This window comes from Corvus cornix, chromosome 3, assembly GCF_000738735.6.
Source record: "Corvus cornix cornix isolate S_Up_H32 chromosome 3, ASM73873v5, whole genome shotgun sequence".
Lineage (NCBI taxonomy): Eukaryota > Metazoa > Chordata > Aves > Passeriformes > Corvidae > Corvus > Corvus cornix.
In genome coordinates this window covers 108,127,156-108,249,051 of record NC_047056.1, presented here as the reverse complement: position 1 = coordinate 108,249,051, position 121,896 = coordinate 108,127,156, and the positions used below count along the sequence as shown (strand labels likewise).

Below are 121,896 nucleotides of genomic sequence, written 5' to 3'. Positions count from 1 at the left end.
CCCAGCCTAAGGCAGTGCAGGGGTTGTTGTGACCCAAGGGCAGGACCCAGCACTTGGCCTCGTTGAACCTCAAACAATTGACCTCAGCCTATCAATCCAGCCTATCCAGATCCCTCTGCAGAGCCTTCCCACTCTCCAGCAGATCAGCACTCAAGCCCAAACTGGTGCTGTCTGGGCACCTACTGCAGGTGCACTCAGTCCCCTCATCCAAACCATCAATAAAGACATTAAACAGAGCTGGCCCCAGAGGTGAGCCTTGGGGAATGAAATTTATTTAATCTAACAACTAAGCCTTCCCCTTTAAACTAACCTCAGACTAATTCTGTGCTAGTGTTTTCTGCAGAACTACAGAGCTGAAGCAGGTCCAAAAGGTGCCATTGTGTTATTTAGCCCCAAGTGTGCCTGGCTGGCTCAGTAATAAATTCAGGAGCCATATAATATTTGATATGAGCTTTTTTATCTGCTACACGAGGAAGGCAGAAAGTGTAAAGCTGGAAGATTGCAAAAAATGCCAACACTTTCGAAATCCTGTAACAATATCCATACATTATTTGTTCTTGCAAATAGTCACATTGTTCATACCTGGCCACTGTTCCTAGCAAAGACTAACACTAAGTTTTTCCAGGGCCAGATTTGCAGTAGGTATTCTCTGGGGTTTGCCCCTGTTGTTCTGGATGATTTCTTTGTGGAAAAAAAAAAAAAAAAGAAGTAACTTTTCTGTGCATTTTACAAGAAATTTCTGAAAATTATTTGAAGTGCTCAGTGTGTATTCTTTAGAACAGCTAATACTTCATGAGTATAGGTATTAGTATCTTTAATTTTCAGATAGAAATAGCACTGTTGTCATTTGAGTGCAGTATAGTGTGAGGGGGATTTGAACTTGAAAAAAAGCATCTCCATTATAGCAATTCTATATATGATTTTTATAATAATTGATTTAATTTTTTAATTTATGCCCTTGTGTTATTATAGCAGACTACTTTAGAGAGAAAGGTAGGCGAATCAGCAGAAAACTTGGACTTCATCAACCTAAAGAGTGCTCATTAGGAAATAAAGTATAGAAGTTTGAAACTTTAAAGTTAAATAAGAAACTGCTGCTTTACCACATTCCAGCTGCTGAGTTCCCTTCAGTTCCTTCAAGAACACTTGTGGGCTTGCTGCTCATAAAAGGACTACCCTATGTATCTGCCCTCTAAGTTTCTTAACTGAATTGAAAGTAACGTCTTCAATATTTGGTTTAAGATGCTCTGCTTTATCTTTCTAATGCTGTCATCCAAGGGACAAAGGAAATTGCTACATTAACACATTTTCAGGCTGTCCTGTACATCTTTGAGTAATAAAATATATTTTTATCATGTGAATTTGCATTGTCAATGACTGCAATAGAAAGTTATTTTAAACTGCAGTGGATTGCAAAGTTGTCTGGTGACAGTGGAGGAGGGACAACATCACTACCAGGACTGAATCAGGCTGAGTGTACCATAGACCAGGCTTCATGATCTTTTCATCTTCAGAAACACATCAACTATTAGCTCTTCAAGTCACATGAGAACAAAAGAATTTTTAGCTATACTTGATTCTAAATTTGCTCAGTTTCGAAGAAGAGTTTAAAAGCATGAATCCAAAAATCTCATTATTACTGGAAAAAAATCCACAGAAAAATCCTACACATATGAGTTACCATTTTTGAACAATCTGAAGTGTCACTTTTATTCCCTGACAGCTCAAACACTCAAGAGCTGGTGACTAGGACACAGAGAAAGGCGTGATCTGATCCTTCTGCAAACCTCATGGAGATGCCATCGGGCTTTTAGAACAGTAATGATTCTGATGCCAAACCATCAGGTAGAAAGGCAGAGAGCTGGCAGATGTGAACCAGCGAGCTCCGAACGCCGCTGTCCCCCAGGAAGGAAGCCCAGAGCAGCCTCCCCAGTGGGTTTGTGGTATCAGGGCTGGCACAGCTCCCACACCCTCAGTGCCAGTGGAGTAAATCGGGTCTGAGACACTCAGTATTCTGAAATCAAAGCATCTGCTCAGCTGGAGCACACCCCATCCCACACACTGGCACAGCCACGGGCAGTAGGCCAAGCTTCCCCATGTGCTGGGGCAGCAGCTGATCTCTGCTGCAAGGCCAAGCGGGACAGCAGATTTCTGTGCCAACCCGTGGAATAATCCAGGTCGTTCACAGAAATAATGGTGAGCCCTGCTAATATTTCTGACTCCTCATATCTGTCACTCCAAAGTAAAACAGCCTCGCCCTGTTCCTCCCCTTGTCTGCTGGGGAGTAGCCGAGTGCAAGGGCAGAGCTGGGAGAGGAGGAGCTGGGATCGGACTCTGTTCCCGAGGACATGCTGGGTTTGTTCCGGGGCACAGAGTGTCCCTCCTTCTTTATAGGAAAAAGGTGAGGTCGGGGGTTTGCTCGGGAGCCACACAGCTTCTTAAAATTGTTGTTTTCGGCCACTGCTGGCAGATCTGAGAGCTTGAAATGGTTGGAAACTCGTGTTTCAGTTCCTGTGGTTTTCTGTGCATATTTGAGAGTAATGTAAATATTCAGGTCCTCTCGGGTTTTTTGGTTGGTTGGCTTGTTTTGGTTTTTGTTGTTTGTTTGGTTTTTTTTTTTTACATTTTTGTGGGCCTGCTTCTAGCAGCAGTGACAATAATTTATAAAAACACAGGTTAATGAACTCTGATGGAAGAGAGACAAAAGCTTCTTTCACATCTTATTTTTAATTGACTAAATTTGGAACCAATTAAGACAGCAGAAACAATTGTTATGGGCTGTATCAGGTGGGCTTCCCATTGAATTTTATTGCTGATACAGGCAAATTTTGTGGGATTGGATTAAATGGTTCATCTGAAAACAACGAATAGACAGCCAGCCTCAGAAAGAAAAGCCTTTAAACTGCATTTTATATGAATAATTGGAAGTGTTTATTCACCATAAAATAGCCATAGAGCACCACCCTGTGGGGATTGCCATTCCTGAGGTTTCAAATTGTTTATCACTCCACATTTGCAGTCTTACCACAAATAATTAGGTATGCACTTAGCTTTCCCTGTGCAGACATCAGTGATTTTTACAGAGGGCAGGGTGGTCTGTCACTCAGTCCTGGTTACTTGGAAAGGCTCTGGCCTGCAGCCCATCCTGAGCTGCATTCAGTGTAGTACCAGCTCTCAAAAACTAACATAGTTGTTCCCGTTGTGGTTCCCTCTCCTTCTCATCTCCTTCCACCCAGTACCCAGGGAGCAGAGAGAAAACTGTTCCACATTTGATTTTACCAGGCAGGAAGAGGCTTGACAGCTCAGCCCACCTCAACAGCTGCTGGTGCCAAAAGGATCCCAGGAATAGCATCTGAGAAGGTACCTGAAAGACTGCTGCAGCAGTGAGATCCTCTACCATAGCAAATCAGGCACACAGGAATTACCTCCTGAGGCAAGGGAAATAAATAGGAATTTTTAATAGCGTTTGTTACCTTTCATTACTGAGATTTTTCCACTGCACGTAAGTGTGCCTGCATTCATGCAAGGTTTTCTCAGGTTTGTTTTGGGTTTTTTTTTTAGAGAAAATGTTTGCAGCCTATTTTGATTGCCCAGGAGGCCCAGAAAATCTCTATATGAAAGAAGTGATGAAACCAGATCCAGGAGAAGGAGAAGTTCTTGTGAAGGTCTCTGCCAGTGCTCTGAATCGGGCTGATTTACTCCAGGTAAATGTATGTTAAGCAGATCTATGCACCTAAAAACAACACAGATTTTTCAAGCCCCTCTGTGAAGTCTTGACAGATCTAATGAGCTAAAAGAGTGTGGACCTGGTGAGCATTTGGATGGGAGAGTCCATAGGGTTGAAAGAAGACATGTTTGTTGATTCAGCAGATAAATGTTTTTGTCTCAGAGCAGTGCTGGGCTGGCATGGAAAGGCAGCTGCCTTTCAAAAAAACATGTAAAACCCAAACTCTGGTCTTTCTAGATCTTAGACCCTTTTCTGGGCATTTGGGATGAAAAGGAAGTGTTCCAATGGCACAGTTCCAGTGGGAGAAAATCATTCAGATTCACATTCAAGTTATTATTTTGAGCTGCAAGCCATGCTCTGCAAATGGAGAGCAAAGTACCTCCACAGTAGGGATTGGCCTGGACAAAGGAGACTCACAAATATTTCAATTTATTCTTATTTTAAGAATAAAACTTAGGAAGAATAATACTTAGGAAGCAAGAAGTGTTTCCAGAGGATAGAATATCCTCAAATTACTGCAACATTTGCACAGTGCAAAACCAGGATGAAACAAATAGGAATTTAGGCTGGTGACATGTGAATGAAATATTGCGAGTCATTACACTCACTGATGTTTGGCTTTTCCTTCCTTGCCTTCTCTTTTTATTTTAGAGGAGAGGGAAGTACCCTCCCCCCAAAGGAGCAAGTGATATTTTAGGCCTAGAAGCAGCTGGGAGCGTGGCTGGGCTGGGTCCTGGCTGCTCAGGCCAGTGGAAGATCGGCGATGCAGTGATGGCTCTGCTCTCCGGGGGAGGCCAGGCACAATACGTGACAGTGCCCGAAGGCCTCCTGATGCCAATTCCCAAAGATATGACTTTTACTCAGGCTGCAGCCATTCCTGAAGCCTGGCTAACAGCATTTCAGCTGCTCCATTTTGTAGGTGAGAGGCGCATTTGCCCATTTATCCCACCGAAACAGCTCATCTTCCTTTCTGTTACAAAATCCTCTCTTTGTTGCCTCCATCTGAATGTTGTTTGCTCTCAAAGAACCTTTTCACTGTCACTTTGTCCCTATGGGTCAGAATCTGGTATGCCAGACACAAATCCTTGAATCTCGACCACCTCTCCCCAGTCGCAACTTACCCTGCTGATTGCATATTTACAAGGAAGGATATGGAAAGATGGTCAGGTTTCTTTTCGTCTGTATTTTTCAGCTTGAATCACTGAATGGTTTGTGTTGAAAAGGATCTTAAAGATCATCTAATTCTACCCCCCTGCCATGGGCAGGGACACCTTCCATTAAGCCTAAACCCTGAAATTATTCATGTTCTCCACACACCTGAAAATACATCTTATTTCTAAGGATTTGGCTTTACTGCATGCATGACCGTATCATGAAGTTTATCACTAATTGCCTGTGGGTCTGCAGTAGCCAACATCTTGTACCTGGTTTAACAGAGATATTAATTGTAGGTAATTGTAGGTAAAATTCACTCTGAGCTGATTTAAAACAGACAGAAGCTCACATTCTTAATTTTAAAAATGCGCTGCCAAGGTAATAAACAGTAGCACTTCCCAGGGTTTTCCTCAGATGAGAAATATCCTTCTTCTACACTCTTCAGCAGTAGCATCTAAAAGATCCAATCAGGAACAACAGTTCCAAACATCCCTGCAGATTTGCTTTGAGAAGTGTTGCTTCCTAGGGGTTAGTGGGAGGCTACTTGGTGCCTCACTTTCAGTAGCAATCAGTGGAACACAAATTAATGCAACTGATAGATGGTAAAATGATTGGCAGGACTGGTCCTTAATATTAGCCAGCATTTCTGGTATTTCTCCATTGCTGAGTGCCTGATTTCTGAGTGTGAACATCCTCCAAGTGTGTTTTTTTCTGATGATATAAAAAAGCTGTGAGTGCACTTCATTAAGCATCTTGGTCACAGATGCCCAGAACTGCACAGGGCCAAGACAAAGTCCTTCCACTGAGGCTGGTTAAATGATGTCCTGTCAGCACACTGAGACCTCTGCTACTTCTGGATTTGTCTCTTTTGTGAAGGCTATGAAGATGTAAACAAAGCCCAACCAAGGGCATCTCTTTCAACCTCCTCTTCAGTATCTTCCAGACTGTTCATGTTTTAATCCAAAGGTGATGCCAAAGGGTGACCACTTTCCTTATGGCCTCCTCCAGGTAAAGTACAGGAGGGCGAGACAGTGCTGATCCACGCTGGAGCCAGCGGGGTTGGCATGGCAGCCATTCAGCTGGTGAGACTGGCAAAGGCTATTCCCATTGTGACAGCCGGAACTCAGGAGAAACTGGAAGCAACAGCAAATGCTGGAGCAGCTGCAGGGTTCAACTACAAGATTGAAGACTTCAGTGAAAAGGTCTTGGAGTTCACCCAAGGTAAAAATCTCTCTGTGAGAGGTGTGAATGAACCTCCCAATGTGTGCACACACAGTTTCAGCTGTCTCTTGGTGAGGGAGCAGACAGTAGCGACCCTGTTAGCACAACCTGACATCCTGTTCAGCCCAGAATGGGCCTTGCCTTTGTTTAATTGTGGTGTTTTCTGCATGGGCTCTCTTTGTCTGTGTTCATTTGGGCATAAATGTTGTGCCTTGTTATTGCTGCTTCCCAAGGAACTGTGGGACCAAATCCTCACACTTCGTGTTTGAATCATTACAGAATCATAGAATGGCCTGGGTTGGAAAGGATTTTAAAGATCATCCCGTTCCAACCCCCTGCCATGGGCAAGGACACTTTCCACTCAACCGGGTTGCTCAGAGTCCCATCCAAGCTGGCCTTGAACATTTCCAGGGATGGGAATCCACAGGTTCTCTGGGCAACCTGTGCCAAGGCCTCACCACGCTTAATTATTGAACAGTTAGAAAAATGTAGCTTTTCTAAGTATTTGGGGTGGTTTCTGCCTGAGTCTGCTTCTGGGTAACTGATGATTCTTTTTTTTGTGCCTGATTCTGTAATTTCTTACAAATCACTGTGCCAATTCCTAATTTCAGTAGAAAGACTTAAATAAGAATTGCAGGGTTGATTCTGCAATAAACCTATAAATAACAAGGTCTTAGTTTTGCCTGAAATTATCCTACACTGAATGCAGCTTGACTTCACTGCTGAAATCTCTTCTGTTTCTACTTGAGGTTCTGGAGTAGATATTATCTTAGATTGTGTTGGTGGCTCATACTGGGAGAAGAATCTCAACTGTCTGAATACTGATGGCCGGTGGATTATTTATGGACTGCTGAGTGGAGGTGAAGTCCATGGGGATTTGCTGGCAAGGCTGCTTTCCAAAAGAGCCAGCATCCACACGAGCCTGTTACGGTCCCGAGACAAGGAGGCAAGTAGTGGCCATAAGCAGTGTGTGCAGTTTGATCTTAAAATCATTCATAGTTTTGAGAGCTTTCTTTTAAAACCAGTGTTAAACACATCCTTGCCAAAAAAGCCCCACCTTGAACTGTTACTACATACTTTGGAAAATGTCACAAAACTAAGTTAAAATGTCCTTTTTTCTATTTTTATCAAACTCCTCCCTGAATGAGAGTAATGACACCCAGGATTTCTTAATGTGCTTCATGAGTACCATCGTTTAGATATTTGGCCTAAGAAAAAATAAAGGTCCAGTGATTGGGCAGATTCTGTGCATGGTTTAAGACAGAATATTTACAAGAACTTTATATCAGTTTGATTTAAATGGCTCTGCACTGAGCTTACAACACTTGCTTTGGAGAATTTCATTCAACTAAGATGCAATAAATCTAAAAGCTTTCTTCTTGTTTGCAATTTAGACCGGTCAGGTGTTTTTATCTCCATTTCACTATGAGAATGTCAGAAGGTGTCTCCTTGAGGGCTGTGTACGTTTTAAACGCCGCGCTCAAAGACACCTCAGTCAGTGAAATGATGGGAAATAACCCTGAAGGTGTTTTCTCTCCCCAGTACAAGGAGCGGCTGGTCAGAGCCTTCACAGAGGAGGTGCTGCCCCATTTTTCCGGAGGGGCTTCCCCGCGTCTCCAGCCCCTCGTGGACAGCGTTTACCCCCTGCACGCCATCGCCGAGGCACACAGGGCGATGGAGGAAAACAGGAACATCGGCAAAATCGTCATCGAAATTCCCGTTTGCTTCAAGAAAGGGCCGCTGCAGTAGCTGCTCTGGGACAGTCACTGCGGGGACTGCACTGCGGTCATCCTGCCGCTCCTGCTCCAAACCAGACCGATTCGTGTGGGGGGCGAGGAAGGGGAAAGGCTATGGAAGCGTTTATTAAAGATGTATCTGTCGCAATTCTGGCACCGCGGATGGAAGGCGCGGGGCCGGGACGGGGCCGGGCCTGAGGCACGGGGGGGGCGGGGCCGGGGCCGGGGTCACGTGGGGCTAGCTGCCGGGGTCACGTGGGGCTAGCTGCCGGGGTCACGTGGGGCTAGCTGCCGGGGTCACGTGGGGATAGCTGCCGGGGTCACGTGGGGATAGCTGCCGGGGTCACGTGGGATAGTTGCCGGGGTCACGTGGGGCTAGCTGCCGGGGTCACGTGGGGTTAGCTGCCGGGGTCACGTGGGATGCCGGTCACGTGGGCTAGCTGCCGGGGTCACGTGGGATAGTTGCCGGGGTCACGTGGGCCGGTGCACGCCGGGATAGATCCGGTTCCGTGAGGGGAGCGCGCGCTGCCCGCCGGGATTGATCCGGGTCTCCTGCCCGCCGCTCCTGGTCCCTGCCGCTCTCTCCGTTCCAGGCTCGGTCCCCGCCGTTGTCTCCGCTCCAGCCTTCTTCCCCGCCGCTGTTTCCGTCCCAGGCCGCGGCCCCCACCCACCGCCCGCCGCCATGGCGATGCAAGCAGCCAAACGAGCCAACGTGAGTGCCCTGCCCTGTCCCGTCCCTGCCGGGGTGGGCTCCTGCTTCGTCCCGCTTCAGGCACCCCGCTGCTCTGACGGGAACCCGGCAGGGGGGTGGAACTGGGTGATGTTTAAGGCTCCTTCCAGTCCCAACCATTCCGTGGTTCAGTGATTCCATGATTTAACCCGTAGGCTGCTGGGTTTAAGGTTTGTAATACGTGCCTTGGGTCTAACACACCGCCTGTCCTTCCCCCATCAGATCCGGCTCCCTCCGGAGGTCAACCGGATCCTGTACATCAGGAACCTGCCGTACAAAATCACGGCCGAGGAGATGTACGACATTTTTGGGAAGTACGGGCCCATCCGGCAGATCAGAGTGTGAGTATTTCAGGTTTTTTGGGCCGTGAAGGGTTTCACGTGCTCCAGTGTCAGTGTTCTTGCCGCGGTGGTGGCAGCTGGGTTCCACAGCTGGAAAGGTTCAATGCCCTGGAGCAGCGCCCCGAGTGCCCGAGTGGGATGTGATGATGCTCTTAACAAATGAATTTGTTAGAAAATTACTGTGCTGGGAGGTGGGGAGAAGGAGCTTAAATTTGAAATGAACTTGGGGATGTTGATAAAATATGAGAGACTAGTTTGCTTAAGTTTCAAATACAGCTGAGGTTTTACCTTGATTTGGGGTAAAAATAGGAAAGGCAGAAGTAGAGCACAAACAGTATTCCTGCTTTATGAGTATCCAATAATTGATCAGTGGGAAAACAGAGATGCTGCTCTTGCTGGACCAGTGAACTAGAAACAAATACTAGGAGCGGCCCATGTGGGCCACAGAGGATGTCCTCGAGCCAAACCGGGTCTGGATAGTGGAGATGTGACTGTGCCTTTGGTTCTGAAATGCATGGAGATTGTACATGCCTGCAGCAGCTCTGAGGTTTTTCTCCTGGTTAGTTCCAATGTTTAGGACCTGAGCTTTGATCATCACAGGAGGGTTGGCTGGGACCTTAAAGACCAGCTCATTCCAATCCCCTGCCATGGGCAGGGACACCTTCCACTAGACCAGGTTGCTCTGAGCCTCATCCAACACTTCTAGGGATGGAGCATCCACAGCCTCTCTGGGCAGCCTGTTTGAGTGTTCACTGTGTAAAGTGAGTGTTACAGATTTGCCCTCAGTAAGCAAAGGACACCAAGGGGACATGTGCTGCTGGTGCCATGCTAGGAAGTGACACTGGACAGACCCTTCTTGTGCAGAGAAGCGCAGACTGGAGAAGTGGCTGAAGGAACAACGGGCAGTGTAAACACTGCCTGACTAAATAGGTGGAATTCTTTGCTAATGAGCATGAAGAAGAGCTAGTACTTGAGTTTTCTGAAAACATGTGGGCTGGAACAGCATGACAGTGGGACCTATTGAGAATTAGGACTTACCAAGAGTTTTCCATTGAAGCAACGTGCTAGCTTGTGCATCCAGTGGTTTGTTCAGAGCTACTAATTAACATTGCTTCCCACAGAAATCCCAACGTCATCAGTGACAAGGCATAACGTGTAAGCCCCTTTGTGAAGGCTTTTGTGCTTTGTGCAGTTTTTATCCCATTCTCCTCCTCACTTTTGCACACACCTCAGTGTGGATATGTGTGATACCATTTGTCCTCAGGAGTTCTCAGAAGCACCTTAGAGACAGTTGTTCTGATTTTAAGTCTCTGTAGGTGTCTTTTAGTCGAGACTTTTGGGATCTGTAAACTCTGCAGCCCCTGTGGGCTCATTACTGTTACGTGTCCAGACCTGTGTCCCATCCTTCAGGCAAAGGGCATGGAACTGCTCCCATGGGTGATGGCTGTGCCTTGGCTTGCACCAGCAGGGCTGTTCTGAACCTCTTAAATTGACTTTGTGATATGCCAGGAGCCCTGTTCTATCCTAGGGCCACATCTGATTCAGCCAGCCACTAACTGACAGCCAGGTCTTGTAACATTAAGTAAAAGCTAATTGCTATAATAAAGACTGAAATTGCTTCCAGACATATGACAGCCCTGACAAAAGCTACTGATAGTTGTTGCGGAGAGGTGCATTTCCCTTATGGAGCTCATTTTCCTGTTGTCTCTGGCTCTGAACTGTTTGGTGTGGAAAGCAGGGATGTAGTTTAACACCTAGAAAAAAATAAAAAATCGTTTTTAGTGAAGTTGCATTAGTTCAGCTAATCTCAGTCACTGTGAAATAAACAAACTATTTCTTGTTCATTTTATGTAACCTTGAATCTAACCTTTGCTCTGCAGTGGAAATACCCCTGAGACCAGAGGAACAGCCTACGTGGTCTATGAGGACATCTTCGATGCCAAGAACGCCTGTGACCACCTGTCGGGGTTCAACGTGTGCAACAGATACCTTGTGGTTCTGTACTACAATGCCAACAGGGTACGTGCACCTGGGCTGGGGAAGTCACCTCTCAACAGAGCTGTCACAAAAAACCAACCCCAACATCAGTTTGTAAATGCAGTTGTGTGGGTATTTCTAAGAAATAAAACCCAAACTGTTAGAGGGAGTGAATGGGATACATGGTCAGTTTCACATTTACTTGGTGACTTGTGTGCAAAAAAAGTACTTTTGGACAAAGGGAGTGAAAAACATGTTTGTGAGCGATGTACTCTGGAGAAGAGGGTGCAGAAGCTCCACAACTGCACAGCTGCAGCAAGAGGTGAGATCTTGCTTATGGGTAAAAAGTCTGCAGTTCTCGTCCCTGTCACTGACGGTGTCCAGGGCCCTGTGACATTCTCCAGGGCAAGAATCAAACAGCGCTCTCTGTGTGTGTGATGGTGGTGGGAGTTCACAGTGATGTCTGCGGTACAGGGAAATAACTTGTCATAAGATGAGACTTCTTTTGTCTTCTGACATTTTTTATTTTCCTAATTACAGGCATTCCAAAAGATGGACACAAAGAAGAAAGAAGAACAGCTTAAGCTTCTCAAGGAAAAATACGGAATTAACACAGACCCACCAAAATAAACTGATCTTTTTTGGAAAACTGTTTTCAAACACTGCCGTCGAGTTCTTGGCCTAAACATAGGAATTTTTAACAAAGTGTAATTTTTTCTCTTACAAATTTGATAAGCTGCAATATGAGTCTTTGTATCTTCAGATTAGAATTAAATTAATGTAGAACATGGGGAGATCTGCTTTAATATTAAATCCCCCAAGGCAACATGCCTTCTCTGTTCTGAGGGTGACCTGGTAAAGGCTGCATTGACCTGTTTTGAGCAGGAGCTTTCAGAAACAGACCGAGCAGGTTCTGTGACTGAACAAAGCAAGCCCAAGCCCATGTTTGTAACAAAGTTTCTTTCACAAACTGTAGAAGACGAACAGCCTTTTAAAAGGATCCAGCTGATATGGGGACTCCAGACCAAGTACCTTGTTCCCAGGGATGGTGCCAGCTTTGATCAGCTGCAGTGGAACAACCCAGCTCTCACAATACAAAAAAAAGTGTCTGGGGGCTTTGTGGTGTGTCCCAGGTTTGACTGAGGATTTGGTGTGAATTGAAGAACACATGACCAAAATGAGGCAGTAGATGAAGGTTTTCATTTTGATACCTGTAGTGCAATTGTTTTCTACTTGGCATGGTTGAGCTGTAACACATTTTCTGTACATACCGTTTTAGGTGTAGCACCTGGTGGAAGAAAAACAAATTTACCTTTTTTTTGGCTCTTTTTTTAGTACTCATGTCCTGTGTATAAAGATAAGTGTGATCCACAGTGTGCATAACTAGTATCTCAGAATTGGGAAAGAATAACGTCTGTCTGTGTTCTGAACCAGCTGGAACATGTGTGAACATGAGCAGTATCCTGCCTTGGGAGGATTTATTTGCATGAATGTAATGTTTCGCTCCCTGACCAGACAACTTCCAGCCAGTGCAGAACCAGGACAGATGCAAACATACTTTGCTTGAGATTTGTAATTCAGTTTTGTTTTTCAGTATATCGTACTGTGATAAAGAAATGCTCCCATTTTCTGAAATTAGGTTTTTGTTGGATTCTGTCACTTGAGGAACAATGCTGTGTCCATTTGATGAAAAAATAAATGCATATTTTGCTTTTTTTCATCAAGGCTTGCTTCATGCTGCACTCCTCCTGCATGTAACCTGTCCTGTTAGAAGGGAGTCATTCATCACCCGAGTGTTTGGTGCAGGTAGGAGCTGTGGCACTTCTGTCTCCGTGTGTACAGGGGTGTCCGTGTGTGTCACGGGTGACGGGAGGGTGCCCAGCTGTGGGAACAATGTCCAGATCTCACCTGGAGGAGATCCCTGGCAGCTGCCCTATGCTGTGCCCCTTGTTTAGCAGCTGGAAGGGGCTCACAGCAATATTCACATTTACTGTCTGGAACCAAGACAAACTAAACACTTGTCATTTTGTACTGAATTGTCCTATTTTCTTTGTTCTTAAAGAAGCTATTACAAATTAATAAATCAGATGCTACAAAGAAAAGTTCAGTAATGGCTCATGGAGAGTGAGCCCCAAGCCAGCTCTGGGGGAAGGCAGCCACGGTGGCTCCCGTGTGATTTCAGCTTGGGGTGGGTGCTCAAAGTCCCATCTTGTGCCTGACCCAGGAGCATCCCACTGGAGCAGATCTGCCCTTGCACACAGGCTTTGGGGATGTGAGCCAGAGCCACTCTTGGTGTGTGATTCCTCCATCCCTGCATCCTTCCCTTAAAACTGATGCTGCCTTTTGCAGCAAGAAACCTTGCAGGCCGCAGTGACCCTGGCTGAGGTCGGGAACAGGTACTGGGAGACCTGGAGCTGGGAAGCTGGGTTAGGTGAGCAGTCCCTCCATGGCCAGCCTGGCTGCCAGGTCCTGCCTATCAGATTAACACAAACTGAGAGTTCTCAGGCAAGAACTAGATTGCATTAAAAATGTTAAAATTAATGAAATCCTACTGGGGAATTTGCTTCTATGTGAACATCCACAGCTTTTCAAGGGTTACAAACTGCTCTGCTCCCAAATATATATCTTCTACATATATAAATATATCTATTTATATGAGCCATGTATATATGTACACATCCATGTACCAAACACTTGGATAACTGAAATCATTTACACCAACTGCTGGGCATTGAGAAGACTCCTTGCTGTAACAGGAACTGGAGGTGCTTGTTGCCATGCTGGATTTATGGTTCTAATAAATAATGAACACTGATAATAAATATCAGAGTGACAATAATGGTGCTGGGTGCTGCCAGCCTTGTTTTAAATCATATGCAAATACCACATTGCTTCTGTCAATAGCAGAGAGCATGGTGCTTGCACTGCAGTGTCTGTTTTGATGAGGATTTGGTGCTGTTTGAAAAACACATATAAAAAGCAATTCTTTAGGGTAATAGGATTAATAAAAATTCCTTCAATGAATCCTCAAGATCAGCAGCTTTTGATTTCTCTGAGAGCTCAGCTGCTGCCTTTCATTAAATATTCCATTTCATAGTTTTTCTTCTAGTGCCTGTTCAGGGCTTTCAATGTCCCTGCACATGTAAAATGAAATAATAATTTGTACCTGCAAGACGGGGGAATGGAAATGGAATGCCCGGAGGACTGTTTTGATGAGATCTGCTCAAGATTTTGTTTGAAATGTAATATCAAAGAACAGGGAAATGAGTTCAGCTCACGAATGGCAGAGGGGCAGTAAATAAAGCAGATGTTACCAGCCTCGGCACTCTGCATCTGTGCTGGCTTTGTGTGTGCTCACTTCCCGTTTAATTTTTCAGGAAGTAGGACATGAAATTAAGACTGGAAGGTCATTTTTTTTTCCACTGATGCTGTTTAGAAATAAGTAACAAGAGTATATCTGATTACACAAGCAATGACAGTAAATTTTTTCCAATCTATTATATAGGGGTAATAATTATATGTACTGTGTTGATTGATGATACAATCAAATAAATTAACGCATTTGCAGTCAAATAAAGAGCTGAAGATTACATTTCCTTGAAGACTTAATTTCCCTAAGTATCACAAAGCACAATTAGTTTTCCTTTCAGATTTTTTCTTTTTAATGAAATTGGCATGAAAAATGTAATAATCCCTGTTTCCAACCAAGGTCTCTGCAGAGAGGAGGCGATGAGGGAGAGCTTCATCAGCCAGCTGTAATAAGGATTTTACAGAGTGGGTAATGGCTGGTTGTACTGTGAAGGCAGAGGGGAAGAGCATAGCAGCAGCTCTGCAGATAGAGGGGATAAGATTGAGTACAATCAGCTCTCAGAGCCCAGCAGGAACGTGGTTTCCCTGGTAAGGAACTTGGAAGGGCAGAGCCGTGCCCTGCCTGTTGCCTCAGATGCAGCAGAAGCTCCCAAACAGCAAGGCCAAGTGGGGATGGAGGGAGCACAGGGCCATTCCAGGGTCACTCACACAATCCCTGGCATCGCCATTCACCGTTGGGGCTTTTCAGGAAAGGGCCCAAACCAGGTGCCAGTCTCTGGTGAGACCCCACCTGCAGCGCTGTGTCCAGCCCTGGGGTTCCCAGCACAGGGAGGATGTGGACCTGTTGGAGCCACTCGAGAGATGGGACACCAGGATGATCAGAGGGATGGAGCATCTCTCCCATGAGGAAAGGCTGGGAGAATTGGGATTGTTCAGCCTGGGAAAGAGAAGCTTTGGGGTGACCTAATTGTGGCATTCCAGTACCTGAAGGGTGCTGACAAGAAAAATAGACTATTTACAAGAACATGTAGTGACAGGACAAGGGGGAATGGCTTCAAACTAGCAGAAGGTAGGGTTAGATCATGTATTAGGAAAAAACTGTACTGTCAGGATGGTTAGACACTGGAACAGGATGCCCATGGAAGCTGTGGATGTCCCATCCCTGGAAGTGTTCAAGGCCAGGTTGGATGGGGCTTTGAACAACCTCATCTAGTGGAAAGTGTCCCAGCCCATGGCAGAGGGGTTGGAATAAGATGACCTTTAAAGTCTCTTCCAACCCAAACCATTCTGTGATTCTGTGATACTTTGGATTTTTTTCTATTTTGTAATAAGCAACTAACTTAAACTGGACCATTGAGAGGAACAGCTTAGACCAATGTGCTGAATCAAACTGTGTTTGACAAGCACAACAGGCCACACCACCTTTAACCAAGACTTTAGGAGGTGCAGTCTGTGACCCAGTGGTGAAAGGAAGGCCAGCAACAGAGGCCAGGGCAGTGGCAAAGGAGAGAGGGACCTTTTCAAATGATTTGGGAAAGCTGGTGGACATCAGATCCTGACAGATCTAATTACGAATTTTTTAACAGGAAATTACCCTGTCCTAAATAAAAGAACTATTAGTGGACGTTGTAACACAGCTGCTGCAGTGACCTGAGATTTCCACCAAAAAAAGGGTTCTGAAAATCCTTTCATTTCTTTATGGAATGCAGAGAAAAAAAAAATTACACTGCTCAGTGTATAACAACCTGTAAGATACGGATTTATGGGTTTATTAATTAACAAGCTGAAATAAATGCAGCTCTGTGGGTAAAATGAACATCTGGAAAGAGAAGACCACAGGCCATGGTCCCTGGCCAGATCATCAGTCTTGCTGCTCTGTGCTCATTCCCTCTCCCATCTCCAGGAGGTGGCACCTGGGGTCACCTCTGTAGCTTGCTGTCTGAGTGCTGGAGTGTTCTCCTTACACAGATAAAAGAACACAGCACAACTGTTTGAAATATTCCCATCAAAACATCCATTAGTAGAAAACCATGCAAATAGTCTATAGTCAAGTTAAAGAAAAGTAACATCAGGACCCAGTGATGCTCTGGTTTTTTACAGCAGAGAGGAAAAATGAGCCTAATGGAAAGAAATCAGACTTAGACAAGGCAAAATAACAGCACAGAGAAAGCTTCACTGATCAGGTCCTGCTCCCAAATCCAGGTGAATTACAGCCTACACATCTTCCTGTCCCCAGAGGAGAAACCAGCATTTCATGAACTCATATAACCAGCAAATGAAATAAATATTGCTGAGTCTCAAGTGCCAGAGGCCCGGTGCACAGTAAGTTTGCAGGCTTTGTAAACAGCAGCAGCTGATGCAGCCCAAAACCCCCAGAGTGTTCAGTGGCCACATCATCCCACAGATTTCTGTTGAAAGGTGGATGCACAAAATCCTGCTCTTTTCTAGCCTTGCTCAGCTCCAGTAGAAAATATTACAGTAGTTTTAGTGTTGTAAAGGCACAGAATTAGACCAGCACTGCATCTCTTTGACAAGCAGCACCTTCCACCTCTTCAGCAACCAGATTTTGGCCAGAGTTGCGGGGCCAGAGAGGCAGGGGAAATGGAGAGTCAGGAAACCTCTCTGTCCCAGCAGCCCTTACTTGCATGTACCTCTGGTCCCACAGAGATCTTCCACTGGGCCATCTCTAATAGAAGCAGTGCATGGAGCTACATGTACTTCATATAAGAGGAATAACTAACCAAAGATGGGTTGATGGTTGAAGAACTTCCTGTACAGCAAAAAGTATCCTGGTGGCCGGAAGAGAAAAACAGGAAGAGAAACTGTAAAGTATCAAGATTTTATTGTTTTATATATATACTTATAATTCTTAAATGAGACAGTATTTTTTAAAACAGCAGCAAGCAGAACGTACAAGTTGAGAAAAGTGGCAGCGCAGGTAACTCTGTTTGGCTAATGCCCGTTCATGTACAAGGTGTACATTGGATTTTTTTTTTTTGAGCACCTTTTGTGGTTTTTATTTTTTCTTGGTTTAAGTGTACAGTAAGGCAGTGGTTTTTTCAATAAGGAATATATATATATATTTATATTTATATATATTTTCAGTCATCACCGTGAATTCTTCGTACATGCAAATTAAATAAAATGTACAACTTGAAAATGTTACACCGGGAGACGTTTTTCCTCAGAGCAGAGCTTCTATTAAAAGGCAAATACGGACACCACAAAGTTATAAAAGAGAAGGAAGGCAGAGGAAATCAAGCGTCAGGTGCTACTGACAGGACAGCTCGAGCAGGGAAGGTTGGGATTCCAGTGAAGATTCCTCCCACCGCTGGCAAGGCAGGAAGGAACGGATGGTTATTAACAGATGTCTCCAGCCAACTCCCTCGGGAAGGTTCACTCTAACCTGAGAAGCTCCACGTCAAAGAGGAGGGTGGCATTGGGAGGTATGACCCCAGGGTGGCCTGTGGCTCCATAGGCCATCTCAGGTGTGCAGGTCAACTTTGCTCTTTGTCCTAAGCTCATCTGGGTTTTGGATGGCAGAGAAAGGAAAAGAGAAGACAAAAAAAAACCAGGATTAGGAGGAAAACAAAATAAAACTCCCACTACTTGGCAGATTTACAGAATCAAGGAGGGTTGGCATCACCAGATTCACAGAATTGTTTAGTTTGGAAAAGACCTTTAAGATTATTGAGTCTGGGGCTTGGAAGGAGAAGATCTTTAAGGTCCCTTCCAGCCCAAGCCACTCTATGATTCTGAATCCAAACGGGTTTGCTTCAAGCTGAAGCTGCCACAAACAGCTCAGACATGGGCCTCATAACTGCTCTGGCCTCTCACAGCAGTTATTTAAACTGCCAGAACCGCCTGGAAGTGACACAAAGTCTTTTTAACACGGTGTTTGGTCCATCCTGCCTAAACTGGGGCCGGCTGAGTTCCTTCTGCAGAGTGCAGGGTACAAGGAACACCATCAGCAGGCACTAGGAAAAGGCCCTCAGAGCTCTCAGACATCAGTGCCAAACACAGCCAGGTTCAGCACTTACTTCTCTAAACTCAGTCCAAGCCCCTGGGCAGGCATCTCACTTATGCTGCTTATCCAGGCAGAGAGCCCTTGTCCCTGGGATGGGCAGGAATGCTGATTTCCCTCACTCCAGGCTCGCTCTGAAGGGAACTGCTCACTGAGATCTGGAGTTATCTTCTGGGAATTTTGGAACATTTTCAAACTTCTGTTCATGCACCTTACACTGGTGATGGAATATTTACTGGCCTTGAAGCAGTGATTTTAACTCAGACCTCTCTCCCAAGATCGGGCACATCACTGGACTACAGATTATGTGATAGCTCCTCCTGAGTATTTTCAGGTTCTATAAAATATACCAAAGCTAGAGAGTCGATTACTTTGGGTAGAAGAAATATGTGAATATTAACTTTCCCACATTCAAGGAGTATTCATGGCATGGGGCTGAGAATGTCCAAGCCGATGACCTCCCCTGGTCCCCACAGAGATTCTGCATGGGGCTCTGTCCAGTGCTTGGATGTATCCCTGCAAACCAGGCAGCTGGTAGGTCGTGCCTGGGGCTTTAGGGATGAGGCAAACTTGAACTGTCAGAAGCTGAGCAGAGGAATGCAGACCCTGCTGACATCTGACAGTCATTACACCAAGGCTTGCAAAATCCACATGCTGGATATAGGGAACTGCCTTGTTCCAAGAGAGTCTGTCCATCACACTCCCCAAATCCCTCAACCCCTGGGGTGGAAGGAGACAGCCACGAGCTCGACTTGTGTCAGTGATCCACTAGGAGGAGCAGCAGGGCAGCGTGTGGCCACACAGGTTTCTGGAATGGCTATCAGCCACTCATTTTCTAAGGGACAGGAGCCGAGTGAGAGCGGTCAAGGAAGGGATGAACTGATTCACCCAGTGCTTGATGCTGCTGCTTTATCTGTACTGGCTTCTGGTTCCTACAGCTCTACAGTCCTGAGCTCTCTTAGGCCTTTCTGCAAAGCAAATAATAAACAGTCCAACTCAAATCCTTCAGAAGAAGGTGGTATTTTTCACAGTCTAGGATTCCTCAAATGGACTTCTCTAGCTGGAGGGAAGGGAATGTTTGCTTCTCTCTTCCACCTCCCTCTGGAAAAGCATGGTTGCATCATTCCTCAGTGGATTGTTTCTCATTTTGCATTCTTCCCTTCTCTATTTATGCATCACAAGTTGTTCCTGTTGAAGCTGTTCCTATGAGAGTATTTGAGCAGTTGCCTCCTACACTGAGCTTTTGGATCCTGAAATGGGAAGTCAGGAGGAATTTGCACCCTGATCTCATTCACTCATGCACTTGAGCACCCTGATCACACTCCTCACGTGAGGGGAGCCCTCACAGCACTGCACAAAAAGCAAGACCTGGCAGTGAATTGTATTGTGGGGCTTTTATTGTGCTGGCACTCAAAACTGTAATTAATGCAGGGCAGTCTTCTTTCTCTCAGCATAGGGTTGGCCAGTGAATGTTTTGTAGCTGTGAGTCTGAAGTCATAAAAATGTTAGCAGTGCAGTTTGGTACCTCATTGAGTAAGGGTCAGAATCTGTAGCTGGGTCATGGATGTCATCAAAAACAGCCGCTTGGACTTTTATGGAGTAGCTGAATAGAGGTCATCCCATAAAGAGCTGCCACCTCAACATTTTAAAGGCCACTGCTGTCTGTTTGTGGAGCTGCCCACAGGAGAGAGACGGGGCTTATAGGGCACCTGGGGAGGGGACTTCACCTCTCCCCTCCCAAATGCATACCATGGGGAAAGGCTCATGAGCAGAGGATAGCTGTGGGTGGATGGATGGATGGATGGATGGATGGATGGATGGATGGATGGATGGAAACTACAGGAAATGCTGTGCTCAAATGCACCACACTTTCACAAAAACACTCCATGTCCTACACTGTGATTTCCACTTGGTCTTGTCACCACTGCCCTGGACATTGCTGAGCTCACACACTCTTCAGCCAGCTCCAGGTTCAACCAGAACAATTTATTAGTACCTGGGTAACCCCTTCTTCAAATCCTTTAATGACTTCTTGCCTGCCAATCTTGAACCTGAAAGGCTTGTTTCTGTCTCTGGAGGAATCAAACTTCTTTCCATTCTGTAGCATTCCTGCCAAAACAAGACACACAGTTTCAGTCTGAGTTACATCTAAATTCAAGTGCTGGAGGAGAGGGAAGGAGTGAAAAATTGATGTCTTGGTCACATCAGCTGCTCATTTTCATTTTCACTTTGAAGCCTCATTCAAAATGGCTAAGCCAGAAGAGGCAACTGCAGTGGTACCCTATTGTTACCTTTGCCTTCCTGTAATTTAGGGTCTAACATGGAAATACATTATTTTTATTATTCTCAATGCAACAGATTATAACCCATACTGCACCAAACATTGCACAGACATACAGAAGAGCTGTTGTTTGCACAGTGGAGCTCCCTGCCTAAGCAGATAAAAGCAGGCAAGGAACAAGTGGGAGGCAGCAGAAGAGAGAATCCCAAGGCAGATGCCTGATCCAGGGCTGCCCCTAATAACATGTGTTACACAAACGGGGTCATCCCACACCATGTGTGTGAAACTTCCACACAACGTGACAAGTGCATGTCTCCTCCTCATACAGAAGGAACAGAAGAGACTCTGCATTCACAAACATGAAAACAGCAAAGACATTTATATGAATGTTCTACTACCCTGGTTCTTCGTGTTTTCATTCAGCCACAAGAGACGGTCACAGAACACGTTACTCGTTCCTTTGGATGGGCACAGTTTCAATCCATGGGTTTTGAACACATGCCCAGATTCCTCAGCAAATGGACAAACCTTCACAGAGCACTACATGATTGGCTATTCTTCTCTTTTCAAATGGTGGGTAACTATGGTAGCTTTCAATTTATAAGTACCTGGTACTTAAAATGCTTTTCTCTGGATATTGCAAGGTTGGGCTGATATTTATGTATTAGAATCAATCCTTTCTTTGTAGTGCTGTAGTGCCAGTGTTGTGGGCATACATCATGACTCTCCTATGCAAGGGCTTGTACAAAGAGAAGTTCATTCATCTGAGAAAGACTCTGGTTGAAAAAAACATTAACAAGTCCAGCTTGGAAAAAAAAGCTGAGAAAAAGTGTCTTTAAGATCCAATATCAAAGATACAGTCTTACTAGTTTCTTTCCATTGAAGCAGCTATCTTAACAGTTCAGCTTGATGCACAAATTTTATTTTTCAGTGAAAACCATCAGTTATTGTCCAATAACAAAGAGGCGTATTTTGCTTGCCTAAAAAGTCTGTACTACGAATCAAAGGTAAATATGAAGAGATGTGCCAGAATGAAAAACAGAGACTAAAAAGGTAGGACTCACTTTACCAACTTTTAGGCTTCTAAGATGTAGCCAGCTATTTCTGAGCTAATTACTCAAGTCAGAGAAAATAGATAATCAAGTCAGAGAAAAATGAACTTTCAGGGAGCAATTCATCTAACCAGATCTAGGGATGTACATTAGGACATAATGAATCACATCCTAGCAGTGCCTATTTCTGTGCAATGAATAAAGGGAAGTCCAAACAACAGCTCAGACACAGATGTCTCCAAATTCATTAGCAGTTAAATCAGTGGCAATGGAGTTCTGGACTTGCACTTATGAGCACACAGTGTTTGATTATTCAGTGGGGTTCTCTGTCCAGATATTTTACATCAATATTAAAACCAAATGCTACATTAAAGCAAATTAGCCATTAGCCGAGTTCAACATTTGTCCAGGTTGGTCCTTCAGACACACCTATGTGTGTGCCTAAGGCCTTAGAAAGAAAACTGTGGAATAACCTGCCCATAAGGAATGTTTCATAACCATTACCATTAGTGCCTGACACAATCCTTTAGTTTTTCACAGTAAAATAATGAAGTACTGTATGCGTGCTCTGATGCAAGTGCATAGAATCACAGAATCAATGAGGTTGGACAAGACCTCTGAGATCATCATGTCCAACATAAGACTCAATGGCCACCTTGCCAAATAGAGCATGGCACTCAGTGCCACATCCAGGTGACTCCACCACCTCCCTGGGCAGCTCATTCCAATATCTAATCACCCCTTCTGTGAAGAAATTCCTCCTAATGTCCAACCTAAACCTCCCCTGGCACAGTTTGAGGCCATCTCCTCTTGTTCTGTCACTTGTTACTTGGGAGCAGAGCCTGACCCCCACCTGGCTGCACTCTCCTGTCAGGGAGCTGTAGAGAGCCATAAGGTCCCCCCTGAGCCTCCTTTTCTCCAGACTAAACACTCCCAGCTCCCTCAGCCACTCCTCATAGAATTTACCCTCAAGACCCTTCCCCAGCTCCACTGCCCTTCTCTGGACTCACTCCAGCCCCTCAATGTCCCTCCCAAATTGAGGGGCCAGAACTGGACATAGAACTCAAGGTGTGGCCTCACCAATACAGGGGGAAATTCATGTATTATGCAATGTATCAGCTCAGTGATATCCACAAACACCTCCAGGCAGGCTGGGAAACCACAGCAGGTCCTGCACAAGGTTTTCCAGCTACAGACTGAGATGGATTCATTTGTAATACAGAAATTCAGCATGTACTGGGGGAGGGCAGGCAGGGAGAAGCAGCTCAGGGGGAACTCTCAGGCATATCATATAATCCTTTTTGAAGTATTTGATCTTAAATTTAAGTGACAGTCCTTCCTCACAGCACTTTTATTTTTAAACACATCATAAAACCTTATGATTCTATGAAATGGAAGGAGACTATTACAGAATCCCAGCATTTAATAGTTTTAATACTAAAACTTAGTACTGTCATTACAGTTCGCATGTTCAAAGCAATATGCAAACATTAATTATTCATCACATTAACCCAAGGAGGTAAAGAAAATATTTATTATAAAATAGCCTCAATCTGGAAGTTCAGATTCAGATGCAAAGTTCCACAACACTTTAGTATGCATTCATTTCATTTTGTAACTAAATCCTATTAAAACTCTTAGCTTAAAGCTCTGATGGTTTACTAAACAGCCCACATCAAACCAGTGGCAGAATCAGAATTAACTCTTCAGAGATTCTGACAACAGCTCCTGGACAATGTTTCCAATTTAAAATAATGTTTCCATCTGCCCATGAGCTTGCTAGTTTGATACACCATTTAAAAACAAATTCATTTCACTGGAAAATGCCCAGAGAAGATGTGTTAGGCCTTGTGTCATGGTTTAGCACTACACCTTGTAGAAGAAATCAGGCTTTTCTGTATTTACGGCAACATCCTATTTTCAGCAACAGCTGAAAATTCATGAGGTTATGGATTCATAAATGTAACTTCCTCTGTCATCACCTTACTGCTTTTGGAGGGCAAAGCGGGATGCAAAGAGTCAAATGTGTCTGTATTCACTGGAGGTCTGGCAGGAGGGTCAATTTTTATGTGAGTGCCCTTTAAATGCACATCCAGTCTAGAAATGAGTCAGAGACTCCACATGCCCTGAAGAAGTTCCGATACGGATTTAGACGTGAACTTCAGATCTTTTTAATCTCTGTTTCTGAGTGTTAGCGTTGGCTATGCGGACTCCTGGGAGCTAAAACAGCACAATGCTGTGTTTTCTCTCTTGCTAATGCACCAATCGATTTTTTTTTTTTGGTGAAAAAATTGATTTAGTTAATATTCTTCAACAAGGATGGATGCCCATCTTCAGCCTGCATCTTTATTTATCTAGCTAACAGCAAGGAGGAAAAAACACACAATCTGGAACTCAGCAATGACATTGTTTTGCAAGTCAGAACAATCAATAAGAGTTTTGACTGAGCAAGGACATCTACATACCCATATGGTTACTTGTTAAAAAACCCTTAGGTTTTTGAAAGGGAACAATCATTGTATTAACATAATTACTTGTACAAACTTGGTTATCAGAATATGGCATGGATTTGAAAACATTCTGATCTACAAGGCATCCTAATTGAAAACCAGGTTTTAAAAACTGAGTGAGTGTAGAAAAGGAGACATTTCAGATCATGGGTCCTACTGAATCACTGATGTTCAGCTCACTGATGCTGCAGATTAGAGGGTAGATGGATCCTTTTGTTAAGGAACATGACCACGGATCCATCTAACTGCCAGGACTACAGTGCCATTTGGGCTAAACTGGCACTGAAAACACAACTTCAGGTTCAAACACAAGTTATTACTTCTTATTAAAACACAGGTGTGTCTGCAGCTGTGTCTGCAGTACTTTTAACACTGCACTACTTTAGCTAAGATCCCATCACTGAAGTCTGTTTCCTAAGGGGAGAGCTCTAATGAAATGACACTGTCTGCACTTGCCTAATAACTTCTGAGTATTTGAGCCAATTTCAACCCCATTTGGCAGAGGAATAGGGATCATACCAACATTAGGATCCTATGCATGCAATGAAAAAAATCTGCGTAGAAAGAAGAGCCTGCAAGAGCTCAATCTTTATCAGAGAAACTCTTATTATTGAGGAGAGGCCAGGAATGGAAAGGCTGGACCACAGACTAAGTTTCTTTTTGCTTCCTTTTCCTCCTTCTGAGAATGATTCATCTGGGAATATAGGCAATCACATAGCACAAATCCACAGAGCCAGCCCAGCTATTAGACACCTAATACACCTACTGTCCCAACAAAACCCTGCCCCAAATCAAGGCCAAATTATTATCCATACAAAGGATGGATGGAGAGAGAACACTGAAGGCCATTCACGGGTAGTCTGTCAAGCTTCTGCCTGAACCTGGAAAATTCATGTGTAAATTCCACTGCTAATGTTATCCAATTCAAAGGTAGAAACTGTGTCTCAACCTGTCATCTAGGCTACTCCTATGGTTAATGGAGAAAGAGAGGTATCTCCAAGAATGATTCATCCCACCTAGATTTAGATGTTAGGGCTGAAATAATCACCTGGAACTGTTTATCATTCTCAGTCAACTACCTTACAAAAGTTAAACCAAGTGCTAGGCTGCCAGGTTTTTATAGGGCCCTAGTGAGGCAGTATTAACTCAGCCATCCATCCCTAAATGAAGGAGGCAAAATTGCATCCCAGGCTTCATTGACTTCAGTGTTTACTAACTTATTTGTCTCTGCAGTGTTGACAAATTCTGGGAATCAGAAGACAAGATCCTAATCCAGGACAAATCCCTTGATTTCACTAGCTGCTCTCTTTTTATCCTGTACAATGGGATTCACTTACAAGTATTGATGGGACAAACTGAACTAAATAGGTGACTTTCAAAAAACAGCATCATTCATCTATAAAGTATTCCCTTTTCAAACAGTAGTTACCTATGGAATATAAAGGCAATACATATGCTTGAAGACAGCTACTTCCTGAACACTTTTCGGCAGCAGAAAGAGGGGCAGATATTCAGAAGGTGTTTCTAGGACACTATCCTGTTTCATTTTATGTAGACCAAAGGCTCTTCAGGACAAGGACTATATTCTGATGCTCCTCACTGCCATCACCTTTCCAATTATGCCCTGTAATAAATCTGTGCTGTTAGGAACATGTCATTGGGTTTGGTTCCTAGGACTTTCCGAGGAGTTAATGCTGCTGTGGATTAGGAATTTTTCATCTCAAGTGTTTCTTTTTTTTCCATATAAATTATATTGTTTCTATGTCAAGATATGCCCATATTCTGTCAGGAGAATATCACAAAGGCTAGAAAGTCTGATCTTCCCCCATTTACAACATGCAACTATTACTAATATCCACTTCTAGCCTGGAAAATATATTATCAGGAAGGTTCTAGTAACTGCACGAAGTCCTTGTGTCAACATTGATGCCTTCCCAATGTATAGAGGAAGGCACAGTTCAGCACAATTGCATAGGAGTGGTGGGAGAAACACATCCATAAAGTCACAAATCACATCCCAGGCTGATTCATACCAGCAGAACTCCACTGTGGTGTTGCTTGCATTTTACATTAGATAGATCAGTTCTCTTCAGGATTCAGTTCTGACATACTGTGGCAAAGCACTCCCTGCATTCAGTGGTTGTTCCCACCTTAGCTTGTGGCTGAGTCTCAAGCTAACACACCTGAAAAACATGTGGTTTCCCATCAGGAACAAAAACAATTCCCCTGTGTCTTGCTGTTAAACGCAGAGATCTGGGCAACAGTTTTCTAAGCAAATACAGTCAGTGCCTTGTGTTTCTGCTTCCCAGTTACCTAACTCAGCTCTCCAACTCATTCCATCAGAATCTAGATGTGCATCAGACATCTGATACTTCTTCCATCTTAATTTCGTTATTATCTCAAAATGCAATTCACTGTTTTACACATTTTTTTCCTGACAACAGCTCCCTGTAACCTGGCCACGAGCCTCCTCCTGCCACAACACAGTGAGTAGCACACACCGCTGATTTCCTTGATTTGACTTCCAAAACAAACTCTTCTGGATAGATTTGTCATCTCATCAATTTTTCTGATGGCCATTGTAATGGAAACAAAGAGTGTTGAATGGGAGCTGGAAGATGCTTTCATTCCCTATGCTATGTTGGAATAGGGGCCATCTTACTGTGCCCTCTCTGGGGACTTTGGCAACTGAACAGTTTTATCCTGCTAACATTTCCTCTGCATAATATAAACAAAGTCTTATGTGGAGAAAAGTACTTACTGCCTTAGACTGCATTTTCCTGACAGTTTGCAGCCACTTAAGAAAAAATTATTAATATCTTAAGGGAATTTTCAGTCTAGAGGGATAATTGTTGAAGAAAAGTGGGGAAGGGGAGATGCACAACTCTGCATCATATCAGCTCTTTACCACAATTATTTTGTTTTGTCTAGAAAGGCAACAGCAAGGACTTGAATGTGCCATTTGTTGCCATGACAAACAGACTCAAAGTGAAGAAGTGGGAAATGGATAGCAGTGGTGGGCACTTTCCAGTTCCTGCTACCACAGCACACTTCAGTAATGCTTCAGCTTTTGAACACAGGCAGCCTTGCTGCTTCATTTTCTTTGTGTATTAGATACTCATATATCTTTAATGTGGAGTAAGAGCAGCACCATCAATTATTTATTATGCAGCTGACAGCATGCAATGAAGACGCAACAGACAACTCTTCAATAATGCATCACCGTGGGCTATGAATCACTGTTGCGTACAACCACAAGACAATATGAAAGAACCTTGCACTTAGCTCGACTTCACAGCCAGGAAAATTACCTGCAATTGTCTAGTTAACTCTGCTGAAAGGCATTATTCTGTCCTAGTGGCTTTAGGGATTTGCATACTTTTAAGAGAAGGAAAAGTAGATTTACCTTCAAGGGAGGTATGAGGCTCACTACGCATATTCTACATAAGTTGTAAAGAGACCAAAACAATTCCTCTGGTATCCCATCACCTTAAAACAGTCATTGTATTTTAGAGTTTGATTCTGTTACTGTTACAAAGTTCAGCTGGTAAAATATACAAGTACTGCAGCATAAGGCAAATTTCATTTGAATAAGCATGGCAGAATCAGGTCAGTGTGGGCATGCTAATGAGGGAGATAGATGTCTAAAGCAGCGTTTTGGAGAGAATATTAATACAGAAATACTTTGCATCTCTTGTGTCTCTATCCCTAAACACCATGTCCTGTAACACAGGGTCTACAGGGAAAGGGAATGTTCCTCACTGGTTTGGGTCTTTCTGTCCCTGCCCCCGGTAGCAGCCCAAAAGCACAAAGAACAGTTCAGGCATGGCTGTAATACAAAGAAGAGTCGGCCAGATTTCCCACACAAACACAAGCAGCAGAGCTTGCCCAAAGAATTCTGAGCACCTAGTGTACCATTAGAACAGGGCATTACAATAATCTCTCTTTTTTTAATCACGGTTTCATTCTTGGTCTCATCCTATGCCACATGTATTCCCTTCCCTCCTCCCTTTTTGTTTCATGGTTGCCTATGTTCTGGGGGTATGGATTTGACATTTTAGCCTGTGGCACATACACAACTGTGCAGGTGACCTCCCACTGGGAAGTTACACACTTCTGTATGAGGTTAAACCTCACTGAACTAGGTGTGAATGTGACAGCCACTGTCTATCAGGTCACGGCACAAGAACAGCCCAGGGTGGGACTCCAGAGCTTCTCAACACAGAACTGGGTGCAGGGAGCACAGAAAAACACCAAAAAAGCATCTTCAGAGGTTTCTTGTGAAAGCTCTGAGCATGGCTCTGAGATCACATGAGAGGGGATTTGGGGTAAAAGGACTAGGTTCTTAATTCCTCCTCTGCTCAGGGAAGAAACTGCCAGAGGAAACACCTTCCCAGCCCAACATGACAATACTCATCAGCAGTCAGGTGTGCTTTAATGATAAGCTGTTCTCAGATTGGGCATTCTTTGGTTTTCAACTGTCTAGACTTGTAGTATGTTTCCTTCTAAATAAATTTGTGCTAAAAATCTTAAATTAAGTGAAATGCTTCTGATTCCCTTGGCTTAAGCTAGCAACAGCCTGGTGACAGATCTACCTACCCCTAGTAGGGCACTGAATTAAGAGGTTATGCAAAGAATCATAGAATGGTTTGGGTTGGAAGGAACATTAAAGATCATCTCATTCCAACTCCCTGCCATAGAGATTCCACTAGATCAGGTTGCTCTGGGCCCCATCCAGCCTGGTCTTAAACATTTCCAGAGGTAAGGGAATCCACAGCTTCTCTGGCCATACCCAAAGACAATAAATTTGAGCATGAAAAAGTATATTATTTATGTGTTACCACTTAACACCAAGATGTTAAAATGGTATGTTAGCTTTTAGGGCATTTGGAACTGAAAAATAATGTTTGTCCCCACATCCCTGGTAAATGAATGCTCTTTCTTTCCCATAGGTCCTTGTTTACATGGTTCTTTATTAAATCCAACTTTCTGAATGCTCAGCATGGCTACAGCTCCTTCACAGAGGAGTGTTTTACTGAGACCCATCTTGACAAACACAGCAATCATCTAACATCGTGCAAAGGACCTAGCAGCTACTCTGTTTTTAAATAAGATGGAGAAAAGGAAAAACATTCTTGGAAAAAGAGAGAGACACACAGGACACAACCAGAGAAGTAAACAGTTTATATAATGGGTGTTTACTGAACCATGTAAGAAGGCACAGTCAATATGCCAAGATTACATATACTCTAAGTCAGAGGCAGACACTGCTGTTCCACCATGATCTCATATGTACATAAAACATACATAATGCACAAGTCCAATGCTTTTCATCCAGAGTGTCCAACATTTTGAACTAGACTGGTCAGATATCCCTGTAATATGTCTTATTTCAGAGATGTGGTATAACCTTCCTGGCTGGCATTATGCAACAGCCCCTCCCTTCTCAAGTGTTTGGAGAATTCCTGGGGAGTCATCTCCTCTGCCTGCAACTCCATGCAGAAAAATGAGACATTACTTCACTGACACCATTTGAGGCCACCATGGGGCCTCACTCCAGCATAACACACAGAGTTTCCAGGGTGATCAGGTAAAACACACTGCTGGGATGAGTCCCTTGCTGGGATGGAAAAGGCATCTTGATGCTGCACTCTCTCCATTGACATGGACAGACTGTAGACTTCTAGGTAGCTAAAGACAGTCAAGCTTAATTCCACCCAAGATTACTTGATGACAGTCAAGATTAGCAGCCTAAAACCAAGCTGGTTTTGATTTGTCCACCAAATGCCTTCTAGTGGATTATGCTGCCTGAGGTTCTCTAGACTCAGTGACCACAGACCTAGCCAGTCACTTAGAGTGCACCAATACACACAGCAACCCTGCTGTACGAATCACAGAAGAGAAGAGCCCCTTCTAGTCTTTGATGAACTCTGAGATGGGCTCATTAACAAGTTACGTATGGGGAAACTCTTACTGTTTTGTCAGAAGTTCAGCCTACCATTAACATCAGACAAACCCAGTACTTTGCTGAGCAGAAGCTTTGTCATTTTCTGCAGCACTCCAGTGGAGGAATATCTTATTTTACTTTTCTAGACCATCATTTTAAAAGGTATATGAGATACACTCATCAAAGGGACAAATCTTTCCATGGATGTATAGTTTGCTCTTCCCACTTACTATGAATGCAACCGCTTTCATTAAAAAAGGGTATTTTTGCAGTATTGTTTTCAATGTAAACAGTGTTTTACGTGCTCCAAGGCAGACCCTGTCAGTGTCATAAATATCATTCTGCCCGTAAACTTTGAGTTGGTTCTGAAATAATATTAGTATGAGATTAATTTTTTTGCCTCATTTGTTTCCTATTTTTGTTCATCATTCCTGATGTTGCAGATTCTCTTTGTTGTGAACTGGCACAGTTCCCCTGATATTAATGAAAGCACAAAAACATATGTAGCAGTTTGAGACTTGGATCTCAGTAATTTAAATCTGTGTTGAATCACGCACTCAGCACTATTCTCCAGAGCAGAATCCTGCAAGAATATGGAATAGAGTAGATTTGTGATCAGAGGAAAAAGCTGGATGTCAAAAAGAATAGGTTGTGTCACCAGACGGCTGCGTAAGTATAACTCACCTTCATTTTATTCCCTATGAAACAAGCATTGCAGTTTCACCAAGGTCAGCCAGTCAATAGCATATCCAGCAATAATATTATTAACTAATATACTTTGCCTTGGATATCCTGAAAGGTTTCATTCAGTAAGCCTTTAAAGTACCTTCTGAGCCACAGCAGAAAGGAGCTATTAACAGCACAGTTTAGTTCTTATAAATAGGTCTTTTCCATCTCTAAGTTTTGATCTCAGTGATCTTATAAACAAAGTATGGAAAAAGTGGCAGCTGTTATCTTGACAGATGGGTCTCAGGCATTGCTCTGCTGGAAAACAGAGCTGTCTCTCTGAAGAACAATAGGAATTTCCAAGTGCCTGTATCTATTTCCATCTCCTTAATAAGCTACTCATGTCTTGGGCAGTGAAGAAGCAAGAATGCAAAATAAACATTTTAGGGGACACATCTCAGAGACAGGGGTAAGAAGAGGGGTTTTACCTATTAGGGACCTTCCCCTTGCATTTTACGGAAGTGAGAGACAGAAAAAGAATCAGAAGTTTCTTACAGAGGCGATAGGGACAAACAGGCACTTCCAGAAGGTGAGATACAGAAAGCCTGGGCACCAAGTGAAGTGCAGCTGATAGTCAGGTAGCAGGACACAGTAAGTACAAGGATGAACCTCAATTTTAATCCCTTTCTAAAATTTAGCATCATCATCCATTTAGGATGTAGAGCTTTGAATCCAGTTTTAAGCACAGAAACAAGGCTGAGAAAGTTCATCCATTTTCAAGGGTGGTTGGGAGAGATGGCACTGCCACCCACCTTTCCTATCATAAACACTTATCAAGGCACTAAGAGTTCACCTCCACCTTAACCCTGAATTTAAAATCATGTTCTTCACCTTTTCTGATAGTATTCTCATCATCAGACAACCAACCACTCAGTGGGATCACCCCCTATGCTCCCTCCTTGAATATGTATGGTAGCTGGAAATGGAGAACAATGGAATTAGGAGAAAACTAAACAGGCAGTAATTACAGAGGTCAGTGGCATGAGCAGAGATCTGGATCTCAGTTCACAGACTCATGGAACCATAGAATGGTTTGTGTTGGAAGGGGCCTTACTTAGATCACCTCATTCCAATCCCTCTGCTATGGGCACCTCTCACTAGTCCAGGATGCTCCAAGCCCCATCCAACCTGGCCTGGAACACTTCCAGGGATGGAGGCAAACAACAACCTCTCTGGGCAACCAATCCTTGCTCCCAAGACCTTTTAGATCAGCAGTGCCTGATGTGCAGGGTTTGTCCCTACATTGTCCTCACTGCCTTTAGTGGGAGTTTGAGGATGGACTGCACAGACCGTAACATTTTCCCAAAAGCAAAAGTATTTCCACACTCAGGACTGCTGCAAATAAAAGATATTGTAAATTAAGCCAGTGTAGATACTACAAATAGAAATAGCAGTCAGTCCATAGACACAAACAACAGAAATAAACATTGCCCAAAATACCTCAACAGCACAACAGAGTGGAGAGCAACACAAGTTGAGTGTGGACAAAACAGCAAAGCACTACATAAACAAATGTATTACTACACCAACAATGAAAAGCTTGAAGATTTCAGACTCTACAGTGAAATGTGCAATATTATAATCTGTAAAAGCAAAGACTGAGATAGTGCATACATTGCATAACTCACAGGGACTGCTGTAGACCAGACTGTGCTCTCTCCCAGGTCACACTATCTTTTATAATCCCAGCATGTGTAACTGAAGAAGTAGCATCTATATGAGCAAATTACTATGTGAAGTCAATAAAAATATGTTCCTAGCAGTCAAATGGCAAAAACATTCAAACCACAGTATCAAAATTTTTCTGTGGAAAAGATAATCAATGCCCTGTTCAGTTCAAAACTCCAGAGAAAATACAGTTCAGGGCTGAATGGAATGAAACATTTTGCTTTAGAAAATAATAAAAAGAAAAGGCTTATGCTCATCTGAAATTCATTCTAGTGAGAGTCCATTCCTTAGTTTTCCGATTACTAGTATTTAATCTATATTAATCTATTTAAAATTCAGCTTTGATGAGGTCTAAGGAGTTCTTGAGCATCACCACCTTTCCAATTACATAACACCAAGTATTGTTTAGCTACATCCAAAGTAAAAGACACCAGAGTTATTAAGGAGCAAATACAAAAGGAAAACAGAAAAGTCTAAATTCCTAAGAAGCTTGCTGAAGTGGAGGCATATCAGATAAAATTCAAGTATCCAGACAGCCAAGCCAGACAAAAGAAAGGCAGAACTGACCTAAAATTTGGATCAAAGGAACTGAGATTTATGTGAGAGGGATACAGTTATCTAGCCTAAAATAATCATTCACCCAGACACTTGGGTATTCTACATTGCTTTTAAAAATAATTTAACAGATCTCCCCGAACCAGGTAACCAGGCTCACTCAGTAATCCATAAGATCTAACGTTATGGAACATGTACACATTCCATTCATTTAAGCTGCTGCTTCCGTTTTCCCATTTTGCACAGCAAAAAAAGAGGCTTGTGGCAGTTAATTTCTCTCAGTTTTGGGAACCATTTTAATGCTTACACACAGATCTGCTGATTTACTGGCTGCTTGCACAGGGAGTTTCAGTGATCCTGCTCACAAGGGCAGCAATCACCCAGGATACTGGGTCTTTGGAAATCATTCATCAGACTTTTAAGTATTCTGGCTGTTTGTGTCATAAAACACTTGCCAAGAAAAAAGAAAATAAAATGGAAAATTGCAGCTATTATAATATTTACTGTATCAAAAGTCTAAGACAGCCGTAACAATTCTGGTAATTCAACTCTTGATCTATGCATATTTCTGTAATTTTTGTGTGCTTTGCCTTCCTCAGTCACAACATCATCTGCCTTGCCTGTGCACTGTGTGGCCTAGTGCTTGTCTTCTAGCACGAGGATTAAATACTGCCTTCTGTCCTTATGGATCCTCACTTCTTTACTTGCTGCTCACAGCCTTCTTGGAGAGGTGACCACACATTTCAAAGCCCAGCAGGGCTGCTACTTAGCAGCCAACTCTCCAAGAAAAAAAACCAACTTGAATATCAATTTTTGCACAGCTTACAAATGACCCAGCGAGCCCTTCTGTGATCTGCCCTTAGTACTAAGGGCACAACACAAACAGCCTTCCCAGCAAAAATCTGAACACCCGACTCTGGGGATCATGACACCAGACCCCGAGACAGCAAATCTCAAATCAACATTTTGCTAAACAGTTTCAGAAATACATCTTCCATCATTGTTTCCCAAGGGTTTAAAAGAAAGTAGCATGATTTAAAAAAAAAAAAAAAAAAAAGGTGATTTGTAGCCACATGCATTTGGATTGCAACACTGCATTAAGCAGAGAAGTCATTTTTGGAGCAAATAGAACAGTCTCTTTCTGTTCAGGTGTAATATTCTTGTACCTCTGTTACACCAAATTATGTGTTTAATACAGGCACAGTGCACCCTGCAAGCAGCCAGAACTCCAGCAGTGTTTAGTTGCATCACTTTGCCCAAACTCCTTTGTAGGACCATGAAACCTAAATATTGGTGCATTGCAGATTGTCATTTTTAGCTGCTGCAACACCCTGTCTTGTTTTGGTCCCTACTGCCAGATGACATCATCTTGTAGCAACTTTTTCAGTGGAACAGCCAATGCTGCTTTTCCCAGGATATTGTTGACTACAAATCCAACAATAGCATATTTTCTCTTTTTTTTTTTTTTTTAAGTCTTTCTGCTTCAAATAAGACTGGAAGTATGGGAAGGAAGAGGAAATTACAGAATCCTATCAGCAAGGAAGATCACAGGGGGCCCTGCAATCTTGTGCAGTGATGCACTTACTGTTGTAGTGCAGCCTGAAGGTGGATCATATCTACACCCAACAAACACACAAGCAATATCAATTCTTCAGAGCTGGTGCATGTGTGGATAAATACAATTCTATTTTCTCACATCAGCTTGAGCTTTGTGTCATGCTCTCTACGTAGTAATCTAATAATGCCTAGAGGTGAAGGCCTAGCAGTGAAACAAAAAAACAAACCACCAAACAACAAAACACAGAAAGGTCTTGTTTGCCATGCTGCTAAGATGATTTCTCCTACAAATGTTTCACAGGCTGAGAGCATGACATCTGGCTGTCATTTAACATGGAGTTATAAGACAAAATATATTTGTCTTGTCCTCCAAGTTTGATAAACGGGATGCACTGTGCATGTTCAAGTCAAAGACCAAATTTCCTCTGGGTGAGCTCCAAGACCTGTGCTGACTCTTCGTATTGCTCAATAAAAAGGGGAGGAAGATTTAAACTACAGACTTTTGTATTTTTTTTCAAATGGTCTAATGCTTTGCACAGCCATTAAAGAACACGGAGTTTCACACATGACATGAAGCTGACAGTGAGCATTTCTATCTATGGCACAATTATGTTTTTACTCTAAGGCAGACAGACTCCATCCCAGTGACTGGGAGAACATGTTATCTGATCCCTAATTGGTTTAACAGTCCATAGAACCTTTTTAGGCTGGTGCCCAGATATGATCTTTATTTCTGTCTTTGTGGTGACAGTGCTAATCGAGTGCCTTGGGCCAAGTCTCAGTCTTGAGAGACTGGTTGCTTACATCTCAGTCATTTCGGCTCAGAAGAGAACACAAATCAGTGTCACCTGTATTTTTAAGGTTACAGGAACATGTAACCCTTGTTCTGATCTTGTTCAGAGCAGCTTCACATCCTGTAGGCTCTGCTAAAGTGTTACAGAATGCAAAGCAGGGGCTCTGCTTTTTTATCTGCTTCAGAAGCCTTTGTGGAGATTAGGAAGTGTTGCTCTGCTCTCTCCCACCTTGCTATCTGGACACAGAAGTTCTATGCCACCTTGCTATCTGGACACAAAAGGTCAGGTTTCAAGCTGGAGTAAATCAATTGAACCTCAGAAAGGTCAATAGAGCAATGCGAGCTCGTACCGCCCGAGGAGAAATTCTCACTGACCCATTCCAGAGATATGAGACTTGGGACACAGGGTTTTCCCATCATACACTCTCCTATAGCTATTTTCTATCCTCCTACACAGTTGCCCTAGCTCCGTAAATAGTCTATTCAATTTCTTGCTGTATTTTTTTTCTCACTCACTGTATTTAAAGACAATTTACCTTCCTGGAAGCCAGAAAATAAACACGTTCTAAATCTTGCACCACAAAGATTTTCTAATATGGAATTACTCTGCTAGACCCAGGACTAATAAACCTTGGTGGGATTACAAAAGATACAATGAGAATATATGCCCACAATTTATTCTTAACAGTAAGAAACATTTTCGTCGTTTGTCCTTGTACCAAGAGTCTACTGAGAGGGTAGGAAGGAGAAATGATAGAGCTTCTCTCAGTGTCCTTGCACATTCACTTTGAAAGGACCACAATACAAGAGAGATCTTTGTGATTTAATTTGTGTGACAAAAAAATAGATGTGTATGAGACACAAAAATAGTTAGGTTTCAACACTTTTTACTGCAACAGCAGAACATGACATAAAAATTAGTGTGTTGGCTGAGCATGGTATAAAATGAACATGTTTCATTACCTTAAGATAATGACTGTACTTTTTTTAAAACACAAATTCAGAGAAAACTGAGCCAGGTTTTTTTTGGCTGGGTTTGCTGCATTGCATAGATTGCTAACTATAGGTAAATCAAACCAGAGCTCCCTACTCAAGTTTGACCCTATATTAATAGAAGCATGAATGACCCCGAGACACTCCTACATTAGTTAGTCTGAGTCAGGCCAGACTCCCTGACTCATCCAAATTGCACTTCTCATTTTGGGTAACAGTGGCATGGATGTCACAGGAGGGGCAGTAAGCGATACTTGTATTAACACCTTCATTTTTGGAAATTCGGTGTGCCTGCTACAGGCAGCTTGAGGAAGGAAGGCAAAAAATAAATAAATCAAACTCTGGCTTGTATAGAGAGACAGCCATCCTTCCCCATGGGTGGGGGAAGTGCCAAGGAACGAATTAGATCGTGTGTACAAAGGGAACAAAACCCCTCTATCCTGCTGTTTACTTGTGCCATTAAATGTGTATGCCTTGGGGGAATGCCAACCTGCCCCCAGGAAAATCCAGCCCATCTCGAAGAGGGTCATCATTTACCACGGCAAAAAAAGAAGGAGCAGGGGTAGTGAGAGGCTAAGACGATCAGGTTTAACTTTCACTGGCCCGAAGCCAAATATGCAAGCAAAGGCTTAAGAGAACTTTCTACCGACGTCTCTGTGCCAACAATAGATGTGGACAGGACAAATATTTACAGACTGAAAGTGGAGGAAGACTAAATGGGGGGAGCCAGACTCTGCCTGAAGTGCTTATTATCCCGCTCCGGGGCCGAGGTGACTGCAGGCGGCAGACAGGAGGGCTGACTCAAGCCACAGGATGTCTTTTCACACGTCCTGTGCCATGCCCGCCTCCCTTTCCCCGGGGGTATTAATAGCAGTGCAGACATACTATACATTCTACAGAATAACCACCTCGCTCTGAAGTGAGCCCAGGCAAGGCTGCCCGTGGGTTAAAACATGTTCAAAACAAACAAAGTGATCCTGGAGACCCGGTGGAGGTGTTGACTCTCGTGCTCCATGCTCTAAACGTTTTCTCTTTATCCATCTCTCTGAGGTCACCTCACTCTGTAAGCATCTCTCCTCAACACCCAAACGTGTCATAACATTACAGGAAAATTAGTTATTAAATGGGTAATTTGGCTGAGAGATGCCTCTCACTTTATTTGCCTTTGAAAACATAAGGTAAATATCATAGTACTACATGTGTGTATCTGTCTCCCTTCCTTCTCTGTTTTTTGTTGTTCATCTTCCTCAGCTGTCTGAGAATAAGAGTTTCTCTTAATCCATTTTTTGCACAGTTAAGCACAATGGAACTCTTGAATGATACTACAATACAAACATAATCAAATTCTCCTTTTTCTGTTCCAGGAAACAATGACAATGCTATAAAAAAAAACCAACTCTATAGTAGTGGGGAGGACATTTGAGAGCAGAACTTTGTTCAGAAGCATCTGCACTGAAGGTAACCAAAGAACCATTAAAATGGTTGTTTCGTTGTGATAACTGGCTAGCTCATTCCTTATTTTTCCAGAGCTAAATGTGTCACTCACCCTGGAGAGCAGTTTACCGCTGTGGATAAATTTAATCTGTAGATCTCCCCAACTTTGCCTTCCTGAATATTTCTGTCTGAAGCCCAAGAACTGCCACTGGCTGATCACTGCAGGATAGATCTTTAGCAAGCAGAACTGTGAAATAAATAGCCACATCCTGAAGCATCTGATTACAGGACTATAACTGCATTATTTTCAACCATTTCAAAAGCAATTATTCCCCTTCTTCCTACACACCCATGTTTACTGGAATAACTGGAAGCACAGTCAGAGATGCATGGACAAACACAGAAATTGTCTGAAAAAGCAGTTACGTAATACAGGAGTAAATACAACTCTTCAGATGGATGTTAAATAATGAACTATCTTCTGTTTCTCAGTCACTTTGAGCATTAATGCCTCAATGTCCTGATGTCCAAGGCATGCTCAGGTGTACAAATGAATAATTTTCTATTTACCTCTTCTCCTCAGAAAATAAAATCAGTAACGTAACTCCACAAATGTCACAAACAGCAGCAACATGCAGCCTTCAAGAAGTAGATGAACATTCTTCCTACGTAGCCCTAAGGAGACCCATAAAGCAAACAACCCTGTGTCCTCACAGATAAAACACTGTTTACCTGCTGTGACTCTCACATTGCATTGCAGAGTACCAGGAGGGTATTCCTTGCAACTACTCTGCCATGCCCATCAAACGCCTTGCTTTTTCTCCCTCTGGCCTGTACATGCCAGAAATTAAGACAGGCATGTCCTGACCATCTGCAGGAGCTAAATCATGCATTGGACATTCTTGTCATCAGGTTCTCAGTCTGCCCAAAGTAAGATTAAAAAGAAGATGCGATAAACTGCCCTGTGAGGCCAGTAGCAAGCTCTGGGATTGGCTCCAGAGCCACGCTGAGACCTGCGAGTCAAGCGAATGCTCCGATGCGCAGCCTGGATGCTGCTGCACTTTGTGCTGCTGAGCACTTTGCGTGGTGCAGCCAGGAAGCAGCTCCCCAATAGTGCATCCGTGTGTGGTATTGCTACTGCCAAGACAAATGTAATCATTCTCAGTCTAATCCTAAAAACCTTTCATTCTTTTCCTTCTGTTTTGAGATCTGTTTCTGTTCTCCAGTCAGAAATCTCTAAGCAGGCACTGACCTGTCTGATCCCAGCTGGGGTCTGAGCCAACATGGATTAGCACCAGTGGAGAGCTACAAAATCACGGCTGGGGCATATCGAGGTCATGGATGTTTCCTCAGCTGAAATTGCTCTCTCTTTCCTTTGTAGCCATGTATCTTCGACCTAACTTTGCAGCTTAGGGAGCTGTCTATGCTCTGAGACTTCGGGTATTTCCACATTGCATGCCGGGGTCACCCCAAGGCTGCCCTCCGGATCAGACTTACTCTATATTCAGACAGTGAAACACAAGTGCAACCCCGGGCACAGCCCAGGGGACTCTGTCTAAGTCTGCCTGGCAGTTCAGAACTCTGCCAGGCCCCGGGCACACGGCAGGGGCAGTCTGCAGCGTGCCTTGGGGCAAGCCTGTGATCAGGAGCAGGGGCTCACACACCTTCCTGCTCCCAGCCCTTGTCAGCTGTAATGTAGACACAGCCTGGGGTGCTGGAGAACAGGAACGTGCTTGTCTCCGACCCAGCAGAGCCTCCCCAGCCAGGGGCTGAACGTGCCACGTCTCCTACACCTGAGAATCACGCACATGTACGTAACAGAAGGCAGACAACATCTTTATTAAATAAACTAGCAAGTACTTAAAACTGCAAGCCAAATGGGACTAATCTTCATTTAATGTGGCCAGACCTGTCTCCATGATTCATAACATCAAAAAGTCTGGTAAAAGCTGAGAAACACACGGTACCTGCTGCAGAGCCACTCACACAATCTCCTTTAAACTGAAAATGTATACAAAATGCAGTAGGTAGCAACCAGATGAAAAATGTCACACCTACCAGGACAGGAGAATGTAATATCTGGTCTCATACACACTTGCTATTATATAAAAATGATGGTTGAGGACACAAATTTCTCCCAACACCTCTGCAATGCTTGCATCAACACACCCATATCAGAAACACAACACTATGACAATTGGCACAGGTTTCATAATCACAGAATCATTTAAGATGGAAAAGACTTCTAAGATCATTGAGTCCAACCATTAACACTGCTGAGCATTTTTTGCACATAAACACAGCATAAAGGGCAGATATTTGAAGATAATTAGGTGTCTAAAGATGCAGTAGGTCATACTGTGGGCATTTCAAATTCACCTGGGCATCAAACTCCTTTGATTTCAACAAAATTATTTTTAAAACTTTTCAGCTCTAAATATTTTCTTACGTTTTCCCCTGACATGAAGTGTAACTATCACAAAGTTACAATAATTACCATCACTTCAAAGCCCACACGTCTCTTTTAAATGTTTAACTTCCTAAGCTGTTCAAAAACATCTGACATTTAACACTTAAAAAACCCCCCAACTCTTAAAAGTGAGGAAATAGACAAGTCAGAACATTGCAAAGTTCATCATGTCCACACAGTAAAAACCATGTATTTTATTATCCAGTATGAAGAACTCACACTGCATCACAGCAGGCAGCCATAATTCTGATACTGAAATTTCGTATCGTTCTTCTCAGCTTTGGTGTGCAGATACTGGGTAGTGGAATAAATCAGTTGATGTGTGTAAATGAGACAGTTATCATATATATTATTCATGCTTATATTTTGATGGAGTACTCATAAATACTAATTCTGAGTCAGCTTTGACCTGGCAATCCCCAGGGAACAGACTGACATCCTACTTGGCTGAACTTGCTCACAAGGCACATCCGTCCTTTTAAACCTGAATGTATTTCTGCCCTTGTCAACCTGCTATCTCATTATCTCACTATTCACTCACAAAAGAAATGATGAATCATGAACACTGGGGTACAGGGAACCAAATACATTCAATAAAATTAACCTCACTATGTCAGTTGTGAGTAGCATGATGAAAATCTCTGAGGGTTACTCCAACACAAGAAGAGTTGCGTTCTAATGAAAATAATGAACAGATACTTCAAGAAAAATCAGCAAAATCAGGGCTACAGGTGAATTTGCATTTGAGGAGTTTTGCTGTGTGACATTACCAGATGAGAATTGTGACATCTTTCACAAAGCTTTTGTTGTGTATTTGGTTTGATCACTAGGTCTAGAAAATATACAAAGTAGGTAGCATTTTATATGTAAACAGAACGAAACTGTTACAAAATCAGGTGAAAACTCTTACACCCAAACTATCCACAGGATGAGGCTGTATTTTACCAATAACAGAGGCTATCCATGTTGTTCCTTGGAATGTCTATGATGCAGGCTTACACTGGGAAAGGCATCAAGGTGCTCAGTATCGCCATGCACAAACTGCACCACTGCCACCTGCACTGCCCAGGCATGTGCAGGCAGTCCCAGGATCCTGCTGTGCCCACACAGCCCCAGCCATGTACCAATCCTGCACTTCTCTATGCAGTTATACCACTACAGATCATCTAGTGACCCCAGAATTTGTCCCCAAATCACCTCCAGTGTAAGCAGGACTTAAAAATCAAGGTGAACTTCCGAGCAAGGTACACATGGTATTTCTAGATGGGATCATTTTATTTTGCAATCACTCTGTAGGGAATGTTTCCGTGTTCTTTCCAGTGTGGCTATTTTTATTTTTCCCATACACAGATGTCTTTGAGGTATGCTTAAAGCCCAAACTATGAACGCTGTTTGCCAATGTTGGGTTTTCCTGTAACACGACACAGTTCTGATGTGTGACACGGAGAACCTCATAACCACACACCCTGTGGGCAGGAGCACACGGCAGAACGAGAGTCAAAAAGTCCTGCTGCAGAACAGGGCAGAGCTGACAGTGGGAGAGGCCTGCAAATGGCCAATGTCCACTCCCGAGAACAGCTGCTGCTGAAACTTGCTTTGCCTGCACTATATTGATAAGGCAGGGTTTTCCAAAAGATTCAATCAAATAAAGCTTTTAAAGAAGCAGAAAGTAGTGGGATGTCAATGAAATGAGACGTGATGATTGCAAGGGGATTTATGCAAACAGTGTTTGTTACCCTGAGCAGCATGATGGCTTGTCAGTCTTCCTGAGCTGTAGATGTTTCTGTGTGTTGCAGATTTCCTTGGAACTCTCCCTCCCTCCTTGTAGGTGTTGCTGTCGTCTGCTGGGCATGTCTAGTACTCACCGTTTTTTATAGAAAGAGCCATTACAGCTGTCTGGTCAGATTCCCAGCACCAATCCAAAGTTTCTGCCCAGTAATCCCCACATCAAAGGAATACCTTCAAGTCAAACACCCATCTGTTTCAATGCAGCTATTTTGGTTTTCATATAAAATAAGCACTATCTAATAAAAATTGTTGCAACCAAAGTGGTCTAAAAACATAATTAAGACCTCTGGCTAAGCATGGAAAATTACTTTGAAACATGATCCTACACTTTGTAATTGATCAAGCGTTTCTTTAATATCCCTTTAATACACTTCAATTACTTGTGACCAGTTCTAAGGATGTCCAGTGCAAGCTGGTGATCAGAATGCAAGTGGACGCAAATGGTTCCAGAGCTGTACCAGCTCATTCTTCACAGTACAGAGCATCTCGTACAAAATGGTGACTGTCCTCTGCTGTCCGTGAATTCCACTCATGGGAGGGCATCTTCTTGGTGATGCCAAGCAATAGGACAAGAGGCAACAGGCAGAAACTGAGGCACATGAGAAAGAACTTCTTTACTGTGCAGTGACCAAGCACTGGAACCGATTGCCCCGAGAGCCTGTGGAGTCTCCCTCACTGGAGATATTCCAGAAATGTCTGGATGCAATCCTGTGCTATGTGCTCTGGGATGACCCTGCTTGAGCAGGGAAGTTGAATCAAGATGACCCTCTGTGGTCCCTTCCAACCTAACTCATTCTGTGATTCTGTGATTTATCTGACCATCACCCAGAAGCTGAAAAAGCAGGTAACATTTTGATCGACACTACTTTGTAGTTGTCGTTCACATCTATACAGGCAAAGGTATCAAAGGTCCGGACACACAAAAAAATGAAATGCAGAAGAAGAATAATAATTGGCATGATTAAACCTAGGGAAGCAAATGAGTTCAAGTTCAAACATTGGTATGCAGGGAGTTGGACTAATTGCCAGCCCAGCCCTAAAGGCCACGAATCTAGGAAGGATGTGAAGCCACTAGAAAGAATCTACACAAGGAAAAGAATGCAACCAAAGCTTCCAAAATACATGACAAAACTAATTAATGTACCTATATGCCAGAGGTGATCCTTGCGATTTTTTCTTCTGACTTCCTACTGTAATGGAGGCTGTAGGATTTTCACAAAATAATTCCTGTTTGAACTAGAGCTGATTTAAAGATTTCTCAGGGCTATGAAGTGATTGCAATTATTGACTGGTCTAATTTATAAATCAGTGGTGCCATTTCAAATGTATTCCTTATTTTAAGGTGAACTTGCAAAATTTCACTTTCCAGCTATGATATCTTTATGTCTCTTGGTGAACTAACAGATCGATTCAATTGTCCTATCAATTTTTTATTCCCATGTAAGTAGCAAACCACCCCTCAACCCCCGCTGAATAAATTAAGCATTTTATATTCAGAAAGGTCTCCCAGCACTTCTACCACCCTCACGTCTCTTTCCAGCACTGTAGACTGAGCATACTATTTTTGAAATATCTGTGTGAGACCTTTGGCCCTCCTCTCTTCTCCTCAGTGCTCCTTTTTATATATTCACAGATTGCAGTCAGTTTTTTGGCCAAAGAACAGGTCAGAACATGTGTTCAGCTGATAACCAACCACCACTCCCCAAGTCTGTTTCAAAGTCACTGCCTCACATGACAAAGCACTCCTATCTGTAAGCACAGGTGTCACTCTGCTCTTCCATCTTCAAGTTTGTAAAGAGTTCTGCAGAAACTGAAGCCCGTTATTTATTTGTGACAATATTACACAGTGATCCCTATTACTGTGTATCAATGACCTATGGGATGAGACCATTTATTTAGCATATATCTGTTAACTTTTATCACCTTGATATCTTTCTACACTGATAAAAACATAATAATAGTGGGGCTGTCCATTTTAAGGTCTACTGGAAAGTCCTCTATTCAAAAAGCCAATTTTATATCCACTGGCATGTTTATTTTGTATCTTTTTCTTATTCAAAGTACCATGAATTCCTTGTAGATAATGACGGAAAACCTCATGATACTCTCTAAATATTATCCAGCCATCCACATACCTACTCCTGGAGAGCCAGTTTGACAAGAGTTTCTACCGATGACCCCAAAATTGCCTGTCAGTGTTTAAGAGGCATTTGGATGATGCCTTTAATAACATGCTGTAATTTTTGGTTAGTTCTGAAGTGATCGGGCAGTTGGGCCAGGTGATAGTTGTAGGTCCCTTCCAACTGAAATAGTCTATTCCATTTCTATGCCAGCCTAAATCAGAATTTTGTCACTATTACTCACCAAAAACACAGATGAAAAAGACCAGCTGAACAAGGTACAACACATTACATTTCAGAACTGTAATACTGAGACAAAACAAGAGTCAGAATTTATTTTAAAATGTTTTGAACACTAAAAACCCACACTCACTTTGACCTGAAGTTTTTAACATTATAATCTAAGGTCTTTATACTTATACTATCTTTATACTGTGGCACACATACACCTGTATTAGAGATGTCTCCCTCAAATACATCTAAAAACAGGAAAACAAATTGTAAGAATCCACCCTAATCCACCTTAAATATATAAGTTTTGATCCCATATTTAAGCTAATACCGCATTCTGTTGTATAAGATATGCATCACAGTTTAAAAAATATTTGGTATGCTGATTTTTTTTTTTTTCCTAAGTTGTTTCCCCAGCTCTCTGGCAAACAGCAGAGAGAAAAGCATCCATGGGTTGTGGCTTCCCCCCATAAAAAGGTCCTAAGCACCTTCCTCATATGAGGGGTCAGTCATCAAATCCATCCTCACTCAGCTTGGCCAAAGGAAGCATTTCTAAATTAGCAAATGCTGCTTCACAAGCAGCAGTAAAAGGAAGGTTCAGCAAAACCATTTTTTGACTTTTAACCTAAGAGCCATGAATTTTTTGTGGGGGAAAAAAATAGTCACGTTATCTTGTGCAGCACTGTCACTATTTCAGTGTAAGCTGGGTTCTTTAAATACTTCACCCTGGTAGTGCCTGTGACATCCAAGTTGTTACCTTCATCAGGAGCTAATGTTAGTTCTGATGAACCCTGCTCAGTGACAGGTTTATACAGTTCACGCTCAGAAGTTACCTTGGCTAGTGACACTGACTGATTTTCTGATAAGAATCTAATTATAAAGGTTTGAAATTTGAAATTGCTCAGCAGAAGGGCAACAATACTTCCTTTAAACAAAGTCATGTAAACTGCATTAATAAATATATTTTAAAAAATAATTCTTTCCCCACGTATAGACCCTTGTCTCCCTATTCAAAGTAAAATGCTCTCATTGTGCACCACAATCTCAGCCCTAGAATGACTGTCCACCCACCATTAAATAACTGTGCACCAAAAATGTTCTTTAGTACCAAGTTTCAAGTAGAAAATTTTTTGTCTTCTTTTCTTGTGGAAAAAAAAAGCAAGGAAATTTATTCTGAGATCACTTGTATAAACAAATAACAGCACCACTAGAGAGTCCTCATCACAGCAGTGTTATCCATATGGACCATGCTAACAAGACAAATTTGTCCCAGTACATTATTGCAATGGAGAGATTGAGAGTTTGCTATGGGAGGGTCCCCAAACTGTGCACTACTGGGAAGCTGGACCAGACCGGAATGTGAGAAGGAAGCAGAAATAAATGCTCTCTCTTGTTCCCACAGGCAAGTCTTCTTTTCTCTTCTCTACAACCACTGGCTCCCTACACCACTGCAAAACTCCAGGCCTGCAGCAGGGCCAGATCACAAGCGTGGCTGTTGCTCTTTGCATCACCCTGCACTTCCATCCTGTTGTCCTGATGTCCTTCACAAACACTTCTTCCCTCCTTTTCCAACTTGTTTTTCTTTCATATCAGATTTTCAGCCCACTTCACAGTGCAGCCACTGCAACATTTCTACACACAGGACAGAGTGATGCAGAGGCAGGAGGAAATAGCTGGGAATGTCCCTGCATCTCCTGTTGCAGCCCTACCTATTCACACTGTACCACCTTCAGTGTCTGTGATAAGCAATTATGCTGCAGCATAAGAAACATTTTCAAATCAGGGCTGCACTGCACTCTTGGATATGCTAAAAATCTCCACTGCTTCATCCTCTGAGAAACAATCTGAAAACAAGTCCCAGCTTAATGTACTGCTAGGAAGTGCTTAAGAAACTGCAAAATGAGTAACACTGAAAACTGTAATAAAAACTTGCATATGACAAAGCAAACAGACTAGAAATTTTTTTCTAGAAGTCTATTACAACTTGTTGAAGTATTGAAGAAAAACTAGAAGAAGAAGAAGGGTGGTCCTATGCACAGTAAGAGAACAACAGGAGGGTGCAGTGGAAGGGCACATTGGGGATATTCTTTTATTCATGGTGTGCCAGACAGTGTCCGGTTCCCCTCGGATGGCAGGCTCCTCAACATCAAACCCAGAGAACACTTTGCATTTGTCTGACTTTTATCAGCTGACACCCTCTTGGCCTGCATTGTACATCAGTTTCTCAAGGGAAAAAGAAGAGCTAAGATAAGTATTGCCCTAGTGCCCCCTGCTTTTTCAACACAGCTACTTGTCCACAAGACGTACAGAGGTGTCTGAAATCTCAAGTGAATGTGGCAGGCACAGAAGACTGGGAGCTATTCTTATCTCTCAGCCCTCTATAAACACAATGGCCAACACTGTCCCTTACTGCCTCATACAGCTGTCAGCATCGAAATGCTTTGTAGCCTACAAATGGGCCAGTCCTACAGTGACAGACTGAACAATAGAAAGATTACAGCTTGTGTAACTCCATTACAGTATGGAGGTGCTTTGCAATCAGTCAATGTTTCTTCTCACACTCCTGCAGGGAAAAATCCCAGCCCAAGATTTTACTGCTCTTTTGCTGGAAGGCAAATTATTCCTCAGCTCTCCATCACCTCTGGCCCCTGAGTTTATAGCTCCACGCTCTCTCAGGTCCAGCCTACTTTGTTTCATATTGTTTTCCCAAATGTTTTAGAAAATTTTGAATCTGAAGAGGAGCTTTGAATAGCAAGTCTTAGGAAAACACTTCAGAAATGGCTCTGCAGTTTTAGGGAATCAGTGTACTGCAAGCATTAGTTACTTTATTGAAATACAGTGAATTGCTACAATCAAGTCCCCTATTCTTTACAGCAGGGAAGGATTGAGCCCTTATTCTGTCTACAATGCTTATATAACCAATCAAATCAAGACTGGTCAGAGAAGGACAGAAAACCTAATAAAAACTAAAGTACATCATGATTTTCTACCATTTATCTTAATTTAAATAGTTTGTTCTCAAAAGGTAAACATTTTGAAGTCTGGAAAAAAAAAGAAACAGCTCTTCTACAGAGTTGGCATAGCTTATATATAATATATATAGGTGGGTAATGCAATAGATAAGTAGATAGGTAAATGTAACAGATAAGGAATTTTAAAGCCCATGAATTTTTAGCCTCAGCTTTTCAGGAGGCTTGCTGTGTTCCCTGGACACAGCATTTCCCTTCTGAATGTCCCTGTCTTTTAAAGCGGAGTAAACAAACAAAAGGTTTCCCTTTTCCAAAGCAATTTATGAATGAAGTGAGTAGCCCTTTGATCAGACTCAGCTTTCTAAGCTGTCCACAGGGAACTAATGATGGCAGTTCTTCATGACTGTATCAACTCTGAATTTGCATTTGACTCATATGCATTAACTCCCACACCCTCAGCCAGGGATTGCAAAAAATGTTGAAAATGAGATGAGCTTTGTAACTGGTTTCACACGGAACAAGTCTTAATGGCACAGGTAAGGATCATTTTGTAATGAGGCATTTCCACCCTGTTCCAATGACTTCTTATAGTTACAGGCTCTGGAAGTCCTCAGTGTTCAGATATAAAAGGTCAGGACTCTTGAGTTCCAGGCAGGAAAAGGGAGGACATGACAAAACAGGCACAGTCAGATGACAGCCCTCAGCTGTGCTGTGCACTGACCTAAGCAAGTGTCTGAACCTGTCCCTGCTATTTATTTGACTGAAGATGAGGTGCAAATGATGGCAGAAGAAATTCAAAGGACAGAATAAACTGAAAGCTATCGATGGGGTTGTCTGTGTCCTCCAGGAACTCCCCTGACAGAGTGGGACAGACATAGCCATAGGTTTTCCAGAGTTGTTGCCAGCTGGCCACTGCAGGACACAAGGGTGTGGGGAGCTAGTCACCCAGGCAGAGTGACAGAAGAGAAGCTCCTGCTCTCATCAGTGGAGAGACACTGCCAGAGAGTGACCTCAAGCCAAAGCCAAGGTCAGGTGTTTCAGCATGACACTGCAGAAAAGACTGTCTCTGTGAACGGCTTATGGAGCCCTACTGAGAAGGACTTGGAGGCACTGGTGGATGAACAGCTGGATATGACCCATTAATGCACACTTTCAGCCCAGAAACCAACCACACCCTGAGCTGCATCAGAAGCGTGGCCAGCAGGTCAAGGGAGGTGATTCTCGCTCACTGCTCTGCTCTCATGAGATCCCCACCTGGAAGCACTACTGCATCCAGTCCTTTGGTCGCCTGTACAGGAAAGACATGGGCCTGTTACAGTGGATCCAGAAGAGGCCACGAAAATGATCAGAGGGCTGGAGCACCTCTCCTGTGCAGACAGGCTGAGAGAGTTGGGGTTGTCCAGCCTGGAGAAGAGAAAGCTCCAGGGACACCTTACTGTATAAGTTTCAATACATTAAACAGACAAAGAGACTTTTTACCAAGGCCTGTAGTGATAAGATGAAGGGCAACAGTTTATACTGAATGAGGAGAGGTTTAGATTAGATGTAAGGAAGAAACTCCTTCCTGTGAGGGTGGTGAGGCACTGGCATGGGTTGCCCTGAAGCTGTGGATGCCCCACACCCACACACTGGAAATGTTCAAGGCCAGGCTGGATGGGGCTTTGAGCAACCTGGTCTAGTGGAAGGTCTCCTTGCCCATGGCAGGGAATTGGAAGTGGAGATCTTTAAGGTCCCTTCCAACCCATGATCCTATGATATACATATGGAGTTGGCAGCAGCCTATGAATTTCAGACTCAGATCCTCTATCTTCAAAACAAAATCTCTGGGAAAGAAATTACACGTTTTACAAATGAAATAATTTATTTCAGTTCTTCAGGCTAAAAATTGTACATTCCAGTCTGAAAATGGCAACATTTGATGACGATGTCTCAGAAACTTGTCCACTGTGTGACTCACCTTCTGTTTTCTTTTATGTGTTCTAGATATGCTACATTGGATCTCCAAAAGTATGATGCCCTCCTCTCTCCTTGAAAATCCCTGCTTGTAGCAAAACCAGAAATTTATCCACAGAAGAGAACAAAAATGTAAGTTCCCACAACCGTAATCCCTATATAGTATTTTAGTGTAATTTCCAAACAACTACTTGTTTGGTTTGTGTTTGGGGTTTTTTTTCCTAATGCAGTGTAAAAAATTTCAACAGAAAGCTGCTACTTTCAAAGTCGCAACACCAGCAACTTCAACAGGTTAGGAAGTAGCAAAATAGCATTTTCATTTTGGCCATTAAAAACTAGATAAAACCAATGCATCCAGGAGCATCTTTTTTTGTAGCAATCACCGACTGGAAAATGAACTAATTGTTAGGTCTTTTCCTCTGTCCAGCAGGAAACCACCTTCAGAAAACAAGTCTTTCATTTCTCACTGAGAACAGAATAAGAGAAGACAATCTTGCTAAATCAAGGTTGTCACATCATTAAATGTGCAAAGGGAAGTGAATTAGAGCAAGAGACAACTAAGAACAAAGTAACTGTGCAGGATTAAATGGGAAATATCTGGAAGGACTAACCAGACGGGATATCATAAGAAGAGACGGAGGGAGATCTAGAAATCAAATGTACCTCACAACCACTGATGTAACACTGAGTTTTACAAGTCCCAGGGTGTTGGATGGGAGATAAAAGACTACACTGCGTAAGTACATGGACCTGCTGCCTTAGCTACAAAGATCCTCTGGCTCTGCCTGATGACACCATGGCTAAAACATTTAAGATCCCTCACACTGAGTGGTGTGGAAGGGAGTACAAACTTGTGCTGCCAGAAGTCCTGTGGAAAAAAAATTAAGGAAGATTTACAATGCCCTTGAGTAAGTAAAGCTAAATAATATGTCTCAACTGAGAGATGTTGCTTTCAATATAAAGCCCCCCCACCCTGGCCCTGGTTCAGCAAGACTCAGCAGAACTCCTGCCAAACCGAGCCGCCGCCTCCCGCGGCAGAGCGTGCATCCTCCGAAGCCGCCTGCTCAGCTGCTTCCCAGCGCCAAAAACAGGGACCATGTGAGCTCCTTGGCAATGCCCTCCCTGGGAGCTCCCATACACATCCCTGCAGCACTTGGACCAGCAAAGTGAGTGCTGAAGATCACAAGCCTGCAGAGATCTCCGGCTGCACAGCATCCACTCAGGTAACACACCTGCGATGAGGTGTATTATATGTGTCCCTGTCGTGCATCCACTGCAGAGGGATGACACCACGTGTTGTCTAATTTAGAAAATATTCCCCCTTCCACACTCCCTGCCTAGCTGAGCTGCCTGACCTGGGAACCGTACTAAGCTCTTTATCTAATCAATAGAAAGAGAGGCATATCCACAATCTAACTATTTAGGTAACCCAAGGTAACTAAGCTCTCAATTTAGACTTCTTAATTAGGTAAATATGGTGATGTCAGTTCTGTTTTGTCAATAAAGGGAGACAAGCCTATCACTGGTGCCAGCTGACAAGTTTCTCCTTTGGCTGAGGTAGGATCATTTGTACATTTTACATTAACAAATACTATTCATTACACAGTTTTTTCAACAATTCTTTGATTTTTGGCTGCATAAATTACTAGAAAATGATGTCATTCTTGTAAGGACCTGGAATTCCAATGATCAAGAATTGATGCAAATCTTTCAGGTCTAAGTCCTCAAATACAGGTATGAGCTGTAAGCAGGGCACACTGGGATCATTGAAAATAAGTGCAAAGAGGGTCCAGCAAAAATACCTTGTTTGAAACAGCAACCTAATTTTCTAAAAGATAGCACTTCTTTGGATCAGCTCTGAGCTTTTAAAAACTTGATGAATAGAGGCTATTAGTTCTTTGGTACTTTAGATAATCTGCTTTGTGAGCTTTTTTTTTTTTAAATATCTTGAAATCCACTTCTTCAAGGCTTTTGTGAGGTAGAAGTAGGAGGTTTAATTATTCGCTAGCAGTTTCATTTCTGTGCACAATAGGAAGAGAGCATGATGCTACAATCCCTCCATGAAAGGAAATCCTGTAAAGGTTAGCAACTGTTCCAAATTCAAAGCTAGCAGTCACCAAATCACTCAGCATGTCTCATGCTGACAGAGAAGTCTCTGTCAGGGGAGAAAGTGTCTGTGTATGCTATCTTGAAGAAATCTATTCATAATCCACTTTACTCTGCAAGAATGAAACTCATTCTGTCTTCTTCCCAAATGAATGTAAGACAGTGTTCATGGGCAATCCTGAAGCCTTCCCTTTCTTTCCTCAAAGCATATCAGCAGCTGTCCAAATAACACCTCAGTGCCATGGGGAGCACCCTTAAGGGGACAGACTTCCAATTCTTAGTCAAACCAAAGCTTCACAGCTGAGGTTGCCGATAAGAACACTGTTGAAACAGTTCAAAGTCCTCTTCTGATTCACTTACCCACATTAAATAGCATCTAACACCACAAGTGATTTCAGTGAACCAATGGGCACCATACACAGCAACACAGCAAAGGAGGAGCAACTGAGAAACTTGATCTATAGTTTATTATACTGATCCTTTTCCATCACGCAACAATCTGGTGTGTTCAGTTTAAACTCACTCACTCTGCCGCTGAAGCTGCTACTTTTTTCTTACAAATCTCTGAACATTTTTATTCATTAAATCACTTTTTCACATCAATAGCTTCTTACAGTGAGTCTCACTGCACTTGCAAACATTAACTGCATGACAATTTTGAGAGGCACAGCCCCTTTTTCTGTCAAATTTACAAAATGGAAGAGCAAGTAATAAACCTGACGTCAGTCACTAAGCTGGCAGCAAAATGTGTAGGAGAAATCTCTTCTGCTCAGACTTTTGCTTCTGGACTCTGATCACTATCATCACTATCAGGCCGAAGTCACTGCTGAAACACTTCCAGGGATAACTAATCTATATTTAATAAGCAAAGATGAGAATTCTTCTCCCGTTATTGACAGAATTTAAGACTTGCAAATTGTTTCTAAGGGGCAGCAGAAGACCATGTTCCTCAGGGAGGACTAAAACTACTTTCTGCAGTTATGATCCACCAAAGGAAAAAGATGTTTCTAAGTGCTTAGCTGCCACCAAGATCTCCACAGAGCAAAAGGCTTTCATTCTTTCAAATCAGGGCATTAAACAAAAAAATACAAAAAACTGGCAGCCCCCAAAAGATGGGCAGACACCACACTCCTCTGGTATATTGTATCTTGGGAACAGGCTTCATTAAAGGCTTAATTCTTAATCTTCCAGGTAAGCAAGATTTAGCTGGCCTTAAATCAAGGCTCAATTATAATGTCTGTTACAATACAATTCTTATTAATGATAGTTCTAATTGCAGTGTTCACTATCCTCTTCCAAAACCAGCTAGACAGCCTCCTGGAGACAAAGAATTTTGATTAAATGCCTTACTTAGTTCAATTTTCCTCTCAGCTACACATGCAGAGCTCCCACTTGAAGGGAGTAGTACAGATGTTTCTGAAAGTGGGACCAGAGAAATAACATCCTCCTGTACTCACCTGGCACAAAGTGCTTTCACAAAGCTGATGTACATCAGTCATGCTCACAGACAAACAGATGACACCCTGTAAAGTTACTGTGAACTTACATTAGTCTTTTTGAGAGTATGTCAGCATAGACAAATCTCTGGCTATTACTACATACACTTAAGGCTGGGTTGACTTTGATCCAAGAAAAATAGGCAGATCTTTTTAGCAAGAGTTACTTCAAGGGAATTGCATTACATTTCTATTGTGTTAAATGGAAAATAGTTTTTTTAATCATGATAAATCAAGCATATTCTATGCATTAGTGTTCATCTGTATCTATGCAGTATGCTTTTGTTATATAAAGAGCTTTCAACTTCACAGACACAACCATAATTCTCAACACTACACCACTGCCAAAGCTAAAGAACAATATAAAGTAATTCTGGCAATACATGGGAAAAGATGATACAAATTTGTCCTCAGACCACTAGGAAAAGAGCAATTCATCATTTGTTCTGCTTTAAATAAAAGCCTACTTCCTAAAACAGAATTAATTTGTACAGCTCAGCTGAAATAAATGGAGGAGTATTCATTAATTTCAATGTGGAATTTCACTTTAAGCATTAAAGAAATAATAAAAAATCAACTTCTCTGTATTGAAATATTGGAGAGGGAGCTGCTGGGCTCTTCTCCCTATGATCCAGCAACAGAACATGTGGGAATGGTTCAAAGCTGCTCCAGGGGAGGTTTAGACTGGACATTAGGAAGCATTTCTTCACTGAGTGCGGGGCCCAGCACTGGAGAGGTGGTCGATCCCCCAAATTGGTCAGTGTATAAGAGGCATTTGGACAATGACCTTCACAACATACTTTAACTTTTGGTCAGCCCTGATGTCATCAGGCAGTTGGAAGAGATGATCATTGTAGGTCCCTTCCAACTGAAATATTCTATTCTATTGGAAATCTATTTAGTGCAATTTTGGGGCCATAGTCCTAGCCTAAAAAGTCTATGAAAAACCTTCTGAGAGAAGTACAGTTTAATATATAATTAATGATTTACTATGTCTTTATAGTTTCACTCAAATAAGTCAGTTCCAGCACACGACAAACACTGGTTATCATCAGTTCCTTAGAAAAGGTAATTGTATTATAATCAGAGTTTTACAGGTAGCCAAAAAGATGAAGAGGTTCAGAATTCAGCTCTGCCATAAGCTACATGGGACAACACATGAGAATGTAAATTCTGAATAACTTGGGAAAAAAAGCTGCCCTCTCATCACGAGCAGATTTAGATTTAGTACACACAAAGCTTGTGTGAAGGCATACCATCATCCAGCAGAAGGACCGGGAATGGGATTCAGCTTCCTGGAGTGCAGGTTTTACCGCACAGTCTCCAGACAGAGCATACCCCTCCTCAGGAAGCTTTTATTTTGAAAGTCACATTTTATATCATCTTCATAAATCTTTGAAAATTCTACACTGCTAATTCCCATTGCTAGAGTCAACAAATTTAAATCACAGGAAACAAAACTGCAGAAAATGCCTTCATTCCTTTTATGCACTCCGGGATTAATTAGTTTGCTTGTACCACTGTCAATAGCCCAGCATAACCTGAAGACCCAATCAAGATTAGGTTGCCATTACAACAGGCATGAAGAAGGAGGCAGTTTGTATCTCAAACTCTCTGCAATCTCTCTACAGGAGGCAGACAAAGTCCAACTATCATTTTGCAGATGGAAAACAGAAGGAGTAAGCAGATTGCCAAAGGCTTTCAGAAGCTTGCTCAATGAAATCTCTGACAAAAAACATGACATAAAGCAGTGCTGCTGCAAATGCATTTCAGTGCCAGTGCTCTGCCTTACCTACTAATCCCATTACTGTAATATTGTGTCAGGTAACTTTTGAGACTCAACATAGATTCTGGATGCTAAGAAGAAATTATTATATTTGTTAACAAAGATAAGCATACAGGAATCTGACCACATTTTTCCATCATATACTAAGACTGGGACTCAGTTTCATGTTCTATCACAGTCCTCCTATCTAATCTTCTGCAATGATCTGGACATCTATTTGTGTACTTGAATCAGGCTGTGCAAAGCTGAAAAATTAGCAGGTGATTTACGGGACCGAAGTTAGGTACTAAGGCATCTTATGAAAGGGCGATTAGGTCCTTTTGAAGGGTAATCCAAAAATCCTGCTCTAATTGTAAAGCAGCTGGGAATTACTCCTACGGGGGAAAAAAATAATTAAAACCAATTTGCTTGAACTAAGAGGTCCTTTCTAAACTGCTCCCTAGTGAGGCTGCACCTTAACTCCTGCTGCCACTGGAACTTAGGTCTGTTCCTAAAGGCATCACAATGCTTTTGGGAATCAGACCACGCAGTATCCTGAGATTATGCATCCAGTTGATCAAGGAGAGAAAGAGGAAAAGCTGCCACATGTAACAGCCTAATAGCTGGAATGCTGACAGCAGAAGTGTAAAACTCACTCACAGTTCTCCTTCATCTTGAGGAGAATCCAGTTCTCACTTCCCACTCCTCCAGAACATGCAGGGTTGTCAGACTAGAAACTACCCTGCTGAATCTCTACCTTGGTGATGAATCATAAAATCCTGGAGGACAAGCAGACAAGTCTAAAGCTCTACCAAACATCTGGGGTCTCAGCCTTTGGTCCTCTCTGGACTTTTCCTGCATGGACCACCAGGACAAGTCATACAGACAGCTTACTTCTAACAAATGGAGGTTGCTACAGGCCTTTTAGTCCTGCAGTGCCAGCACTCCCTTCCTGTCCACGCTCTCTGCCATCATTCCCCAACACACGGTAAATGCATGCCTACGAGAGCAAAGGCAAGAGGGGAAATAAGACACTATAGAGCCCACAGCCCACTCCTCATTGGAGTCTCCTTAAAGATTCATAACTTGCTCTGGCAGAAGAAAACTCATTTTAGCCTCTCCTGTCCTGTGAGACAGGAATAATTAGTGGGCAGGCAGTGTTTTTTCTACACATGTACAAAAAACTAGCCCATCAGGCAATCACAGACCAACCACATTTGTGCTAAGGAGCTGTATCACCACAGTGTGTGTTGGTATGAGAGCAGAAGGGCTGCTGCAAGAAGTTACACGGCCTACCCAGCTGGCACCACCACATGGGAAAATCATAGGATTAAAAAAAAAGTACTGAATTAATCCCCAAAGACAGGGATTGCACTACAACTCCTTCCATATCCCTGCATGAATGCCTGCACCAATATTCACCCTCTTGCCTGCTCCTTTCCTTGCCCATGGCTCTTGCACTCTTCACTGCTGAGTGTCCCAAGCTAAACTGGAGTGAGTGGGAAATTTCAGCTTTCTTCACCCCAAGAATGTAATGGCTGCAGTTGAGGATGTGGCAAGCAGTGTTATGACCCCCTTCTATTGCAAGAGCCAACTGGGGATAGGTTTGCCATGTCTGAAACAACTGTTCAGCTATAACACATCAAGTGGGCTCCCACAGGCTGTGTTTTTGGCTGAAGGGGGCTGTCTCTGCTCTGCCTGATCCTAGATTCAGAGCTGTGCTCCAAGCACTCCAGTGAGGTCAGGCTTTTCTGGGGATCCAAACAATCTCTGGATCTTGGTGGTGTCAAGTCACTGCATGGTTCCCTCACTTCCTGTACCACAACACCTCCTCACAGGTATCTGTGCCCAGCTCCAGAGTGATACATAGGCTGAATATGGAGATAACTTGAGAGTTATACATGCTATACAATATTAAGCATCTCTGAAAAGCAGAATTTCTGGATCATGTCCTTGCACCTAGGTGTCTTTAGTTTTTCCTAACTCCCATTTTAGGTGTCAAGACAGAGGTTCTGGATTTCACTGTGGACGTCCCTGTAACTTAGCTACCCAATTCCTAAAGCAGGACTCACAAGAGTGTGGTGAGGATAAGTATTAAGTACATTGAGGCCTAATAAGATCACATAAATAAGACAGAGATCCAAGATAAATACCAGGCATATCCAGAATCTCATCAGTACAAAAAGAAACTGTACTGGATTCAGATAAAACAGTTTTAAATTAAAACTGAACACTTACATGTCATCTTACCCACATGCTTTATAGACAACTGGAAGGAACCACTTTATCCACTAATCATGGGCTCAATTAAAAAACATTACCACCAAAGACTGCTGGCACCAGCAGTGGAACTGAGGTGGTGAGCTTCCCCGATACCTGTTCCAATCTGGGAGTCAAGAGAGGTTGCACAGCACCAGCAGCAAGATATATGGAGAAAGCACAGCTTACTCTAGAGCTTGATTTAATGAGTTTTTATAAAGTCTTTTATGTCAAAGCCAGTTATGACAGCCTCATCTAAGACACTATCTAATATCAATAGGAGTATGCAGCATCTTGTTATCTTTTCACATTTACCATTCACACTCTCTGAAGTTATCCGAAAAAATGTGCTTTGTGGGAGATACCAGGCTCAATTTTTTTTGCTTATTTCAGTTCTGACATTTAAATTTATCTTGAACTAACTAGGGGTGGGAGGTGACAATTTTATTTCATAAAACCTTTTGAAGTTTGGACAGGAAGAGAAATATATCTTTCAGCATCTTCACAAAAATAATTTCAAAACATCTATTTTCATATCAAGTTACAGAGAAATGTCTAAGAGCTGAGACTGGCATGGGAGATCCATGTGTTTAACAACTTCTAATTCAAACTAGAAATCCTCATTAGATCAAAATACTCTGTATATATTAACGTACAGGAGCTTAAACCCAAACAACCTACACCCCAAGCCAGTGCACTAACTCTCATATAACCTTTTAATGGTAGTATTATTGAAATTATATCAAAAACTTTATTGAAAATACAAACAGGTTGACTTCATTAGTTGTATTTATTGGAAAATGTTCCCATCTTGCTCTAGCAGTAAGCAACAGAAGCAAGTACAAAGCTGAAAGAAAGCAACAGTTAGTTACCAGAGAGATCTTTCCTATCATCCTGAATGCTAGAGGAAAACAATATCTCATTATCTAGGCCCAGATCAGAAGCTTCAATCCCTACAGAACCTGCATGTTGGCTTCTTAAGGAAAATATCTCATAAAATGGCAGCTCTTGAAGGGAACTTCCCAGTCGGAGACTTGGACTGCAGAGATTTTTGCATCCTTTTGACAACTTATATAACTACATACAACGCATAACATCATAAACTGATTTAAAGAACATTTTCTTCTTCAGCATAAGCAGCTCCATTAACCAGCTCACCACTTAAGATTCACACAAGTCCATAAAGCAGGTGTTTAAACAGACCTTGTATTGATCTCTTCAATCTGGAATGAATTTTACTGCCAATACATGGACACATGCTTCTAAGATATATACAATCATTAATTGTCTGTGTCAAAATCAGAGGCTGTAAAAATATGAACCCAGCATTTTGACTGCTTCATGCTTGATTACATTAGCTAGTAAAAAGGCTTAATGAATCAGGTCTGCAGCTTCTTCTGCAAACCTCTCACCACCGAAAGCTACCTGTGGCAGATCTGCCAGCCGGCACATCTAGGTACTGTAGCTTGAACAGCTCAGCTGGAAGTGAAATACTCAGGAAACCCATCCAAACATTATCCAATGGACTATGAATGACAGAACAAAGCAAAAAATACAACAGACATCTGAAATTGAATATTGCTCTTGATTGTGAAGCAGTTGCTATCGAGAGAACATCCAGAACATGCCTTACCTGTGTAGTGCACCACACACGTCTGACCCTTCTTTGGAAATGTCCGCCCTGTTAAAATTATAAAAGGTTACTCTTTTATTTCCTCTGATGGACCTGGCTATGCAAGTTTATCTTTTAAGAGGAAAATGCTGACCGGACATCTGGTATCAGCCATTTGGTTACTTTAGGATACCTGAGACATCCACATGACAGCTGTAGATAGAAGTGGTTCCTCATACAACTTGGAGCACAAGTATTATGTGGAGTGGCTGAGGGAGATGGGGGTGTTTGGCCTGGAGAAAAGGAGGCTCAGGGGAGACCTTATTCCTCTCTGAACTCCCTGACAGGAGGTTGTTGTAAAGAAGGGATCAGTCTCTTCTCCCAGAAAACAAGTGGAGGGGAAAAGCCAGGGAAAAAGTGAGGGGAAATTGCCTCAAGTTGCACCAGGTTACGGTAGATTGGATATTAGGAAACATTTCTTCACAGAAAGGGTTGTAAAGCATTGGGTTGTAAAACACTGGCTGCCCAGGCAAGTGGTGGTGTCACAATGCTTTGAAGTGTTCAAAAACCACGTGGATATGGCATTTGAAGACACGGTTTAATGGTGAACATGGTGGTGGTTCTGGGTTGATGATTGGACTTGATGATCTTAAAGGTCTTTTCCAACCTTAACAACTCTAGGATTCTATGACTATATGTTACCAAATCACTAATATGCAAGACAGGAATATGGGATGGTTTAGGGTAAAAGGTCACATCTTGGCTCCTATTTAGCTCTTAGACCAAGTAATATTTTTTTTAGATAACTCTCCCTATATATGTGTACATTACATATGCATTTACATTCTTTTAGTGCAAAAGGGCAGTCAAAACTTCATGGATTATAACTTTTAATAATTCTCTGAGTGTTTTTGCTATAATTTTTCAAATAAAGTCTCAGCCTGACATTGTCAGAAAATCCATTTGTATTCACATCTCTAATGCCTTTCACTCAAGAAAGACAGCTCTATGAGGGCATCTTTAATTAGCAGGGATGAGTTTTACAGGAATTTTCACAGACAAAAGCAGTTTAATTTTGTACCATCAGGCAACAGTAAAGCAGTAGGACACTGAGTTCTTTTAAGAGCCTGGTAGGTCCTTCTAAAATGTTGATAGTTAAAGGAAAGAAAGCTGAAATTATTTGCTTGACACTGGAAAATGAAATTATCATTTTCATTTTACTTGTTCTAGGTACTGCCAAAGGGACTAAAAGCTAAGGGATGACTTCCCAGGCTCAATTAGGTGCCCATGGTGTATTAAAGCTGCTGACCTTGATTTCTCAAGGTTGGCCAGGCAAGTGCCCAGGTTCAGAAGAACTTAAAAGTATCAATGAGGTCAATTATTAAGGAACATCCTTGACAGAAAGCTAAAAACTGGGGATTGAGGTAGGTTGCCCAGAGAAGCTTTGGATGCCCCATTCCTGGAAATGTTCAAGGCCAGTTGGATGGGGCATGGAGCAACCTGGTCTAGTGGAAGGTGTCCCTGCCCATGGCAGGGGGGTTGGAAAAAGATGATCTTTAAGGTCCTTTCCAACCAAATCGTTCTATCATTCTATGGAACTGAGGCTCATCTCTTAGCTGGCTTTCTGGCCCTTTGGTCAGAATTAACATGGTAACAAGTTCTGCATAACAGGGCGCTTCACGGGGTATAAACCAGCAGGTGACACACAAGCTACGGCCTTAGGGCTTACACGCCAAAACCACATGAGCAGTAAGCGGCAGGAAGGCAGGCTAGCATGGTGAACCAAGATTTACAACATAAAAATTGAGAAAGTGGTGCTTCCAAGCACCACCTGAACAGCCTCATTCATTGGCTTGGCTGGCTGGAATACCCCAGTATGTATCCAGTTAGTACAGTATGTATCCAGTTAGGGCACCATGGTATGCTAAAGTGGGATTCATCTCTTTTAAATTCAGCCATCTAAACCACAGGCAACTATCATATGCCAGTCTCCTGGGCTTCCTCTATTGACAGCAAAGAATTAGCAGTGCTTTCTGAGAAAGCCAGCCTATCCAGGGAAAGACAAGATGAATTATTCTCTGGAGATGACCACAGATAAAACCCAGAAGACTGCTTTAGACTAGCCAGCTAACCTGAGAAAAGTTATGTGAGATGAATCCTACCCTCGGTAAAGCAGGTATCATTAAAGTGATGCACTATTATACAGAGATCTGAGAAAAGCAGTTTCAGACCTTATGGATACACACACTGCAGTGTGAGTGTACCACCAGCAAAGCCAATGAAGCTACATAATTTCACATCAAAGCCAAATTAAAAGCAGAGATTCACAAGACCACTGATTCACTGTGGCTTAAGAGAGTACCTAAAGTAATCTGATTTTGATTAAGACTTGCAATCAAGAGAACTAATCCATATAACCTTATCTGGAATAGCATATTACAATGACAGTCTTGTTCTATTTAAGAGATAGAAAGTACTACTATGAGGTAGTTCCACCCTCCTTCCTACTCCCAACTCAGCACCATTACTTATGTGGGTATAAGTACTCTTCTTTTACATCTGTGCAACCAAGAGAAGAATTCTATCCCTAGAGCTAAACAGCACAAGAGGGAGAAGCCAATTTAAAAGCATACACAAAGAAAGGAAAGATACTGGGCCAAGAAACTTAAGCCGCAATCAACTTGAACGAATTATTTATGGTTGTATATCACCCAAGGATGAATCCGGCCTATTCTACAGCTACATATGTATGTTAGAAATTAGGTTCTCTTAAACCCAAAACACAAAAACCTTACGGAATTATATTATAATTCCAAAGAAGAGCACACCACCGCAAATTGGCTCTGGAAAGGCGAGCGTGCGCCAAGGGGAGGTGACTGCCACCCGGGCTGGACCTCAGCCCTCGCCAGCATCCCACGCTAGACCGGGAGGCGGCTGTGCCTTGCCCGGGGATGCTGGCACGAACGGCCGGTGCCCCCGGCGAGGCCGGGCTCGCCACCGGGGAAACTTTGGGGCTCTCCGCCGGGCGCCGGCGCTGACCCCGCGCTCGGGCTGTGCAGCTGTCAGCGGATGCCACAGAAACCCCGGCCCCTCGCCGCCCCCGCCGCCGCCGCGACCCCCGGGCGGCCGCCTCGCCGCGCTCCGCCCCTCCCGCATCGGGGGCTCGTGCCCGGGGGCTGCGGGGGCGGCCGTGCCTCCCTCCCGCCCCCGCACCTCCCCGCACCGCGCTCCTCACTCCCCGCTCTACCGCCGGCGGGGACGCGGCTCCTCCGCTCCCGGAGCTCCCGGGTGCCCGGCCGGACCGGGAGCCCCCGTCCCCGCACCGCAGGGCTGCTCCCCCCACGGCCTCGTACCGTCTCCCGGAGAGATGGTCTCGATCTCCACCCCCATGGCGGCAGCAGCTCCACTCAGCCTGCTCAGCTCGGCGCAGCCCCACTCCCCGGCGCGGCCGGACCCCCAGTGCGGGCAATGCCCCTGGGCGGCCGCGGGCAGGGGCCGCCCCGGCTGCCCGTCAGCGCCCGCAGCCAATGCGGGCAGGGGCGGGGAGGACGGGGAGGGGAGGGAGGGGTCCGCCCGCCCCCGCTCCGAGCGCCCGGGGGCCGCGGGGACGAGGAGAACCTGGCGGCGGGGTGGTCTCCCCGCAGGCATCGCCCGCACCCCGTGGCCGTGCGGGGAATGCTGCTGCCATCCCCCGGGCAGGGTTCGCTTTAGCGATGGTGCCCCGCGGAGCGCTGCCCCGGGGGTCTCGCCGGTGTTTGCCCCCCGTGTGACCGTGCCCGTGCGGAGTCCGAGCGGCGGGAGGGCTCAGGGCCTGTGCGGGAGCGGGGACGATCGGTGGGGCACGGCTGCGGTCGCGCCGGGCAGGCAGGGAAACCAAGCGCCGCGCTCCAACCATCCAGACACCAGAACGGGGCTGAGTGCGGGTGGAGGGTCGGCATTTCCCGTTACAAAGAGCCATGGAGGAAAGCATTCGTGCTCGCACATTACGCGTGCACACTGAAGGGAATGTCCCCCGGATTCTGTTGGTGAACAGCAGCACCAGGGCAGTGGTACCCACCGCTGGTGGCCCCACACAGCAGCAGCAGCAGCAGCGGCAAGTCTCCAGCAGGCTGGCAGTGACCTTGAGTTTCAGTGCAAAACAATTTATAACTTCTTGTTCATATCCATGTTTTAAATAGGAAAATCCATGTATCTATGGTGCTCCCATGATGTGAGATTACATATTTAACCTTGCAACAACTACCTCTGAGGAGTGTACTGAAATAGACTATTTCGTCATAACCTTACTGTCTATTTGAATCTCAAGAGTTTCCACTGCCTCTAAAGGAATAGTTGTTTGCAGTTCTGTGTTTTCTGGGTTAAAAATAAAAATGGAACCATAACATCATCAGTTTTCCGACTGAAAGAGCTGTCTGTATCCATCTAATTCCAACCTGCATTTCTCTGACATTGGTTTTTCAGGATTTTTATCTGTTACAAACTGGGTTCTCTTCAGGAAAAAAGATCTTCCTCTATATGGGCAGTAGTCAGGATGACTGAACTGAGGAATTACTGTGCTGGTTTGTAACTGTGGTAATGTGGCCCTTGCATCCCTGCTCTGAACTACACTGACCATCTTCACACAGCTTTCCACACTACTCTGATCAGACTGTTCCTTCACCTGAGTGCTCGATTGTATCCATCTTTCCTTGTGTGTCAGACACTCTGAAATACCAGGGCTGGTTGGCTGAAGTTCCCCAAAAGTGGGCAAGTGAGGAAAAGCATGAGCTCACACGAGTTCAGAAGCAGTAATGAGGACTGAACAGGGATTCCTTTTGCCTGCCGCCCATTCCAGTGAATTCTGCATCTGTAGGTAGCACATACAGAATAAGCAGGCACTTATTGCAGTTTCTCCGAGCAGATCTGTAACAGTGCAAATTCTGAAAAGGGATTCTTTTCCATTGCCAATCTCAGAGTGTCATTTGATTTCTGATCAGTAGAAAGATACTAAAAATGCATTTGAGAAATAGGAAAATGCCTAGGTAGGAGCTAAGTGGCCCAGAGGCATTAGGAACACATGACCATTGCTAATTCCAGAGGTGCCTCTGAGTCATTACAGAGCAACAAGGACAGCACAAGAAAAGCTGAGAGCATAAGGAGAGTTATAAAGGGAAGTTCCAGGTACATGGTGTCTTAGTAGAGCTCTTGACTTTACAAGAAAGGACTGCTTTCATCCAGACTCCAGGTAGTTGTCTTTGTCCTCTCAGATACTCAGAGAAGGCATAAATCCAATGAATAAAAGCAAATTATACTTTGCTGCGTTCACTTTAGCTTTTATAATTACATGTTTCCTTTGATCAGGCCGCACATCTCTCCATTAAGGGAGAAGAATAGTTGTTCTGAAGTTGTGTGTTGTGACAGGAGATTTGGCCTAATCACATAATAGACATAGTTCAGATGGGATCACAGAATATCTGCTTCAAGTGTCATCACAAGTAACAGGCCTTAAACACAGACCACAGCATCCTCAGGCAGACTGACAATCATGATAAAAAAGCAAACCCCACCAACAGCAAAATTCACAAGCCACAAGGTGGGATTAAGAGGGACCAAGATGTGACCTAGGTCTTACATGCTGTGTCTACAACCATCCTATCCCATGGCCTCTTGCCCCATGGGGACACTCTAAATGCTTCTTTTGGGCATGAGCTAATAAGATCCCCTACATTAATATTACCAAGGCCATGGGAATAAAGGTGAGGCCAAATTCCAAGACAGAAAAAAAGATCTGTAGAGGTTATCTCAAAGTTGTTGGATCGATATTTTAAAAAATCTTTGACACCACAGATATTGAACAAAAAATAATGTTATTTTCCCCGTGACAGTATTCACTGGAGACATTGAGATCCTTAAATACATGTTAACAAGTCCACAGCACATGAAGATCTTGGAAGAGTAGACTGAAACAAGGAATGTTCATATCTTCAGGAAAGCCTCTGAAATACAAGGAAAAGTGGTTTAGAATTGGCAGGAAATTGGAGGGGAAACAGAAAGCACAAAGGGACTAAGAGGGAAAGTTCATGACCAAGGAAGTGGCTAAAATCAGATTATCAAACCAGATTAGAATGCTCTTTGAAAGTCATTGCATGTCATCCACCTCCTCCACCTTTGGGACCCAGCATATCTGTATCAAGGGTAAAGTCCAGTAGTCTCTCTCTCCAAGGCTCTGTAGAGCTCACGTTCCTGAACAGTTGTTTACCACAAGACCTTCCCACAGCACATTTTTCTATCCTGGCAACAGAAACAGCGGGCTGGAAAAGTGGGGGGTTTCATCACACTCCTTCCCAAATGTTTTGATGGAACCACATGACTCCAACATCTAAGATTACTCAGTGGTCACAAAGAGGACACGTTGCCACAGTCATTATGAGAAAGACCCCAAACCTTAAAGTTTAGCAGATGACTATCCCATTTTCTTTTGTGAAAACCCCTACAGCCAGCACTGTTTACAAACTATTTATGTATTTCCACTTTTAGGAAGACAGTTTCCAAATTTTTAGGGTGTTTTACTTTAGTTCATAGTTCCTATATTGTGAAATCCCATTCTTCATTGTTTTTCAAATCTACAAAGGATCTACAAATCATGTGTAATAGATTCCATATGCACATGAAGAACACCCCTGAAAGAAAAAGCACTAAATTGCCCATAAACAGAAAGCGCAAATTCTGCAAATGTAAAAATTCATGGAAGCCACAAAAAACTCCCAACAATACACATTTCCTTCACCAGCATCTGTGGATAAATAATCAGCATTACTTTGAAACCCAACCAGTGTTCTATGAACAGTGAAAGCAAACTAAAAATGTGTTACCAATACTGACCTTTCCATTCAGTGAACCAACATGTGAAACCAAGTAATTTTAATCCCAAAGTGTACAGGTCATGCAAAACCAGTGCCACACTGGAAAAAACCCTGACCAAAATAAACACCAGCCTGCAGAGCTCAGCAGGTTGTGTCACTGTGAATGTTCCTGTGCATCACAAGCATTGACAAAAGAGAGTCAGCCAGAATCCATGATTCCTCTCAAAGCACATGCTTAGGGTAATTCTGACAGCACACCCGCACTGACAGCCATGTGATTAACTGATTAAACCCAAAAATCTCCATGTGCCTGTCTCACTTCTCACTGCTGCTGGTCACCACAGGTCTCCAGCACAGTCACCTCCTCCCCAACTGATACTTGTTCTAAATGCCCCAAAACAGAATAAAATTTCATCCTGAAGCAATTACTCCTAATACTCATCTTCCTCTTGGAACTCCTTATCCACATCTGTATCTATACTATCCTCTTGCAGCTGTAGCTGTGAGTGTAAAACTGCAGCTGGATTTTTTCAGTAGCACTAAAACTGCCTTGAAAGCTGCCACCTCTCTCACCAGGCTCTTCCTAACTCAGATATTCACATATTCTCTCTCACAATGCTTTTATGTGAGTCATTATGAAGGTCTTAGACCTGATCTTCAAAGCCTTTTACAGGACCAGGTGAGGTAACCCCGGGTATGCACAGGAAAGAGCTCCAGCTCATCAGCATATACACCACCAGCTACTGGAGTCAAGAATTTGTTAGCTTAGGTTCTGGAATGGAGGCAAAAATTCCACAAGGCCTGGACCTTAATAATGGAGCTTGCTTCCAGAAGAGATTCATGCAATTTATCTCTTCCAAACCCACATGGGTTTAGACAGACTCATGGTCTCACAGACTTGTCTCCCCAGTACAAGGACGTAGTGGAGCAAGCCCAACCATTCCAATGTTGTTAATGGTTGGAGAATATGGAGAGGAGAAGGGAGCTGGGTTTGTTCAGCCTGCAGAAGACAGAGAGAAGAAGGATCTCAGTTGCTGTCTACAACTACCTGATGAGTGGTGGAGAGGATGGTGCCACACTCTTCTCAGAGATGCCCAACAAAAGGACAAGAAGCAATGGACACAAGTCCATAGCAAGAGAAATTCTGACTAAATATAGATTAAAAGAATCTTCACAAGATGAGTTATCAAACAAAGCCTTAAGGAACCTCAACAAACTGATGTCAGCCCTGTTCCAAGCAAGCTATTGGACCATATGCCCTTCAAAGATCTCTTCCTCTAAACTTATGTATGAGTCTGTAATATGTGTCATGCAACATGAAGAAGACAAGGAAATTAAAAAGTGGTAGTGAGGTTAACCACAATTCCAACATTGACTGCATGATCCTTAATCACTTCGGATCTGTTTGCAATGCATAATGCTCCAAAGTGGCTAATACAAAACTAGCTAGAACCTCAGATACAATATAAATATGAAATTGCATCATCCATCCAGACTAATTAGCACACATGCAGATTGCTGCAGTGATATTGCTTCACTGCCTACTCTTTTGAAGGCAGCTTGCTGAATTGTAGATATGCTCTGAACTGCTCTGTGCCTCAGTATTTAATTTATATAACAAGAACAATCATTGTACCTTGTCTGTTTAGATTCCAAACACTTAAGGGGAAGAGATTGTTTTTTATCATAAATAAAAGAGGGACCTAGAGCCTAAACTCAGGGTCATGCAGTGCGATCTCACAAATAAAATTTCCAATAATAACAAGACAGTCCAAGAGGATTAGATTTTCTTTTCCACCCAATCTTTCATAGCAAAAAATGGATTAAAAAATGTAAGTAAGTCTATCTTTCAAACTGTGGAACAGTACTGGAATTACATATATTGCATCTATTCAGTAAGCAATTATTCCAGCTCTGTCATTTCCTTGCCATGGAAGTTACAGAAGGATGTCAGTGACTTTGAGAAACTTTGTATTTACAGGGAAACACATTTTCTGCTTTCTTCAGTAAAACTATTTCTCTATAGTTTTGGTATTTATTCTGCTTGGTGGAGAAATGTCACTGGCAAGATATATTGGAAGCAGTTCAAACAACAGGAGAAAACCAAACAAGCCGCAAATATTAGCTACAAGCTTTTGATTAGTCTTTCGATGATTTTGGAAAATGTAACTGTGGAAATGAAATTAACTGGCATTCTCAATCCTCCAGATAAATGAATCAAGGGAGCTGGCTAATGGACTCAGAAAATTAAGGTTGTATTTGTTTTCCTTCATTCTGCATGTGCAATTATAACACTGTTTAATGAGTTTCTAGAACCTCCTGACCAAAATGATCTGAAGTTATAACTAAAAGTTCAGCAGCCAGAGAGGCAGATTGTAACATACCAAGGCAGCTACAAGTAGGACAGAACAGAAAGATTGCAAAAAGTTGGGGGCTTTTTTGCATGGTGCTCCAGAGACAGCTTTAATTCCAGGTAAATATCAACAGATCAGCAACAGCCACTAAAAATCTTGGCTTTTTACATTCATCTCTAGGAGAAACACAAACACTAATCTCTCTGGTATTCAGCTCCTCATCAGGGTTGACCCAGCATTTGGCCTTTAGCTCTCTTTGAGAAAAACAAGGCTGAATCAACCATTTCAGGTTGTGCACCTATGGAGTCAAGGTGGCTGAACCTGGAGAACAGTTATTTAGGCTTAAACTGACCTTCGAGTGGAAACACTTCTAATCCTTCCTACCAGGAAAGCAGGAAAAAGTATTTTTAATTTTATTTTCCATTACATTAAGACCTTATCTAAGATAAAAAATAGGGCTAAAACAGAACCATCACAGCCTTTCAGTAAAAATGTAGACCCCACAGGACCTTCAATACAATTCTAGCTAATGCTTCAACTATCTTACAGGCTGTGGATTAAAAACATCATCCACTATAGCTCAGTTTCAGCCTACACAGACAGTTACAGGTGAATTACTTAAACAAGCAGGTAGATAGCAGCACAGTGTTATCACCATTTCATTTTAATTAGCAGGTTTGTGTTAAAATACATTCACCAATATTTTTGTCTATATCAGGGAGGTAGGGAGATCCTATTAAGTCTAACTAGCAAGAACATTTCGATGGGAGACCAAGTTAAAGGTGTTTTATTATGAGGGTTTCCAAATATAGCTGGGAATCAGCTTTCTTCAGACACTTCTGAAATTGTCCCAGGTAGAACCAGCAACAGCAAAATATTCAACTGTCTTGGGCATTGGAATTGTTATCATCAAACACACCTCATACATCAAGCAAAATAAGAGAGAGCCCAAAATCTTTCTCAATCAATATTGTCAACCACAGTTTAACTGCCTGAATAAATACTAGAACCCATGTGATTCAGAAGTAATTAATTTTGATATACTTTATAAAATTTGCTTTCTAGTGCACCTTCCGAAACAGGTATTACTAAGAATCTGACTCTGTCTACATTGTCAGCTAACCAGTTTGGATACAGGATTATGTCCAGCTTATGCTGGCCTGAGTTCCTTTACAATAATAAAGTATTTTCCCAGAGCCGACAGAGTTTAATGACCTTTTCAACTTATCAAGCTGGGACAAATATAAATCTGCTAAAAATGTTGCTATCCTTTGTTCTTCTTCAAGTCTCAACGGGCTTTCAACTGAGAGTGATCTAACTGACTATGCACACTGTGGCAAAGAGCATTTAGCCATGCAAGAGGTTCCTAAGTTATCTGATGTGTCTGGTGGGAATTATAAAAATACCACTTCAAGGGTAAAAATTTACATCATCTTGGAAAAAGAAGGTACTAATAAGAGACATCTTCAAAAACAAATACATTTAATGCCTATGAAAGAAAAAGACTGTCACAATTGGGAAGCTGAATGTTGACTTACAGATGGAAAGACCCATTAGATCATTCATTCCCTCTCTTTGCCAAGACAGAAATATATCCTAAAGAACATTTCATGCTCTTCTGCCCAGTATAATTTTTGTAACATAAGTGCTGGAGTTTCTATTGAAAACCTGATTGCTTTATAAAGTGTGCACAAGAGACTGGCATGTACATACGGGAGCATTAAGTCAAAAAACAGTGTTTTGAGATACAGAGGGCATTCAGCAGTGGGAAGGCTGTGGGTAGGAATCATGTAGCTTTAGAAAGAGGTATTGGTGGGCTGATCATTGATAAATGTTCTAGTTACAACAGACATGCATGTAATGACTATGCAACCATTCCTTGGCATTCATCTGTCCGTACCCATTTCCTATCCGAGTACTTCAGCTAGACTCATAAAGCAAGAGTTATTAATCTATTTTAGGTACTTTACACTGATAGAATGAATCATGCCCTAAAAGTATCTATTTCTCACCACTGACTTTTAAGTGAATCAGGAAGCAGGGTCTGACTTAGACAACTATAGCGTGTATGTGCAGAGACATGTTAGAGAGCTGAAGCTCCACGTTGTTGCCTAATAGGAGCTTGGGTACTACCTTCATATAGGCATCTATACGTATTTACTTCAATGCAGAAATACTAATCTGTAGGATGCATCCCACACCTACAATTAAATGAGAAATGAGTCTCATTCTCTGTGACCATATTTGCATAACCATCCTGCTTTCCTTTCTAATTGCTCACCAGTTTTGCTTTAGCATTTTGAAGGCCAGAAAAACATTATGCCCTTGATGAGAGTGAGAATGAAGTGGCCTTCTGAAAAGATTTGGTTCTCTTCTCCCCACTCCAATGAACTACAAGAGTCTCACTCTAAACCACAAAAGGGAAGGCTTGGGTGATTAACAACTGCTTCGCCAACTCTACTCCCCCAGATGTGCTGGATTGCTATGTTAGAATTACATATTTGCCTTTCTGTTACAGAGGAGAGGGAGTTCCAAGAGCCACAAACATCAAGACAACTGTTCACAACACTCCTGCAAGAGTGATGGACAGCTCTGGTTGGAATGATGTGATGGAGCACCTCTGGTGCCTTCCCTGAGACCCAGGGGAATTTCAGAGAACCCAAGGTCCAGTGTCAGAGAGGTCACTGCAGTCAGTTATACACGTGTGACATTTGGAGAGTTGCCATCTAGCAGCATATCCCTGAGGGTGGAAATGAGCTCACAGAATTTATAAACATCAAGAAGAGGCAGAATTTTTGTCTCGCTGCAGCAGTGTCTTGTCCCCATGCTAGGTGCCTCTGTTTACAAATGACAGATCAAGACAGCCTGGTACCCTTGGCACAGGCAGTTGCTCCAGAAAGGTAATACCAAGGTTCTGCACATATGAAAAAAGTAGTCTTAGAAAGAAGTGGTGACTTTCTTGCCTGAAGTCTCCTTAGTTTGAATGTAGCCTGCACAGAAAAGATGAGTGGCTTGCATTTACACAATAATTTGAATACATGTTTTTTTAATTAACCAAACTTCTTAACAATTTATTAAATATATTTCTGTAAAAATTACAATGTTTCATTAGGTGTTTCCCACTTTACATGACATACGTACAAAAATGTGTAGCTGGTGAGTAAAATCCTATTCTGAGAGCGGGAACAGAACACAGACCTATCCCTGTCAGAAGAGCACTGATTTACAAAGCGTGGATCAGTGGATCTGCTCTGACAGATTACGTACTTCATTTCTTTATTAACTGTGCATAATTTTCACATTCTGTTCCAGTTAGCTTATGACAGATAACTACTTTTTAAAATCAGATCTCAAGGAAAAGAAATGTCAGTGTGGAAGAATAAAGACATTTAGTATGCATTTATTACGTAAATAAATACTCAAGCTTCTCAAAAGTGTTGAAGTAAATGACACATCTACTTAAATTGGTGAATTCATGGTGAGTAGCTTTAAATAGAAATACTTTTGAAGTAAAAATACCACGAAGTATTAGACATTTCATGAAGTTGAGTTAAATTAGTATTAGAAAAATTATTACTCTTACGTTTTTATTACATATTGAGCTGGATCTCTCTTCCTCTGAAGTCACCAGGAATATTAACATCTATTTAATTAACTTGAAGTAAGATTTAGCCTGGAAGAGTTATTTTACCATGAGTAAAGGAGAAAATGAAGTCTGAAATCCAGCTTTTCCAGCAAGGCACTGAACTCAGATCCACAGAGATATTCAGATACCAATCTCCCACTAGAAAAGAAATAGACAGGTAAATATATTTAAGAACCTGGAACTCATTAGCTCTGATCCATTTGGACACAAAAAGTACTCACTGTTTCCCTGAACAGTAAGGAGAAGCAATGTGGAAAAACATCAATATAAATCAGTATTATAAAAAATGGCAGCTCACTTCAATGATGAAGGCTGGATTAATTTTCCAACACTCATGAACCATGGGAACTCATGTCTACCAGCTGGCAGCTATGCGCAACTCAGAGTTCAGTTTTGGACTTTCCATATGACTTCTAAAAACCATCTCCTCCAAAGCACCAAGGACTGGCTGGCTGGAATTACTCTGCAGGAGAGAGCCAGCCACCAGCTGAAACACCTTGTTTCAGCCATAGGTGACATTCTCAGTCACACCAGAGTTAATCAGAGGCACAGAGATGCTAATAGTTCAGAATCTAGCTCATTGTAGGTGTAAAGTCTGTGGTTGCTCACTGGAGTGTCTCAGATTTCTAACTGTAGTAATTGCCCGTACAGTTTTCAATTACCAGCCTTTATTTTGAGTGTGTGCTATAAAGATCTGTGCATGCCAAGGTGATGGAGAAATAGTATTTATATTTTTTTCTGGAAAAATGTGCTAACTGAATGAAGGGAACTTGTTTTTTCCTCTCTATTTTTATCCCGTTTTTAAAAAATGAGGCTGTGCCGAACAAAAGTTCAACATCTCTTTTATTCACTTTGCACCTTCTTTGATCCCCAGTACAACTTGTTTAAATTCATAATCATGGCATAACTTAGGTTTTATTCTTTGTATACTTATTTGCTGTATATTTTACAAGTCTTCCATTATGTACAGTTTTTTAAGGAAACAAGCTGACAGATAACCTCATCTCGAATGAATTTTGTCATATATGGTGTTTATGGGGATTCTGTTCTCACAGAAGTTCCTTGCCCACATTATTGCCTCCCACCAAAAACCAGTCATCGAATGAACCACAGGAGGAAACTTTGCTTGAGATTCTCAAATGTTATCCCCAAATGGAGTCTGCGGTTCCAATTCAACTGCTACAGAATAGAGCTTGCAACGTGTCCAAACCCTGCAGATTTCAAGGAACACTGAGCCTTGGAGAGTTTTCAAAAGTCCTCAGCAAATTCATGCTCACTTGGCTCCCCAGCTCACTACCATGCCAGTGGAACCTTGTGGATGTTGTCATCTTTGTGTCTGTGTATCTCAGATTATTAGAAATAAGTATGTTTCAGATGAAGTATAACTTCATATATGTGTCATTAGTATGACTTCAGATGAAGTCCTAATTCCTAAGGCCTTCAGAGATAGACAAAAATCTCACTGTAGCTCTGTTGCAAATATTTTTCAAGACTTCAGTGTTTGTGAGATGACCTGAATTCCAAAATTGAGGATGATTCTCATACTGGCAAATCTCACATATTCAGCCTTGTATCCCCCTCTGATAATGTCACAGACACTGATGAAAAGCAGATTCTTTATGAGATGATGAAATTAAAAAAAAAACCAGACTAAAAAACCCCAGCAAATAAAGTCCAGTGTTCCATGTGAGTAGTCAGTCCATGCTCTCAAGATGTCAGCGTAGCTGGCAGAATACACATTATCCCTAGCGAAACATCTGAGCATTTCAGTCACACTGAGGCAGAAGTTTCTGCATCCCAACCACATTTTAGGTTGCTAGAATGCAGCTGTGACAGAGTTTTGTTAGGATATTTAAAGCACAGCGGTGCAGAATATAGAGGAGATGCTGTGCCAAAGAATAGCTTTATCACTTTCAGCAAAATATACCCAGAAGACAATAAAGCAGCGAAACACCATTCTTTTAAAGTAAAACAAACATATATTGTACAGACTCTGTCAATTTATGGAGCTGCTGTGATTGTATTTTAATGTAATCTATTCATTGTAACTGCTATGGGTAAGAAAGTTTCACTAATATGAAAAACAATAATCCTGCTACAACTTGGAGGAAGTACAGAGTAGTCAGAACTCCTAGTGAAATAGGTATGGCAGTGTGGCATCCCTGCCACAAAGGGTAAGGTAAAATCATTAAAAAACATGGTTTCACCACAAGCACAGACAGAGACCAAAGAATTTATGAGTCTTGCATAAAAAGGGATCTTCTAACCTGCATATTTAGCTTTTTCATTTTTACCCATTCCAGTCATCCTTGCTGGCTTGTTCTTGATGCATATAAAAAAGTTTTTATTTTGAATGTAATCTTAATGAAATAATTCACAAAAGGAAAAAAGGTAGCTGTGAATGAGCATGTGATATAATTACATCAGTATGGGAGTTCTTTAGTGGTAATACCCATCCTCAGTAAATACACCTGGAAAAAGGATATTAAAAATTCTTACAACAGAGGTCTAACTGCCTTCAACAAGACGTTTGTTTTCCTCAGGTGATAACATACAAATATATAAAGTATAAAAGAGCCAAAGATGCAGAATGTGTATTGTTAACTCTTACATTTTTAACCAGAGTGATTACATTGATAGCTTTGCCCAGGTTTAATTTATTCACTCTTTGTTAATGTAAAAAGCAAGACACACAAGTTACATGGAAGCTGAAAGGAGATGCACTGACAAGACAAGAATTACAGAGAGATGCTGAGGATGGGATCCAGTTACCTGTTTATAAGCTTCTAATGCCATCTTAGGCAGTCCAGGGGGCTATCTGGGGATCATCTCTTTGTTGCCAGCTGCCACTCCAGAATGGCACTACTCTTCTCTAAGTCCTATGCTGTATCTGCCAGCTCAGTGTGGCTGTCTCAGATGTCTTGGGGCACTGAAAATAGTAATGGTTGCTTATATTTAAGTAATTAATCCCACCCTGACTGTTTAGGCTCAGCCATACGCACACTCTGTCCAAGCTAACCCCAGAGAAGGCTGCGCTGAGGAGGGAAGGGTGGAGACGCTCGAGGCAGTCCATCTGACCCAGCTCTGGGCCTGCAACAGCACAGCCCACCCAAACTGCTGCATCTTCACACGGCCCCACTGTGTTACAGCAATTCATTGGTTGGGTCTTCTGGGTCTTGGGCAACTCAAGGATCTTGCATGATATTATGTTACATATTGTGGAAAATGCAGGGTTAGGAGAAACAAGAAAATTTCGGCGTCCTCTCTGCATTTTGTCTGTATAATGAGGGAACAGCCCTCAGATACAGGTAGCTGGGAAGACCAAGAAGGAAACCAATATATATTTGTAGCTAGGAAGTATGTCCCAGTAAAATGAACACTGATCACTAATCAGCTCTCTTTGCTTCTAGACTATGTACTTGGGGTTTTTTAGTTTGGGTGTTGTTTTTTTTAAAATCTCACTTTCCTTCGTTCTCTTGTAACTATTGACAGAACAGAGCATGATTTCCCTTTTCTACTTTCCTTTCATAGCTATTTCAGATCTTGTCTCTTTGAAAGATGCTGCTCATCAGAGATTGCAATCTGCCTTGTACAGTTCTCAGTTATGTTTAAATCTTCTTTCATCCCTCAAAGGCTGGCTGAAAGAAGTGTCAGGTCATTATTTCAGGCTGTAGCTTAATACTTAGGCTTACCAGTATATTGTTGCATGATTTCTCTCTTTGGTAAAGACCTTCATTCACTGAAGGTCAAGGTATTAGTGTTATTTTTAAATATATTCCCAGCACCAAAGAGTTAAAAATAGCCCTCTACGAAAATGCACAGTAATTGGTTAAACCTTGCTAGCAATCACATGAAGATGATAACTCCTCCCAGGAAAAGACATAGCCAAAGCAGCTTTGACATGGATTTATACTTAGAAGAGCAGCTGCGGGCCTACTGAGGAGTTCACAATATAGACTGTTGGATTATCAGCAGAAAAAACAGCTTGATGCTGGAAAGGAAGGGACAGGAGACATGAGAAAAAAATTTTCTCATGGTGATCTGCAAGTGAATTCCATGGATTCTCTACTTTGGAACAACCACTATTAGAAAGAAAGCTTAAAAAGATGGATCTGGGAAAGGCAAAGCTGCTGAGAACCGGCCTCAATGCTTTATATCAAGCTATCCACCCTGTGCACGGAATCGCCTGGACGGATGGGAAGCAAGTGATACTGACTACCTTATACTATCAAAACGGAGAGCTGAAGTTTGGAGACTCCAGCATTGTTGGTCAATTTGAACATGTTCATGGGCTTTACTGGGGCCCATGTTGCTCTACAGACACCCCAGCTCTGCTCGCTGTTCAGCACAAAAAGCACGTAAGCATTTGGCAGCTGGTGTACAGCAGTGCAGAGGAGAAAAAGCCCTTGATTTCTCAGACTTGTGAAGTTGGTGAGCCATTTCCACTGCTTTCTCAGGGCTGTGTCTGGCATCCAAAGAAGGAGGTCTTGGCTGTGCTTACAAAACGAGATGCTTCAGTCTTGCATGCTGTCCGTACTGACAATACACGGGTTAAGGCAGAGATCAAAAGCAGCGGACTCATCCACTGTGCTTGCTGGACTAAGGATGGTAATCGTTTAGTAGTTGCTATAGGCAGTGCTCTGCACTCCTACATATGGGATAATGCTCAGAAAACTCTAAATATCTGCTCCTTTTGCCCAGTTTTTGATGTGGGAGGTTATATCTGTGCTATAGAAGCCACACTGGATTTCCAAATTGCTGTAGCTACTGAGCTTCCTTTAGATAATATCTGTGGTTTCAATGCCGGCATTGCATTTGATGTGCCCTCTGGTACAGAAGCTGGTTCTTTAATCTCACACGCTGCTCTGGTGCTTGGTGATGAGGAATACTCCATGGACACACGAAGAAAGTCCATAGATTCAGATAGATCAGGTGTTGATTCACTTGCCTCTTCTTCATCAGGTCCTGTGGATTTAACCCATATCCTTGCAAACCACCGTCGGTCTGATCCCAGTCCTCTCATTACTCTGAAACGCAAAGACTCTGCAGCAGCAAATGGTCAAGATTCTTCTCACTTGATCTTGGTGACTTTTGAGAGGAAGGTAACGACCACCAGAAAAGTCACGATCCCAGGTATTCTGGTTCCTGATATAATGGCTTTTGACCTTAGAGCTCAGATTGTGGCAGTAGCCTCTAATACCTCTAATATTGTTTTGGTGTATTCAGTTACCTCTTCCTGTATGCCTCACATTCAACAAATCCAGCTGGAAAAAAATGAAAGACCAAAGGGCCTATGCTTTTTAACAGATAAGCTCTTATTGATTCTGATTGGCAAGCAGAGGTTCCCTGAGCCTAATCTCATTCCATCTTCAAGTTCAGACAGGTATATAATACGTCTTATGGTTAAAGAATTGATGCTGGAAGAAAACTCTTCAGCATTGCCTGAAACTAAGCAGAATATGTTTTATAATTTTGAATCCTCTATTAATATACCTGGAAAAAGAAAATTCTTTGAGAATCTTGCCACAGAAGACCAACCTCAAAGCAGGGAGTTGTTAATACCAAGAAGAACAGTTATTCAATCTCCGAGTGGCAGGAGAAGACTCATTGAAGAAGTAAAGAGCCCTAGTTATGAGCAGAGCTCTTCATCAAGTGTGAGTGACCTGGATGAAAAAAGGCTCCCAGGTGACTCTTCGGTGGCCTTGGAAACATTGGATGCTGAACCTACAAATCGCTCAGTGTCTCTTCGTGGTTTTGGATCACCTAGCAGGATTTCCAGCAGACCAACATCCCCTAAAGTGCAGTTCAATGTGATCCAAGAAACATCAAATTATCCTAAAAACAACAATTTGCCAAGTGAAAGGGGAATGAGTCACATATCTAGAAATTTAGAGAGACTTTGTGGCAGTTTCAATGAGTTACAGCTGAGTCTTTCTGAAATAACAGACTTTGCTAGGAACGGGAGGAGGATATCTTTAGCCTACCCGTGCTCCCAGGAACCGCCTGTTGTGCATGTCACTTACCAGGTAACATCTTGTCAGCTTAGAAATATTGTGATAGGAACCAAAATTTTAAACAATCTTGTATTTATTTAGCTTCAAATCAAGAGGATGCAGTTTATTCTTATCAACCCATGAGAAATGTAACCTAGATTTGGCATCAAGCTTAATCTAAAATGGAATTATAATTTGTCATTGGAACAGTAACTCAGGATAATATGGGTAGTTTATAGGATACTTCACATGGGAGATTTGTCTGTTTGTTCTTTGATCATGCACAATTGTCTTGGACAGTGGCTGATTTTGTGTGCATCTGTCAGAGAGAACAGAGCCAGAGCTGTTATTCTACAAAAAGCTTGTATTTTAGTTTAGTTTAGTAAGAGATAAGCTGATGAATATGGGGCTACAGTAGCTCACCAGAAATGTAATAAATTTAAACCTGAGCTCAAATCCAGAGTCTGAAGATACCAGACTCACAGAAAGACTGAAACGAAGTATTGAATCTCAATTTATGGAAAATTTAAGTGGACATGACATTAATTTGGCTTATTTCTACTTTGATTTCTCAACACTATTCTCTGCAGAATCGGACATACACAATTTGTAAAACGTATGACCACTTAAAATTTTCTGAAGAAAAACCCTCAAACAACAACAAAAAAAATCCATCAATATCTAATTATGATTTCATTAAATAAGTATAAGAATGTCAAACCATTTTCCTATCTACCTTTGTTTTTGGCAAATTTCCTACTGGCTTCAATAAGAATTTCAACGAAGGAATGTAGGTTGGGTAATTATTTCTATCTATTATTCTCAATATTATTCACAGGAATACTAACATTATACTGATCAGATTTTTGAATATGCTGATGGTAGTGATAAAACTGGTTTCCCTTTCAGGATGTAGATGCCAATTATAAATGCATTCTTATCTACTGCAACATAAGCAGCATTATGTCAAAATAATATAGTGCATTGTGATGATGCCGAAGTGTTTATTTCTCAAAAAATTTTACTTCCTTTTATTTTAAAGGAATCCATACAGACATCTAAGTAGCCCTCCTGAAACACACATTAAGGGAATGGTGACTCAATTCAATCATGTTCGTTACTTTTTAGCAATTGTTTACTTGTCATTTAAGCAGATTCTGGTATGTTGGGTTCTCTAGATAAAAGCAAAGCTTTTGATCTGAATTAGTCAGTAATTTAACTTGAACATGTTATACAAATTCTGGTGAAAAAGCAACGTGTCTATTTTAAATAATTTAGGATTTTATTGGCCAAGAAGCAAGCCCTTCTGTTCTCCAGTATGTTCAAATTAATTTTGATTTCTTACCATACATCAACTTATTTATTTAGCAAGCAGCCCTATTTCTAGGATTCAATTGGATTAACCTTTCCCAAGAGAAGTTTTATTTGTGACACAAAATATTAATCTCTGAAGTCACTGTGCACGTTTGCTTGCACAAGAAGTAAGAATTGGTTAAGCTGTATTTTTCTTTGGAAACAACAACAACAAAATTAAGTGCTTCTAAAATACTGCTAGAAAAACTATGTTTAGAAAGGAAGACTTATTTATCTGAACAGGTTAGTTTCACATTAAGCCAGCAGCAAGCACTGCTAGCAGCACATTATAATGACTCAGAAAAAGTGCCACTAATGCCTTCCCACACACACAGCTTTCCTGGGGAAGGCTCAACTAATGCCTTCCATAGTTCAGCCCCTCTACTGAAATCTAACAGGATCACAGCACGATGCCAAAAAAGAATGAAAAATAGACTTGGCAAAAAGGTCTACAGACAGGGAAATATTTGCTTCATAGGCAGCTAATAATTTTCAGAGAAATAGTTGTTTTGATTAGTTTATATTCAGACATCTGAACCTTGTTCCTCCTTCAGGAACTGTTTAGTGCACTGTGAGCTCAGAGACCAGCTGGGCTGTGGGTTTCAGCCAGACTCTGTGTTCACAGAGCAAAAAGTCAGGAAATAGCTTTATTGCCTTATGATATAAATATCAGCCAGTGGAAAACATTCTCAGCTTTAGGAACACTGCAGTCCAGTCAATAATATGGCCATTATCTTCCAGCTCTTTGTGCCAAGTGTATGTCTTCTTAAGTGTCTGTATAATCCCCAGCACAGCAAAGGCTCAGTCTTGATTGAGAAATATATGGTACTAAAGAATATAATGATCAGAACTGCATAACCCTATTTATGCATTTATAAAATAAAATGAAAATTTAAAATATAATAGGTAAAAATGTAGCAATAATTAATGAGCAATTACGAAAACTGTTGTGCAGAAGCATTACTGACATATTTATATGTATTTCCTGTTCTGCTTAGAAACCTAAAACAAGAAAACAAACATTACTTAATAATTCATAATGCCTGCTCACTTAATAGTCTTCAAAACCTTTGTTTATCCTGTTAGTGCAAGCCTGCCTGTCACTCCTCTGAAGTCACATCTATGCAGTGCTATCAGAATTTGTATTCATTGTAGCCCATAGCCATAGAAGAAAACCACGATCATTCACACTTTGGAAATGTCACTGCACTATCACTTGTGTAATAGCATTCAGCCACCAGAGGTAACTTGATCATTCAACCCTGAAAAGCAAATATTATTGCTCTTTCATCACATACAGGCTTGTGATTCAGGGGAGTGTGGGAGGGCAGACAGACAAATGAAATAAGAAGATATTATTTAAAAAGAAAAAAAAAAAAAAAGAGGATCTGTCACAGATTTTTTTCTGTTTCAGTTTGCAAAAAGATACTTTTATCATCCTTTTCCCCCAGAAAGGAAACAGCTGCAGAATATTTAAACTACTCTCATTCAAAAGCTAATTACAGTGGAAATAAAGCCAATCTGGATCTCAAATTAAAGTCATTTAGGCAAACCTCTCCAGGAGGAATAAGATTCATCTTAATCTGAAGAATATCTTTAAACTCCTACATTTTGCTCACAAGCAGTATTATGTCAAAAGTTTATATCAGAGAGAGCATATATTGCATAATTAAACAGGAAATAATATCTTTTCAGTAATTAGTCACAATGATTTTCTTTTCTTAGCACTCACCAATAATTGTATACAAGTCAATTTGTACTTTTATAGTACCTTCATGCAATTTACTATGGGAAACTTTATTGCCAAGGTCAGCTATAAAATAAACAAACTTTTTTTTACACATATCTGGGAGATGAACAGAAAGGATCCAAACATATGGCAGTAAAGTTCTGATAGAAATACATGACGTAAAGAAGGGGAATATAAGGGGGGCACAATAAAATGAGCGAAGACCAGGCTTCAATGATGAGCTGTAATAAGACCATGAACCTTTCTGAAATCCAAAGGGCAATTTTGACTCGGGTTGAGCCACAGAAAGTTAAGTCATGAAAATGATGGAAGAGGAAGCTGATATGACTGCTCCCCGGAGTAAGAAACTAGTCAGCTATCCTGAAATTTAGAAGGAAGAGATTTAGGATGACTGTAAAAGAAAGACCTGCAGTCGTCAAGAGGAAGTGTGATTAATGCATGGATAACATTTTGAGCAAAGGTTGAGGAATTTGTTATGAGCAAATTCTGTCAACAGTGTTCTGAAACTGATCAATAGCAGACAAGCATGCTTTGTAGAGGAGACACAATTCCTTTTGTTAGAGCAGATGATTTGTTTGTTGGGTACGCAGACGCAAAAGGAAAGGAACATGCAATGTCAAAAATGAAGCCAAGTTTTCATACTGCACAAAGAAAGTAAAGATCATACATAAAGATCATGGAAGCACAAGCACAAAAGGTATATCTTAGATGACAGTACACCTGAAACAGTAGTTGCAGAACTATTAACAGGGAGCCAAGAGGAGAGAAATCCCAGCATCACGTCACCTGGAATGCTGCTGTGCCCTATAAATGCAAACTGCTCTGGGATTTAAGCACCTCTGAGCACCTCAGATCTCTTCCAGCGTAAACATTTTACAGGCTTATGCTTCTCTGCCAGGTTAATTAAGGTTGCGATTGGAATGTCCCACATAAGGAAAGGAAAGATACAAGTATCTCCACCACAATAAAAACAGAATCTACCAAAAAGCAAGCAGGAATCACAGCAACAGCAGAAATAATGACAGGGAAGGGGAGCAGTGTGAGCTGCCAAACCTAATGAGCACTACCTGTGGCAATGCTGCACAAGGCTCGATGAGACACAGTACTCTGAATGTAAATCGTAATTCTCCTTCCTCTTCAATGCTCTCTTCCTTAGCTGTTTAAGTATCTTTTCATTGTCTTCTGGCACAGAACCCCCACATCTAGCTAATTTACTAGATTTTTCTCATCTTGCACAATGAATATGGGGGGCAAGGTAAAAGCAGGCTGACTAATGGGTACTAAGGTATCAAACTTGAAATCACCAGAGGAGGACAACACAGAGAGTTGAAATCAACAACACAAGAGAGTTGAAATCAAAAGAATGAAAGCAGAATCCTCCGCAACTACAGCACTATTCACTGTACAATACATGTACTAACCTGATACCTTTCCCTTAGAAAAGACCAGATTATTAACACAAAGGAGATGAAGAATATTTAAAATACCTGTAATTCAGTACAGTACTTGAAATCAAGCCACTGGGGAAATAATTTGTTCAACAGCAGAGAATAGGGATTAATAGAAGAAAAATAAGATGGTTAAGGAATTAGCTGCAAGGGAGATAGTAATAGTTATAATAATACAGAAGAAAATGGAAAAAAATTACTAGTGGATTTTCTCATGATGGATTTTCAGGCTCATCTAAAAGTTTCATTAATGATCTGCTGAGTTATGCTTATAAAATCTGCATATGACATAAAGTCAGTAACATTTTCAGTAAAGGATCAGGATTTCACACCTGTAAATTGATTACTATTATTTAACATCTAGAATTTAAAAAAAAAATAGGATTGAAATGAACTAAATGAACTAATATAAAGTGCATAGTAATATATTTCAGGATTAACAGAGGAAATTTCTGCTTTAAACTGGATATTCACGAGCTGGAAACAACCAAGGATGAGAAAAGCTTGTACATGTTAAGTGACTACAAGATGACTGTGAATCCAAACTACAATATTGTTATGAAAAGAACAAAGGCAGTGTGTGGGCACATCAGTGAGGCACATCCTTCAGCACGTAATGCAGTACTGGGCACACAGCTGTCAGGTCTCATCTGAAAAACATTTTACATTCCTAGACATCCATGGGCAAGAAAGACACAATCAGACTTCAACTGATCGCTAACCCAGTGTCAGTAAAACAATTCTGATTGGTAGCACATTCTCATTTACTTCACTTTTTCATCAGTTGTTGAATTGAAGTTCCTTCAGATGACCTCAGCATGCAGGCGAGTGTAGGCAGTGCATTAGGAAATACAAGACGAATGAAGAAAAGGTCAAGAGACAGAACCAGCTGCAGCAGACTGCTCAGTGGGGTTAAAAAAGGGAGAGAAGGCATGCTCATTTATTGTGCAGACATACGGTGTGTAACATCTCATCCAGGAATCTTTTTTGCCTTAGTAAATTATTTTCTTCTCATACATATTTGCAATCCAAAATGTGGGTTTTGAAAGACAGTTTGGCACTGCTGCAATGGGCTGGCTGCTGCCCAGAACACCCTTTATAGGCTATAAAATCTGATCGGGGCAGGCTGACACGGGTAAAGGAAAACAATTATTGAGTTGACCGTTCCTTTTTATTGGATTTTTGTTGAAGGAAAGTTGGACTTGACATACTGCAGGAAGTTGGCTAAAGAAACTTAATCTGAAAAAATTTGTTTCTTCCGTGATTAACATGTTCTTAGCCTACCAATAAACTTTGATCTAGGATAAAGCAACTAACACATGGGATTTTAATCCAGAAATTTCAAATTCTCTAACTCCTACTAGAGATAAATAACAACATAGCAAAAACAGATGTGGATTTTGGGAAGAGGTAGATTAAATCTAGATTTGGCTAGAAAAATTGACTTTCGGTTAAGGCATGAAAGTGGGAAGTACTAAGGCAAGCTTTTAATTGTACCTCTAACTCTGTCACAAATTACTTCCATGACCTTGAGTAAATCTCTTAAGCTCCCTGTGTAATGGCATGATCATCTATAAAAAGGGGATACTAAGAGTTACCTGCCTCACAAGAAGGTACAGGTTTAAATCAGTTAATCTGTGATGTGACGTGTGTGAACACATTCCTCAAAGAGAAGGCACATTATCATCACTTAAACTAAACATTAAACAAAAAGGCTAAATAATTAGAAGATTATAACAGAGTAAGATTCTTGACCTGAGAAAATCTGTAAAAAGTCAAAAATAAATGTATAAGATGATAAAATTTATCATTATAAACAGAAGTATATTACAAAGACAAAGAAAATAGTTCATATGAACACTCACAAGTGATGCAACCAAGACTTGATCTTTCAGGTTTGTACTTGAAAAACTGTTTAGGATAAAAAATAGGTGTCGTGCAGTTTTGCGTATACAAAAATGTCTTCTATTTCCAGTGGCTGTTCCAGTAACAATGTGCAAGGCTAAGTAGGAAACAAACTAGAACAAATTCATCCTGAGTATACATTTCCATTCAACTGATTTCAAGTCAAGAGAAACAGAGCTGGATTATTTTCTGATAATTCCTGAGTTGGAGCATATCTACATGAAAAAATGGACCACTTGGACCAAGGCAGTGAGCCTGTCTCATTTACAGTCCATTTTTTTCTATAATTCATTAATTGAAGTTCCAGTTTGAATAAACTCTGCTATTTTAAACTGAACTCAGGAAAATTAAATAGTTGTTAGATGTGCTAGTCCACAATCTGCAGCAATGACAAAACTTTGCACAAATACCTGCACAGGCAGAGCATCTTCACAATGCCTATGCAAAGCACATGCTCACTGCCAAACATTCAGCCCATGGAGTTCCAGGTGTGTTTAGGTTCAACAGAATTTAGTACTACATAATTTGGAAATACCTAAAACTTACAAAGAAGTTCTCTTATATGGTTACAGCTGTAAAAAAAAGTTGCTATAGGTTTATGACTAAGAAAATAAAAGTTCCTTGATGCATTCCTTAGGTATATCCTTTATTAATTAAGCAGCAACAAATTTCTGCTTGTTTTGAATGTGGAAAAAGATAAGAAGACCTTAGAAAGTTGGAAAGTTCACGTTTTTAATGGAAAGGTTTTTTTATGTTTCTTACATAAAAAATCAATCATAATAAATAGCAATCAGCCATAGACTATCTGCATGAGCGATTTATACCAGAGTGGGGAAAAAGACGTTTGCAACAGACAGATATTCTGATTTACAGAATCCAATGTGGTTGCATGACAGCACAAATACTGTGTACAGAAAAGTGAAAGGGATTTATTTAGAAAGGTTGTTACACAGCAAAGAAGCACACGTTCACTGAGAGAGCAACTGTCAAAAGACAGCACAATTAGAAATGAAGACAAGCATTACAAGAGACATTTATTTAGTCAAAGGTTAGATTACTGTGCACACAAATAGAAGATGCAGTTGTGAATTCATTCAACTGTAAGTTTTACATTAGCAAGAAAGATTCAAGTGTATGAAGTAGACACAGGGTAGGACTAGAAGAGGAGCTGGGATAGATGAGATCCTTTCAACCCATTCTAAAATATTACTTTGGATCCATTTTGAATGTACAAAACACAAGGGTCTAGGAAATTGGATAAATAGACTGTTTATTCACATAACAAATATGTAAAAACGGGGAGTATTGCAAACATAAAGATGCCAAAGAAAAAGAAACAAAGCAAAACATAACACATGGAACTACACAGGGAGAAGGCATGGAAAGAACAAAATGAAATTCACAGGACAAAGTATAGCAATATTATTTAGAAGAAGATGTCTAATTCACATCTATTTCATAATGACATTGAGTCATTGGAAAGTTTTTAATGTTAAAAGGACTTTCAAATGATAGCAGACAGGAAAATGTAAATTCACATATATATCCACTTCATGACGATAGCAGCTCAACTATTTTGTATCCATGCACCTTGTAGTAACCAGAATGATGAAACACAAAGATGTTGATTCTCAGGGCCACCTAAATTTCATGAAGCACAAACAAGCCACCTTTATATTCAAGTGTGTTCTTTCAGTGAATATCAGAGTAAATTCCAGGGTTGTAAATCCATACATTCCCTCTCTCTCAAAGCAAGTCACAGGATTTCCAAGCTACCTTGCTGTGACAGCTTTTCTGAGAGACTGTTGCTATGTCCAGTCTCTCTGCAATACTTCCTGTGCCAAAATAACCCTGAGGTTATTTTACCAGGGTGGAATAGCTGCCCAGTGGCTCTCAAACCCACCCACACATACTGCTGAAACTGAGCAGTGTACTCCTTTACTCTGGCAGCATCTGGAACAACGTTATTCCAGGTATTGCCTTCCACTTAACTGGCTTCAGGCAGGGAGGCCCAACAGATGCACAGATGCACACCCCAGGGCAGTTCGTATACAGGGCTGAGGCAGCTTTGAGCTGCAGAAACTCACAAAGCAAAAACCAAAGAGGCATTTTCATCCTCCTCACATGAAACTGTGAGATTGTGCTTAGAATGGCCCTGCATGATGATGTCATCTATAAACTGTAGGAAAGACAGACAAAGAAAAGGCAAAATAACTAAAGAACTTAAAGGAATAAGAGCAGAGGAATGGTTATAATAACTCAGGCTCAATGTCTAAGCCATTAACAAGATCTTTTCTTTTATATACATGCATATGAAGAAAAGCTTTCCGAATGGTTCAGTTACTGAAGAAACAAAAGATGTTCTCCTCTGTGATGGCAAGATCCATCTGAGTTTAGTCCAGCAGCTGTTTGATCTGCCTGTTATTGAAATGAAACATGGTATGTTCTTTTTATTTCTGCTATCTGGTTTCACCTGAGATTTTTAGCATAAAAGAGACATTTGTGGTAGAATAATTACCCCAGACTTTAGTAAAGTGAGCTAACTAACGTTTTTTGGCAAGTGTGTGTTTTCCCTTGTCTGAAATACAGCAGAGTCTCTTGAAATCATTTAAATGCTAAGTAACTACCTGCAGAACTACCTATTAGCAGAGTAGTATGTTAGGTGCCTCTGCAAAGGAAGGCTGAGAAAATAATCAGTGCATTGTGTTGCCTGGAAGTAGAATGGCTTCTTTGAGACCCTTCGGCATTTTGCTTCCCCCATCCTTACAGGAATGTCTCAGACCTGGCAATGGAGTGTAGGCTGGAGAAAAATTCACTCTTAGAATATGATATATATTTATGTATCAAGTAGCATTTGGGATTATTTTAATGTAAGATTAAAAATGAAGCTCAATGTTCCTATTTGCCAGTCTTGCATTTTTACCAGTCGCCACTGAGCAACTCGTAAGGACAGAAGCCACAAGGGGAACCCTGGCCCCAGACTGGTCTCTGAATTGCCTTGTCCCTGCCTGTTCTGTGTGACACCTTGTCAGCAACACTGCCATTTTTTAGCCATTTCTTTATAATGCTTCTGGTGGCTTTTCACAGTCTACTATGATCCTCTTTCTGAGGCTGTTGCAGAAGACAAGGATATGCAGGTTCCATATTTTTGTCAGGAATCTTCCTTGACTGTGCAGTGCAGTGGAAGCATATATCCACTCCACCTGCTGTTGAGGCCTGAGCTATTTCCCAGCAGGCTTCTGCAGCAACATGATGCAGCGCTGCAGGGCAAGGAGGAGACCATTTTTGGCCTGTATTTCCAGCTCTTGATTTTGGAAAGAAATTCCCATAATAAACAAGGGGACTCAGAAAACCTATTTTCAGCTCTATAGAATAGTTGAATATTTAATTAGCAAAACACCTCTCCTCAGTTTCATGTATTAGACTTCAGAGATATCAAAAAGATAATGTCTCACAATCATCCTAATGCATCCCTCTTTCTGCTCCGATTTTCTGATATTGAGCCTGTTTGCTTACAGCAAAAAGAAAAACTGAAACAAGAATCTTTCTAAAACTCACTAAAATTCTGCAAAATTATAAGGTTTGGAGCAGAAGTAGTTGTGTAGCTGTTTATGCAGTTCTGGCTGGTACTTGCTTATATTCCTAAAAGTTTCTTTTGACACAAGACATAAATATTAAATGCAAAGTTTAAAAATATCACTCCCATCATTTAATACTATATAATTAAATGGGATGTAATGAAGAGCATGCTTGTATTATAATAACAGCCTGGCTTTTTTTATTGTGAGTAAACACTTAAGCATTAATAGATTGGAGGGAAAAGCTTCATGACTGTAAGCTAAATTCATGCCCACAGCAATGCTGTTAAGATCATCAGAGTTAAAAGAGCAATGAGCTCGGCCTCATTGTTTGCACTTTAAGCCCAGGACTGTAATACCATTACCTGAGCTAAATATAGTCTGTTGTGTAGTGCCATGGTAGCAGCACACAGGAGTCTCTCTTTTTGGCACATCATCATCATAATAATTGTTCACAGTAAAAGGGTACTATACTCTGCACAAATCTTTTCCATTGAAATGTTCCATGGGATATGCTTGAAAGCAAGTGGTACCAATGACACTGAGAATTTCCAGCATTTCCATGGATGAAAATAGGAAGTCCCAAGAGTCTGACACAAGAGTGAGGAAGACACTTCATCAATTTGACAATTGTATGTAATATCCATTTGGACAGTAGAACTTCCACTTTCAGGCCCACTGCTCATAGAATCTGAAGTCTGTCCAGGTTTAGAAAGAAAGTATTAAGAGCAGAAGATAAAAGATTCATGGTTTGGAAAGACAATCTTCTTATGATGTAACATGGTGACATGACAACATACAACCAGCCTGGAAAAGTGGTTTTGAAGTAGTTTAAGAAGAAGATATTTACCTTGCCCAGGAGCATGCTTTGTTATGACTGAAAAAAATTAAGGATGGTTCATTTGGATTTTCTACAGTTTCTTTTTTTCACATTCCATTTAAGAAACAGTTATATATCCCAAAATTTAAAATCTCAACACAGAACCTACCAGGGTTTTCTTTCCCTCATATCCCAGCTAATGCCCCTGATCAATAATGGCAGGATCTAAGGACATGTTCTATGGAAAGTGTGTCGTACAAGGGCTCCCAGAATGCTTTTTAGTTGCCACAGATTTTTTTTTTCCATAACATGTCAAACTGAAAAACAAAAGACAAATAGAGAATTCACTCTTTTCTATAAGAACTGCAATATCCAGCCAAAAAGAAAGCCAGATGAATCACAAAAAAAAAAAAAAAAAAAAAAAAGGCTTCATTTTAAAGCCAATTTGCTAAGAAAAGTAAAAAACAAAGTGGGGGGAGTTTTCTTTTCAACTTCTATGCAATACAGAAAGAGAACATAAAAGGTTTTGATGTATTTTAGTTTTTAAATCTTCTCTCTTTTTTTTTTTTTTTCAGAAAAAAAGAAGGATTAAAAATGTCATCCATATTATGCTCATTCTCTTTATGAGAAGATTCAATAAATAATTAAAAGACAGGAAATTTTACCGTAGCAGCTTTTGTAGATAATCTTTTGTAAATCATCTTCAAGGTCTATTTGCTTCTATTTTCTACATGAATTTGAAAATATACCAAACGGTTTGACAGTAAAGGAGATGGAGACCCCTACTCCCTTCTAGAACAAGTACGGCACAATCATTTTTGTTGCCAACATTTCCAGTTTTTATAATCTCTTCATCATTTGGGTAGAGCAGATGAGTGAAAAGGCTGAACAGAATTAGATGCCACTAGAACAAAAGTCAGCAGGGAAAGGCTGGCTGAGTTTTCAGAAGATGAAGATACTTGCAGTTCATTAGAATTAGAAAAGATGCACCTTGTGTTTGAACTTAATTTAAATAAGAGACAAAATGCCTCAAACCTTGCAAGACCTTTCATTTAGCCCCTCACTGCATTTGCACAAAGGTGTGTTGAGCACGGATTGTCAGACCTTAATGTCATTAGTGTAATAAGGGTTTAATGCACAAAAAGAACCCGTGCTCTGCCTGCTTGCTGACTTTTAAAAATGTGCTTCTACATTTACGTAACCAGAGCAGTGCACTCATTTTCTTTTTCTTGCTTTTGTAGGCTCTTCTTGGATTGTGCTCACTGCAGACAAGGATGGCTTTGTGCCATTAATATTCAAAGCCACACAAGAGATAATCATAAGGGATGGAACTGACAGTTCAGAAGTCTGTGGAGGTCACTCCTACAAAAAAAGCATCCCAATGCGACCACCAAGCAGAGTGACATAATCTCTGAACAAAGAACCCCAATGACCTTCTTTTCTCCTACGATACAGAGACATTCTGTGGTCTCAGACACTGAGAGAGTAGAAAGCTCTCTTCACTACTTTCTGTGTGTTGTAACTGTAAAATCTGTGGCATGGTTACACTATAGCTACATCCTCAGGTTGGCTGGACCCTCACCATTTCTTCTGAAGGACTGGACCTACAGTGAAGTTGACCACAGCTGCTGTTATTAATGGCTGTCCTGGACTGGAGCAGAGAGACTATTGTCTACTTTGATTGAGGTCACGATGTTCTTGGAGGAACACTATTACGCTAAAAATCATGCAGTAATAACAAATCTAGCTGGTGCAGGTGTACAGTCAACATAAAACCTAAAGAAAATACAACTAAAGAGCCTTTATATTCATTAAGGAAAACCAGGATAGGGAAGGGGGGGGGGGGGAAGAAAATTGCTTCAAGCTCTTTTCTGTTCCAGCTGGATCCCATGGAAACCTGCAACATTTTCAGAAATGCTTAATTTTTATATGAAAATGTTCAATTACTAAAAAGGCTGCATCACTGTCTCCTGTAGTGTCTTACACAGCATGTAGATTTATACATGCACACAGAAGAGAAAGAAAAAATCTTGCAAGATAAATTAAGGATCAAAGAAGTTGAATGTAAATTTCATTTGGCTAAAGGCAGGTGGCTACAGTGAACCTTTCATCTACGCTCCTGTATGATCAGTAGAAAACAGAAAAGCACTTCTACAGCAGATTACTCATGCCCTTACAGAGATTTCTAAAAACTGATCATGGTGAACTATTCCTATTAAATAAGTAAATAAGTGCCTGTTCCTTCCCACTGACTGCAAACACAAGCAGGGGGACTGGTTTGAACACAAACATTTACATTTAGCCAGGTGAACCTCACCCTCAGAGACAAGAGGCAATACAGATACAGGTGAGAGTCAGGCAGGCAGATCCATGGAAACTAAATTGTTGTGATTATGGTGAGAGAAATAGGCATAAGGGAAGAACTGAATGAACTTCCTAACTTTTCCTCATTGAAATGCAAAGGATAAAGTATAGCGTGCAGCCATGTGTGCAAGGGCATTTTGTACTGCCGGAACCGTGGAAAGGCATTCCTGCTTCACCCTGTACAGCCAGGGAAACAGAAAAAGAAGGACACTTAAGTTACTGTTAGGAGTTATTTTTCATACTGTGCATTTTGGGTCTTGTTAATACTCCTGGGGAGTCTTTTTTCCCTTCCTGGGAACCATGGCAAGCCCGTTCATAGGGCACAGATACTGAAATCCAGTTACAATACTTCACCCCAAATGAAGGCGGGATCGAGACGGTAGATCTACACTCTGAAGGACTTTAATGGATTTGGAGGTTTGGCATTAGTATCATTCCAGTGATGCAGCCAAGAATCTCATAAGTTTCAAATCTTGAAATAAGTAAACAGTTTAATTTCATTGAATTAATTGTCTTCTTCATGCAAGTATCCTCCCAGGGACAAAGGAATCATCATTCTAAATCACCTACAACCACAGACATGCAATACAGTGGTGTATATTTGTACTACCTTGTTTGCAAAGTTCTCTTTAAGTAGTCTCAAGAAGCATTCCTGATTGTAAAAAACATCCCCAAACAACAAATAAATATGACTTTCTAAGTATTAAAGACATCAGTTACTTTATAGTTACCGGGTTAATTGGATTTCCTGCTTCTTTGCATTAGAATTGTGTTCAAATGGGTATTTGTATTACTACTGCTTTAAAAATTTGGTTTAAGTCATGCTTTCCTTCACTGAAATCAGCACAAATCACTGAAATCAAATAAGTAACACAGAGGTTCACAGACATAGCATGGTGAGGGAAGACATGATCAGATTTCTAAACAATGTAGCACATTTCGAAGGCGCAGATGTTTCTAATCCTGCAAATACCCTTGAATAACATCCTTGTGTCTCACAAGTCTTGGGTATTTACAATGATTATGTTATGGCCAAGCAAAATAAAACTTAATTATAACTAACTAGGATGATGGGAGGATGTATTTTAGAGGACTACTTAGGCTCAAATAAAGTAAAAATGACAATGAAATTTTTCTCACAAATATTATCTTCTATGGGTGATATTCCCATATTTTGGTCCACTTGAATTGAAGTTAATGAAACACACAAAATGTTACAGGGGAACTCTGGGAAGGTGAAAATCTGAACTAGCAGAGATCAGCAAGTATCCAGGCATTAAAGATGCCTCAAAAGTTATAACTAGACATTTCTTAGTCATTCTGTCACATTACCATTTTAGTTTTTCATGCATTACTCTAAAACACTCTGAGTGTTGAGGAGATCAGGAATGAAAGGAGATTCTTTGAACAGCTATCAAAGTTTGGTTTGGTTCTGCTTGGTGGAGCCAAAAAAGGACAAATAAACTTTCAGATGATGAAACAATTAGTTTCAGGGAATAACTGGCTGTAAAATTAAAAGCCTTAGTTCAGTGACGCTTAACGAATTTCTGTGTTTGCTGTATTTCGGTGACATTGCTTTCTCTGCTGTATGATTCAAAGATTAAGTAGGAGCCAATCTGCCTGAAGGTGCCATCATCACACAGCACAAATAGTCTGGTAACAAACAAGGACTCCAGTTTATCCTGTCAGACACTTAAATTTTTTTAGGAAGGCTTAGGAAAAAATACTATACATCAATTAAAAATGCATAATGTTAAAGAATAGAACTGCTTCTACATTTATGAATATGTTGTTATGCACATACGCTTGAAAACAAGTGTATAAATCATATAGCTATACTCTAAAATGGACAACAATTGAAAAAAGAAGTATTGTTTTCAGGTAATGATTTAGGAGAACAGCGCAGTGCAGAGCTATCTTATCTAGTGTCTATCACAGGGCTGTAAAGTTAAAATTCAAAGCAATAAAAGCACTGGAAGAAGTGCTGAAGAGATTTATGCAAAGCAGAGGATAAATTTTCAGCTTCGGTTTGGATGGAGAACAGATGGAGAATCAGTGAAGGAGAGAGATAAAAGACGACTGTTCTATTAAGCACAAGCTGTACGGAAGATTTTTGCAAAAACAGTGATAAAAGCATGTGGAGAGAGAAAAAGAGTTTGTACTAAACAAGTTTAGCAGAGAGGAGGCTGTGAAAAGGAGAAAGCATAGACTGAGAAGTATTTACCATCCTCCACAAATGCTATTTTATAGGGCTGAAATTGATCAGTTTAGGAAAGGGGAGTTACGCAGATCGTCTAAATGTCATGAAGCACCAATCCCCTTTTTAGCTGCTTCTTTCACCAGCAGAAAGGACAGTCACCAGGGAGGACAGTCACCAGAAGGGACAGTGTCCTCTGGAAAGAATAAAGAGACTACTGGTGCAAAGCTCGTGTCCAGAGTCACCCAGCAGGGAAGTCTGTATTCTGTAATTAAACCAGAGGAAAACTAGGAAGACTAGGAGCTTAAATTAGAAGTGGAAGCAGAATGACCACAAGTGGAAGTCAGTATGCCACACCAGTGGCACTCAGAAGTCTAAATGGGGTACCAGCTCCTCCAAAACATTTCCCTCGTGGGGAATAAACAATATAACACAAAGTCTAAATTTCCATTTTAATTACTTGGCATCTTTATCCAGCACATTTATACTCATCCCAGTGTATTTTTAGGGGTTGCTATAGCTTTACTTAAAAGTACAATCTGCTTCAAAGTAAAGTTAAAACTTACCTTACACTTTCCATAAGTTACCTGCTAAGCATGCAGCAGTCTACTTTCTTTTCATGTTTTTTTTTTGTATTGGCCCACTTCTTGAGAAAATGCTAACAACAGAAGTTCTGTATTCCACATAGGCTTTTTCTTTTTTGATTTTGAAAACAGTTTCATGAGAACAATAATAAAACAATATACAAATGAAATCCAGCAAAATCAAAGTAATCTGAAATTCTGCTGGCCAATTTATGATGCTGACTTTGCACAATGAAATATTATTTCACTACTCTTTATAATAGCTAAAAAGTGAGAGATCACAGCAGGAAGTGTATAAAGTAGGCCCTGCATTACCCTCAACTAGTTCTTCCATTTTTCCCTCTATTACTCTAGAACAGTATTTTCTATACTCATGTGAATTTCTTTAATATCTTTTCAATCACTGAAATAGCATCAACAGTATCAAGCCTAACTTCCTTTCCCCTGATTCCCATTTTCTTCTGTGTTTTCTCAGCTTGGACAATGAACTTAATTATAGCTATTTTTATTTTCAGGTTTTCCTGCCTCAACAGAAAACCACAAGCATTGGACCATTTTCCCACCCAAAATGTAGCTGCAAAGTCCATCTCTCTAACCCAAAACAGTGCCAATTATTCTGAAGTAACTCCTGTCAGATGTTTATTGAACTTGTTCTTAAAAAACCCAGTATACAGTACCTGGTTGCACTAATCCATCCTTTAGAGCTGAACTCACCTGACCTGACATTTAAGCATGTGAAGTTAGGCAAGGTAAATCCCAGGAGTTATGAAATTTCACACATGCAAGTAGTATTTTATTTTCCATTGTCACATGCAACTGAAATTAATTTATGTATTAGTGGTTTATATGTTAATAGTAATTTTATATGTTTATGTCTATATATCTTAATTAGTCAATGTTGTGGCTTCATTTTTTCAACAGACTGACACAATTTCACAATCTTGAGGTTAAATACACACTCACTTTGCTGAGGTTCAGTAGTTCTTGCTAGTGCTATTATCTAATGGACAAGGAGTGAGCTGCCATTACCCCCATCTAATGACATTGGGGTAGATCTCATTCGAGTCTCCAAAACAGCAAGGATCCATCCCTCTTGTGCAGTATCCATGGCATCTTACCAGCCAAGGCAGTGCACAGCCAGGAGAGCATCCAAACACCACAGGGTGACACTACAGACAAAACCAAACCAAAACTCCAGGCAAATGCAAACTTTAGTTTACTTCAGAGGCAACAGTCACTTCCTTCCAATCAAACATACTTAAAAATTTTAAAAATATAAAAAAGGAGGTATAGAAAGACACAGTTCTCAAACATTATTTTTAAAAAATAGTACAAAATTCACAATAATGTACTAATTTCAGCAGTCAAACAATAAACTTTTGCTGTGTAAGAAAAGCTCTAATGTCCTTATGGAAATTTAGCAGGAGGTGAAGTTTTCCAAAACAATACTGGTGACAGGACTCCTCATTTTCCATCAGACCCCTCTTCATTCATCCTGCAGTCACTCGATGGAAATACATGGACCCAAATATTTATAGGGCTAAAGATACCTACCAAAACACTTAAAGTGGATCAGTTTCTCAATCCAACCCACAGCTCAGCTGCACAGTTGTGCCAGCATAGAAGGCACACCAACAAATGCTAACATGGCCCATTTCTATTGTAGCTCATTCCTTTTATCTGGCAGTGAATTCTGTGTTTCTCTAAATATCAATAAATTTCTTTTTAAGTGTAACACTTCAGAGCATTTTCAATATTGGTCATTGCATTTGTTACATGTTTCCTACCTTAGACAGCATAATTAATTTGTATGATGCCAATTGCTTCCCTTGTTATCTTTCCCTCAGAAACTTCACCTAAGTCAAATGAAGAAAAGTCAGAATATTGGCTCTACTGCAAATTACTGGCAAAGTTTCCCTTGAACTTCAAACAAGTCACAATTTCATTCAGTTTGTAAATATTCTTATGCTCATGTAACTCGTACACAGCTGTCATCTATATTTCCATGTCTACCTTTCGTCATTAACATTTTATTTAGATATCAATGATATTGTTATAAGCACAAAATGTAGCTACACTGATCTTCATTGATACACTGTTATCTCAAAACACTTGTACCTGTTAATAGCACAAAAGAAAACTGCATGACAACAGTGTGCCAGAAATGCAGGATTAACCTAAGCAGCAGCAAAGATCAAAGAAGTACTTTTGCAGATTAGTTACATAAAAGGAAAATAGAAAATGTGTCAGTAGGAGATAGAAGTATCTAGGACTGAATTGTTTATAGGTACAGGAAAGGGTTCTCACAGCAAGAAGAAGGGGAAAATTTGTGTATATATGTGGCACAAGGAAAAGGAAATCCAGATGCCTACAGGAAAGATTAAGATTTGAACAACCTCTTTCACAAGATATTGTTAAATATCTTTAATTATGTGATTTGTGTATCAGCTTGGTTCTGCATTAACCACGGTTACAAGGATGTGTAATTTAAAAGAAGATATTATTTGCTCTGAAGATGTATGCTTGGAAATGTCCTTGCAAAGATTATTCCAAAGGAACACTGTCATACCAAAAATCCTTATTTACAACATGGCTGGTTTACACAAATCAATTTTAAAATGGAAAGACTATTAAGAAGCTATCTTATTTTCAATATACATTATGCTATTCTGGGTTGGCATGTTATTTATGGTATACAACAAACTCAGAAGTCAGGAGACTGACTTTTACTTTGCAGCACTTCCACAGCAGCACAAGTACATTAGGTTGACATAGAGCTTTATTCCAGTGTCTTTATTCCGGGTCTGGAAGGTCTGTTTTCCTGCCTCAAATCAGAGATTTTGACTATTCACAGTTTAGGTCCTTGTTTGCGGCAGCTGTCTTAAACACTTGAAAACTGTTCTGTCCTTTAGGTCTCCCTTGAGTCTCCTTTTCTCTATGCAACACCACTCTTCAGCTTCTCTCACAGACATCCACCCTGGACCTTATTTCTCTGCCCTATGCTGGCATCCAGTGTCTTTCCTGAACCGCAGCAGAGTGGGTAGAACCCAGCTGAAGGCCTGTTTCAGACACAGAAAAGCACTGGTGCAGGTTTTACACACACGAAAGGTAGGCTGTCACAGCGTGAACCACTGCAGAGGGCGATAAACCTTCCTGTGAGCTTTGTACATTTCCCATGCCTTCTTCCCGGGGTCGGAAACAACCGTTTGAAAACTAATAAAAACAACATCCTGAGTCTCCTCTGTTTCTACCAACAACCAGCAAAGTGTTGGACCTGTGCAATACAACCTGCTAAGGCAGCCTTCAGGAGAAGTGCGGTGGCAGCTGCTTTAGGAGAGGTGTGGTAGCTACAGCTGTAGAGAAAAGCAGCAATTGTCACTGTTCTAATCCCCAAAATTTGCACTACTCCTCTCCATTCCTCAAAGCCTGGAGCCACAAGGAATCCCCTGCAAGACTTTGTAGTACAGAGCACAAAATTCGTTTTTGCCTGTGCTGTGGAAATACTGTGACCCCATCTGGTTGTACTCAGCCAAGCCGAGCAGACACAACACAAGGATCCTGTTCACACACCCCCCAGCATTGTCTGACTTCTTCTGACATCATGATATTGACTCAGGACAAGGCAATTTTCTGCAAAATTGCTCATATTATATTATCTTCATTACTAATCAGCTCCCAAAATGAAGAAGAAACATTTTTAATCTGATAATAAAAACCACATAAAACATCTGTATCTTTTAGCTACTCATCCTAGGCTTTACCACATCATATTTTAGAGGTCTAAATTACATGGTAGTGCCTCATTAAGTTTTCCCATTAAGAAATACGATTATGAGATCAATTTGCTCATTCAATAGTGCCGTAGCCTGGATTAAATATATGTATTTTTTTAAATGATGCTTATGAAGCTAAAAGAAAGTATCTTCAAATTATTCTTTTTCATTGTAACATCATGTTCTTTAAATGTGTACATGTTCAGTAAGAGCAAAGAAAAAATCTACAGAGTGCAAAAATAAAAACTCTGCATGTCTCTTCATTACACCCATTCCACCTTCCTGCCCTGCCATTCCCTCCCTCTAGCAGGTATTCATAACTCTTCTGTCTCAGACTCTCCTATATTCTTATTAACGTTGTGTTTCAACTAATTTGAAAAGCAGACACCCAAATGATACAACAAATTAAGTTATGAGAAGGCAAATCTGCTCTCCATGCAGGGCCTGAGAACAGATTTGTGAGTCTGTTCAGTGTTTAAGGATAAGCCTGACTCAATGCAATCACATGTTTTAAAAAGCCAAAATGTATGCTTTAAGTGAGCATGACCACAGGAAACGATTTCTGCAATTTCAGCCTTTTAAACACTTTTCCTTGCATAATTTCATTGACCCACTTTCTACCTTATAGACATCTCCTGAGGGGTTCTGCATCGTTGAAGTCACAGACACATCGTATGTACCAGCAGTGAACAGCTTGGAAAGTCTGGAAAAGAAAGAAAGAAAACAAGAGATGTTTATTTGCAGTACAGCCGCTGAAGAATACCCACTGTGCCTATGCACATCGTGGCTGTGTGACCAGCCATGGCTCGTGGCTGCTGGCCAAGCAGCCTCCAGCCATTTTCATGCTGCTCTACATGTCAAAATAACTAGGCTGTGGTTACACAAATAAGACACACGCTGTTGGGCATGGAAATAAACAACTGGTGTAATAATAACTACCTGCACACCATTCTGGCTCTCTGGTAGGTTGAGTCAATTCCATTTCAATGAAAATATTATTTTACAGATTTTCAATTAATTCTGAGTTTTTGCGATATTTTCAGTTCATTTGTTGAACTCTTTTACCAGTTTACATAGAACATGACAAAAATAAGTCTTTAAAAATACTTAATTGTATAATTATATGCATAGGAAACAAAAATAAACATTTACTGTGAAAATGTCTTTGAGGCATTCTTAAACTGTGGTCTCTCTGTGGTTTAAATGTTTATTTGTGTCTATTAATATGGACGGTCAATTTAAGTTTTATATGAAAAAAAGTGAAATCATTACTGTTCAACACAATTCTTTGTGAGACTGAAATTATAATCAGAAAACCTTTCCTGTCTAATAAAGCCAGCTGGTGGCTCAGGGTCCCAGCCACCAAGTGACAGTGCTGCTTGGCCAGACTCACTGCTGAGAAAAGTAGATATTATGAAACTAAGAGTAGAGTAAACATTTGTATGCAGAACTTCTTGGGAAATTGGCTTGAGTGAGCTGTTCAGTTAAGACAGTGGTGGGGAGGAAGGAGGTGGGATTGTCTTTTGCCAAAGGGTTTCAAGGCCAGGCTGGATGGGGCTCTGAGTAACCTGGTCTACTGGAAGATGTCCCTGCCTGCTGCAAGAGATTGGAACAAGATGATCTTTGAGGTCCCTTCCAACCCAAACCATTCTATGATTGTGTGATTACTACAGGAATTTTTTCAGATTTCCTTTTCCATTCTGTTTTGGCTAGTTTTGGACTGTTCTCTCTACAGCTGCATCCTGTCTGTTAGTAATGACAGAGGATTAATAGAGAGGACAAATCAAAACCATGTTTGTTCATTTTCTGTCAAATTCTCATACACTTAGAGTGTATTCATGGAGCACCACAGAGAAGCTGGCCTTAAGGTCCCCTGCTTATATTTCTAAACTAAAAGCATAACTTTGGAAATCTATTCATTACCTCAAATCTTGGTATAATTTATTTATTTACTGCAAGTCACACCATCAAGTGCCAGAAGCTGGCAGAAAGACTCTTTTTCATTTCAAAAATCTAATGGTTCACATAAAACCTGTTGTCCACCTCTGGTCATCCTGGCCTCTATACCACGGGCACATCTGCTGGACAAGCTTCCAAAGGAACCTACAAACTCATTTCTTTCAGTTTGAATGGCAGGATTTTTTCTTCCATAAACCTGTGCCAGTACAAGCACATAAGAGTTCTTGAAACCTTCTCCAACACAACAATCTGCCTTTCAGCATCTTGCAGGTGCACTGTTAGGTATGAAACAGTCAAATTATGTTGAGCTTTTCTGGATACAGTATCTGGAATTTTACCTCGTATTCCATAGATACCTAGGTATCTGAAATCTACTTATTGAGCTCAGGAATTTTTCAGAATTTTTTTCAGCAGTTTTTCAGAAATTGAGGCAAAACCTGCATTTAAAATGGTATGTCCCTGAAAATCACCAAGTTTTAATGTGCAGTTGCTCAGTTGGCAGTTTGTTCCAGTGGTCAGCCAGACTCACAGCTGTGTCTTACATATTTGAATCCATCCATGGTTCTTGTTAAACCTTCCTTCACTAACTTCAGGAGCTTTTTAGTGCTTTTTTTTCCCTCTATACAGGCACTCATGCAATATGGCCAAGTCACCACCTAGTGTTCTTCTTTTGCTAAGTTTGAGCTACTTACATATTTGACCTTGCAACTATTTTAAGCATTTTTTCCCCACACCTTTGCCAGCTCTTTTTACGGCACCTTTTCCCGTGTTTCAACATCCTATCAAGAGTGTGGGTTTCAAAAATGATGATCCCAATGCTCTGCAGTGCTGAGGAGTGGCAAAGTGGCACAGTCACACAATATAATTAACTTTTAAAAGGACTCGGAGACTTATAAGGAGCTATGCTCGATGCAATAAATTAGGACCAGGTAAGTCGTGCTGGAGTAGTTCTGCACTGAATTTAGACGCCTTCCTCACTTCAATGTGACCACCTCACGGGATGGGATACACCACACTGGGGACCTGATGTGCTCCCACTGGAGGAATCTCTGTTCTTCTGTGCCACTTCCTCAGGCCTCTCCAAGAGCCACACAGGTGTGAGCAGGCTGGGGGTGCTGCGTGGCAGTGTCACACAGTGGATGACCCCTGGGGCGATGGAAGTGACGAGAGCAGGACAATCACCTCCTTAGACTGGCTGGTGATGCTTTGCTTGATGCCAGCCACGCCCTGGGGTGCATCAGGCACAGCCCCGACAGCTCGTCCAGGGAGGGGATTCTCCCTCTCTGCTCTGCGCTGGTGTGGCCGCACCTCGAATCCTTGTGTGCAGTTTTGAGTGCCACAATATAAAAAGACATCCAAAGGAGGGCCACGAGGATGGTAAAGGGTCTGGAAGGGAAGTCTTATGAGGAGCAGCTGAGGGCACTTAGTTTGTCCAGCTTGGAGGAGACTGAGGGGACACCTCATTGTGGTTTTCAACATCCTCATGAGGGGCAACAGAGGGGCAGACACTGATCCCTCTGGCAACCAGTGACAGGAGCCGAGGGAATGGCATGGAGTTGTGTCAGGAGCGGTTTAGGTTGGGTATCAGGAAAAGTTCTCCACCTAGAGGGTGGCTGGGCACTGAAACAGGCTCCGCAGGGCAGTGCTCACAGCACCAACCCTGAGCTGAAGAAGCGTTCTCAGGTACATTGTGTGATTCTTGGGGTGTGCTGCGCACAGGAGCTGGTCTCGATGATCCTGGCGGGTGCCTCCCACCTGGGGATATCCTATGACTTGTGAATCCCCGTCCCCTCCCCCCGTCCGCTCAGGCCCCGCAGCTCCTCGGAGACGCTGGGGGGGAGCCGCGGTAGCAGCGGCGCGAGGCGCCCGCCCCGCGCAGGCCGCGCCCGCTGGGCCATAGAGCGCCGCCGCCGCAGAGCGCCCGGGCGGGCCGAGCGGCGCTGGCGCCCCCGCGGCCGGGCGGTGCCAGGCCGTGCTGGGCCAGGCCGTGCGGAGCGGGAGGCGGGCCCAGCCCTGCGGGAAGGCGGTGCCCGCCACAGCCCAGCGCCGCCGGGGCTGCGCGGCCTCGGGACCGCCTCACCGGAGCCGGGCCGGGCCGGGCCGCCGGCAGGGCGGGTGAGCGAGGCCGCGGCCGTGGCGGGGCGGAGAGGCGGTGGACGGGCCGCCGGGGAGGCGGGGAATATCGGTGCGGGCGGGCCCGCGCAGGGAGCGGCGGCGCAGGCGGGCGGTTCATGCGCGCTCCCCGGCCCGCTGCTGCCGTGGCCGCCCGGTGCCGGGGGTCCCTGCGGCGGCTCCTCTGCCCCTGGGGCTGGGACGGGCACCGCATTTCGCCGAGCACCCGGCCTGTGGTGTGACTCCTGCCTGGGGAGCTGGGGCTGGGCCGGGCGCTGCCGGAGGCGGTGTGGGTTTGGGCACAGGGCACTGGAATCCGTTGACCAGTGGGTCTCTCGCTCTTTTTGCTTTCCAGATCCCCTGGGATAGTGCAAACGCCCCTTGTGACACAGAAACCTCTCCAGATGGCCCAGGAGGCTTTAGCATCTTGGTGTGTCTTATGAGGCACATTATCTCGTATCTCCCTGCCACCAGTAAGTATTGCCCAGCAGCGTGTGCGGTTCTGAGCACAGCGAACATCCAGTGTTCATTTTCCTGGAAGTGGTGGCTGCTTAACAGGACTGAGGTTGATTATAGAGGAGAGGCTGGGTAGATGGTGGAGAAGTTGCATTAGAAGTATCTTGAGTGCTCTCCTGTGAGGCAGGATTCAGTGTACTTAAATTTATCCCTGACAGACATTTCCTTAATTGGCTCTTACAGATTATGAAATTAATGGAGTGCCTTTCCCTCCTCTCCAAGGTAACCTGCTTCCATGCTTAGCTATCACTTATAGTCAGAATTTTTCCTTAGTAGCTGACCTAAATCTTTGTTGAAACTAAGCTGATTATTATCATGCACTGTCCAGAGTATACCAGGAGAACAGTGGATGGATGTTCTGTCATTGGGCTGGTGGATGTTCTCAAGTTTCGACTCACAGTCTTCTCCAGACAGAGAACCCACTTCCCGTGTTTCTCTGATCCCTGAGCTTTGTTAAGCATTTCCATCATCCTTGAGCTCAGAAGTAGGTGCAGTGGAGATACTGTTAGCAATGAGGAAGTGGGGTAATTATGTCCCTTGTGTATGGCATCCCTCTTAAAACATTCCAGAACTAACTATTCTTACTTGGCAACATTCTTACATTACTGAAATACTCAGTTTGTGATCCACTGTAAGCCAGATCTTTTTTTTGCTATACCTCTACCTAGGCAATTATTCCTGGAGAGGTATCCAAGTTGGTGGGTTTTTTCTTTACTAAGTATATTATTTTGCATTTGTATTAGGTTGAGAAGAAGCTACCTTGGCCATAAAAAACATAACTTTCTATACAATTTGAATCTTTGAAATCCACTCATGCAATCCTCTTCCTGCAAGTTTAGGGTGGTCCACAAATAATTAAAATACTGAGTGGTGCCAGGCCCTGCACATAAACTCTTCCAGTTTGACCGATTTTACTTTCTAAGAACCTTTCTTCTTGTTCTTCATGTTTCCTACTAAAACTGCAACTCATTCTGTGCCATGGCTTTGCATCTGAGCCTAATTGTATGAAGATCTTAAATTAGGAAACCATCAATTCCTTTGAACTGGCTTTTGTGCACAGAGTAGGGATTGCTCACACCTCAAAAACTAGAAATATGTGTAAAATCCTGGAGTTTTCCATAGTGTTGATGCCTTGTGTATGTCTTCTTTTAAATTCTTTTCTTGTTCATTTCCTCAGAAAAAATCTGCTTTCATGCTAACTTTCTTCAAAACTGAATTTTCTTTCTTAGAGAGCTTTCTGGGATAACCATCCAAATGCCTCATTCTCACACACTTAATACAGGATCAGATTTGTAGATAATACATTAATGCTTGGTTATACTTGTAAGGCATTACTTCATCTGACCACAAATGGTCCAGGAAGTTGAGAGTGAGCAGCAGCAGTATTTTGAGAATTGTTGATACTGAGGTAATTAGAAAATATTCTGAGAACAGCAACTTACTGATTAGAATGAAAGGACTGGTCTTGTGATGAAAATGCAGAAATTTGATGGTAAGTCTATAGAAATAGCAAAGTTTTTTTCTCTTAAAATTGCATTTCGTGGTGGAAACATCATAAACAAAATTATTGGGCTGGGAATTAAGCATAGGTGAACATTACGTGTATATTGACTTCACTGGAAGGAGAAGTCCAGCACTGGCAGGGTCATAAGCTAAATAATCATCCAGGTATTGTCCTCTATCCTCTGCAATAATTTATTTTTTCCTTCTCATTCTGTTCTGTGTAGATGTTTCACTTTAAAAGTCATGGAGCTGGGAAAGGCGAAGCTCCTGCGAACTGGCCTCAATGCCTTGCACCAGGCCGTTCACCCGGTGCTCGGGCTGGCCTGGACGGACGGGAAGCAGGTGATCCTGACTGCGCTGCAGCTGCAGAACGGAGAGCCCAAATTCGGTGACTCGAGCGTGGTGGGTCAGTTTGAACACGTGCACGGGCTGTACTGGGGCCCGTGTCCTGCTGAGGCCCCGGCCCTGCTGGCGGTGCAGCACAAAAAGCACGTCACCATTTGGCAGCTCTGCTTCAACGGTGCTGACAGAAACAAGCTCCTGGTTTCCCAGATCTGCGACATCAGCGAGCCGTACCCCGTGCTCCCCCAGGGCTGCGTGTGGCATCCCAGCAAGGAGGTCTTGGCTGTGCTGACCACCCGGGATGCCTCCGTCTTGCCCTCTGTCCACCTGAACAACTCCAGAATTAATGCGGACATCAAGGGCAGTGGGCTCATCCACTGCGCCTGTTGGACCAAGGAAGGAGATCGCTTGGTCGTTGGGGTGGGCAGTGCCCTCCATTCTTACATTTGGGATGATGCTCAGAAAACACTGAGCGCTTGCTCTTTTTGCCCAATCTTTGATGTGGGAGGCTACATCTGTGCCGTGGAAGCTACACAGAATTTACAAGTCGCTGTTGCCACTGAGCTCCCTCTGGACAAGATCTGTGGCTTAAATGCTGGTGTTGCCTTCGAAGTTCCATCAAGCGTTGAAACCGAGTCCTTCCCCTCACAGTCCAGCTTGTGTGGGGAGGAAGAGTATTCCTTGGATGGAGGGAAGAAGTCACTGGACTCTGAGAAGCCCTTGTCTGTGGTTACATCTCCCGTGGATCTAACTCACATACTTTCTAGCAAACAGGGTGTTGATTCCAGCCCTCTCCTTCACCTGAGGCCCAAGGACTACCTGACGGGAAGTGGCCAAGATTCCTCACACCTCATCTTGGTGACTTTTGAAAGAAAGGTTACCTCTACCAAAAAAGTGAGCATCCCAGGCATTCTGGTTCCTGATATAATGGCTTTTGACTCCAAAACTCAAACTGTCTCTGTTGCCTCCAATACTTGTAATGTTATTTTAGTCTATTCACTGACTTCATCCAATTTACCCAATATTCAACAAATTCAGCTAGAGAAAAGCGAGAAGCCAAAAGGTTTGTGCTTCTTGACCAAGAAATTGTTACTGATACTGGTTGGAAGACAAAAATTCTCTGACCCAGCTTTTCTTCCCTCTTCAAGATCAGACAAATACATGATCCGATTGATGATTAAGGAGCTAATATTTGAAATGGGTTCTTCAATGCCTGTGTCAGCTGACGGCAGCTCCAGTTTGAACCTTTCCAGTGTTCCTCATGATCCCTCTAGAGAGGTCCACCCTCTCAGCCGTGGGCTGCTGATACCAGATCGCTCTGCCCTCCAGTCTCCCACGAGCCGAAGGAAACTCATTGAAGAAATCAAGAGTCCTGTTTATGAACAAAACTTGGTGTTGAACATCAGCAACCTCAAAGACAAAAAGATTTCCATGAATTTTCCTCCAGCTGTCGAGACTCTGGATGCTGAGCCAGTTAATCGGAGTGTGGCACTATCTAACGCTTCGAACAAGCCAACGTCCCCAAAAAGGCAGCCTGAGGCAGCTTCCAAAATACCCAATTCTTACAAGAGTAACCTGTTCAGTGAAAAGGAGGCTAGTTACTTTTTGAAAAATGTGGAAAAATTGTCTGGTAACTTCACAGAATTGCAGCACCATCTCTGTGAATTAACTGAGCTGCTAAAATCTGGGAAGATAAATCTTCCAGTGTACCCATCTTCTCAGGAACCCTCTTTTATTAACATCACCTGCCAGGTAATTTTATTATTGGGCACCTTAATGGTGAAACCTGTTTATGTATGTTCTTTGTAATGCTCAAGTAACAGTCAGTAGGATTTCCATCCTGTTCCTGCAGGTGGAACTATGGTTATAAATCCCATAACTCTGCAGGCTTCCAGTGTTTTTAAAGCAGTGGGATACCCAAGAATGTGCAGCTCCCTGTCCCCACCTCACACTGGGCCAAGCCCCTCAGCTCTGCGCAGAGGCTGCTGGGACTCCAGAGGACCCACATGTGGCAGCTCAGTTGCAGAATTAAAGCCCTTTATGGAGTTCTAGGAAGGGAGTGCTTTTCCTAGGCAACTTCTAAATCTTGTATAGAAGTTTAGACAAATGAAGATTTCCATGTGTGGGAATTGGTATCAATCTCCTGCTGTCCTGTGAGGAAAACTAAAATAATGAAGACTGTAACAAAAGCAAATTGCTTTGTCTTTGAAACAGAAATGTTGCTAATTAGCATTGAGAGCACCATCCAAGGAGGAAAGACACCCTTAGGGACACAATAGATAATTCCATTAACATAGCTTAAAAATGGATTTAAAGTGAAATTTCATGTGAAAACCACTTTCTTTGGCTGAAAGATCTGCTCTTGCAAATCTCATGCTAGAAAGGGTAAATTCCCTGATTATCAAAACCTGGCACAGATCTACTAGGTGGCTTCCAGAATTCAGATTAATAAACCTTAGTCAATATTCAAAGTAATTTAAACTCATTTTCCTTTCAATTAGCTCTTACTTTTAAACTTTATTATTGAAAAAAATTACCAACTTTTGTAGCATTGAACTCTTAAGTTCTAGGTCATATTCCCTACTCTCTTCACTGTTTCCCATTGTAAACATTTAATAATTGTAATAACATACCTAGAAAATGCTTTGTTCTGCCCTACTGGGCATATTCTTCAAAGACTGTTTTTGGATTTAAGGCTTGGGGCAGTGATGGTCAGGGGTGGGACAAACGAGCCCTTCTGAGCTTGTTCCTCACCCCAGCATCCATGAGCAGGAGTTCTCACCTCTGAAGTTGGATCAGGGATGGGTGGGGGGACATGGGGGTGGAAAACCTGCAGCTTTACAAACTCCCTGGGGAAATGTCCCTCACAGATGGAAGGATGAGGATGAGCATTGTGGTGTGGATGAAGCTCGTGGTTTCTGCAGCAGCAGTGCATGATTTTCTCTCCTGTTCTGACATGCTGGATGAGCACTGTTCCTTGCTGCTGTCGCTCACCCATCAGCACTTTGAGAGCTGAGACTTTAAAGGATAAATCTTGCAAATGGGTCTGAATGTATGTAGCATTTGACTTTCTGTAAATGATGCCACTGAAGACACATCTGTGATCCTGTTTTGGTTAATGCCATTTTAACTATACATCAAGTAGCTAATGACTGTTCCTTGCATTTGCAGAAGCAGCTTTCCAAAAGTGATGCAGATGAAAGTCGGGCTGTTCTTCTCTGTGGTGGTAAACTCCGCCTAAATATCGTCCAGCAGCTATTCAACCTCTCCCTTGTAGAAATGCAGCACGGTATGTTGGGATCATCCAAGAGTACAAACACTTCAAACACATTGCCACAGAAGCTGTGGCTGCCCCGTCCTTGAAAGTGTCCCAAGGCCAGGCTGGATGGAGTTTGGAGCACCCTGGTCTAGTGGGAGGTGTCCCTGCCCATGGCAGGGGGATGGAATTGGATGAGCTTTAAGGTCCCTTCCTACCCAAACCATTCTGTGATTCTTCATGACATTCTTAGGGAGCAACAGCAGTATGCATATTCCATCCAGAGAAAAACCCAAGGAATAAATAATGAAAGATTAGTAAAATTTTGCCTTTTTTTTTTTTTTTATAATGTAAAAATTCTTCTCTGAATCTTCTTTTACTGAGAAGAATCTTTACATTATAAAAAAAAAAAAGAAGAGCAGAACTACATATTGATGCCCCCTTATCAAGTAACTAGTTATACAGGAAAGTTACTTTCAGACAGTGTTTTACTTCTTGTCATCTGTTCTAAAGAGAGAAGTCTGAGTAACAAGGAGGGTGGGGTTGACTGGTGGTTTTGGGAGAACAGCGTTCTATATTTGAACCTGTAGCTCCAGTATCTAGTCTGCTTTAGGAAATCCTGTAGCACAGAAGCAGCTCTGTACACTTCAGCAGAGCATTTCACATCAGCTTTTTCTGTGAAGAAAACTGCCTCTCTTACTGCTGTATCTCCTCTGCTGTTACCAGTTCATGCCATGCCCATCCCATGTGTCTGTGTGTGTGTCAGTTCTGAGTATCACACTCTGGGCAAAGGTAGAAAACACACTTTGGGATATGATCCCTCACTAGTACAGGTATTCCCTGTGCTGTATTCCATCTAGTTGCCCCCTGTATCTGCTTTCTGCCTGCTTGCAGATCACTGAGCAACCATCCCAAAGCCTATGGCTGCTGTTCTTGCCATTGTCCAAGCTTTAGTTCTCCTAATGAATTGTTGGTGGAATGTTTGTTTGAACTATACAGATGAAAAGTAGGAATAGTATTTTCAAATCCTGAGTTGTATTGATTGACTCAAGTCTGGTCCAAATTAAGCCAAAAGATTAGAGGGTTGTGTGCTTTTAAGCTACAATCTTTCTGTGACCTCACTTGTGATGTAAAGTTACATAATGTAAATTTACAAACAGCTGGAAATGCTTCTCTGAATTCCCTTACCCACCACGAGCTCTATTTTCTTGCTTCATCAGCTTAATGGATAAAAATAGAAAAATTTTCTGGTTTATCTGTATTGGTAGAAGTCAGGGTTTCAGATTCAGATTGTAAAACAAATGCTCATGATGAAGTCAAATAGCAAATGGACCAGAGATGTTGGATTTGTACAGTATTTTAAAGTATTTCTTCCTTGTACTTCTTGGAATTAAGTATAGTGAAATTATGTAATAAAAGCAGTTTCTAAGTTGTCTTTATTACATTAATTTGTCATTTAATTTACTAAATCTCTGCTTTTTATAGTATCTACACAGCTTTAGCACTGTGAAATAGCTTATCAATACCTAATTAAAACCAAGTGTGGATGCTTATGAATTCTGTTCAGACTTTCATTCCTCCTCATTTGAAGCATGCATTTATTGTTGTCTCATTTCCTAGTGGCAAAATCCATCATAGTTACCAAGTGTCCTTTATTTTTGAGATTGTACAACCTGTATCTTTTCTGTACAACCGGTATACTTTTTTTTTTTCTAGAAAGCTGTAAATATACAGAAGCATTTAATTCTAGAAGAAATTTATTTTTTACCTTAAACATACCCTAATTACACAAAAATTAATCAACAGCCATGTGCCTGTCTTCACAGGTTCCTCTTGGATCGTCCTCACAGCGGACAGCGAGGGCTTCATCCCATTAATGTTTACATCCACACAGGAGATCCTCATCAGAGATGCCAGTGCAAAAGGCTACAGTGCCTGCTCCTCCAAAACTTTGGACATCATCAGTTCCACACAGGGGTGTAGATCCACTTCTTCTGAAAGCCTGGACATTACCAGTTCTCTGGAAGTCTTCAGGGACTGCTCCTCCAAGACCTTGGACAGCAGCAGCCCTTCAGAGCAGCCCAGCAATTAAAATGTAGTTTTTGACAGTGGTTTTGCAATGCCTGTCTGATGATGGGAGGCTTTTATGTTTACTGTATGGGACTGCAAATTATCAACAGTCTCAAATCTCTGTACAATTTCTGTAATTTTTTTCGTTGCATTGTAAATTATTTATTTGATCTTGGAAACATTAACTTTTTTTTATACTGAGCAGTGTTTTTTAACTATGCCTCTTGCAGTACAGATGAGATTGAAAATGTGGATTCTTACAAGTTTCTGAGCTGAAGTTTCCATCTTGGTCTTTAATACATTGGTGTTTTTAGGTAATAGTAAACTTGGATAATAAAGAAATCCTTCAAAATGCTGCATTGTCCCGTTTCCTCTCTTCTGCTAAAGCCTGAAATATTACACTGGTGTTATTTAGGAGCAGTGCCTGCAGAAGTGTACCTGGGTTTGCACTGGTGTAAGCACCAGTGTAGGGTCATGGAGTTTGGTATAAAGTAGGATTATGTGGAACTTCCATATTGTGTGGAAGTGAGGTCCTTTTCCCCTCCTGTACCTGCCCATAACACCTCTCTGCTTCCATCTCTGTGGATTTGGGGAAGTGGTTGTCACATGTCTCATCCTTTGTGATGGGAACATCCAGTTAAAGTCTGACAGAAGAAAATGGTCTATGGGCTTTTGTAGTGAGAGAGAGAAAATGCAGAGGGGAAATTTAGAAAAAGTTTATGTAAGCACAAGTTTATGTAACATGGATTGCAGCACTGAAGAAAAGACTAATCCAAGATTGCTCCCCATAAAATCACAGCATGATAACATTAAGCAGTTTATCAGGCTTTCACAGTGGCACTTACTGTGTGAAAAGGCATCAAGCAACTAGATTATAGAATCGGTGCTGCTGTCTCAGGACTAAGATAATCTCTTATTTTTTCATTGCCTATTTGGAAATTTAGCCACTGTCAAAAGAAATCTGTCCACAAAAATACTGTATTAAACATGCAACGCTAGCAAAAGCTGCAGAGTGCACTCAGTGTTGGGTGGTGAAACTGCAAGTTACAGCTTTTGACAAACGGGAGGAGGGAACGAGGTGAAATAATTTGGCAGTTGTGGGCTCAATCCTTTACATAACAATCATCACTTCTCAGTAATTGTCATTGTTTAATTAGAAGGTGGACCATGATTACACCTGTCCTTACCAGAAAGTCACTGAATCCAGAGCCTCAGCATTGGCTGTGGGTTCAAAGCAGGCTGGATGCTGCGGACGGTCCATGTTTCTTCACAGCTGCCTGATAGTCCTTTTTCATACTTGTTCCTGGTTCCAACATCTCACTAACCCATGGGAGGAGATGGTTAGGGTTGAGCGCTCTTGGCTCTGCAGACCACCTTGACCTTGAATTTCTCATGCCTCAAATGCTGCTTCTGTAATTTTGTTACGCAGCCAAACAGTGTATAAAAACTAGCTGCTTATTTTGGAATTGTTACTATTTGTATTAGATTGACAAAAGACAGTGTCTCCCACCAGAAGTGTGCTCATCTCAGGTTGCACCAAACAGATCTGAGGAGTTCTTCCAGCTCCCCAGGTGACCACCAAGGACTTAGCTATGCACAGGACATTGCTGTGTGGGGTAACGGGAGCAGACACAGCAAGTGCAAGACACCTGCTAAAAGCTCTTAATAGTTTGGTCAACAGATTACACTGGTTCTTCATGGTGTGCTCTCTGCATGTGGACAAATACTGCATTTAAAATATAACCCTAGGAATACTGGAAGAATGAAATCCTTATGTTAAGAGACTTGCTTATTTCATGGAATCACAGTGTTCCGATTTGGCCAAATTTAGAAATGTATCCTCTGAGAGAAGGCAGGTCACAACCATCCCTCCCCCACCAGGTTCGGGAAAAAATAAATTTTCCTCGAAGGAAAGAGATAAAAACTATTTATTTAATAAACACACAGGAAAAAGATAATGATGCTGAATAATAAAACCTCTTGATCTGCTGAGAGAAACCTGGGAAAATTTCAGAGTCCTTCCATAGATCTCTCTCGCCCCCTCCTTGGACCAAAGAGCGAGTTTATTTTGGAAACACAAGGGAAGCCTTCGTGGGCTGCAGCCAGTTTGAACAGAAACTTCTCAGCCAATGTGAACCTGTTACATCATCACAGTGACAAGCCCTAGGCAGGCAAAAACATCCTCTAGGTAAAACAGATGAAATTCCATGATGATTCCATGTATATCAGCAAAAACAGGCTGGCAGGGGATGGGTGCTGGGCCTCCAGAGTGGAGCTTTATCAGTGAAGCTGAGCAAACGACCATCAGTTCCATGAGACCTGAGCAATCCTGCCTCACCATCTACAGCAGGGCACAGCAAAAGTGAGGACATACAGCTGAAGGGTGTAGCTGAAATTCATAGTCTCATCTAAGATCATTTGGGGTAAGAAATAGATCAGGAAATAAGGTTTAGTTCTGCTCCCACACTTTCAGAGCAAACACACATGTTTCCCTATCAGCCAGCAGTGCCGCTGCTCTCCAGCTGGGGTTAGAGGCTGCTGCTGTCTAACATCTCTAAGTGGTACTGAGGACCCAACCCCTCTGAAAAGTGCCACAGCTTAAAAGTGCCCTCTCTTTGTTCAGCTCTGTCGTGCCCGTTTGTGTCTTCAGAGACTGCAAATTCTCAGGTGCAACTTAGCAAAAAGTTTCCTTCTCTGCCTCGGGGACAGACAGATGCTGCCGCTTCATCTTTTGAGTGAAGCTTCTCAGTAAGTCAGCATCTGGTTTGTGCAGCAGGTTTGGTGCTTTGTGAAGTGAAAGCCACCTGATTTCATACTTTAAGCCTACAGCATACACACATTCTTGTAACCCTAATACTCAGCACTCTTGCTGAACATCTGAACTGTGGAATTGCAGAGAGTAAAGGTAAAAAAAACACACAGTGAAATTGCACGAAAACAAAATTCCCTCCTGCACCCACCAGTTGTATGAATCCAACTGACCTTCCTATCAATCAGTCTAGAAGTTTTCTTAAGGAAAAGGCTATTATAACATTTTGAGACTGTTTTTACGTAACTATGATATGAAATTTATCTGAGGTTTATGATTGACCACTAAACAGCTGTAGTCTCTTGTACGGGACTTTGAGCTAACTTGCCTTCTCTTCCTCATCTTAGAGCTGGACAACAGATACCAGGTCTGAAAGGACATGAGTTTCCCTGGTGGAAACTCCTCCTCTCAAGAAGCTTGATTTAATTCTGTGTTTTCTGTCTGCAGCCCAGAAAGGCAAGCAGAGAAGAAAGTGAACAAGTGATACTTGGAAACAAACTCTGAACCCAAAAGCAGTTTGCTTTAAGATGTTATCCACTTTGACTATTTTCCTTGGAATGCTGAAGGTGAATAAAGATGAGAGGATGCAGAAAGGATTGAATCAAGTAGCAATTCTTTTAAAGTGCAGGAGTGACTTAAGGAATTAGTACTCAGAACTTCAGAGCCCTTCCTGAAAATCCAGTGACCTGACACAGAAGATCTCAGCCTTCAGGGACTCCCCAGGGACAGATGTCCGAGGTAGTGTCCACCTGTTAACGTGGGGGACTTGACACAAGGGAACTAATCCAGCTAAGCCAAGGCTGGTCAGTGAGCTCAGGGGCAGGCAGGGGACTGTGAGGCAGGAGGGGAACTTGGAGGCACAGCTGGGGGCCCCCAGCACCCTCTTCATCAGTGCCTGGTGGGAACAGCAGCTCGGATATGGGGTTACCTGATCACCAAGCAGGAACTCTCAGGGAGGTGGGTAACCGTGGAAGGTTTCAGCAATATTGTTAGGCAGGAAAGAGGATCAAACTGGGAAGAAAAGACTGGGTTGATGGTTAGACTTGATGATCTTAAAGGTTTTTTGTAACTGTAGTGATTCCATGATTTTATGACTGGTGACCAGTTCAGCTACTGACTGCCAGTAACCAGCCCAGTGTGGAAGATTTGGGCTGCCCTTGCTATACTCAGCAAGGACAAGGAACTGGACATGGTTTGCATTACAGAGCACTAGCCAGTACACTTAACTCTGTCACCCTTCTCTTTTCTTCCCCTATTTGTTGGAATTGCCTGTGTGCAGGTGGGGAAGTGCTGTCCATTAGGCACCCAGCTGGTTTAATCCAATCTCCCATATTCTTATTACTGTATTTGGATATTACCTGAAGGAGAACCCCTGGAGACTGAACCTGGCCCCTGTTACTGTCAATCAGCAGGAAGGCAAGAGGTTTACATTAGATTAGCATTTGATCTGAATGGTTGTCAACATAAGAATTTGCTTCTTTCAGTCACATATTCTGAACTTAAGTCATTCAGTCACATGCCTGAATATAAGGCATAGACATCATTTAAAACTGACAAGGAGACATACAAATCTCATTCATTTTACTGCACCAACACTGAGCCCTAAGAAAAGAAAGTTACAAAAATAATCTTATCCTGCACTTAATCATCCATTCATTTGACTTACAAAAATACATCCATTTTCTCAACAAAATTACAACTCTGATAGTGAAATAAAATAATGAGATTTTCAAAATAGAAAAATAGTCTGCTTCACTTAATCTACAGAAGCGTTCTCTTTTCTTTTGGCAGTTCCCATTGCTGCTACCATATGCAAAGTGAGGACTGAGTACATTTCAGTGAGATAAAGATCACATTGTCTCTCTGGAGAAGAAAGAAAACAGTTTATAATCAACCAAGTTTACCTTCCAAGAGTCTGAATTCAGACTGGCTGTTACACAGTTTTAGAGGCAACTGCCACAACTGATCTAGAAATAATAGCTTAAGCCACATTCAAATGACTCCACTCAACCCCAGCCAGCAGTTTCTGCAGCCCTTTTATTGCTGGACTACGTATTCAGTTTATATAAACCGACACAGACTCATTGCCTTGTAGCTACAGCTTTGTAACAGCTGAAAACATAACCCATTAAAAAACGTTAACAGCCTTTACTGGGGATTCTGGTTATTTTTAAACATGACTATTCAGAAATACCCAAATATTACAGAATAAATCGAATGCCCTAAACTGTTCTCTGTGATGTTTTGGAGCTATGTAATATTGCTACATAACTTACCTACTTCCAAATGCAACAAATCTGCTATTTCAAATTCCATCAGACTCAAAATTGTAAACAGGCTTATGGTTTTTATAGTTGTAAATGCATATGCCTCAGGCATACCTATCTTGGTTTGTCCAAAAACCAAAACAAGAAAAAAACCAAAAAACCCCAACCTTAGATGGAAACTCAACAGAAATCTTAAATGCAGTTAACTTTTACCCACACACACTCAAAATATATCCTTAGAAGCTCCTCATGATTAAGTACTTTGCTAAATTAGGACAGTTCATAAGGCCTTTGACTTCAAACTTGCCTGACAAGGTTTCAGTACCAAACTTAATGAGACACTCCATGGTTGCATTGATTTTACTTCACAGTGCCCTTCAGCAAAAGCTTTCTCAGTTTCCAGTCCCAGCACTGTGAGCCACTTCCCAGATGGCCCTGAGCAAATTACAGGTGGCCACTTCCACTTTCTCCAGGTGCTCCCTGACAGCAGCAAGCTCATTCTCCAAAGGCACTTCTGGTACAGCAAAAAGGCACCTCTCACAGAGACACACAGTGAAGGCAGTGGGATGAAATTCCTGTCTTGTCTTGCGTTTTGCTAATTTCTTCAAGGTGAACAAACCACTTGGATTCCTCCCTCTTTCAGATTTATATACGTCCTCAGAACCCAATCATTTTAGCTTAAGCTTGGAGCCAGTTTCTGGAGGTCTCTGTACCTGCACTGATTACAGAAGCCAGGAATGAACAGGTCTGAACTGCAGTGCTCCAGAAGGTGCCTGAGGTTTGGTGTGTCTTTCATATAAAAACTGTGCTCAACAGTGTACATCTAGAAATGAGGGTCCAGTTGATGTATCTAAAGCACGATACCATCCCTAACTGAAAAAAAACACCATTTAAAAGGCAGGTGTAGCCTCATTATTACAAAATAGGTGCAAGCTGAGATTAATACCCATGCCATGGTGTTTCCTGAGGTAGAGAGCCTACACCATGTGAGAAATGGGTATCATGATTACTTAAAGGCCAAAATTTAAAGATATTTAAATTACATAATTTTGGGAAGGGACTACTGATTTTGTATATCCTATGGGGAGATGCTGATTTTGAAAATGTTTTCATTTTCTGACAGAGATCAGTTTATAGGTTTCAGAAGCAAGAAACATGGGTAGTGGGAAATGTGGGGTTGTATTTCTTACAGAGTCTATAAACTTAAATTACCTCAAAATCTCTTTCAAAAAAAATGGAAAAAAAAATCATCAGAACATGTCCGCACCAGTGATTTGCTTCATTTCAAAACAAAATAAATCCTAACTTCATATAGTATACTTCAGGTTCCCAAGTGCTTTCCAAACACAATAGTGTGCGATTTATAGGTAGAGATTGTGCTCAAAAGCCACCTCAGCCTCCAAGGGTGAAGTATATTGTGAGTTAATATTTGGGCGGTGCATCATGAATTGGACTCCATGACCTTGTGAGTCTTTTCCAATTCAGAACATTCAAAAATTCTCTGGTCACATTTACACTTTTTTTCCCCTTGACCTATAAATGCATAAAATCTCCCATGAACAAGATCACAGCTTCCCATTAATCGTTGGAAAACAAACAAAAAACCCCCAAGCCTTCAATAGCTTGCATTTCTGAATGTGTGTAATGTCTTTTTTAGCACAGTGCGTGGAGTTAGGTGTATATTTGCACAAAGGTGTCCTCTCTTGATTTCATTACTGACTATATCAGAATCATCCTTTGTCCTTTTTGATAAAACGCAAGCAGAAAAATGACCTGGGAAACTCTCACAGAGTTTTTTGGTGGGATGTAAGCCTGTATTTGGAAAGTTCAGAGCATTCAGACAGAGGTGTCCTTTTTGTGGCTGTCCAAGTTATCTGTGCTTTGATGGCTCCTCCTGTTAAAAGCAGAACAAATGATACATGAACACACTTCTGTCTTTCACTGCTGACTAATCAAGCTGAGCATGGCAGTCTCAAACAGCTGAGAACCTCCAGCAAGGTGTGGTTGTTCTGGACACTGAAGTTCCTGAACAGAGGGACCAGCCCCATTTTAGATTGTTTACCCTTTCTCCTCCAGTCTGCAGAGAGGCCTGTGTCATATCTGCCAACCCCACGCACATATCTTGGATATCTTAGGGCATGAATTGGTCCCAGACACTCATGCTTAGGTCTTAGAATGGATTCCTTAGCATAGAAATCAATTCCCAATTCCAGTAAATTGGGATAATAAAATCAAGACAGAGTAACAACCTATTTTTTTGGTATTTTACCCATCAGTCTGCCAGGAGTGTCCTTACGTATGTCAAGGACTCAAGACTTGACAGAAGTGAATGAATTTGAGCTAGACAAGATTTTCTTTGGAGAAGGAGAAAAAGGGAGGAAGGAGAGTGATAGTGTAATAGGAGAAAGAATAGCTCAAAGCTGATCTCTCTTTTTCTCCCACAGTCTTTTCTGCCTACGCCTCTAAATGGTTTGGATATTTCTTGTATTCCATAAACACCGAGAATGCAGTCAACAGTATAATTTTCTTCTGTATAAAAGTAAATTGTAACTATCCACATTTTCCCCAGAAATTTAATTTATGTAGAATATTCCTCATTTCTGGCCTGAAACAATGTACCACAATAGTGCTTTGTGAGCCACTCCAGAGAAAAAGTAAAATAGAGCAGCTGAAATTTCTGATAAATGGTCTTCTAAGCAGGTTGTACTGCACTACAAAAAAAGAGATACTGGAACATGTCATGGCACCATTCCATTAATAATTTGACTAAGAGCACATTGTTTTATTTTGTTGTAAGGAATATCTATATTCTTATTATAAAACAATAATTTTCCCATTATGATTAAGAGGTGCAGTGGTGGCATTGCTGCTGTTTTACTGCCAGTCCAAACCTACCTTAGCTCTTCAAGGGCAAGCTTTGTTTCTTTCCGACTTTCTTCAGTGATCGGGTAGAAAAGGAGTATAAATAAACCTAAAAGGATGAGGATAGCAGGGACTGCTCCAATGAGGAGTTTCAGAGTGAGGATCACATCATCTGACTGTCTGCATATCCCTGGCTTGTATCCAGTAAACCTAAACAAATGGAAACAAGTGGTGTGTGTATATCCAAAGCTAAAAGGCTGTTGTTCACCTGAAGGCTTCCTTCTCTCCCCCAACACTCTTCAAGACTTTTCTCCCATTTTCCCTAAACCTCTCTTTTTTCCTTCTTCCCACTACATTTCAAATAATGTTTTTCAAACCTCATTTTTGTGCTTGACTTCAGATAATTGCATTACCTCTGTATTTTCTTGTTATTATATGTAACATTAAAGTTAATTGTTGCTGTTGAAATTGGTCAAATTGCTTGCATACTTTTAAAGAAAGGATTGTGGAATCCCATGTAAGGAAATAAACTGATGCCCAGCAAGTTCCACCTGAACATGAGGCAGAACTTCTTTCCTGTGCAGTGACCGAGCACTGAACAGATTACCCAGAGAGGGTGTGGAGTCTCCCTCACTGGAGATATTCGAGAACCATCTGGACACAATCCTGTGCCATGTGCTCTGGGATGACCCTGCTTAAGCAAAGAAAGTTGGAACCAGATGAGCCACTGTGGTCCCTTCCAGCCCTACCCATTCTGTGATTCTGTGATTCTGTGATTCTGTGATTCTGTGATTCTGTGGTTCTGTGAAGTTAATCTCTTACATGTTTCCTATTAATATTCAGCAAACTATTCGAGCTCTGCTTTAAAAGCATGCAAGTAATTTGACCAATTTCAACAGCAATAATTAACTTTAATTTAAACACACACTTAAGCACTCGTCTCAAGATAGACAAATTTACTCAAGTGCTCCGAGTTAGGTACACACACTTCATTGATTCAGGGCTTCCATGCAGTCCCACAACTGTTGATATACTCAAATTCCTATTCCAAATTTGTGGAATGAGTTTTTCCTCTGAACATCCACCTAATGAAAGCTACAGCTCATTTGGCATCACTCTGTTTTCTGTGTTCTCCCACAAACATCTGCTTTGGCAAATTGCTGGGACCCAACTGGAATGCAATTGAAAAGGGGCTAATTGGGGAACAGTGAATTGTTTGAGGGTTTTAGCAATAAGCAGCTAAAATTCCTAAGCCCAAAATGTTCAGCCAAGCATTGCCTGTTATTTAGCAATTTCCGCTTAAGGCCCCAAAGCATAACATTCTGGTTACCAAAACCTAATCTGGAGTCAAGGGCTAGATTTCCCTTCTAAGTGTTTATTGTGTGCTGCAGCAGGGACAGGCACAGGCCCTTTCTGCCAGGTCTTGCACAAAGGTAGGGCAGGGGATGCCTGGCCACTTTCTCAATCTGGTCAGAACAGACAAGACAAAGTGGAAAGAGACCATAAACCATCTCCCAAAGTGACATGGTCTAGGTGATGGACAGAGCCGTGAGAAAGGCTGTTCCTGGCTCTGATCAGTATCCAGTTCCCTAAAACCGTGCAGGAATTGATCCATTTATGAAATGATCCTTTTATGCTGAAGAGGCTACTGGCACCCCTGAAAGCACTCAAATCCATGCAAAGACTTACAAGCTCATAGAGATAGTCCAGTCCAGATGCAGCAGGGAATGCACAAAGCAGATGTATCACCTGTGGGGAAACTTCATCTGCTGCACTTTCTTGTTTAGTTCTTTATTCATATAAGCCACAAAAATTTACATGAGTAATTGAAAAGAGGAAAATCTAAAGGAAAGTCAGGTTTTTCTGAACAGAAACATGTCAGGGCAGGTAACCTAATGCTCAGTTGTCTGGCCTAGATGGCAACAATCCTGTCTTTAGTAGTCAGCCATCTGGAGCTGCTGGCACTTTCAAGCTCAGGGCATGAAGGCAATTAACTCCACAGGGTAAAAGTGCTGTAACCTCAGAATGCTTTCAGAGTAGATCCACTAAGTGGAAACACAGTGTTACTTACTCCAGTCCTGATGCAGAAATTCCTAAGCCAATTCCTGCTGACATCTTGGTAAAAAAAACATAAGAAGAATAGAAAATGGTTTCATGTCCTTTTCCATGGGGATTCTGCAGGCGAAAGTTATCAACAACATCAGGCAGCATTGACCTAGAAGTGAGCCAGATAAAAGAAAAACTCAAGCCAAAATTTCTTTTCAAAGTCCAAACTTAATGAAATAGAGCACAGCCCTCCTCCATTTTTAAGCTGATTGATGTAGTCATGCACATGAAAGAATCCAGTTCAAAAGGTTCTACTGCTGGAAAGGAGGGCAAAAAATGTGTAAGAAAAGCGTGGCCACATATTAAAATGTAGAAAACCACAGAAAAGCCATCAAACACTTGAGAGGTGACAGAATTTCCTGGTCTGCCTGTCATTCCAATCAGAAGTTGTGATGTTAAAAAAAGAGCAACAAAAAACCCCACGTTTCTTAATATTTCAAGGGACTCTGAATCTCTGAATAGTTGCACTCTGAAATAACTCTTTTGACAAGGTAAAAACATTTTCAGAGACCAAATGAAACCTATTCTCTCTCTACTTCAAAGAGACTGAATTTGGTAATGGGGAATTAGAATGGAAGCTGCTCAAATGTCAATTGCGAATTGACTTTTTATTTCCAATATATATAATCATTTACAGTTGGAAAAAAAGGGCTTCTCAGCCTCTGTGCAGAAAAGCTTATGTAGTTTGACAACTTATTTCAAACTATGTATGCCATGATCTGTTGGAGTTTTCAGGGCATTCTACAAACAGATTATGAAAAACAGTGCCTTCAGCAATGGTCTTGCTTTCTGGTTAATGTGACCTCAATAATAATTATTTAATCTGAAGAGGAAATGTCCTGCCATGCTTATCTTTGAGTAGTTTTTCTGCACTTATTTTCAGTCCTCAAGTGCAAAGAACCTTAATTCTTGGTTTCTTTTAATAACCTAACAATAACCTCGTGTTATCTGATCTGTAACAGAGGACTGCTCAAACAGGGATACACAGAATCATGGAATGGTGTGACTTTCCATTTGAAGAGACTTTCAAAGATCATCTTATTCCAACCCCCCTGCCATGGGCAGGGAGACCTTCCACTAGACCAGGTTGCTCCAAGCCCCATCAAGCCTGACCTTGAACACTTCCAGGGATGGGATATCCACAGCTTCTCTGGGCAACCTGTGCCAGGGCCTCACCATCCTCACAGTAAAGAAATTCTTTCTAAAACATAATCTAAATCTATCATCTTTCAGTTTAAAGCCATTTCCCCCGTTGTATAACAACGTGCCCTTATAAAAAGTAAGGTTAGACATAGTTTCCCTTGTGTGTCCTCTGCTACATTCTTAATTGCTCATCATTAACTGATTTGCCTAACTTCATAATTCCTGAAGCAATGTTATCACACATTCTATAGTTACTTAGATTATTGATTAATTTACGTACTCTTATGTACAAAGAGCAACTACAGTTACAGTAGATGTAATCTGTTAACAACAGGGCAACCAAGCTCACATCATTGCAAATAGCATCCACTATAAAACCAAAAAAAGATTCTTGGAAGATGTGACTCTTGCCATATTCTTCCTCTTTCAGAGGCAAATTCCATGGAGTAGTACATACATTTAACGCAAAAATACATTAATTCCCCACCTCAAATGTAAAATTCTCCTACCATGGCAACAGAAGAGATGCTGCAATGCTCAGACCAGAGATGAAGGCCACGAAGTAAGCCAGGATCAGGTTTGGAATGGTCACTAACATGACTGCAAAAGGGATCATCCACTGAAGAAGAAAAGCATTATATCTGAGTTTCAGCATGCACTGCTCAACGCTATACAGATTGTTCCCTTCCAAATACAAAACTATGTTACAGAACAGTTCACACACAACAATGTCTCATACTTCAGTATTTTGGTGAAATAGCATTTCCAAAGAGCTCTGAGTCAGTCTGTACTTAACTATCCAGAACAATTGGAGAAACGTAGGACAAGTGGTAGTAGTGTTGTCTCTGTCAGCAGTATTAGGGCTACAACTGAACAAGTAAATTAAGCAGACCCAAGAGCCTATTTACCACTCTTGAAGCCAACACACAGACCCTGGCCACATTCATACTCCTAAACATTCATGGTCTCCAGAAGCCTTACGGCCATATAAATACTTTTTGTAAAGAGCCCTGAAGTGGTTGATTCCCAAACTGTGCCCAGGTAGAATAACAGAATGGTTTGGTTAGGATGGGACCTTTAAAGATCATCTCGTTCCAACCCCGCTGCCATGGGCAGGGACACCTTCCACTAGGCCAGCTTGCTCCTAGCCCCATCCAAGTGTTCAAGCCCTGGCCTTGAACACTTCCAGGGATGGGGCATCCACAGCTTCTCTGGGCAACCTCTGCCAGGGCCTCACCACCCTCACAGCAAAAAATTTCTTCCCAGAATCTAATCTAAACCTACCCTCTGCCAGGTTAAAGCCATTCCCCTTTGTCCTATCACTCCATGCCCCTGTAGGAAGTCCCTCTCCAGCTCTCTTGTGGCCCATTTAGGCACTGGAAGGGCCTCTAAGGTCTCCCCAGAGCCTTCTCTTCTCCAGGCTGAACAAACCTAGCTCTCTCAGCCTGTCTTCATAGGAGAGGTGCTCCAACCCTCTGATCATTTTTGTGGTCCTCGTTTGGACTCACTCCAGCAGGTCCACATCCTTCTGAGGTTGTAGGTCCCAGAGCTGGATGCAGCATGGCAGGAGGGTGCTCACAAAAGTGGAGCAGAGGGGCAGAATCACCTTCCTCAGCTGCTGCCCACGCTGCTTTTGAAGCGTTTAGTTTTGCAGGCTGCAAGTGCACATTGCTGCGTCATCTTGAGTGTCTTGTCAACCAACACCCCCGTTTCTTTCCCCTCAAGGCTGCTCTCAATCCATTCTCCACCCATCTTGTATTTGTGCTTGGGATTGCCCTGATCCAGGTGCAGGATCTTGCACTTGACCTTGATGAACTCCATGAGGTTCCCACAGTCCCA

The 121,896-nt window shown here is 41.8% G+C and overlaps 6 protein-coding genes across 12 annotated transcripts in view; 4 read left to right on the top strand and 2 right to left on the bottom strand.

Annotated features, from left to right (window-relative positions):
* Positions 1-2,094: 2,094 nt before the first annotated feature.
* Positions 2,095-7,987, top strand: TP53I3 (tumor protein p53 inducible protein 3). Of its 5 annotated transcripts, none has more exons than XM_019282123.2 (7): positions 2,118-2,196; positions 3,283-3,360; positions 3,562-3,704; positions 4,379-4,646; positions 5,891-6,103; positions 6,853-7,049; positions 7,646-7,987. In XM_019282123.2, exons 3-7 carry the CDS (start codon positions 3,567-3,569, stop codon positions 7,850-7,852), a joined length of 1,023 nt encoding a protein of 340 aa, XP_019137668.1. In that variant the 5' UTR covers positions 2,118-2,196; positions 3,283-3,360; positions 3,562-3,566; the 3' UTR covers positions 7,853-7,987. The 5 variants fall into 5 exon arrangements, with proteins under 5 accessions (XP_010391559.1, XP_019137668.1, XP_010391558.1 ...); XM_010393256.3 differs by lacking the exon at positions 2,118-2,196 and adding an exon at positions 2,226-2,401; XM_010393257.3 differs by lacking the exon at positions 3,283-3,360 and having other exon boundaries at positions 2,095-2,196.
* A 338-nt stretch (positions 7,988-8,325) lies between these two features.
* SF3B6 (splicing factor 3b subunit 6) lies at positions 8,326-14,477 on the top strand. The gene is made up of 4 exons (XM_010393258.4): positions 8,326-8,551; positions 8,792-8,910; positions 10,791-10,929; positions 11,428-14,477. The coding sequence occupies exons 1-4, from the start codon at positions 8,522-8,524 to the stop codon at positions 11,515-11,517; spliced, it is 378 nt and encodes a 125-aa protein (XP_010391560.3). The 5' UTR covers positions 8,326-8,521; the 3' UTR covers positions 11,518-14,477.
* Positions 14,478-17,021: 2,544 nt separating this feature from the next.
* FKBP1B (FKBP prolyl isomerase 1B) lies at positions 17,022-62,012 on the bottom strand. 2 transcript variants are annotated; one of them, XM_039569885.1, is made up of 4 exons: positions 61,859-62,009; positions 58,527-58,574; positions 20,217-20,329; positions 17,022-17,721 (listed from the first exon to the last, which is right to left on the bottom strand). In XM_039569885.1, the coding sequence occupies exons 1-4, from the start codon at positions 61,893-61,895 to the stop codon at positions 17,593-17,595; spliced, it is 327 nt and encodes a 108-aa protein (XP_039425819.1). In that variant the 5' UTR covers positions 61,896-62,009; the 3' UTR covers positions 17,022-17,592. The 2 variants fall into 2 exon arrangements, with proteins under 2 accessions (XP_039425819.1, XP_039425820.1); XM_039569886.1 differs by lacking the exon at positions 58,527-58,574 and having other exon boundaries at positions 61,859-62,012.
* Positions 62,013-75,248: 13,236 nt separating this feature from the next.
* Positions 75,249-91,270, top strand: LOC104685402 (WD repeat and coiled-coil-containing protein). Its single transcript, XM_010393259.4, has 3 exons — positions 75,249-77,373; positions 86,115-86,235; positions 89,436-91,270. The coding sequence occupies exons 1-3, from the start codon at positions 75,454-75,456 to the stop codon at positions 89,600-89,602; spliced, it is 2,208 nt and encodes a 735-aa protein (XP_010391561.2). The 5' UTR covers positions 75,249-75,453; the 3' UTR covers positions 89,603-91,270.
* Positions 91,271-101,099: 9,829 nt separating this feature from the next.
* LOC104685403 (WD repeat and coiled-coil-containing protein) lies at positions 101,100-109,225 on the top strand. 2 transcript variants are annotated; one of them, XM_039569883.1, is made up of 5 exons: positions 101,100-101,186; positions 101,539-101,656; positions 103,427-105,296; positions 106,716-106,833; positions 108,627-109,225. In XM_039569883.1, exons 3-5 carry the CDS (start codon positions 103,446-103,448, stop codon positions 108,890-108,892), a joined length of 2,235 nt encoding a protein of 744 aa, XP_039425817.1. In that variant the 5' UTR covers positions 101,100-101,186; positions 101,539-101,656; positions 103,427-103,445; the 3' UTR covers positions 108,893-109,225. The 2 variants fall into 2 exon arrangements, with proteins under 2 accessions (XP_039425817.1, XP_019137655.1); XM_019282110.3 differs by lacking the exons at positions 101,100-101,186; positions 101,539-101,656 and adding an exon at positions 103,050-103,191.
* A 7,612-nt stretch (positions 109,226-116,837) lies between these two features.
* The window catches only part of MFSD2B (major facilitator superfamily domain containing 2B), a 58,577-nt gene continuing 53,518 nt past the window's right edge, over positions 116,838-121,896 (bottom strand). Inside the window, exons 11-13 of the mRNA XM_039568411.1 lie at positions 120,567-120,676; positions 118,880-119,023; positions 116,838-117,018 (exon numbers count right to left, since the gene is read on the bottom strand). Of these exons, the coding sequence (XP_039424345.1) occupies positions 116,838-117,018; positions 118,880-119,023; positions 120,567-120,676 (435 nt within the window). The remainder of the gene's footprint in view (positions 117,019-118,879; positions 119,024-120,566; positions 120,677-121,896) is intronic.

Coding starts and splice junctions, on each gene's coding strand:
- FKBP1B (XM_039569885.1), bottom strand. CDS start 61,895: ATGGGGGTGGAGATCGAGACCATCTCTCCGGGAGACG. Junction 58,575..61,858: donor GACCATCTCTCCGGGAGACG/GTACGAGGCCGT, acceptor TAATTTTAACAG/GGCGGACATTTCCAAAGAAG. Junction 17,722..20,216: donor TTGAAGAAGGGGTTACCCAG/GTACTAATAAAT, acceptor TCCAAAACCCAG/ATGAGCTTAGGACAAAGAGC.
- LOC104685402 (XM_010393259.4), top strand. CDS start 75,454: ATGGATCTGGGAAAGGCAAAGCTGCTGAGAACCGGCCTCAATGCTTTA. Junction 77,374..86,114: donor TTGTGCATGTCACTTACCAG/GTAACATCTTGT, acceptor ATGCATATGAAG/AAAAGCTTTCCGAATGGTTC. Junction 86,236..89,435: donor TGTTATTGAAATGAAACATG/GTATGTTCTTTT, acceptor TTGCTTTTGTAG/GCTCTTCTTGGATTGTGCTC.
- LOC104685403 (XM_039569883.1), top strand. CDS start 103,446: ATGGAGCTGGGAAAGGCGAAGCTCCTGCGAACTGGCCTCAATGCCTTG. Junction 105,297..106,715: donor TTATTAACATCACCTGCCAG/GTAATTTTATTA, acceptor TTGCATTTGCAG/AAGCAGCTTTCCAAAAGTGA. Junction 106,834..108,626: donor CCTTGTAGAAATGCAGCACG/GTATGTTGGGAT, acceptor CTGTCTTCACAG/GTTCCTCTTGGATCGTCCTC.
- SF3B6 (XM_010393258.4), top strand. CDS start 8,522: ATGGCGATGCAAGCAGCCAAACGAGCCAAC. Junction 8,552..8,791: donor AAGCAGCCAAACGAGCCAAC/GTGAGTGCCCTG, acceptor TTCCCCCATCAG/ATCCGGCTCCCTCCGGAGGT. Junction 10,930..11,427: donor TGTACTACAATGCCAACAGG/GTACGTGCACCT, acceptor TCCTAATTACAG/GCATTCCAAAAGATGGACAC.
- TP53I3 (XM_010393257.3), top strand. CDS start 3,567: ATGTTTGCAGCCTATTTTGATTGCCCAGGAGGCCCAGAAAATCTCTAT. Junction 4,647..5,890: donor TCAGCTGCTCCATTTTGTAG/GTGAGAGGCGCA, acceptor GGCCTCCTCCAG/GTAAAGTACAGGAGGGCGAG. Junction 6,104..6,852: donor GGTCTTGGAGTTCACCCAAG/GTAAAAATCTCT, acceptor TTTCTACTTGAG/GTTCTGGAGTAGATATTATC.